We start from the raw sequence: 136,597 nt of genomic DNA on the forward strand, positions 1-136,597 counted from the left end.
TCCCCGGGGACAAGTAGCAGCAGTGCAAGGTGTGCCATCACTGCTTGTCCCTGGGGAATCAAATGTCCATGCATGTCTATGATATTAGGCAAGTCACTTAAATTTTCTATGCCTCAGGTTCTAACCCTACTCTCACCACTCAATGGAGAATGTAATGCTTCCCTCCCCACCAAGGTTTTGGAATTACCAAGTGATGCACATCACTCAGAATCTGTACAGTGCTGTACCACTGGTCATTTTTTTGAAGAAAGATTTTAATTTTTTTTTTCTCACTGTGTTATACTTGTTCAATCCACTAGGGTTTCTATTTTGTAAACAGTAAATTCTATATATAACCAGTGTCAGCTGAAAGAACATTGATCTTTCAGAACTCTCTTCCTTCCTTTCTTTTCTTTTTAACTTTAAGCCTTTAACTTGAATGTGTCTGTCATTAGATTATAAAGTGCAACTACCACCCTCAGACTCTTTATATGAAATTCCTGTTGATGTGAGAAATGTTTCTGAATAAGTATTTTGCCAAGCTCTTTCTCTGGTGCTCCATCTATGCTCCCTCCTGTGTGCCTCTCTGTGACCTAAAATGAAGAAATATTTTGGAGTGTTTATTTAGGATTGATATCATTTTTGCTAGCTCTTGGGATGCTAATCAGTCTGCATACCGTAGTACCTTGTGGTTTCAGTAGCTTATTTGGCTCCTGTCTCTGGAACAGATTTAATTTGCCAACAGCTTAGTAGCAGGATTTCAACAGATGTTTTAGGGTCACTCTCTTCCTTGATTTCTGACCCTAACAGATGAACAGCCAGTTGGAGGCTCTGAGTTCAGATTTGTAGCTAAAGACTACTTTAGCTCTAGTGTAAAGTTTGCTTAAAAATATTTGTTTTGTTGTAGATCTTTCTGGTTTTTTAGTTGTAGTAACAGTTGTAATGGAACAAGTAATGGTGATCAGATAGATGCATAGGTTTCAGGTTTTGATCTGGGACTAATGAACCTACAGTCTGATTGAAGTTCATAGTAGTTATTGAATCTGAACTTTCTTCTCAATGGCCCCTTTCTTTTAAATGGTCCATAGCATGACCAAACTTTACAGAGTTAAAAATTAGGATTCAGGTCTAGGGTAACCATCCATCCAGGTTTGGCCAGAGCAGTCCTTGATTCCATAGGCCAGTCCCAGCCCATTGGTCAAAAGTCTCTGACTAGAGCCTAGCAGGAAGGTGAAGTGAAATGCTGCGCCAGGCAGGTGGTCAGACAGTCACCGCTGCTGCTGTGAGGGAGCAAGGAATGTAGGGACCTGCAATATGACATCTTAGGGTGACCACCTTGATCTCACATAGCAGCAGTGGTCTCCCCCCCCCCCCCGCCCCCCATTGCCTGTCTGGTGCACCATGCTGCTCTGCCTCCCCACTGGACTCTAGTTTGGGACTTTTGACCAACCGTTCAGGACCGGCCTACAGAATCTGGGATTGTTCTGACCAAGCCAGGATGTACAGTCACACTATCCAGGTCAGAAAATCATGCCTTGGACCAGTTTTTAATACTTATTATACTTTCAAAGTGTGAGGGCCTCTACATATGAGTCTGCAAAATGTTACTTTAGGGTATTGAGGAATACTTTCAACCATTGTTAAAATGCAGCCACCTACAAGGAAACACGTAGAAAATGTTTAACAGTGTGCAGAAAGCACTATATGGTAGTTTGGGATTGGCTGAAGGAACAGCAGAGGACAGACAAAATTTTATGACTTAGACTAGCTCATGAAAATAAAGATAGGGCTGTTAAAGAAATTTGTGGTAGTTCATTATAACTAAAAATATCTTTTAAAATAAATCTGAGTATCATGCAATAATAGTACATTCATCATTGTGATATCTAAATACAGGGCATGTAGCTTATTACTTTTATATAAAAATATCTTGGGAGAAAAATATGTTCATGTTGAAAAACTTCTTCAAACTGATATTCTATCAGAGTTTTGAGGTTGGGGAGAGCTGTTTGTTTGTTTTTCCTAGTCAAAGCTGAAATCTGAAAGCAAACGGTCCAATGAAAAGCTCCTACACTGTTTCTGGGACTGAGACCTGGAGTAACACCCAGTCATTTGCATTTATGTATTTATCATTTCTCTTGTACAAGAGTTGCCTGAAAAATCATTTGAAATAGAAAAGTTGTTTTTAGGGCAGAAAATAAACAATGGATCATCAAACCAAATATTTCCTAAAGAGCACTTTACTGAATTAGTGCATAAAATGAAATTCTAAGAAAACCCATTTTCACTGTCCTTTTACAAGATCAGTCCAGGAGATTTAAAAAAAAATTATTTACACACAATAACATTGTGTAAATGTGTTTGCCTTTAAGATTTACTTCTCTGCAAAAGGGGAATTGGATCCAGTGAATTTTGTGTCTGTTATGTACACTACCAATAAGAGTACTTGATAGTTCCAGTGGAAAAACAGAACTGAGTGAACTTTCTCCATAGTTAGTCTTGCCATTTCTGCAGAGGGCAATATTATTCTATCATCCAGAGGATTTATATGTTGTTTAATCCAGAATCATCATATTCAGTACTTGCTGCACTTCAACAAATATCCTGTTCTATCAACAGTATGAGGAAGTCAATGCAAGACAAACCTGCACTTCACCAAAAGAAGCTTGGCATCAGCTACTCTGATGGAAATAAATAAAGATTTTTTGAATGGTTTGTTCAGAATGAATAAAAGTTGGGTGATATTGTTTCCGGTGGCTCTTGTAATGTCAAGGCCACTGATGATGAAAGAGCTGTAATGTTTCCCCCATTGCTTGGAAAAGTGTCTTATTTTAAAAAAAAAAACAACTTAAAAAATATTAGCAGCTGTGAACAAATTTGCCAGCAAAAGGAATCTGAAGTTTCACACGCTCCATGAGATAACAGGATACACAAATACAGCTATTAGCTGAGTAACTGTGGAGGGGCACAGATCCAGACCCTCAGAACAATATACAGCCACATATAATAACTGCTATCCTGGTGAGCTTTTGCAAACAGCCAAGTAAGCTCTAATGTGTAGAGGGGAAATGGGAAGAAAATGGGCCAAGTTCTTTTTAAAGTGCCTGATCTTTTGCTGCTGCATTTGAGATATCTTAAAGTAGTAATTCAAAGGATGGATATTCAGCATTTTCTGAAATTCAGAAAGTACTGTATCTTAAGTTAGGTGCCCAAAAATTGAGATACCCCAAATCATATTTGGGAAATCTTGGCCATTGTTCTCTTCTTCCAATATTGACTTCAGTACATACATTTTCTCCATAGAAATGTTTTTGACCGTTTAGATTCTTATATGGGTTTCTTTGACATTTTAAAAGACCATATCCCAAAAGAATAAAAAATACATAAACCCTCATTTAGTACTCTATTTTACAGTTTTCAGGAAACTGACTTCTGTATCTGGGTACATGAAACAGTGAAATAATTAGTTTTGCTAATACTGCATGCTCTTAATTTGACCCCTGGCCTAGGGACAGAAATTACACATAAGTGATTGGAAACCAGTTCAAAACTGTAACACTATATACATTCAGTGAACATAGACCTCTTTCAAAGTCTAGGTACAGACATTCAAAAAACGTGAGACTGAATCAATTCAGTCTTTGCAAGTTAGTCTAAGATGCACAGATTAGATTGAAACAGAAGTGAACAGACATTTACCTTTGATTCAGGAAATGTAGCCACATGCCTGCAGGGGCTAATGCCAGAATTTGGGGGGTGTTAACGCATGGCTCTCTGGTTGTGTGTTTAATTCCTTTTCCTTCTAGGTCTCTGGGATTTGCAGTGCAGAATTACAGTAGCAGAACTCTTCAAGATTGCTCATTACTTCCTCTTCCTGTTTATGTGTAACTTTTGTCCCTATCCAAAATGGCCAAAGCCAGTTTAAGATAAACCTGGATGGATGTAGTAATAGACTTAACTGATTTATGTTAAATCAGTTTATTGAACTTCCCCCCTCCATATTCAAGTTAACTCTCAGTCTCCCAGAATCCCTGGATGCTTTGCACCTCCTCCACAAACCCTGCCCTCACAGGGTGGGCGGGCCAAACTTGGCCCAAGCTGCCTGCTCCAGCCAAGCAAGGAGGTGTGCGCTAGTGTCCCCTGGCTTCTGGCCTGGGCCAGTGCAAGCATGTGGCTGCGTTTCTGGAAAACAAAATGAATGGCTGTTCACTTGCTTATCAGTTCAAGCTATGATGCTTAGACTAACCTTCAAAGATTGAATTGATTCAGCCTTGGGCTTTCTGACTGTCTGTACTTAGCCATTATGGGTAGACATTGTTTTAGAATTTACCTGTCACAACCCAAGGGTATGATTTTTGTTTGTGCGTGCTTTGGCACTGCTGAATTATTTCCTGCCACTTGTAGCTTTCTTTGCAGGGTGCATTTCTTCGTTGCAACACAGAAATGCACGTTGCAAGGAGTTCCCGCCATTTGTATTCTAATTTGTGCCCCACTATTGGCCAGTTCTAAATTATTCCTACATGGCGGCTAGCGATTGGTTTGCTAGCCGTATAAGAGGCTTGAGTGGTTTCCGTCCAAGTTGGAGATCTCCAGAGGAGAACCCTGCAAGGGGGGACTCCGTAAACATCTTGAGGAGAACTCTAGGTGCACTGCGGAGCCTATCGGACCCAGCGCGTGTGCCTTAGAGCTGGCTATAGAGGTCTGATCAGCCTCTGGCCTCTCCCTGTCGCCGAGCGCAATCCTTCGACGAACCCCTCTTCCCTAAGCGCAAGTTACACGAAGCCTAGCAAACTTCGTGTGAGTGAATCCAGAGCTCTATCCGAGTCCTTTGAAACTGGGACTTAAGCGAAGTTTTCCTGGAAGTCTTTCCAGCCTACACTGCGACCATCTACGGTGTAAGTAAACAATCTTAAACAACCATTTAGCGTCCGTGCCTAATTCTAGCGTGCCACCTGCCTTCCCTGACCCGGTGTGTCCGGGCTGCTGGCCACAGCCCGCCGCGCGAAAAAAGGGCCTCGGACCGCTCCCAGCCCACACATTACCATGGCTTTCCAGTAAGTTTAAACATGTTAAAGGCAGTCAAACAAAAGAATACAACAAGAAAATCTTGTAGAATAACCATCAAAAGGAGAAACACAGGACATGTTCCTGTGTGTTGTGTGTATGTGTGTTTATACACATATGTATTAAAATGATATCATGTTTATTATATAATGTTTTCCACTAATGTTTTCAATGACTTGTAATTTACTGAATTTAACCGTTCTGTGTGGAAAGTTTCCTTGCCTTGCCTCTGCTTCTGTTTCTTTGTTTGTTTTTTTTAAGTTTTAGGAGGAAATTATATATAAAAATTGAAGAATAAGCTGTATTTAGCTATAATATTCTGGACATGTATCTGGATCCTGAAGTCTACCACTGATCTACACTGTGGTTACTATAATGCCCTTCATGTTTTCATTTTATCCTTTTAGCTTTATGTTTCATATTTCCATTTACAGTATCTCTTATCCAAGTGACAGCATGCATTTTCAAGGCTTTAGAGTTCTCATATTTGTGTCTGAAGCATTAATAAAGCAGGTGTGTTAATATTTGTAGTTTGTTTTACATTCAGGTGAAATAGGGTGGACATGTGCAGAAGGATATGGAAAAGTCTGCTTGTAGTTAAAGGAGTGCTAATTGGGCTTTAGGGAACATGTGTTAAATACACTAGTCTTTCCCACGGCCACACCCTAAGCATATGATCTTTAATTGAATTCATGGAAACTTTCAGACTGTTTCCTACAGATTACAGCTGGCACAGTTTGTAAAATCTGTGCTTTTTGGAGAGAATTATTTTTGTGACATTGTGCCATGAAATGCTTCCTAAGTGTTACTACAAAGTGAAGTGGGCAAAATGCAGTGGAAAACTGAAACATGCAATATTGCAAGCCTTGCAAAAAACTGTTTTAATTCAATTATGATCATGACCTTGTAGTATTAACCCTTCATGCTCTTGAAACAATTCAGTCCTGTAGCTCCAAATGTGCTGTACCTGAGATTGCCTGCAAAATGTTATAGATATCCACCCAGTATTTTTGCTATCTCAGAAGTGCAGTCTCTGCAAATGGCATTTTTCAGAATCACAGGGCAGGTCCATTCTTTTAACATTGTCTGGAATAGTAACGTAATCCTAAGTACAACACATGAATGTAAAATATAAGGTCATAGGTATTTCCATATCACATGTCAAGATTAGGGCCCATCTATTTCTGTTTCTATACAGGTCTGTATGTGGTGTTTCAAAGGAAGATGCAAGAAATCATGCAGGAAACAATTATGGACTAATTTACCCCATAGTAACTCTTCCCACCTAACCTCCAAATCAATGTAATGGTTGCTTTATGCTCAGAAACATTTTTAAGGAAATCTTGTGTCAGTGTTATGTCCAAAAAGATATAAAATTTGATTCCAATTAATTGATAAAATAACTACTATAAAATACTGTACATTTGTTACTTCCTGTTTGTTTGGTACCCTATGTTCAAAAGATCCCAGTAACATTTAATGAAGATAACATTAACTGTGTTTCTTGTCTTGTACCTTTTCTAAGGAACACATATAAACCTTCTTATATATTTAAATGATGTTTAATTTTATAATGTAAACATACCGTGATTGATTGGATTAACAAAATAAAGACAAATGGAAATTTATACTAATATCTGTCTTTTGCATTGCAACTGTCAACATTTTCCAGTGCAGTTCTCACAATTGCCTAGGAAATTATAACTATACATATAGCATTCAGGAGACAGTTCTTTGGTACAATATACATATCATGAGCCATTGATAGGAATCTTTGTGCTGATCAAAAGTTAAAAGCCAAAAATTGTTAAAATTGGTTCCAGTGACCCAGAAAAAATATCTCTAAATTAATTTAATTTATACATATAAAGTATGTAATATAGACATATAAATTATATAAATCATTATACATGCAAATTTATTGTTAAATATAATTTAATTTATGCCTTTCTGAATCCGTAGCTTTGTATAATGGTCCTTGCTATAGGTGAGAGAATAAAAGGATAAAGAGGAAAGATTGTAGCAAACTTAAAATGAAAGCAAGGGTACTTCTAACCCAGCAGCTTATTGTATGTTATATAGTTTCTCTGCAGTTTTCATGCATTTTTTTTAAATGTTACAAGGAAAGTAAAGAAGAGACATTACCATTCTGCCAGGTTTAAGTTATGACATTCAAAAGTCCAGGGATTCCAAACTGCTGATTTTTGTCTATCAAAAAGCACAATTTAGTTAAAAATTCGTATGTAAGAAACATCTACTGAATCTTGCCTTTTCAGGTTACTAGATAATGTTCATGAGATGTGACATTTTAAAATTATTAAGGAAATATTTAGAATTATGGCTTCTTAGGCTAAACTGGGAAAGCCTTTGAAGTAGTTGGAGGTTCATTTTAGTTCAAGTAAGCTACAGAATTGCTCCTATTTAAAGCTTCTCTGAACTCATTTGAACTTCTTTGAAATAGTAAGTCAGTCAGAAATCTCTTGTGAGAACAAATGTCATTGCCAAAATTTCTGGAAGTTCATTTCCAGCCAGTCCAGAACTTCTCTGTGGGTATTTTGGTTCTTATGCTTCTTATATGAAAGCAGGAAGTTCAGGAGCCTGTGTAAATTTAGAAAAGAAACAAAAGAAAAAGTATGATGCTGTGGGTATTTGCAAATGTACTTACCTTTGCTTGCTTGTTTGTTGCTTTGAAGCCAAAGGACAAAAACTGAACATTAGAGCTAAGGTCTTGATTCAAATGTATACAAAGGTGCATTACAGCAATCTGAGAATGGTTGGTGTTTATATAATTTATAACAAATGTTACGGTTCTTTTCCCAAAGTGGTGCAAAGTAACCTTCCTGTAAATAAGAATGAAATCCTTAGATTTTAGGGAATTGGGACCTTAGCTTATTGCAGAGGTATAACATGCTTCTGGTCAGTGACTGGGGAAGTGGCACCTGTATGGCCACTATATCTGTGCCCACTCAAAGTTAGCTCCCAACGCTGGTTTCCCAGTTACCCAACCTAGCTACACTAGGTTCATTGTTTGCTGAGGGGGGGTTTTTTCATTTTTTTTTAAACATCTAAATGTTTCTGAAACACAGTGGTGATTTAGGGGGAACTCTGATCCAAATCCTTTGGGTTTCCTAGTAAAAGATTTCTAGCCAAATGGGAAAAAAACCCATCTCATTAAGAGTCCTGGAGAAAGGCAGACAAACCGAAAACAACAAAGGGGCTAATGCATTTTGGTTAACAAAGACTTCCATTTCCATTGCCTTGCTTTTGACCTTGAGAAAAAACCTTGCACTATGGTAATATTGTTCATGTAACATTAGCATGTGTGAATGGAGCAAAAACAAAACTTTTTAAACAAGGCCAGTTGAGAAAATGACCATGCTGTAAGCTTCTTCTCAAAAAACCTTTGGATCTTTTTTCAATCATTATTTAGTAAACAGCATCGAATAGAGTCATTCAAATAAAAAACACCAACTGAGAAGGCACACAAAGAGAGTACAATTTTCTCCCTGCAGCCTGGGCTAGAAGCCTCTGGAAGAAATCAACTTCAAACAGTTGACCAAAGGTATCTATGAGAGTGTTGTTTGATTTTGCTTATGAACATATTGGTGTATACCAATTGTTTTAATTCAGAACAATAAAGATTGAAAGGGAAAGCACTCTTCATTTATTTTCTATGTTAAAATGTGCTAGTATATAACACAGGATATTTTTCCTGTTTTGTGGTTTAAGCTGGAAAGTTCAAGTCTTTGGGTGAGTTTCTGTGCCTTTCCTCCAAGCCATGTTTTCCAGAACTTGCAGGTGAAGGGATAGGGTTTAAAGTGGCCTTAAGCCACGTTTGCATCCTCTCAGTTCTGTGGTCTTCCATGGCCCATAAGCTAATGCTTATGTGCATTATAGCAGCAATCATGGGAAGACTGTACCACCCACTGCAGATTCTGTCAGTGCACAAGACAAATTATTTTTAAAATAGAAATTTGATAAGATATTGAAAGACTGGAAACATTTCAGAAACAGATTCTAACATCCTTCAGATGTTCACTATCCTGAATATGCAGCTGAGATGCAGCATTCTCAGCTAGATACTGGCAAGAGGATTCAGTAACTTCAGTAACATGCTCACATCTGCAGTTGTTTCTGCTTCACTATGAAATTGGTCTAGACTGAGGTCACATTAGTAATACATCTCTCTGAAGTTTAGGGTTTGGCTGCATCTCAGTAGCACCAAGATTTTCTATGGATGTTTATGAACTGTTGTGCTCTAATTTCAGTGGTAATCTTATTTTTCTTGAACACATGGTAGACTAACAAGGTTGGAAGAGGCAATGATGCATTAACTATTCCTAATCAGGAAACAGTAAGGAAACTCAATTTTTCATGGCTTGGATTACATATCATTGATTTTTATTGATAATCCCTTCAATTCAAAACAATGTGAGCCCATTCCCATCCCAAAACATCTCTGTGGCAACTACAACAGCTGCTTCCAAGAAATAGCCAAATTAGGAGAGTTATTCATAGTTTCAGTGTTCTCAGTGGGCACGTCTACACATTCATTAATGAGCTTCTCCTAATGAGCATTAAATTTAGTACCTCCAATGTGAGGTACTAAATAAATGCACATTAGGCTACCCTAATTCACGGTAGCGAAAGTACACACTTTTAAAAATGATGCTTAATGCTCAGTAGCCTGTTTTTACTGTGCATTAGCATATTAGCCTGGATTTTACACAACGCTTCAATGCACAGTAAAATAGGCTACTTGCTTTAAAGTGCATGTGTAGATGTGCCTAGTGTTACTTAAGAGCTGAGAACAAGGAGGCAAGCCAACCACTGTGATCGGGGTCCACTGACAAAGCATAAAAATCTGTATTGTAAAAGGATAGGCTCCCACTGTTAAAGTTTTAAATAATGAATTGTTTTAATTCCTTCCATAGCTTAGGTTAAACAGCTGCCCGGTAGGAAAAGCTGCTGAATCACTGTGATAGTTTGTAGATAGCACCTGTTCATTTAAAAAAAAAAAAATTAATAGAACTGTTTAGTAAGGATAGTGAACTATATGGCTGTATTGCTGTATTGTAAGGATTAGGATTTTAGCTTTCTAGGCATGGTAAATGCTGGCTTGGATACAGTTATGGAGTAGTGAAATAAACCTCTGGGACCAATTCTAGGGATATGTTGATAATGCATACCACTGGCTGTTATGCATAGTGTTTTTAAGAAAGTGACTTCCCCTTCTGCAAAACAAGAATATTACTATTAGCTTATCATATTTTGAAGTGGCTTTCATTAATACCTGGAAAGATCTTTAGGATCTCAGATACAGCATTTTGTAGAAATGCAAGGCATAATTTACAATTAATTTTAAATGTTTTATTAAAATATAAATAATAATTATTTTCTCACTTGTTGAAAACAATAAAATCTTTTCTTTTTACTGATGCCTCAGTTAAGTAACTTGGTTCATTTTTAAGAGAGCACTTCAAGTGTGTTTTTGTTTGGAACAAACATCTTTCATTGACAGACCTTTTTAACATGATGGCCTAATATCAAAATGGTGACCATTTGGAAAGCTGCCACTTGTGTTATTCAGGATATTCTGACTGCTAAAGCTGACTCATTTTCATTGGTGCAAGATTACCTGGAAATTTTACTTTAATGCTACTTAAAACATTAAGTGTAACAGTGCATTTCTTTTTTTAACAAATTTTTGTTTTAGATGGTGTGCAGAACCAGAAATAAAGCTCTTGGCGCAAAGGTTTCACAGGAAAGAAAGTTATTTTCAATGTCTATTGAGAACATGTTTTTAAAACAGGAAAAAACATACATTCTGGTTGATAATAGATCCCTGCAAAGGTTAGCACCATTAAATGGCTTTGCCATCTTTTAAAGAGAGAACGTGATGTCCTGCAGTAGCAGTCCTCTCTAAATCACCATTCAAAACAGTCAGGAACATCTTCCCATGCAATTTCTTTGCAATGGATAATGCATTTTTAATGCCTAATGTAACATTTATTAGTGTCAATAAATAATAAATAATGAGTTTTGCTCCATAAAGTACAGTATGAAAATACCTTTTAAGTAGGGAGTAGTTGGTTGAAAAAGTTACAAGCGAAATGATAAACAAAGAGTGCTCAATTAGAAATGCAAAGACATAATTTAAAATTCATTTTTTTACACTAGGATTCCCAGAAATAAAGAAATCTAGCCATACATATTGTTAGACCTAGGTCAAGTGCTTAAGTTGGACCCTGTCTCTATCTGATGTACACATACTTCTTAGCAGCTATTGAATTCAGGATCATGGCTGTTTTTAGTTATGCTTTTTTTTTTTAAGCCAGAGTAAATAGTAATAGAGCTATATCATAACTGTAACATAGAACAAAAAATAGTGTGTTTTATATAAAAGCCATTTGTGACTCATTAAAAATGACCCATCCAGGCCACCCAGAGATGTTGTTTTAAAATGTAATTAGTGCTTAGAGTCCTAACAGTATTTTCTTGCATTTTTGTGTTTTGTCACATTCCACAAGGATCTGGTACCAGCTCTCCCCATAAAGACTCTTTTATAAATTCTACCAGCTTGTGCCATGGCATTTAAGATAGAAATGAGTGTGCACTGGTATAAAGCCATACTGTTGTGACTGCTTCTCCCGAGGAGGAAAAATAGCTAGAGCTCTGAATAGGAAACACTTTACAATTGACAACATGTTGTGAAGTGGTTCTGGAAGAGTGTAACTTTTCAGTTTGTTCCGAGTAACTTTGTTTCTAAAATAAAGAAATAAACATTATTCCCAGCTATTTTTTCTTGTACCAGTAGCTGTTCTATCAACAATACAATTGGATGGTCCCCATGGCTAAGTAGCCCAAGGCTGAATTGATTCAGTCTTGGCAGGTTAGTCTAAGCTGCAAAGATTGAACCAATAAGCAAATGAACAGATATTCACTTTTGATTCAGGAAATGTATCCTCATGCCTGTAGTGGCTCAAGTCAGAAGTCAGGGGACACTAGAGCATGGCTCTCTGGTACGTAACCAGCCATGGGCTGTGTATTCACTTCCTCTTCCTGCTGTCCCTGAGCTCTCGGAGATTTTCAGTCTACAATCACAGCAGCAGGACTCTGCAGAGTTGTTCATCACTTCCTCTTCCTGCTTCCAGGTGCCTCTGGGATTTGTAGTTCACAGCTGCAGCCAGCACTAAGCAAGCAGGGCAGGGCATCTCCATACTCAGGGGAAGAGATGTTTAACCACCCTCCCTAGCCCCAGACTCCAGCAGGGGTTTGCCTGGGAGGGGGGGGGGGGTAGGGCAGTGAGCCAGCCATGTCTGCTCCAGCTAGGGAGTTGAGGGGCGGGACCAGGGCTGCTCTCTGGAGACAACAGCACAGCACACCCCAGGGCTGTAAAATGCTGGGATGCTGGAGGGACTCTGATTTAACTTAAACCAGGAAGGGGTCTGGGACAGAAGTTTCATAAACTGGTTTGACCTAAACCAGTTAAGTCTGATGCTGCATTCATCCAGCTTTATCTTAAACCAGTTTCAGCCATTTTGAAACTGGTTTATGTGTACTAAACTTCTGTTCTGTTACAGGTTTAAACCAGTTTCTGATCACTTAAACTGGTTTATGTGTAACTTCTGTCCCTAGCCCATGTGTAGGTGATCCTGAGTGTCCTGTCCCCTACTATATGCAACCCCTGTTTCTCTCAAAGTAAATGGAAAACTTAGCACATATATGGGGCTCATTCTATTGAAAGGCACTGGATAGACAGAGAGGCACAGAGAAGATGGAGCAGAAGAGAAAACACATTATCCCTTCATCACAAGTTCCTTTCCACTCTTAGTACCACCACCAGTCATGCCTCAGACATCTACCCTTCTTCTTTACTTTTGGCTCCAACCTATGCACTAGATGTCTGGCCTCTATGGAAGCCCTGTCAGCATAGTGTCATTAGAGACAGAGCTGTTGCAGTGGACTAGAGTCATGAGGACATGTTACTCCTGACCTCCCACTGATGTTGAAGGATCCACAGATTTGTGGGTAAGCATTATAGTCTAGTGAGCATGAAGGCAACAATACTGTCCCTATTACTTCCATGTCTGAAATTGCCTTGTACGTTTTTAGACTGGAGGAGGCAGTCAGGCCTGTGGCTTCTCCTCAGAATGATTTGCAGAGCTTTTGAGATGAATACAAAGGATACATTTGTAGAGAGAAAGAAAGTGACTATATATGACCCAGAAAAAAATAGTACTATCAACTATCCTGTGATTTTTAGGTTAAAGACAGACCGTTGAAAAGCCCAAGGGTGAATTGATTCAATCTTTGCAGGTTAGCCCAAGCTGCATAGATTGGACCAATAAGCAAGTGAACAGAAATTCACTTTTGATTTCAGAAATGCAGCCACATGCCTACAGTGGCCCAAGCCAGAAGCTCTGGGGTACTAAAATACACCTCCCTGCTTGGCTAGAGCAGACAGGTTGTGCCAAAGCTATCCCACCCACACAACAAAGTGGGACTTGTGGGGGGAGGTGCAAAGCATCCTGGGATGTGAATTAACTTGAATCTGTAGAGGATCTGGGACAGAAGTTCCATAAACCCATTAAACCTAAATCAGTTAAGTCTGATACTACATCCATCCAAGTTTATTTTACAATGGTTTCAGCCATTTTGAAAGTGGTTTATGTGCTGAACTTCTGTTGTGTTACAGTTTTGAACTGGTTTCTGATCACTTATACCAATTTATGTATAATGTCCCCTAGCCTCAATGTTATTGTGAACAGCAAAGGTCATTATTGATTATCTCTCGCATTATCTGTTGAGTTTGGGAAACTAAATTTAACTGGGTGGTAGCCAAAGGTTTTTAACAGGGAAAAATGCATGGGAGTAATTCAATGTATTACAATGTTATCCACCAGCTATCCTGTAATCAATACAAGTCTCCTGGAAAACCACTTTATTTTTAAGTGGTAAAAAATGTTTCAGTGCAGAAAGTATAAATCAGTGGTTCTCAACATTTTAAGTCTGGGCACCATTCCACAACTTGTTTTGACTGTGGTGGCATCCTTGGTTGAGAAACACACTGTGCTTAATTTACCTTAGAGCTTCTCAATAGGTGATGCTGCATCCAGATAACCAGGAAAGGCAATGGCATGTGCACAGGCAGGAAAACAAGCTTGTGCTCCAGCCTTTCCAGTCTTACTCTGTACAGCATCTCCCAGAAACAGAGGTGCACATGACAGGTGGAACTGTCCCACCTGCCTCTGTTTCTAGAAGGAAAAAAGGGGGTTGGACAAGGAAGAGCTACAGCTCAGTGATGCTCTCCCGCCTGCTTTAGGCTGCAGAGCAGCAGCATTGCCAAGTCCACTTATAAAGTGGAATTGGGCTTGGGTTTTTTTGTAGTTGCTTTAACTTTTTGAGAGTTGTAGGTTGATAAGCACCCCTACACCCTTCTCTTGAAATTGGTTGGGCATGTTTTGGGCTTGTTTTTAAAGCCAGTGCCACTGTTTTTTTCTTGCAAGACTTGGTAACGCTGCTTATGAGAGAGCCCTAATGCAGGAGGAGTACTCGTGGCAGTTCTACCTTCCCTCCATCACAGCTATGTCCTGTGTTGCAGCACCCCTGAGAGGGTCTCACTGCACCCTTGTTGTGAACCATTAACTGATTTCTTTGAACTATACGACTTTAGTTCTCTTGAAATACGTCTTCAACCACATATTTCCTTTCAAGATCACTCAGAAAAACTGGCAGAAGGTACCATTTCATGCTGGGCTAAAAGTCCAGTTGGTGTATTAAAGAGTTGTAAATTTTAGCAACAATAAGTGTGAGTTACCATGATGTCATATTTCTCCCAATTTTCGCTCTAATCTCTATGATTAGCCTTCACACTGCAGCCATTCTGTGAATACTTAGAACACCTGGAGAAAGTTGTAGGGGTTCAGTGGGTGAAACAGCAACAGAAATGCAAGTAGCTTTGAATATTTCCTGTAATTGTTTCTGCAGCCATTGAATAGATGTTGCATGTGTTTCCCCAGCACTGTTTTGCATCTACCAAACTGAACTTGATCTAATAGGAAAAACCCTTACTTGTAATCCAGGGTCCAGGATTTGATTCTGTCCCCTTTGTAATCCATAGCACATTCTGCACAGTTGTCTCCTTTGTAATATGTTGGGAGTTGCTCTTTGATCACACTTGCCACCAGTAACATTTGCTCTAATAACAGGAGCTGCCTGAATTATACCTAATGACGTCCTAAACACTAATATTTAAAAAAAATGCTCCATGTGGTTTAATTACTCCTTTTTCTACTACGCATAAATTTAAAAGATTATATTTATTGTGTGTTAGAAAAGGCAACTACAGTGAGTGAGCCAAATACTCTTTTTGTGAAACAGTGCTGTCAGAGTCATCACTGACGCACCAGTTATGATTTGGCCTAGTATGGTAAGTTAGGCTATGTCTAGTAGTTGTTTTACCTGAATTATCTAAAACAATATATGGCTCTAATTAATTCAAGCAAAACATTAATTCAACCCACAGAAACATTCAACATGCCACATAAAATAATTAACCCACCTTTATCCAATGGAAAGCATCCTGGAAAGTAGCCTTTGCTATAACATGGTTGATGAGGAGTTAGCACTCTGTTTCATAGCTCACATGCTGTAAAAATATTTTGCAGTTTGCAAATATGTCTGTACAATGCTGCTGGTAAAACATTTCTAAATGTCTCCCTCACCTGTGTAGGGATTGTCAAAATGCTATTGACTGTGATTTATTCAATGGCATTGCTGCAAAGTGAATTCTGATGGTCTGAAATTATGCTTCTCATATCTAACACATTAATGATTAACTAGCTCCAACTGGCTGTAAGAGGGCTCACTGTAAGAGGTCTGAATAAGAGCTAACAGTTAGGTAATCCCATTTAATGAACAGTTAGTTCTATTAAAATTGGTTGAAATCTATGAGACCATTCCTCACAAACTGAAAAGAAATTTATCAGATTATGAGCATTTTCAAACTATACTACATGGCCCTTCAGCAGAGTCGGATATTTTGCAACCCACTTTCAGCTTTGTAAATTAATCTCTAAAATATGTAGTACCATATTAATCAAGCTGGTTAATTAAGAGTTAAAATGGATCTGCTCTTGTAAGATGCAGAGTTCTTCAGAAGTCAATGGGGCTTGCAGGTGATCAGCGTGGCACAGGAAGAGGCTCTCTATGCTGATCCATTTGAACCATTATTTCAGTCTGAGATTTCCTCTTTCTTTGCCAACATGCTTGCAGGGGATTCAAGTTAATGAAAAGTGTGGATAACTTCTAGCTTGTCCACATGTTGGGCTGAACCAAACAAAATCTTTGCCTGGGGGTTTTAAAGTTTTGAGTCCTATGCTCCTAACTCTTTGGAAGACTGTAACTTTGTTTCTCTAATTTGCTATAAGTCTGTCTCCAAAAATAAAAAAAGTAAAGATTATTTGTGATTTATTTTTGATTTTCCCCAGTATAGTGTATAGATAATACAGCTGGACGGTGCATCCAGGATCCCCACATGTAGATGACCCTGAGCATTCTGGTTCAAAAGTAACCAGAAATATAAATGTCCTGTCATTAAACTGTCATTTTGGGGGTTATTTCAACCAGTTTAAAACCAAGAAAGATAACTGAGAGAGAATCTATTGACATGAAATAGTTACTCTAATGTTTCAACCAATGAGGTTTAGGTAGACATCTGTTCCTAAAACTGTATGTCCACTATTGCACATTTTTAAATGACTCAGAAAGCAAATTGAAGTTTGTCATTTTTTTCTGGAAGATCTCTTCTTGTACAATCTAATCAAATATTGCTACATGGTATATACCCACTGCAGGAGTTCTGTGGATGTGTTAAGTATGCCTACACAAATAAGGCTTTGCCCCAAAGTATACAATGGGCACATCTACACATGCATTAATGCACCAGACTTATGGCGCATTAAGTTTAGTACCTGTTATAGCAGGTACTAAACTTAATGTGCCATAATCAGTGCTACTGTGCAGTAGCACTGGCATGCCTTTTATGTGACGCTAATGCATAGTAGACTAATTCTACTGAGCGTTAGTGCATTAGTATGGCTTTTACTGTGACATGCTAATATGCAGTAGAATTAGTCTGCTGTGCTTTTAGCATCTTGTGTAGATGCCTCCATTGTTACATACATAAAGACTCAAGCCTTAAATAATGTCTTATAGAGAAAAGCTTATATATATATTGTGCGGGCCGGGGGTGATCCGGGCCCTTTTTCGAGCCGCGTGGGCTGTGGCCAGCAGCCCGGGCACGCTGGATCGGAGAAAACAGGCGACACGCTAGAATTAGTCACGGACGCTTAGTGGTTGATTCAAGATTGTTTACTTACACCAAAGATGGTCGCGGTGTAGTCTGGACAGTTTCCCAGGCACAGCTCTGATTAAATCCTCGTTTGAGGACTACAACAAGCTCGGGTCTCTCCCACGGAGTTGTTGAGGCTCCGTGGGTCCTTTTGCACACAGGGAGAGGGATACGTCGAGGATTGTGAATGGCGACGGGGAGAGGCTAGAGGCTGTTGCCTGCTTTAAATGCACTGGGTCCGATAGGCTCCGCAGCGCTTAGAGATCTTCACACAACGTGAAGATCCCTCCTTCTGGTGTTCGTGGAGTCCTCCAACTTGGGCGGAAACCACTCAAGCTTTTTATACAGCTAGCAAGCCAATCACTAGCCGCCACGTGTGAATAATTTCACGCAAGCCAATAATGGGGTTCGAATTATCATACAAATGGCGGGAACTCTTTGCAATGAGCATTTCTTAACTGCAAAGAAGAAATGCACACTGCAAAGAAAGCTACAAATTGGCGGGAAAATAATTCAGTGGTGCCAAAGCACACACAAAACAAAAATCACACCCTTGGGCTGTGCCATCCCCCCTTGCTGAAGGCACAACTGAATTATGCTGCACGCTTGTCATTCGAGTGATCCAGAGCTTATCATGAGTCATCAAACAAACAAACAAACAAACAAACAAACATAAAATTCCCCAACATAAAATTCGCTCTCCTGGGATTGAGTTGCACAATAACCAACACAAATACACATAATCAGATTCATAACAAAAATTGCACGATTAGGGCTTCAGTGGGCGTCATGACAAAGTTGTACGTCAGGCCCTCACTTCTTCAGACGATGTCATCCCTCTCAGGGCTTCTCTTCACCATGCATTCTGAATTCTGGATCTGTAAACAAAAACTCTCAAAAAAAAATAGGTTAACGCATCTCAACATATTTACAAAGTTTCCATGGAACTCTACTATAATACAAGTATTCATCACCCTAAACTACCCTCTCTTGTACACTCAACTAGATGAAATTGTCGAGGAGCCGTCATCTAGCTCTTCTAGATAACGGAAACCTAACTCATAGGCCAGTTGCCATTGACCTGTGTCCCCTAAAATCCGAACTTGCCGCTTATTGAGTCCAGAATGCTGTAGGAGAAATCCAAACATGTATCGCTCTTCTGGTGTTCTCTGTGGCAATGATGGAAGATCGGATTCACGATGTCTTGTGCCTTGAATCTCGGTCGGGTGTCAACAGTCCAGATCAATAGGTAATCTTGGCTCCATTAGGATACGCAGTCGTGACAATTGACGAAGGAGATTACACACGGGTTGGTTCACCATTGGGTTAAGCAGAATCCGGAGGACGACGATGTTCTTTCACCCATAAACCTCAAGACAACTATCTAAGCTGTGAATGGTTACTGGAACAGTTCCAGGATCTCGTAGATGACGGTGAGGCCGTGGTCTTATTCGCTGGAGTGATGTCAGTCCCAGCGCGCACGCTCTAGGGTTCCAGGCACAGTACAAGACTCCGATGATTCCTAGCATGAGATGCTCTGCTCCGGTATGTTCTGGCCAACCTTCATGCCATACGTGGGCTTTTTGACCGATCAGTCCTGCAACAAGCGCTGGCAGCGGAATAGGCCAGTGAACGTTGACAGCTATCATGTCGATATCAGTGGCATGTCCTCTACTCCATGAAGCTTGTCTGACTAAGAAGCTTGCTTCTTCCTGGTTCAGCAGGTTGGATCCAAGTTCCATGACTAAACGTCCCAACCATACAGCTAGAGTCTCTTCAGGTTGGATTCTTGATTCTCTGCACAAATCCTGTAATTCAGTTCTGGCGCGAGCATAGTAGGCAGTAGCAACTCGATTAGTCGTTGTTGTAGGCTGAACTGCCGCTGCGGGAGTCACTGTTGCTGTTACTGCTTCAGGCAGGAGGGGCGGATGCACTCCCCCGCTTGACTCTCTCTTTCGTCGGCAGGAAGGCGTGGTCGGCAGAGGCATCGCCGCATCGCTAGGCGGGGTTGCTGGAGACGACGCTGCATCAATGGGCGGAGTTGCTGACCGAACTCTCGCGGGTTCCTCCGAAGCTCCACCCTTCTCTTCTGGTTCTTCCACGCGGTCTCCCTCTTGCTCGGCGCCATCTTGGGCTGGCGTTTCAGGATCCCTTCTCTCAGCCGCTTCTTTGACCGCTTGAACAGCCATACGCAGCTGGGCCTTTAAACTTAAATTCTTGTTCATTAAATCAGCAATTGTACGGAAAGTTGCACTTAATTCTCCCCCCTTGTTGTACCACGGGGCCACCCTCTCATCTGCGGTGCGTTCCTCCGTCTCCAGATCTTCGTGGAGCTCGGATGGAAGCTCGCGACCCCTTAACCTAGACGCCATGAGGGGAGGGAACTGGCCGATTGGCACCGGCTCTTCACTCTCCCAAGCATATCGTAGGCATCGGGCACACTCCCGGGTGAGGGTCGGGTTCACTGCGCCCGCCGGATTGATTCTGGCGAGGGACACAGTATCGAGGGGCCTGAACAAGACCCGCTCGTTGCTCATTATGTACCTGAATGCCGCAGGGAGCAAATACACTTCTCTCTCTCTCAGGGCTCCGTCTTCGGAGGCTCCCTCTTCTCCCTTCAGCGAAAGGCGTCCGCTGACAAATCTCTCACCCGTTCCACCCGCCTGGTGGTAAGTGATATGCAGCTCCAGTTCATCAAAACTTTTCACTTGGCGTTTGTTATCACGCCAAGGGCAGTTCGTAACTAATTCTAGCTCTAGCGTGTTCTCTCCTGATCCCATCCTCGTCGCCATGTGTGGGCCGGGGGTGATCCGGGCCCTTTTTCAAGCCGCGCAAGCTGTGGCCAGCAGCCCGGGCACGCTGGATTGGAGAAAACAGGCGACGTGCTAGAATTAGTCATGGACGCGTAATGGTTGATTCAAGATTGTTTAATTACACCGAAGATGGTCGCGGTGTAGGCTGGACAGTTTCCCAGGCACAGCTCCGATTAAATCCTCGTTTGAGGACTACAACAAGCTCAGGTCTCTCCCACGGAGTTGTTGAGGCTCCGTGGGTCCTTTTGCACACAGGGAGAGGGATACGTCGAGGATTGCGAATGGCGACGGGGAGAGGCTAGAGGCTGATCAGACCTCTGTTGCCTGCTTTAAATGCACTGGGTCCGATAGGCTCCACAGCGCTTAGAGATCTTCACACAATGTGAAGATCCCTCCTTCTGGTGTTCGTGGAGTCCTCCAACTTGGGCGGAAACCACTCAAGCTTTTTATACGGCTAGCAAGCCAATCACTAGCCGCCACGTGTGAATAATTTCACGCAAGCCAATAATGGGGCTTGAATTATCATACAAATGACGGGAACTCTTTGCAACGAGCATTTCTTAGCTACAAAGAAGAAATGCACAGTGCAAAGAAAGCTACAATTTGGCGGGAAAATAATTCAGTGGTGCCAAAGCACACACAAAACAAAAATCGCACCCTTGGGTTGTGACATATATATATATATATATATATATATATGTATTTTGTACTAAGTAGGGTAAAAGGATAGATGTTCAAGTCCGGGGGGGGGGGGGCGTTAAATATAAAGTGTGTTTTTATCTTTTTTGGCTTTAAAATTATTAGTTTCTAGAGTACAACCAGGATTAAATTTATTCTTTTGAGGAAGAGAAAAAAGTAAAAGCAGAAGGAGCTGATGGTGCAGGCAAGATGTCTGTACACAGAGAACTGGGGAGAAAGAAATGGAAGCATCTGTTAAAGCTATATGAGCATGATTTTCTGGCCACATTTAGCCTACAGTTGCCACACAACTTTCTGCAATAGATGCCTCTGCTATCAATGAGGCACACAGTAAAGAGAAAAACAGGCAGTTCATGTGATTTGTAAGTTGTCTGATATTCAGTAAAAATAAGATACAAGTGTGATATTTGATGAACTGAGCTACTGTTGAAATGTCATTACATTATTGCATGGGGGCAGTAATGGGGCAGTCAGTGGAGGGGTGGTAGGGAACAGGCAGTGTGGAGGCAGTGGGGCAGGCAGTGACAGAGGCTGGCAGCTTGCCACTTGCCCCCCCCCACACACTTGTCCCCCATTGTACCTCCCCCCACCCCTGCAGCCTCAGTTTGCCTTGATTCCCCCTTTGCCTGTTCCCCCCTCAAGTCCTTTCCATGCTGCTTCTGTCTTTTGCAGCCTCAGATCCCTGCTCCACCTTCCCCCTGCCTGCCCCTTCCCCTTTGCTCTGCATTACCTTTGCTCTGCATCACCTGGCTCCATCCCTACTGTAGCCTGGGGCATTGAGCATAGCTCCAGCCTGGCCCCATAGCAGCAGCATGGAGCTGGCACCCAGCACTATACATGATCCAGGTTGCAGTGAGGGCAGAACTTGCTGGCACGGAGCAAAGGTAAGGAGAAGTGCAGCAGAGCAGAAGAAATGGAGAAGGGCAGGGGGAGGTGCGTGTGTAGAGGCAGTGGGGACTGGGGGGGGGGACAGAAAGCAGCTGTGGTTGTGGCTGCAGCTCCAGTTCCACCTCCAGCTCCAACCCCAGGTTTGGGCCAGAGCCACCGCAGCTGCTTGCCCTCCTGCTCTCCCACCTCCTCCTCTCCTGCCACCACACACTTCCTCATAATTGACTGTAAGACAAGGGTCTTTTTTCCCATGTTAAATGAGCAGAAAACCCTTTTGTAATAATCAAGTAAATACGGTATTCCATCTCTAATGTGTAAGTCAATAATCAGTGGCTAACTTATTGAATCTCCCTCCAGCATGGAATAGCCCGAAAGGGCTCATGGTGCGAACATATACTATCTTCTGTAAAGCTGCATTTTTACTGGGCTTATTTTTAATATACTGAAGTTAATTTCAACTCCCAAATGATACCTGGTCTCTTTCATTATATGATTGTCAATTACAGCCAACACACAGCTTGATAGCATCAGTATGTTATCCCCATATTATTTTTTTGGGTTGCTAACCAGAATTGGTGATAAATGGAGTTTATTTTCATAGTAAAAATGTTTTTTGATAAACATCAAACCCAGTGTTTTTGTCAGAAACAGTATTTTAGTCAAAAAAATGAATTTCTTAAGTTCTAAAATACCTCTGCAGCACTTCCTAGGAATTGCTTTTTGGGTTCCTCATGCTCCCATTAGCTTCTATATAGTCTTCCTGGTTGGAATTCACTTTCCACAATACATCCAGTCTCTACTTTTGGGGAAAAGTAGTACATCAAGGCAGTCACAAGGTTACAATAGATCTCCAGCTAGAAGGGCCTGGCCGATAGAGGCAGGTACGAGTATGAGGCAACCAATTCTGACTCCCATACACCAATATTGCAGCATTTCAGTGTCAAAATACTAGTTTCTGGTCAACATATATACATGCACAACATGCATGTTTGTTTGTTTCTAAACATTCACTTTTAATTTTTACTAAAAATCAACATTTTTGACAACCTGATACTTTTGTGAGAAAGTATTTGTTTGAAAAATCATATATTATTGAAAAAAAAATATTTTTGATGGGAAATCAAAAAATATTTGATCCTCCTGGCCTTCCAGCCTTACAATCTATGAATCTTATATTATCTTCAGGGCCTCATTGGCTAGGAACTAACATTACACATTAACCAGTTGAAGTCATCAGAAACTGGTTTACGTCTGTAACAGAATATAAGTTCAGTGCACATAAACCAGTTTCAAAAGGGCTGAGACTGGTTTAAGATAAATCTGGTTGAATATAGTATCGGACTTAACTGATTTGGGTCAAGCTGGTTTATGAAACTTCTATCCCAGACCACTTCCTGGTTTAAGTTAAATCAGAGTCCTCCAGCATGCTCTGTAGACCTGGGCTGGGCTGTCTGTTCTAGCCAAGCAGGGTTGGCCCCACCCCTCTCTTCCCTATCCAGAGCACTATCACTGCTCTGGCTGGCTGAGAAAAAGATGGGGATGGGAAACCCTGCTCTGGAGTGCTGCTGGGTCTGCCTGGCAAGGGGGCAGCAGCCCTTGCCAGGTGTCCCTATCCCCTAAACCCCCTCACTGCTCCAGTGGCAGAAGCAATGGCAGGGCCAGACCCCAGTAGCCTGAGGGGAAGCAGAGGTTTAATCCTCGCATTGAGGGCAGGGCAGCACAGGCACCAATAGGCTCTGATAGGCACTGATAGGGTCCATTGCCTCCCCCCACCACTGTCCACACCCCTGGCCTGTAGAAGCTTGTCCCACAGCCCAGGAGTGCAGCCCAGTCCAGCCTGGCCCTGAGGCCCAGGAGAGTAGGCAGTGACTGGGCCACAGCAGTACACCCCTTCTCCTGGTAGTGGAGGGAACCATTGCGGCAGGCAGAGGTGAGGCACCTGTCACCTACTGCCTGCTTATGGTGCTGTTGGGTGCCTGGGGTGGGCTGCCACAAGCCAGTTGCTGCCTAAGCCCCTGGGCCACGGAGGCAGGCGAAACCGACCTGCACTCCTGGCCCACAGGGCCAGCCTGGACCGGGTTGTGACAGTCCATTGCCTCTCCCAGCCACTGCCCAAGACCCTGGCCCACCACAACCTACCCTGAGTGCCTGGTACTACCACAAGCAGGTGGCAGGTGATTCACCTGTGCTCACAGCAATAGTTTAGGGAGGGGTTGGGGAGCCACTGCAGCCCGCTTGTAAACCATGGCCCCCATGTGGGGCTGGAGGTGGCAGGTACTGAACCGCTCCCCCTGGGGCTGCCCCAGCCCAGGAGGCACCAGTGAGTGGGCTCCATACTTAGAGTGGCTCCCCCCCTCGGTGCACCCAGGTCACATCCCTCCTCCCCACAGCCAGCTGGCCACTGCTTGGAAGGATTCAGCCTAGGACACTGTGCTGGTGCCCCCTTGTCACTGCTAGCTGCAATGGGGGATTAAACCCCACCCCTTCCCTCAGGCTACTAGCATCCAGCTACTGCAGCCTCAGGTGCATGAGCTAAGCCTGTCAGTGCTCACACCGCCAACCCCGCTGCAATGAGGGGATTAAACCTCCCTTTCCCTCAGGCTACTGGGGTCTGGCCCCACCCCTGCTGCCAGCCAGCGAGTGAGCAATGATCAGAGGGGGCCTGGGGACCCCTGACAGGCTGTTTCCTCCTGCCCCACCAGGCAGACCCCAGCTGGGGTCTCTGTAGGCCAGGGTGGGGAGTTTAAACATCTCCCCAGTCATACTTAGGCTTGTCTAAGCCTTGCCACACCCCCTCTAGCTTAGTTTCCCTCCAGCCAAGGGCTCACTCTAGCATCCCCCAGCTTCTCACCTGAGCCACTGTAGGCATGTGCCTGCATTTCCGGAGTCAAAAGTGAATGTCTGTTCACTACCTTATTGGTTCAGTCTACTCGGGTTAGACTAACCTGCAAAGATTGAATCAATTCAGGCTCCAGCTTTTTTAAAGTCTGTCCCTAGTTATTAATTCTACATACACACTAAAAAAAAAAGATATCCTCCATGTTTTGGGGGTATAGGTTGTAGCTATGTTGGTAAGAACATAAGCAGACACAGGTTTTTTGGGGTAAATCCAATATCTTTTATTAGACTAAGTAAAGTTACTTAAATTTCATTATGCCGGGGGCATCAACACATGTAATTAATGCAACTGAATACACTCCAGCTCAATTTCAGCCCGAGTAAATTAATTCCAATGTTGCCATGTACGTGTGCATTTAAGTTCAGGAATTTACTGTGCTTCCAGATACCACTTGTATCTGATGGGACTATCCAGCGGTGCAGTAAATTAGTCTATTGGACTCTAATTGCTACACATGTGTAGACAGTGATACTTTACTGTGCAGCAAATTAGTGTACTGCATAGTAAGGCATTTTGTGTAAACATGCCCAGCAAGAACTCAAGTTCCCTAGGCTTCTTCAAACAATAATGTTGAAATAGCCTCTGCTATTAACTACTGCTTTCTATTATAGTCTTCAAATGTCTCAACCTTCATATTTTCTAAGTTAAATATTTCTTTTGCATTATTTGCTCTTCCAACACTTCCTAAGTTAATGTCACCTATGGCTTCCATTTATGTTTTTCAGATCATTAATAGGACCCCATTCTATCAACAGTTCATAGAATCATAGAAGTAGGGTCGGAAGGGACCTTGTAGATCTTCAAGTCTGACCCCCTGCCTGGGCAGGAGGGAAACTGGGCTCAAGTGACCCCAGACAGGTAGGCATCAAGCTGCTTCTTAAAGACCCCCAGGGTAGGTGCCAGCACCACTTCCCTTGGAAGTTGGTTCCAGATCCTAGCCGCCCTAACTCTGAAGTAGTTCTTGAGGATGTCTAATCTAAACCTACTCTCCAACAACTTGTGGCCGTTATTCCTCGTTATCCCGGGGGTTGCTAGGGGAAACAAGGTCTCCCCCAAACCCTTCTGGTCCCCCCTAGTGAGTTTATAGATGGTCACCAGGTCCCCCCTCAGCCTTCTCTTGTGAAGGCTAAACAGGTTCAGGTCCTGTAGCCTCTCATTGTAGGGTCTGCCCTGCTGTCCCTGGATCATGCGGGTGGCCCTCCTCTGGACCCTCTCAATGTTGTCCACATCCCTCTTGAAGTGGGGTGCCCAGAACTGGACACAGTACTCCAGCTGTGGCCTGACCAGTGTCACATAGAGGGGGAGGATCACCTCCTTGGTCCTACTTGAGATGCACCTGTGGATGCACGATAAGACAAGGCTCTCACTGGGATTGTAGAGAGACAGCAGCAGGACGCCAGACTACCAAGCGTAGATCCTGAGATGGTGCAGAGGCACTTGGAGGAACTGGATGCCTTTAAGTCGGCAGGCCCAGATGAGCTCCATCCGAGGGTACTGAAGGCACTGGCTGACGTCATTGCGCAGCCGCTGGCGGGAATATTTGAAAACTCACGGCGCACGGGCCAGGTTCCGGAGGCCTGGAAAAGGACCAATGTGGTCCCCATTTTCAAGAAGGGGAGGAAGGAGGACCCAGGCAACTATAGGCCAGTCAGTCTCACCTCCATCCTAGGCAAAGTCTTTGAAAAAATTATCAAGGCTTACATTTGCGAGAGCCCAGCAGGAAAAATTATGCTGAGGGGAAACCAGCACGGGTTCATAGCAGGTAGATCGTGCCTGACTAATCTAGTCTCTTTTTATGACCAGGTTACAAAACACCTGGACACAGGAGTAGGGGTTGACGTCATTTACTTAGACTTCAGGAAGGCCTTCGATACGGTATCCCACCCTATACTGGTGAACAAGTTAAGAGGCTGTGACTTGGATGACTACACAGTCCAGTTGGTGGCGAATTGGCTAGAGGGTCATACTCAGAGAGTCGTAGTGGATGGGTTGGTATCGACCTGGAAGGGTGTGGGCAGTGGGGTCCCGCAGGGCTCGGTCCTTGGACCAATACTCTTCAATGTCTTCATCAACGACTTGGACGAGGGAGTGAAGTGTACTCTGTCCAAGTTTGCGGATGATACAAAACTGTGGGGACAATTGGACACACCGGAGGGCAGGGAGCAACTACAAGCAGACCTGGACAGGTTGGACATATGAGCGGAAAACAACAGAATGCAATTCAACACGGAGAAATGCAAAGTGCTGCACCTAGGGAAGAAAAATGTCCAGCATACCTACTGCCTAGGAAATGACCTGCTTGGAGGCACAGAAACGGAAAGGGATCTTAGAGTCCTAGTGGACTCCAAGATGAACATGAGTCGGCAGTGTGATGAAGTCATCAGAAAAGCTAATGGCACTTTATCGTGCATCAGTAGATGCAAGACGAACAGAACCAAGGAGGTGATACTTCCCCTCTATCGGGCGCTGGTCAGACCGCAGTTGGAATACTGCATGCAATTTTGGGGGCCACACTTCAAGAGAGATGTGGATAACCTGGAGAGGGTCCAGAGAAGGGCCACTCGTATGGTTAAGGGCTTGCAGGCCAGGCACCTGGACCTCTTCAGCCTCCACAAGAGAAGGTTGAGAGGCGACCTTGTGGCTGCCTATAAGTTCATCATGGGGGCACAGAAGGGAATTGGTGAGGCTTTACTCACCAAGGCACCCCTGGGGGTTACAAGAAATAATGGCCATAAGCTAGCAGAGAGCAGGTTTAGACTGGACATTAGGAAGAACTTCTTCACAGTTCGAGTAGCCAAGGTCTGGAATGGGCTCCCAAGGGAGGTGGTGCTCTTCCCTACCCTGGGGGTCTTCAAGAGGAGGTTAGATAGGCATCTAGCTGGGGTCATCTAAACCCAGCACTCTTTCCTGCCTATGCAGGGGGTCAGACTCGATGATCTATTGAGGTCCCTTCCGACCCTAACATCTATGAATCTATGATAAGGTCCGGTTAGCCTTGCCGACCATGACCTCGCATTGTCGACCCATGTTCATCTTGGAGTCAGTAATGACTCCAAGATCCCTTTCTGCCTCCGTGCTCTCAAGAAGCGAGTTTCCCATCTTATAAGTGTGCTGCTGGTTACTACTGCCCAAGTGCAGCACCCTGCACTTGTCAGTATTGAAACGCATCCTGTTTTTGTTAGCCCACCCCTGCAACCCATCCAGGTCTTGCTGCAGTCTTTTCCTCCCTACTAGTGTGCCCACCTCACCCCAAATTTTGGTATCATCAGCAAATTTGAACAGGTTGCTTTTCACCCCGTCGTCCAAATCGCTGATAAAGAAATTGAACAGTGTGGGCCCAAGGACCGAGCCCTGAGGGACTCCGCTGCTCGCTTCCCCCCAGGTCGAATACGACCTGTCCACCACCACCCTCTGAATACAACCCTTCAGCCAATTTGCAATCCATCTGACTGTGTAGGCATCAATGCCACAGTCGCCTAGTTTTTTAATGAGGATGGGTTGGGAGACAGTGTCAAAGGCCTTGCTGAAGTCCAGAAAGACTACGTCCACGGCAACACCTGCATCCAATGCTTTTGTGACCTGATCGTAAAAGGCAATCAGGTTGGTCTCACACAACCTGCCCCTAAATAAACCGTGCTGGTTGCCCTTGAGCATCATCCCCGATGCTGGCCCATCACAGATGTGCTCCTTGATGATCTTCTCAAAGAGTTTCCCCAGGATTGAGGTAAGACTAACGGGCCTATCGTTGCCTGGGTCCTCCCTCCTCCCTTTTTTAAAGATGGGGACCACATTGGCTATCTTCCAAGTTCCCCTAATCCAGTACATCAAGCTGTTTTTCAGTCTTTCTAACAATGTTAGGAATTCATTTTGAGTGAACAAATCCAGGACATGCTGTAAGAAATATTTACTGAAGTCCAACAGACTAATGAATGTCCCTTACTCCAGGTCATGCTGGAGTAGAGGACTCTGAGTTTTCTAGCTGTACAGCTTAAAGTGTTGGAGATATTGGTGAGGGAAGCATTTAGAACATTATGGACTTGATCTCACCTCTTTTCTACAAAGAATAATTTGAAACATAGCATTAGACATTGGAAGACTTGATATGAGAAGCCTATAAACCACTAGCTGCAAAGAAGATTTGGGTTATTTAAGGTTCTGGGCTTGTAGGCAATCAATATCTTTTCCTATGTTGATCCTTTCTTATGAAAATGTCTAGCGCTATTTACATACACCAATATGTAAATGGTCTTAGACCCTGAGTCAGAATAGCCAAACTCTGCTTTCTTCTGTACCATACAAGAATTTCAAGGTAACTGGAAGAACACAATTGGAACTGAGGGCATTATTTGATTTTCATGCTAACTCTGTCATCTAGCCTATGTTTTAAGGAAAAGATTTAGGGATTCTTGTAAGGAAAATGTTTCAAACTCTTATCTCAGTTTGGTTACAGAGGCCAGCAAAATCCTTATTGCATTCACCATGCTATGCCCCTTATGGCCATTTCACCATCCCTATGCACACAATAGACCAGTCATAGCCACCCTGCTGCATTTTTTGGGTGGAAGACCACAGATGTCTGTTATCCATTTTTACCAGGGGCAATGAGTAGGGGGTGCACGTGGGCACACATGCACCCCCTGAGCATGGCGGTGTACCCTTTGCACAAAGGCACTACTGACACTACTGGTGGCGTCTGCAGGTGGTTGCCACCCGCCCGCTGCCAACAATGCCAGTGGCGTCTGCAGGAGCTCCCCCACTTACTGCTGCCAAGCTCCCACCGCCACCAGCTCAGCCGTGCCCCCCCAGCCGCTGGGGGCACGTGCCATTCATACTTTTTACCCAAGTAGTTCACTACTACTTTCTCTGGCTTCTTTAAAAGTTGAGCAGGGTTTTGATCTGTCTGAATGGAACAGTCCATACAGTCAAAAGTCTCTATTAGCAGTTAGAATCATATACATTTTAGATGTTACATTTACAAACACAGTAGCTAATAACAAATGCAACAGTGCTCCTTCCTTGTCTCTCTCTCAGAGGATGATCACTTCAAGGACCTGCTTTCAACAGTCCTTTTCACATACTGCTTCATTCCAAAGAATTGTTGTGGTTCACCTCAAAAGGATTGTATGCATATTAGTCTACCCATTTTAAGTCATCAAAACAACGCAGTGGAAGTCATGTTCTAGCAGGCAGTGCTAAAGTACTACATATTGATAGTAAAAGGGAGACAGAGGAAATGTTGGGCCAAATTTATCTTTTGTATGAACAGACACAGTTGTAAGTGACTTTAAACCCTCAATAGGGCTGAACTAAGGTTTGCCTTAAAACTGATAATTATGTTGGACAGACTGTACAGCCTACAAAATAAGTGGCTCTGACTGTTTACTTGTACTACAGTAAAAATGAGAGGCCAGGGCCCCATTGTACAAATATACATGAGACAGGCAGAGCACTTGTTTAACACAACTGTTATGTCTAAAAGAATCTTTTTCTGTGTGACAGGCTTTTTGTGAAATAATCCCTGTGGCCAGCATATGACTGGTTGTTCACATAATGTCAATCAATCACTTTCTTGTAGGATATGACTACTGGGTAAGACGACATCTCAAAGACAAGAGTGTGTATGAACAAAGGAAAAATGTTGTTTGAGTTTGAAGATTGCTTCACATGTAAGTAATCAGCTCCTTATTACATTCTTTCTTCAATATATAATAAATGATTTATGTGGTTTAAATAGTACTACATTAGTATTAGTGGTATTATCCATACCACTGAGCTCAGTTTATTATTGTTCTGTACTACAACACTGTTTGCTACTACTACTATTGATGGAACTCGATGGTAATAAGGTAAAATATGATTGCTGATCTACATTTAAAAAAAACCCTTTCTATATGAATCATACATTTATGTTAGAAAATGTAGAAGGCTCAGATACCTTATGAAACCAACTTCTCAGTACTCACATGAGGATACTTCATAAGTCTAAGGATTGATTGTATTTATGCAAATCCAAGGTGACCCTGAATTTAAGACAACCATCCAGCAATTAGATTATTTACATGGAAATTTATAAATTCGTTATTTTCCAAGTACATAATCTAATTATTGGAGACTTGTCTTAAATTTGTCCCCACCACCACTGCAGCAGGGAAAGAAATAGTAGGGGGCAGGTGATGGGGAAGGCAGTAGGGGCAGGTTGGGGGGGAAATAGGCAGACACTCATAGGAGGAACAAGTCTTTGCAAATCCCTCCCTACAGCTTTCTTTTGATGAATTGCTCAAAGATGGATCAATTGAGAGATTTTGTGCTATTGGGGAGGGGAGTAGATTTTCCTTCAGAGTACAAGAATTTGTTTGTGCAGTATTTGGCATTGCAAGACACGATGCAGACTCTTAAATTACCTGAATTTCCTTTAAAATTGTTAAAAATGTATTCATAGTGGGTCTGTTGTATCAAGGGTAGTCCATTCTGTTTTCATGCCACTTACACCTATAGACAGTCTACTATGATGGAAGAAGTTTTAAAGGCTCCCCCACCCCCACCACCTCTTGTTGGATAATGGGAAGTTGTTATTATATTTATGGGAAATATATCCCAAGAATTCCACAGAAATCTAATGCTTCTGTAGTTGGGAGTATTCCACCCTTAGTAGATACAAGACACTATTTCACAGTTCACTATTTGTCTCTGTGTTGAGTCCATCATTTTTGTGAAGTTGTAGTTTGAATCTAAGGTTACAATTTGTTGAAACTATTCTTCTAGAAATGAAATAGTCAAATTTCATGATTAAACAATTTCTAATGTACAATTTCAACTCTAATGTAAATCAAACTATAGCTTAGTTTAACACATTGATTAATATATAGTGAAATGCTGGAATTAAATCAAAATTTACCAGAAGTTTAATGATGTATTTCATAATGGAATAAATTCTCTCCTGCAGCACAGCTGCTTGGCTGAAGGCAGGGGGTAGCATCAGATAACAAGCTCTAGCTTCCTCATTTTGTAGTCCTTGTACCACCAGATATATCCATAAGTTTGGCCACTGATGTATGGTTCTTTAAAGGACACTACACCAGTGAGAGGTCGGTATAGCATAGCTCTACCAAGTCCCTCCATGCCCCAACGCAGTCCTAGTAGGAAGCAGAGGCAAAGATGGAGGATTCAGCAGCGCTACAGATATGTGATCACAGCCACACAGCTGGAATTTTCTGCTAGTGATTTGTTGTAGATTATATCCCACTTATAATTCGTAGGAGTTGCACCCATATTAAGTGATTAAAATTTGGACTATTGATTGTTCTAATTTTTTTTTAAGTCAGGCTTTTCTGTAATTCTGAATGATGTGAAATCATTTCTTCTTATGACTCTTCCACTACAGCTTGATCTTATTGTTGAACGGTAGTATTTAAATACATTGCATCAGATCTAGTGATGGAGACAAACTGGACCATATGTTTGCTACTCCTCTTATCTATTACTATGGTGAGTTATAATGCTTTTCTTGGTATGCTTAATACACAGAAACAATACTTCTTGTCTAGTTCTTGTACAAATTTCTGAAGAGGACACTCCCCTTTAAAATTATATCCATCTTTTAAAGCCTGTGTGTAATGGGATGGGATTTTAAAACCCTTTGCTTGTGTTGATGACAGGTGTCCCCTTTGCTAGTAATTGTTTTTTTAGTGGTAAAAGTTTCTGACATTGTACACCTGAATGTCCAGGCAGCATCCCATTTGTAGCAATTTGCGTAGGTAGGGCTTTCATATTTTTAAATGAGTAGACTTACTAATAGTAAAATCTTTAAAATGAAAATTTGATTTATGGTGAGTAGTATATTCAGTGAAGCCTTTTGTATTTTACATTTAAAAATGACTATTTTTGTGATTGTATGAATTCAGAATGGTATTTCCTCTATAGCCTTAATTTCTCACAAATACGCCTAGATTTTCCATCTCCCTGTTTTGCTGTTTTATGGTTGTTTGATTTATATATAGAAACTGTGAGTGTCTAAATAAAAAACAATCCAAAAGTCTTAGTGATTTTAAGTGGGACATCTTCTTAATGCAATATTCTTTTTGGCCTGATTCAAAGCCCTTTGGGGTGGATATTAAAATATCCATTTACTTCAGTAAGCTTTGCAAAAGACTCATTTTTCTCCCTACATATTATTTTCTTCCACAGTAAGTTATAATCTTTTGTAATTAGACAATTGCACTGTCCTCAGTTAGGGGCTGTTTACTCAGATTCAACACTAAAAAATATCACCATTAAGGGGAAAAAATCAGGTTGTTTGTAATGGATTGTACTATTCTTTTTTCTAGTAAAGTTATGTACTTGTTTTTGCAAAATGATTATCTGTCTGTATGCTTACATGAATAACCAAAGACTTAGATTAGCAGTTAAACAGAAAATACTGTGAAAGGAACAATAAATTTTAAAAACAAACAAGCAAATAAAACCCTCCTTTTTCTTTTTAGTTTTTTGCCACTGCTATACCAGCTGAGGCACATCAGAATAATACAGAAGACATTGGTCAGCTGAGTGTTACCCGAAATAAGATTATGACAGCACAGTATGAATGCTATCAGAAAATCATGCAAGATCCCATTCATAGAAAAGAAGGTAAAGGATATTTCTTTGGAGTAGAAAGTTTTGAACTGCATTCATTAGAGAACTAAAAGTCATCTTTCTTTCTTGGTAGCAAAATTTTGAATTTGTGACATGTTTTTTTAATTCTGTTGATGCTGCTTTTAAACAGATTATCAGTGCCTTGCCAATGAGGAATAATAAATAAGCACTGTGGAAGGACACTATAGTACCTCAGCTACCCAAAATATTGCTGCCCTATGGACTCCAATGTTGTAATTATACATCTAGATACAATTATACATCTAGATTCAACTCTACTCCAGTTGACAATGAAGAAAGTTTCTTGATTAGGGTAGTAGCTCTTATGGGTTTTTCAACCCTTCTAGGCACTTGTCTTTGAAAAAATGAAAGCACCTTCATATTAAACAGATGATATAGGGACTTACTTTGAAATGTTCACATGTTGAAATGCACAGGTTATCTTCTAACTTTTAGTTTCAAGAAGGAAACTATTCTTTATCTTTCAAGTATTCAGACCATTTGTGTCCAGACAGAAGCCAGTGAATATATTTAGCACAGAATGCCCTGTGGTTTCTACTGATCCCACTTTGGAGGAACTTCAAATGCAAGCAGCATCTAAGACTACAGATGATATCAATTTTTCTTTTTGCCATTTATAGAATCATGCATGGTCTTTTAAGCCATACTTTGTTTGCTGCTTTGCAAAAGGTACCTGGCAGAAGAAACTGGAACCCAGGATGGCTCCCTCCCAGAAGAGTGCCCTCATCATGGAGCTACAAGATCTTTCTCTCTTTATGGGTCTTTGGAATGATTGGGAATTTTTCATTAGAAAATCTTTCAAAAATCAGAAATAACTCTGTCGTTAGAGAGGGAAACCCACAACTCTTTCCTCCAGGAAGGAGCCAAAATAACTAACTTACAAAGCCATAGTCCTCCTTGATTGTTCTGCTTCTGACCTCATGGTTCTTCTATTCTTGGTCTAAGCCGAGTCCATTCCCATTCTTGGCTATCCAGTCTATAGCCTAGTGATTAGGATGCTTTCCTAGGAAATGGCAAATGGGGGGTTGAATTCCCTCAGGGGAAGGAGGGCCTATAGCCCTGATCATCTACTTCCTGAGCAAGTGCTCTTATCACTAGTCTATTAGGGTGGTGGATACTATCACCCCCATTGGTATGTTTGAGTGGTCCTGTGCTTTATACTGATCCACTGACATTATCAGGTATTTTGGAAGGCATTGCCTTCTGAGTGGTCCCTAGATTGTGACATGATGGGTGTACTGCCGTCACAGCCATAAGTTTGATGTATAGATACTGAGAAGGAGAGGGAATCTGGGCATTCCTCTGTCTTCCTTTTTCTATTACTGAATCATATGCCAGTCCTGCTGAGCAGCAAGCCAATTGGGAGGCACATTCAATGCCTTGAAAGTATTCAAATACACTGAATGTGCAATGGGAGGCACATCCAGTATTTAGGAAGTACCTAAACCCTTCAGTTTTGGTTCACCTTTCTGAGGCACCTATATTATGGGTGTTGGGACGCTGAAATGGAGACATCTACAAGGTTAATTTAGATCAGTTCCTAAGTGCCCTCAACTCCCACTGAATTTAGTTTTCCATATGCCTATTGGGATTAAGATCACACAATCTGAAGCAGGGCCTGTGGAGCCTGGTTAATGTTTGTCTATTACTTTTAATGATATTTGGTAGGACTTTAGAAATTAGAGAGGGGCTGAGATTTGCATTTGCCTCTCAAATTTGCAAATAGATTAAATTAAACAACTTAAAATTTTGGTTCATTTGAAATTCAGATCCAGTACTGATTTGAATGGGATGAGTTTAATAGTCTGGATTACTATCTAAGAAATGGCAAATCTCAGCTTTGCGGACTGAAATGCATGTCTTAACCTTGGGTAGTGAGTACTGCTATGGCATATATACTTGCATTAACATGCACAGATTTTCAGCATCAATAATTAGCCTGGTCGTTGTGTCACGTTGATACAGTTATACTGTTGCCGGTATGGTACCCAGGTTAGCTTGGGTATTTCATTGTGCTGTGTATGCTTACTCTGTGTGCTTGGCTGTTCTTAACACGTTCATGATAGATGTGTGCCCATATGAGTATTTCCTAACAAATGCATGATCTCAGAGTAAATATATTTTAGTTAAAATGTTTTATTTATATCTTTTTGAGTCTTTTCAGGCAATGTACTGTGCTTAGTTTAATGTTAATTTAAGAACCACCATTTTTAAAAAGAAAGAAATCCTATCCATAGTGGAGGGTTAAATTATACTTTTTCCCTCTTAAAATCTTTTAAAAAACTTTTAGAATCCTAAAAATTAGAAAGGAGCAATCCCAATTTTCTATACTCTTCTCCTAATGAAATGCTTATGATGAAGGCAATATTTGCAATTTAGACATAACCATTAGTGTCCAGTTTTGAGCACTGTACTTTGAAAAAAGGGTAGACAAAAGAGAACAATGATAACAGGCTCAAAAAAGCACAGCCTTTGAAGACAGACTGAAAGAACTGGGTTTGTTGATGACTTTAGGAAAACCTGGTGGAAGTCTTTAAGTATGTGAAAGGTTCCTATAAACACGACAGTGATAACTTATAGTTCATATCTACCAGGGGTAGAATAGGAAGTAAAGTTGCGTCATCTTCAGCAAGAGAGATTTAATATATATTTAAGACTAACTTTTTGAGCACTGGAGATGGCCACTTAGGGAGGTTGAGAGTGCTTTTAAAACAATTTAGACCATTGATTCTCAATCAGAGTGCTGCAGAACCTGAGGTCCTATGAGATCCTTTTAAGTGTTTCATGCAATATTATCCCTGTTAGGCAGGTAAATACTTATGCATGACTCACAAGATAAACCCAGAGATTTCATGTTAGGATCCATTCTATCAGAAACATACTGTTGTGGTCTTTCTGAATTCTTTGAACAGAAGAATTGGTCTATTATTTTTTCATAGCAATAAAAAAATTAAAGCTATAAGCTGGCATTCTTTTGAGGAGGGCCTTCAGTCTAAAAATATTGAGACCCACTGATTTAAATAAATCAAGTCTTTTACAGATTTTTTTGATTGAAATGTTTCTGTGTTTTGTGCTGAAAGTGCAAACTATAATACTAAGAGACCTGAGTAACTTAAAGAAATGATTTGGTTTGTATAGACTCTCTTACAGATTCCAGCCCTTGTTATGGAAAGATCTGTGTGAATTGTATCTGATTTCCCTTCATGTTTATAGGTACTTACTGTAACAGAACATGGGATGGTTGGTTGTGCTGGAATGATGTTGTTGCGGGTACCACATCAGTACAACGCTGCCCTGACTATTTTCAGGACTTCAACCCATCAGGTAAAAGTAGATGAACCTCTGCACTGAGGTTGCTTGAAAAAATGGATTGTGGCTAATTGAATCCTCCTGTCAACCTAGTGGCCAAGCTCAAGTCACTGGTTTAACTAGGATCCAGTTAAATGCAGGTTTACTTGATAGGTACACATTATCTACCACGTTCACTGGCCACATAAACAAGCATGCAGCACCATCACTACCACACCACCACACCGCTAATTGCACCTCTGAGATTCAATAAACTTAAAAAAAAAAGTCAAGGACAGGTCAGATTTAGCTAACAAATGTTATCTGACCCCAGCATCCACCCCAAACTTTCCTCTAGTGTATTACAGTGACATAGTTTAACACCTTTTTAGCTCAATTTAGGTGATTGTCAAGTGTAGTTTTCCACTAACGTAAACCATAGTCTAATTCTTTTTCATCTGTGGCTAAACTGAGGCTCTTCTAGGCTTCTGTTCCTGTGTGATCCTGACTTTGAGGTTTCCGAATGCCCTTTCACATCTAAGAGCTTTTGGTCTGTCACTGTTTGCTATATCGTAGCTATAAAACAGTCACTGAAAATGAAATTTCTAAAGTGACTCTTGACATTCCAAGCAATTTCACTCATGACATTTTTCTCTCTTTTCTGATTCTAGTTTACAAAAATAAAATCTCACATTTTAATTGAAATCCCTGGCTGTCATGTGACATTTACATTTTCCTGTCACTTCCTCTAGTAGTGTTCTAACAGTGAGTGTGAAATATTTTTCCGAGTAACCGTATTGGAGAAGAGGGACTTTTTTGTTTCCTTACATCATTTTCCCTTGCCAAGCAAAAACAATGGCCACCAGTTTCTCAGAATTCAATTGCTTAATAAATCTAGTTTAATAAATCTGTTTAATAAACAGATTTTTTAATAAACAGAATTTATTGTTTAATAAATCTAGTTTAATAAATCTGTCATTGGTTTGCCAAATTTTATGGACTATTAAATATTAGACATCAGAAACAGATCTTTGCTATTAACTTTTGTGGTTTCTGTTTTATTTTCTGTTTTCATTTTCACTGGCCAAAGAAAAAGTTACGAAGATCTGTGATCCAAGTGGACACTGGTTTAGACACCCTGAAAGCAACAGAACCTGGACAAATTATACCCAGTGCAATAGCTATACACATGAAAAAGTGAAGGTAGGAAATAAATGCATGTTGCCACTGATGTAGGACTTTTAATATTCATATTATGTGTGTCAAAACCTTCATTCTGATCATTTCACTGCTATTAAAACTGTACATGGCAGTATTTCAACATAGAGGGAAGGCAGTCTGTACAGAGAAAAGGGGAAAGTGTGTTAAGATGACCAAAAGAGCCTGGTTTTCATTTAAGTGGTTTTCATTGGATTGAAGAAAATGAAATTGTATTTATTTACTAGACCTATGTCTTCCCCACACAAGGCTTAGGGTGTCTTACAAAATAACTTAAAAAAAGAGTAAACTATTAAAATAATATAGTATAACAAAGCAAATTGCCTCCCCAGCTCGCAAATTCAAAACAATCCATCCCAACCTACGTATTCCTATTCCCCTGCTTCTCACCTAAGAAAAGCATCCTCCCTTCTTCCCTACCCCATGTGCAACACAACATCATTTTGTTATTTCCATTCATTTACTCCATGAAAGATAGTTTCCTTCCATACTCCCTCCCATCTTATCCACTCTCTGTCTCTCACAATAGAGATTCAGATCATCCCCTCTCACAAGGAAACTTTGCAAGGGTCGGAGGAGAAAATCTTTGTTAAGAGGTCCCTTTTAAATCTGAAAATTTTGTTTGCTTTATCCTCCCATAGACAGCCATGTTCCAAACACTATAGCGTTCCAAGATGCACACAGATGTCTCTGCTCAGTGAAGTCCCCTACCAGAAATGCAGAAATGAAGTCCCATTCTGGAGTAACTGTATCTCCAGCAAGGGGAGTGCCCTAGTAGAGCTGATTAAAAATAAGTTAATTTTTCATATTGATTTTAGAAAAAGAAAAACCTGTTTTTATTGAAAAATTTGGACCAGCTCTACTCCACAGTGGATTCCACACAGCAACCTTGGGGTTTGGTTGGCATGCATTTCCCTTCTATATATGTCCTGGTTTCCAGAGAGAGTCATCTACCAAGTTAAGGACATAAACAACTGTGCCATCTGAATGAACAAAACAATTTTCATCATCCACAGATCAGGCAGAGATAGATTTGTGCATAGAAGATTGTGTGTGGCATGTCCCATGCAATACAATATGCATAATAAGGACAGGATGGATTATAATAGGCTTCAATGCAATTTGAAAATATGAGTCAGAAATCTGACAAGAGTTAGAAATAGCTGTTAAAACCCAACATCCCACCTGTCTTTGATTATATCATATGTCTATGGCAGGGGTGGGCAATTATTTCGGGCTGAGGGCCGCTTACTGAGTTTTGGCAAGCCATCAAGGGCTGCATAACAGGCAGCCATGGGCAGGTAACTATTACTTTTCCAAATTTTTTAGGGACCCTGTGGGCCGGATAGAATGGCCTGACGGGTCACATCTGGCCCACGGGCCACATTTTGCCCACCCCTGATCTGTGGTATTTAGTGGTATTGCAGTTAAAATGAAAGTATTTCTAGCTGAACAAATATGAATATTGTTTTAAAATAAACAATCAAAATTAAGGCAAGTAGCAAATGGAATAATGTAAAACGTGTAAGTGAAAAGAAACTGAACTTTTAAATCTGTGGAGAACCAGCTTGTGAATGAATATATGCTCATTAAAGAGAATAAGGATCAATAATCCTGGCATCAGATAAGAATATTTAAAGGAAGAAACAGTAATAACCACCTATGTCAATTCTGTCAGTCAAATTTAACTTGGTACTGGATAATCATCCACGGTAGAACATCTACAAGCTACAATAAGAATATATTTCTAAAGCCTTGCCTGAAATGATGGGAGAGACCGAGCATCTCTAAGTACAATTTAGTTTAGTAACTGGGACAAATGTCATGACTTTTTTATTCTAGTATTTGGCTGCAAATAGAGGGAAGATTAACCAGATCGGCAAAAGCAGAGCCATCTAGCACCCTTAGTGCAAGTAATCTACTGTGCTCTGACTTATTGTACTATTCCATACAAAAACCAACCTGACAAGAATGTGCAACTACTTATTTAGTTATATATGTGGCTTGCTGAAGGATCATATCCTATGCCTTCATGCATCTTTCAGTAGGTCAGTTAAATGGGGCACAATGGATGATTTTTTTTTAATGTTGCTGGCCAATATTATTGTCCAGTATGTAGTTCTGCACAGCACATTGTACCCTGTTTGACCCCAGTATTAAATTAGAAAGGAATCTTCTTCCCCTTCTCAGCTAAATGAAGCAGTACTCTCGGAGAAAGAAATAAAACATGCAACCATATGTGAAAATGCTTCATAAGGTAGTTAGGGGTCAGAGTTAAAAGTGCATGAGCAATCTTTGCATGGGAACTTCAGATTTTTTTAGTACTTCACTTGGCAACAATAACATTCTTTTAATTTCATTTGGAATGGACTTTCTTTGCACTATGCATCTTTTCTTTATAGAATGGAGTATTTAATAAGAGGAACTAGATGAAATCATTTTATATGGGTCCTACACAATTGGTACAGTGGATTTTCAGTGGTTAATTCAGGCTTCAACTGAGTTCATCTGAGCAAAGGAATGTCTACTACAGCTTTGTGTCCTAGTCCTGGAGGCACAAATTTTTTCTTTCAGTTCCACATGAAGAACCATCTTTGATTGTTAGGCATATGGAATGAAGATTTCTTTTTCCTTAAATGCAAAATGAGGATAATAGGCCTTACTTCATCATAGACAGATCTGTGGAGCTAAATTTAATTATTTAGCGATTTAACATTTGTAAAGTGAATAGTTGTTCTTAAATAGGAGACACTAGGTAAGGTGATCTTAGAGGATTATTATTGAAATTTAATGTACTGCTTAATTCAGATCTGCCTAGTCTGCCTATTTGGCTAAAGTTATTTTCATTCCTCTTGCTTACGATTGATATGAAAAATTAACTATTTCTGACATTTCATTAATTTTGCTTGCCATAATTATCTCTAATCACTTTGTTAATTACTTAATTGTAATTGATATGGCAATTAATTTAATTAATTTCCTTTACTACCTTCAGGAATGCTAATTGAAAGTTGACATTCCAGTACGATAGTTGCACCCTGTTTTGAAGGAAATGTCTTTCAAAAGCTCCAACTAGAGAAAAAGAAAAGATTACATAAATGGATTTTTGAAACTATAATTTCAATAGTAGGTTAATCAAATCTATGACATGGATGTGCCCAGCAGATGACATAAATAACTAGAATTTTGTAAATACAGATGCAAGATATAGGAGCCTATATAAAAAAAAAAATTTTTTTTGTTTAAAAAATAAAAAAGTCTTGACTTATTGCAGTGAGTTCTAAACAATGCTTCATCTTTTTTCATTTGTTTAATCGTGCTAGTTCTACATGTAATGGATTAGTCCAATTGTTTCAAATATGATAGTTCTATATTCTCCATAACTTATTCTTTATTTGGTTCCTTTATTACAGACAGCCTTGAATTTGTACTACTTGGCCATCAATGGACATGGTCTTTCAATTGCATCACTCTTGATTTCCCTTGGCATCTTCTTTTATTTTAAGTAAGTGTATTTAAAATCTTGCACTTTTTGGTTATAATATTCCTGGATAATCAGGTAACTTGAATCATCTTAAACATACAGTCTGGTTTATGATCAAACTTGAATCATGTATTGACTTTACATTTGGTGCTATAGCATGATAGTAAAGAGAAACTCTCCTTTCCCCTGAAACCTAAGAAAAGGTACAAACAGGAATAGGATGTACAAGCAGGGAGAATAAATAAATGATGATGTTAATTTATATATAGAAGCCAGTGGCTAATGAAGGAGAGTGAAACTACCACAAATTAATAATGAAATTCTTTTGAATGACCCAGAATGACAGCGCATGGTAAAGTTACTGTTGGTATCTTATTGGCCTGGTCCGTTTTCTTCAGCAGTGGGATCGGGTAAAAAACCTCTAGTCCTGATGAGTTGACACTTTAATGTAGTGAGCTAGTAGACACTACCCAGCAGCTGTTGCACTAGGGGTTAGTCCATCTTAAAGCACTAAGAGGCCAGCATTTCAAAGGGATGAGAGGATGTTGTTTCCTTCCAAGCCTTGGAGTAAGTAATGAGCAGGAAGATACTCAAAATAATGAAGACATGTTGGGCTAAATCCTATGCTATCACATCAAGCTTAGATAGTCAGGTTTCTGTCTCCTCTCACTCTGCACCAAACCAAAGAAGCAACTGAGCTGTCTCATAGCATCTATTGATGTTGGGTTCTTCAGCACATTACTATAGTGGGTAATTTGGACTGAAGTACTCTATCCACCCCTCAAACTTTTCTCTTGTATACTGGCCTTCAAACTCAGATGCATAGGGCCTGCAAAGAGCATCTTCAGAGCTAAGGTTTCTGGCCCTGTGTGTATGGATCCTCCATGGAACTTCTTCAGCTTGGCTGCATGGAGAATAGTGTCATAGAAAATTAGGGTTGGAAAGGACTTAAGGAGGTCAACAGACTTCAGGACCTGGGTTTGTTCAGCCTGAGCAAAAGAAGGCTGAGGGGTGACTTGATAGCCACCTACAAATATGTCAAGGGAGAATACCAGGATCTAGGAGAGCAACTTTTCAGAAAAACACCCCTGGGAGGATGTGGTCCAATGGACACAAACTAGTTGAGGGAAGTTTCGGCTGGACATAAGGAAAAATTTATTTTCCATGTGGGTAACTAGAATTTGGAACACACATCCTGCAGAGGTGGTGCAGTCACCATCCCTGGAGGTTTTTAAAAGAAGGCTGGACAAACACCTTGTTGAACTCATTTGAGCCCAATTACCTCCTGCCCATGGTAAGGGACTGGACTTGATGATCTTACAGGTCCCTTCCAGTCCTTCTTTCTATGATTCTATGATTTTATGAAGCAGGATCATCCCCAACTAGATCATCCCAGCCACGGCTTTGTCTAGCTGGGTTTTAAAAACCTCCAAGGATGGAGATTCCGGAACCTCTCTGGGTAACCTGTTTCAGTGCCTTACTATCCTCCTAGTGAGAAACCTGCTCCTAATACCTAACCTAAACTTCCCTTGCTGCAACTGGAGACCACTACTCCTTGTTCTGTTATCTGCTACCATTGAGAACAGTCTAGCTCCATTCTCTTTGGAACCACCTTTCAGGTTGTTGTGGGCTACTAGGCTTCTTTTCCCCAGACTAAATTATTCCAGTTCCCTTAACCTCTCCTCATAGGTTATGTTCCCCAGCCCTCTAACTATTTTTGTTGCCCTCTGCTGGACTCTCTCGAATGTATTCATATCCTTTCTATAGTGGGGGCTCAAAACTAGACTCCAGTCTCCAGATGTGGCCTTACCAGCGCTGAATAGAGGGGAATAATCATTTTCCTTGATCTGCTGGCAACACTCCTACTAATGCAGGCCAGTATGCTGTTAGCCACCTTCACAACATGAGCATACTTTTGGCTCATATTCAGCTTATTATCCACTGTAATACCAAAGTCTTTTTCTTCAGAGCTTCTTCTTAGCCAATCAATCCCCACCCTGTACTGGTGCATGGGATTGTTCTGTCCTAAGTGCAGGACTTTGCACTTGTCATTATTGAACCATATGAGATTTCTTTTGGTGAAATCTTCCAATTTGTCTAGGTCTCTCTGAATCCTAGCTCTACCCTCCAGCATATCTACTACTTCTTTCAGCTTGGTGTTATCTGCATTCTTTATGAGGGTGCACTCCATCCCATCTTCTAGATCATTGATGAAGACATTGAACAAAACCAGCCTCTGGGGCACTCACTTGATACCAGCTGCCAACCAGGCATTCATTGAGCCTTTGATTACTACCCTTTGAGCATGATGATCCAGCCATTTTTCTGTCCACCTTACAGTCCATTCATCAAGCCTGTACTTCTTTAGCGTACCAGTTCATCTGAACTTTAGGTCTTTGGTTGCAGAGGAGGGAAGGTAGGTTTGCTTCATAGGTATTGAAGCCAATGGCAAAGTATCTGCTACCTTAAAAGAACATTTAATTCTGCTGCAAATTGAACTGTTTGGTCTTTCTGGATGCTTCATACTGTAAGTATGTAGTGATGTGATTGGTTCTTGTTTGTTATAGACTAAGGAGATAGCTAGACACTTGTACACTAGTATAATTTACATTGATTTGTATGATGTTGTAACTGGCATAAAGAAAAACATGTGCAGCTATCCCAGAGAAGTTCACACAATAGACAGCTACTACAGCTTTCTCATTAGGTGGGGGGAGCAAACAGACTGTTTGCTTTTAGCAAATTGACATCCCTGGATGGATATGGATTGACCAAACACAAACTTCTGTAAGTTATCCAAGTACAGTTTACCCCTAGTCCTTTCAGGGGTAACTCTGTACCAGGTTAGGTAAATCTACCCTAGTTTAGGGGTGGTTCATAATTTATTCACAACTTTTTTATACAGGTGTTGTGTTAATTCAGTTCTGAATTCAGGCCTCCAAACACTGCTACAGTATTACTTACTATGTTAAAGACTAGTCAGACTACTAATGATAGGGAACTCTCCCCCTAGTAAATGTGATTTTAATATTAAGTATCTGCTTTCAGCAATCTTATAAACAATAATCCCTCTATCCTCCTTTCAATTTATGATGTACCTACTCTTATCTGAGGCAGGCTAAAATGTTCAGAGTTTTATCTTAGTTTCAGTTGGTGTCAAGCAAAAGTATCTTTAGGCATCAACTATTTAATCCATCAATTTAGAGACACATTTTTCCACAAGATTTTCAAAAATCACTTAAATTCTGTAACGTTCAACATTTTGAGTGTCTTTTTTGAGGCACTAAAGAGGTCTGATGTTTGGAATACAGTTATTTAGCATTTTCTGATAACCCTTTTAAGAATGTTTTGGATGGTTCCCCAAAAATGAATGCTTTTGGAAATCTTAGAATTAACCTGCAATGTGCAAGTTTTCTGCCTTCCTGTTGGACATTTTTTTAAGCATGGCATATGACTTTTCAGTAAAACATATGTTTATTTTGGAACCTCTTTATTCATTTTTGCACCATTAAATAAGATAAACTCATGAAAGAGCTATGCATCTCTATCAACTGTTTGATTTGGCATAATCGGGATGTACTGTTGCCTTAAACCTCATAAAAAGTTTAACAGATTAAAAATCATGTGCCACAGAAGAATGCTTTAGGATTAAATTTTTAAACAATTTGGATGTGATTTAAAAGTTCAGTTATATTAAAGCTGTAATTTCAATACTTATAATATGAAACCCGAGCCAGTTTCATCTTAGATTGTGGTATTTACTGCAAAAGCAGGTGGTCTGCTTTGCTGTTATTGAACTAAATTGTAAGAATGTTATGTTTGTCTAATTCTCTAAGGAATTTTGTCTCTGGTAGAAGGATTTTGTATCCTTAGAGAACCACATGGAAAGAATCCAGAACCACAAACCACAATTTCTAGACTGTGGTTAAGCTGGGAAATAAAAGGAAATTACAAAATTTAAAGGGAGCTGAGGAAAACCTCTACAACATGTTCCCGTGGGATACACGTACAGTTCCTGTAAAGTATTTTTAGTACTTCAAGAGTCAGTGAGGAATAAGACTAATTCCAGGATGTGTTGTGTGTTGACTGAAGTTTGTTATGATAATTCGTGACTTTAACAGGTGGCTTTTCTGTTGTGTGGGGGTATGCTTGGAATTTCGAATCTGCATCATATTTATTCTTTTAATGATTCATTGTTTCCATGTGATGTCTGTTGGAGTGTAGTTCATAACAATATGGTTCAGAAGAATTTTCAAGAAGCTCCACAGTAAAGAGATGTGGGATTAACTGCCCCACAAGAAGGTCTTATACTGTTTACTGATGGAGATTGGTTAAAATCCTGAAGTATGAAGTTTTGTATCTCTTCCAATTTTTTTAAGCACTAACTATTAGAATTCTGAATATTTTAGTTAGTCATATAATGCCAAATCCCTTCTAATCTTGCAAAGTGTTTGGCATCACAACAACCTGAGGTGGTGAAAGCCAGGGTCTATTTTTGTGTTGGCAAAAAGTATTTCCTTTTTCAGTTTTGAATTTGCTGCCTTTTGGTTCCATTGAATGTCCCCTTATTCTTTTGTCTGAGATCTAAAGACTGTTTTTGGAGAGAAGGCTATCAGGCTCTGCTCCATAGAAGGTATACTATACTGGGTAAAATTTTCAACACCAGTTAAGTAATTTTGAAAATGGGACTTAAGGGCCAGATCCTAGTTCATCTACTGGTCATCTAAATGAAAAAGAGGAGGACCTCTCTTCCTTTTTGTATTAATAGGTTGTTCAGCGACTTAAGCAAGGTGTTTCTTCGATCACATTTAGGCATCCAGAGGTCTAATAGGTAAAATAAAATCTGGCCCTAAGCACCTAATCCCAATTGAAAATCAGTTGCAGTTATGCAGTTAAGGGAATCACATTGATCCTAGTAGATGCCTGTCTGCATTATTAGATGTCCAAATGCCTTTAAAAACCTGACCATAAGTCCCTTAGGTCCTCTTGAAACTTTTACTCTTTACCTCTTATGCATAGACATCACAGGCATGTATTTTATGAACTATTATAAGTAAAATGAAGTATCATAAGGAGTGGAAATGCAGAATTACACAGAGGGATTTCTAACATCTTTTTACTGCATGGAATTTAAGTCTAGCAAGAGAAACTAAAATTAACTTAGATCATAATTATGAATAGGTATGAGTAAAAGCTATTATGTCATTAACAAAAACACAGCACAGAAAAGAGATGTGTGTAGGGGGAAAGGTAGGGGTGGAGGCTTAGGAAGGAATCCTATTTATTGCTGAAAGCAGTCTTTCCTTATTAAATGTCATAAGTATTTCTTTCTTATTTCTTGTCCTGTGATGCTTTCATGCATGGGTGGGGGTGGGTGTGCTGAATATTCAACAGGAACAGCTGTTCGATGACCCTGAGAGATGGCCTCATAAATTGTACATTCCTTTCCTTGCCTGTGCAATGATGTCTTGATAATAAGACAGAATCCCAGATTTGTTCATGACTCATTTGTGCATTTAAGAATTAGCTCTAGGCTGGAGTTGTTTTTATATATAAAATACACAGAAAAAAAATCTAACCGAGTATCTTTTATCACTTAATTCTTTTTCTTTATGTTTTCTATCCATTTCCTTCAGGCAAATGAGGGTTTCATGTAGGACCACATTTTAACACCCTTACTCGTTCCTTATATGGTCAAGTTTTACTTCACTGAGACTAAACATCCTTTCTACTCAGTGGATGAATCTACATATGCAATTAATGCAAAGCAATAAACTCTGGAGCTTATTGCTCTAGAGTTTATTGCTGTTGGGTGCACCATTTGAACATATGCCCAGGACTGCAGCATGTTGAGCCAGGTTGGAGCAGCCCCGGGCAGCAGGGAGCCCCAGGGGTTAGCCTCCCAGCTCAGGGTTGGCCCCCCAGGATCAACATGCTTCAGGGGGCTGGCTGGCGCATGAGGGTGCTCCAGTGGAGGGCTATCCAGCAGACAGGCCACACACTAAAGCACCCTCGTGCCTCAGACAGCCAAGGCAGCATCTACACATGCACTGCTGTAAAGTAGGAATTAATTAGTCTACTCTAACCTAATAGGGGCACACATATAGACGTGATGTTTACTGTGGAGCTAATTAGTCAACTCTACAGTAAATATCTCATGTCAATGGACCCAATGTGAGGAAGGACTCCACAGTTTGGCCTCATTGTCTTATTGGCAGTTTTGGGTACATGTGGAATACTTCATAGGTTTTTTTTTTAGAAAAATATGATAAACATGTGATCCTTATTTTATAACAGCCTTATTCTAAGACTTAAACAGGCATAATTTGCTTCCTATCTCATCTTAATTGTCTGTGCCCACTCTGGTGAACTTCTTCCTTTCTTCCTGTGTTTCACATGTCCTCAGGAGATTGCAAAGCCTGGGCTGCTTTCCCTCCCCAAATCTTTTGGAGAGGGTTGTACTGAAAGTAAATAATTCTTATACTCACGTAGTAAATGGACTGCCATTGCATTCAAATCCAATGTGGAAGGTTCAAGTAGGGGAGATTCTCTTAGTGCCCTCTGTCTCATACATACAGAGAACAGCTGTATACGTTCTGAAATTTTCATTAATTGCATTTTTGGAATATTAATTATGCATCCTTAGTATTCCATTAACTTAAATGTTTTGTGTTGAGTCCATTTTGTTTACCTAGTTTTGTTTTTTTTTCTTTCTGTCTGTAAGGTTGATCTTCTCAAAATGTTTCTAATGAGCAACATTCACATATCATGATATATAAGCAACACTAGGTTAGGCCTCTGTAGCTTTTTCTGGAATGAGGGATAAATCAAATTGTGCAGCAGATTTGTACAGACTTTGCATTACTATAATGGAACCCCCATTCATGTTCCTGCTTACAGGAAGAAATGCACCTCTAAAAGAATTTGCTGTGTGTTCTCCTTAAGTAAGGCTTTTAGATTATTTAAATCCTTCATCTTCCTCTAAGTTTTTTTTATATACATTTAAAACCTTAACTATCTTTTATACATAGCATTTTATAGCTGTATTTCATATTCTGCACACAGTTATTTAAACTTTGAGTTCTTTGATCACCGAAAATATAAAAAACTATACTTGTCTGTTTGGACTTTCCTTTGACTGTAGCCAACTGGCTTCTCTAATCCAGAAAATTGGAGGCAATGAAACCCTCTTCCTCTTGCCATGTGTTTGCTGCCAGCCATAGACATAAGAATAGGGTCCTGTTTTGGCTGTCTTCCCTCTTCCTAATATGGCATTATTCCTTTCTATATGACAAAACTTCCTCTCAGAGACAAGGGGCATTGTATAACTGAAAAGCTATAGGAGGTAAGCATCCAAATAAGAAAAAGCTCAGAAAGTAAATGATGAAGTTTAAAGCCAATGCCTGGTGAATTTATGGTTGAAAGAGATTACTGAGACAAATAATACAATTATATATTAATTCTAAAACTTGTAGAATTATTTATAGATTGTTAAGATTTTACATGAATAGGGAAGGTCAGCAAACAAAGATATTACTTATATGCTTAAGGCCATACTGTGGTCATGTCTGATAAGGTAATAATTTTACATTTGGTATCCAGGGTGTTAAACATATAACCCACACAGACTCTCTATCCAGGCTGCCCAACCACCAGGCACTAGAAGCTGAGGAGTCTGGCCTGCTGCACAATCCAGGGCCCCACTAGGTCTGGCCATCAGTGGAGAGCTTGGTTCACTCCCACTGTTCTCCAAAACCCTCTACCACCACCACTGCCACCACGGTGGCCACTATGACAGCCCACATGGATGGGAGCAAGGTGCTCTATGGTCCAAATCTGGCCCAGGTGACTTTGACACCCTGACTCTATATAACACTGCATAAACATCAATTATTTTGAGACATATTGTCAGAAGTTGATGGAGGTATAGAATATAATATCCCCTTACATTAGCATAAAAACATATTTTTCCAGAGGTTTTTTTTTAGTAAATTCCTACAAAACAAATCCTTTCATTATTGGCATAATAGTATCTGTTGGATTTGCTTTGCATTATATTCAATCAAAGATAAGGCATCATTTGTCTTTCAAAATAATAATTAATTATGTTAAACTGAACATGGAAGGAAAAATTAATATCTGGCTTTCTTCCTATAAAATAAAGAATTCCAAAACTTTAGAATATCAGATTAGTCCTCAAGTATCTATTATATAATAATTTATCTCATCTCTCTTTCCTAGGAGCTTGAGTTGCCAAAGGATCACCCTCCATAAAAATCTGTTTTTCTCTTTTGTTTGCAATTCCATTGTTACAATAATTTGGCTGACTGCAGTTGCCAACAACCAGCAGTTAGTTGCGACTAATCCAGTAAGTGAAAGCGTATTTGGCTGCCTTGTTGATTTGTGTGGGAAGAGATTTAGCAATGAAAATGACATAAATGAGGGATGAATAGCTGATGAAAAGATGTATATAAAAACTAAAATGTTTCAATTACTGTACCAATGAATTCATTTTTAATATAACAGCAGATGTCTAGAAGCAGCTTAGCCAGTTCAGGTATGAGGTTTCAAAATCACAAGGGGATTAATTAAATAGACAGCCTCAGATATTTCAGATTTTGATCTGGTGTCGTGTATCATGTGGAGCTTCATTTACCCAATCCTAAACAACTACAAGACAGACGCAGGACCAGAAAGGATGACTGCTGTGGACTTATGCCAGGGGTCTACAGACTGCTTAAATTTGCCCAAAGAGTGGCAGTCAGAAAGGCTGGAGTTTAATCCAAGGGTCTACAAACTGCTTTCATTGTGGCTTCAGCTTTCCTTTCTTTAAAGTGTGATAATAATAATTTGCTACTTCACTCAAGGGCAGTTGTGGAGCTAAAATGGATTAATTAGTTAGGGCTAGATTGTGGGGCCTGTATTCATGTTGGTGACTGTTTACATTGAGAGTCTTAGTCATTCTGGATGTTTTGAAATATTTTAATTAATATTTAGTGAAATACACTGTTGTTATATGATGTTGCAGTCCTTATAAGTAATGAGTTTAATGGCTAGCACACAGATGTCCTTTTCTCATGGGTGGTTTAATATGTTTACTATATTGGATATAATACATTTCTGGGATTTACTCTAAATTAAAATGGTTTTGCCGTGTGCTTTTGTATGTTTATTTTTAAGGGAATGATTATTTTAACAATCCAGTGAAACCAAGCTTAGATCCATATACAGTTCTGGTGTAGTAGATAACTTTAATTTTACTGGTTTAAAAAAAAAAAACAGCTATCCTAAAACATTCAGTTTTGTTCTATTTCAACAGAACTCAGACTTGTGCTCCAAAACCAAATAACAGCATTTTTTTTTAGGTAGAAATTGATTTTTTTCTTCTCCTATTCCTATGGTGATATAATTGAATATTTTTTAGGGAGTGACCAATTTAAAGAGGGAGAGATGTGTGGGCCTGATTTTGATATCCTTTACTTGGGGATAAATTTATAGAGTTACATCAGAGTAAAAGAAAAACCAGAGAGGAAAATCAAAGCCCATAGATAATTTCTGCTTAGTATAGTTGGCACCAGGGCTAACCATTCAGGAGATTAGTCTCCTTTTCCTGGAGACAGTACATGCACTGACTCTACTGGAGCAACTAATGTAACTGAGAGAGTGATAAAGTAGCATAAGTAAGGTGGGGCAAGCAGGGAAGTGCCAGCTTGTGGTGGGAAGAGGGATAGAGGGGAGTGGAAAAAACCACTGCCACTGCAACTATACAATCATGCTAGTGGTACAGCAGCAGCCAGAAGTCACTGCTGCCCCTGTATGTTTTAACTGCCCAAGGTGCTTTGCTGCATTGTTATGCTTCTGGGATAAGAGACCTAGGTGAAAGATCTTCGTAGAGAAGTTGGCCTCAGATAATTGCACAAAGGAATTTTTATTTGTCAAAATGAGTACATTTATGTCCAAGTAAGCAAGGAACCGGTGAGAGGAGAACATAATGTTGAGGTTTTTCTTGACGCACACCATGTTGCTGGAGGCTGCTAATGTACCCAGAATTAAATCAGTGAAACTGTTACCTTCTGTGTGGGGCCTCTGAATGTAATCATGAGAGTTATGTTAGGAATAAAAACATATCGAAGCAACATTTGTAATAAAGCAGGGTAATCCAGTGGTTTCCACTTTGCCATTGATTCTCACTAGTACTATTGCAGCCAAATTATTTACATTTTATCTTTGTTTTTTCCCCTACAGGTTAGTTGCAAAGTGTCTCAGTTCATTTACCTGTATCTAATGGGTTGCAATTACTTCTGGATGCTCTGTGAAGGCATTTATCTGCATACTCTCATTGTGGTGGCTGTCTTTGCAGAGAAACAGCATTTAATGTGGTATTATCTTCTTGGCTGGGGTATGCAATATATATGTTCTTTCTTTTTTCGGGGTGGGGGGGGAGGGGACCAAAAACTACCACTATGACACTTGGGGTGTGATGTGCAAAGCCTTTATTATTTTCAGTTTCAAATGGTATCATTTACTTTTTTCTGAGCAATTCAGAGTGCACCAGACAATGTTTCTCTGAAATAAGAAGCAATATTGCACAAGAATGAAGTACTGTTCTTTCTTTAATATTTTAACAAAGTTAGAATTCTTAACTTAATAAATCCTTTTGCACGTACCTCTATCTTTGCATTTGTGGAGTCAGGAAGTGACTCCTCCTTTGTATAGAGAAAATAGTCTCCTATTTTGAAAAGACATTAAGAAGTAATTATTCATTGTTTCTCATTTTTAAGATGTTTATACAGGAATGAATGTTTATTTTCAGAGAAGTCCCGCCATGCCTAGGTGGAGGGTCAGAAACTGACTTGGAGAAGGCCAACCATTTATTTTTCCGGCAGTTCCATTTGACCTACATTGTTCAAAAAGTAGAGAGAGAACTACTGTGTCTAGAGATCTCAATTATAAAATAGCATAATAAAAAAGCAGCCAGCCAAATCTGACAGATTTCGATAGAATAAAGAGCACATTTTCAAAAGTCAGATTTCAGTCTTCTGATTATATTTGCACAATGTTTTAGCCCTAAATTTATAAATTATCAATAGTTTTGGATGCTTCTGTTTTTGATTGCCCAGACTCAAAACTAGCTTAATTTTAGAGCCTGGGGGTGCTTGTAAACGCGACAAGGGTTTCGTTCGGTTTAGTTTTCCTAAATTGGAATGGTTGATTTTTTTTAGAAACCCCCGCCATTTCCACTGTTTCAATTTAGGGTGAGCTAAACTGAAGTAACCCCTCATTGTGTATACACAAGGTTTAGGGGGCCCGATCCTTAAAGCCTACCTGCCTCTCCCACGGTGGCGGGGGGGGGGGGAGGGGCGGTGGTTGAGCTGCCGGTTGACTATACGGTCCCTGAGCTGCGTGGGACACTGGTGCTTCCCTCCACGGTGGCAGTACCCCCTAGGCAGCACCCGCCTGCTAGCACCTGACCTGGGTGGTCCCAGAGGGCACTGCTACCATGGAAGGAAGCACCAGACCTCGCACAGCTCAGGGCCTGTGCAACCTGGCGACAGCTCATGCAGGAAGGCTTGACTGAAGGAAAAGAAAAAGCAACAAAGCAGCAAGGAGCTTGATCCCCATCTCCAAACCCCCTCCTAGAGTCTGTCTGCCCACCTGAGCTGTGCAGGGCCCAGTGCTTCCCTTTGCAACTGCAGCACACGCAGGGCAGCTCCTGCCCACTAGCAGCCCACCCGGGAGCTGCCTGGGGGTGCCGCAGCCGTGGAGGGAAGCACCAGGCCCTGCACAGCTCGGGCAGGCAGGCTCCAGGACAAAATAAATAAGTAAAGATCAGGCTCCTTGCCACTTGTTTTTGCTTTTTTTGTTTTCTTCAGTCAAGCCTGCCTGCATGAGCTGCTGCCGGGTTGCACAGCCCCTGAGCTGCGCAAGGCCCCGTGCTTCCCTTTATGTTGGTGGCACCCCCCGGGACCACCCAGGCCAGGTGCCAGCAGGTGGGTGCCACCTGCTGGCACTGCCACCATGGAGGGAAGCACTGGGGTCCCCCACAGCTCAGGGATCACTTGCCCCACTGGCAGCTCGCCCCTCTCCCCCATCATGGGAGAGGCAGGTAAGCTCCAGCACCCCATGCACTGTCCCTGCCACCTTCCTGCTGTCTCGGACCACCCGGGAACAGCTGGCTTGCCCCGGGGGCAGAGTGGCAAGGCAGCAGGAGGGTGGCTGAATGTCCTAGTGATGGGAGAAGGTGGCAGGGATGGTGCACAGGGTACTGGAAGCCTTCCAAGCCCAAGCTTCCCCTACCATGTGCCCTGCCTTGCACTTAGTTATGTAGCAAACACTTCAGATGGGTTTTACCTTGCTACATAACAAAGTTATTTAAAGGGGAGTATGCCATCGAGCGTGTAAATAGCAATGCCATTAAAGTGGTACAAAAGGGCAGTTAAGCCCCTTTAAAGGCCAATTTTGTTGTGTGTACAAAGACCCTGGGTGACCAGCGTTTTCTCAAAATCAGATCTAAGAGTGAGCACCCATAATCAGTTGTTACTCAAAAATGTAGCTTCAGTGGTTCAATATTATTTCAGTATAACTTCTCTAAATCTCTTTTTAGATATGTATGTGACTTACATGCGCTGTAGAACACAAGCTAATTGAATCCTGGACATGCTATTGTTTATGTCAAGACTGAAGTTTTCTTTTAAGAATTAAAAACAGCTTGAAGTCCAGAAACTGCCAGTGTTCTTAAGAACAATATTCAGAATATCTTTTTGCTTATGATTTGAGCTAACCCTTCTTCATATATCTTGGTATGAATTTCTTGCTAAAACAATATATTAGGCTACACTTCCCATGCCAGGAGTGGCATGAAGATAAATCAAGTGATCGTTTAGTGTATGGTGCGATAGAGCAGGTCTGTCTAACTGCTGACCTAAGGGGTTAATTTGCAGCTCCTGGGCTCCAGCCCAAGCACCACTCCCAGCAGAGGGGTTCCTGCTTGCACAGTGCACTGTGGGGGGATATCTGAACAGTATACAGCTGCCAGCCACTTACAAGTTGGAGAGCCCTGCTATAGAAGTTTGCGACCATATAGCATGTGTGCTAAAAAGTATAAAATTCCACACCTGATGCAGATAATTTTCTTCTACACTCTACAACTCAACAAGAAACAAGGGGACCTAGTAAAATGGTAAAATATATCTAATACAATTATATGGTTACTTTTATTGCTACAGATCAAGAGAAGGGTCAATTGAAGCTATTTATAGGCAGAACTGCTAGCAATCAGCATACACAGAAATGTATCTATGGCTGACTCTTCATTTTCTAAGGCTAGGTGCAGACATTGCACTTTTTCTGGTTTAGGTGGTTGGAAACCAGGCTATACCCATAACAAAATGAAAGTTTGAGGCACATGGACCAGTTTTAAAATGGAAGATTCTAGTCTAAGACCTGGATCCATGTAGTATCAGACTTACTCCAGTCAGGTTGGACCAATCTATTGAACATCAGAGCCAGGTCCAATTGTGAATCATGGTAGGGTGTAGCCTGCTAGTATCCCAGGGGACTTTGCGGGGCCTCCTAACTCCCCTCTCAGGAAGTGTGGTTTGACTGCTCCAGCCAAGCATCTAACTAGCCCTGCCACCAAGCTCTCTAGGTGTCAGCCAAGCCAGACAAAGGGAGGGGGAAAGGAGCCAGTCTTGCAAACTGCTGGGGGAAGGCAGCACCAGTGTTTCACTCTTGGTTCCTGGCTGGGTAGGGGGACACAGAGTGCCCCTGCCTGTCCTGAGCCCTGAGGCCTGTACTGCAGTGGCTCCATGAAGGGCTTGGAGGATCCCTTCCCCCGCAACCCTGAGCCAGTGCCAAGTTTTGGCTGAAGCTGTTTTCTCCTGTGCAGCCATGGGGCTCTGAGTCCATGGGGAGGGGGAGGAACCACGCACTGGAATCACCTCCCACCAGTGCTACAGCTGCAAGGGCATAGCTCCCCCCCCGCACCTGGTTGAAGGCAATTCTAGTGTGGGAACAGGGGTGGAAGAGGGGTGGCTGCCAACTCAGCCCCAGGGACCTGCCCACCCCCCATCTCAGCACTAGAATCATCCCCCACCATCCACAAGGGCATGGCTGCGCCCCCTCCCTTCACTAGGTGGGGGTGCTGCAGCACCTGGTGGGGGCAATTCTAGTGCCAAGATGAGAAGGGACAGTGGGTCCCTGTGCTGGGCTGAGCTGGCAGCCATCCCTCCCCACCCTTGTCCCCACTCTGGATTCACCTCTGGCTAGGTGTTGCAGCCACAAGGGCATGGCCTTCCTCCCTAGCCTCCCCCATGAAATGAACCCTATGGCTGCACAGGTTAAAATCGCTTCACCCTAAACTTCTCTGGCTCAGTGGGAGGTGATTCCAGGGACCGCAGCCCAAGGAGCTGAGCAAGCCCCCACCCAACCCCACCTGCTGCCCAAGCAGTGACTGCTGCCTTCTGGGCTAGCTTGGCTCAGGTGGGTTCATTTTCCAGGAGAGGAGAAGGGGCAGCTGCCAGCTCAGCCTGGCACAAGGACCCGTTTTCATGTCCGTCCATCCCCCCACACCCCCAAATCTTGGCACTAGAATAGCCCATACCAGGTGCTGTAGCTGCAAGCCCCGCTCCCCCAGAAAGTTTCTGGGTTAGAGTTACAGGAGAGAGCAACAAGGGTGATGTCATGGTGGGGGTCTGCTGTAGACCACTAGAGCAGGAAGCAGTGGTGAGTGAATGAGGATTTCTTCAAACAGCTAGCAGAAATTTCCCAATCACAGGCCCTGGTTATCATAGGGGACTTCAGTCACCCTGGGCATTTGTACACATGTATGCACATAAGCACTGGGCACTTTTAAAAGCACCTGGTGCTGCAGCATTTGTATAAACAATGAAATGCCCATCAGCATTGAGAAAATAGCAATGGCGCACTTTTGAACTAAAATGCATCAAAGGTCTTTTAGTTCAGAAGTTCACTGCCACCATTTTCTGCACACCAACACTCATTTTTCCATTTATACAAATGCATGCGATGCAGTGCTGGGTGCATCAGTTTGTGTACTACGCATACTCGATTAATTGAGTCTGCTCTGGCGCGCTTGATTACCAGTGCATCAGACCAGACAAAGGTACGTGTATAAATGCAGCCTGACATCTGGGAGGGCAATACAGAAAGAAGTGTGCAGGCAATCCAGGAAGTTTTTGTAGAGTATGGGGGACACCTTCCTGGTGCAAGTGCTGGAGCGACCAACTAGGAACTGTGCTCTTCTTGACCTGCTGCTCACAAACGGGGAAGAATTAGTGGGGAATGTACTAATAGATGGCAACTTGGGTGGCAGCAACCATGAGATGATTGATTTCAGGATCCTGAGGAAGAAAGGATGGAGAGCAGCAGAATAGGACTCTGAACTTCAGAAAAGCAGACTTCAACTCGCTCAGGGAACTCATAGGCAAGATGCCCTGGGAAGCCAGTCTGAGGGAGAGAAAAGTCCAGGAGAGCTGGCTGTACTTTAAAGAAGCCTTCCTGAGAGTGCAGGAACAAACCATCCTGATGCACAGGAAGACCAATGAGTATGGCAGAAGACCAGCTTGACTTAGCAGGGAACTCTTCAGTAAACGAAATCACAAAAAGGAAATTTATAAGAAGCAGAAACTTGGACAAATAACTAGGGAAGAATATAAAACCATTGCTCGGGCATACAGGGATGAAGTCAGGAAAGCCAAAGCGCAATTGAAGTTGCAGCTAGGAAGGGATGTGCAGGGTAACAAGAAGGGTTTCTACAAGTATGTGAGTAATGACAGCCAATAAAGGACGGCACAGCCACTCAGCTGTGCTCAGGTGTCCTTGGTAATGTGTGGCATATTCAGAGGAATGTGGGAGCACCCCCTGTCTTCTGGCCTCAGCCAATGCAGGCATCTGCCTGCCTGCCCTGGCTGAAAAGTGAACATGAATTTGGGTCACTGATGATCCGATCTACACCGCTAAGAGAAACCTGCATAGATTGGATCGATTCTACCTCAGGCTTTTTGACTGTCTACTTAGCCTAAATGAGAAAATGGGAACGTGGAACCAAAACTGGTTGTTACATTTACTTCCCTTGTCTGAACTGAAATCTTTTGTTTACATCTTTCTACTTGTAGCCTGATTCAGTAAATCTCAAAACATGTAGTTTAGCTCAAAAGTGCTTTCACTGAAGTCAGTGGAACTACTTGCATGCTTAAATGCTTTGCTGGAACAGGGCTTACTGGCTGCACTGTTTACCCACGTTTTCTTTCCTTTTTTGTTTTGTAATACCGCAGAAGTTTGATGCATCAGGCCTTCTTCTGGAAAAATTCTTTTTTAAATCAAAATGTACTGATTAAGGCCTGCAGGGTGAAATGAGGTTTATTATTCAGTATTATTCAGTGACATTTTAACAGTACCTTATAATGAAGTAAGGATTCATCTTTGGTCAGATTTATAAAAAATCACATTACTTGCTGTTTTCAGGATTCCCATTGATCCCTGCCTGCATTCATGCGGTAGCTAGAAGTTTATATTACAATGACAAGTAAGTCAAATTTCAGCTTCCAATTTATAAAGAAGTAACATTGTCTTTAAAAGAGAAAAGGGTAGCAACGAAATCCTAAATGATTGTTTTTTCACTGCAGCTGCTGGATCAGTTCTGAAACACATCTGCTGTACATCATCCATGGTCCTATTTGTGCTGCTCTATTGGTAGGCATGTTTTATAAGATGATTTGTTTTTTCATTGCTTAATTTCTTTGGGTTTTGTATGAAACTCGTAAAGTCACTATGTCCCACCACAAAAAAGCTTGTGGATCTAAGATGACCAATCAAGGGCAAGTTCTTCACTGATTTAAGTGTAACCTACTAAATTAGTTACAAGTCTTCATCTGTGTCCAACCCACAGAGTATGTTACAGCTTCAGCCATAGGGATTTGACTCTCTCTCTCTCAAGCTGTAACAGCTCATGCTCCTAGCTCTGGAAGTTCTAGATTCAGTCCCCTGTATTTCAGCTAAGATAGCAAGCATCTTATATGGGAGTGAAGCCCCAAAGTAGTTGTATTCCTGTTAGTGCTGAAGTTGGAAAGTTTTGCTAAAAATGTCCTTTGTTCATTCTTCTTCTCTCCCCTCTTCCTCCATCCCCTCACCCAATGCTAATGGTAAGAGATACAGCTAAATATTCCAGCTAAAGGTACTGCAGTATGACAGAATTGCCTCTCTATCAGATCTAATGAGAGCCTTCAAGCTATTGAATTTCTTATCTAATTACTTTGCTGCCACACTTAGTTTGATCAATAAAAATAAAAATAGACTGTGGTGGTGTCCTGGTCAATGACTAGCACTCCTGGGTAAAATGGTAATACAAATAATAATTGAGGATGAAGGTATCAAAAGTAACAAAACATGTTGGGTTCTATGAATCTCACCCTAGGAGCCTGAATCTGTCTGTATTGTACTGGAACTCAGGTACCTAATATGGGATTTTGATTTCCATTAGGCAGTAGGGTACTTAAAAGTTAGGAACTATAACATACATAGCAAATAAATATTTTTTGAATAGGGCTGCTAAATCACCTACATGTTTTTGAAAATTTACTCCAGAATGTCAGGTCTTCAACAAAGTGTCTCAGAAAGCAAAATCTTGCAGACAGGTAAAGCACCCCTAAAGACCTGAGTGCTAGAGGACAGACTGCCCAGCATTTCTGCAAACACCCACATCTCCTTTCCCTAATATATGTAATAGTGGATAGCCTGACCAAAGAGATTTGCATGTGGCTCATGTGCTTCATTAGTAACGAAGTGGCTATGTTGGTGGTCCAGGAACCACCAGGGAATATGATTCTATACCCTTGTCCACATTTCATGCTTACTTCCCTGCACAAGGCCCAATAGCTGAGAGCACAACCATATGTCTGTTAAATCATAAACAGAGCAAGTAAAGCAACTGAAAGTCACAGTGAAATAAATTTGATGTTATACTCCATTTACATGGGGTCTGAATTTAACCTATGGAACTTTGGCATCTTAGTATCCCTATACGAAACATGGCTTATTACAAAAAAAACCCAACAAACCTATAGATATATACAAGAGAAATAATTTTGGTAATTTCCTTCTTGAATATTTGCTGAGCACGTCAGTGACTTCAAATATTAAAGTAATTTTCAGTAGCATAAGGTATCAGAAAATACTTTGATCGGCTGGACTTAGTAGAATCATCATGTATAATTTACCACTTTATGTTTTCATATCATATTCCATTTTGAATAAGGGGGTTTTGTTAAAAGAAATGGAATGTTTTGGGAAAAGAAACAGTTCATATTTGCCCCTGTGGGTGACACTGCTTCTACTGCATGTCATCTTTATAAAGAACACAGAATCCATTATGTTAACAAGCTGTTGGCTCTCTCCAGCCAAGTAGCAAAAAAATTGCAGCATCTGGACATAAATGGTTCTCATGATTGTGTTTGTCATTGTGATGTCAGCATGATTAACAAGAAGCTTTGCTTGTCTTTTGTTCAAATGTTATAATTTAGAGACTGCGACAGGGGAAAGTTCAAACATTTTACAGATTTAAATGCACCAGGATAGATTTTCAAAACTGTTTGACACTAGCCTGTCTACTTCTCTTGAAGCATCTGAGGAAGGTTCTAGTCCATCACATTTTCTTCTTCTTTTAAAGATTATTTCAAGACCATTCTGGCTGATTTACAGCCACTCTGCTCATTGAACTGCCTTTGGCATCAGTTAAAGCTCTGCATAAATATGACATCATTACGTCTGAGTAAAACTCATTATCCAGGGTAATTGCTAGGGGTGTGCAAAATGGGTCCTATTCAATTTGGATACAGAATCAGGGACAGTGATTCAATTAGTTGATTTGGATCACTGTCCCTGATTCAATTCAGCTGAATTCAAATCTGAAAATTCGATGCTGATTCAGAGAATCAGAGATTCTGGCATAGACACAGCTTCAAATGTTTTTTCTACATGCCTCGAGGTACCAGGTAGCTCGCGAATGTTGTGATGCTGGGATGGATGGAGCATCTCACAGAAGCATGGGAGGAGGCCCCTCATGCTTGGTGGCAAACTCAGAAGTAGACTGGAAGTACTTCCGATCCACTTCTGGGTCTCCCAGGGAGCGCACTGGGGGCCCCCTCGCACTTCCCCTAGATCAGCAATCAGCCACAGGGGGACCCTGGGTGCCCCACCAGACCCAGGAGGCACCAGTTGCTGAGCTGGGGAGGGGCAGGGGGGCCCCCCGCACTCTTTCTGGCAGACCCAGAAGTGCTTCTGGTCTGCTTCCAGGTCTGTGGCCGTGCATGCACCCCTCGCGCTTCTGTGGGACACACCATGTTCTCCAGCATCACACCATTCACGAGCCGCCTGGTACCTAGAGGCATGTGGAAAAAACATTTAAAGCTGCGTCTATGTCAGAATTGCCAAATCTTTCTGAATCTCTCCAAATCATGTTAGAGGGTTCCAATTCGATTCGGAGAGATTAAAGGGTCTCCTGATTTGATTCAGATTTGGAGATTCAGCCACTGAATTGGGCTGAATCTCTGCTGGATCAAATCAGGGACCAAAGCTTCGCACAGCCCTAGTAATTGCCCCAGTTCTACAAAGTACTAAGTAGCTTCAGCTTTCATTTCTTCACATCTAAATACTATACAGGCAAAGATATACTTTTTTCTTTTTTCCTGAGTCTTTTTGACTGAAACTTTCCAGAAAGCATTTGTTCTCTGATTAAGAACAAAAACCTATAAAATTTTAGCCAGAAGGGAAGACAGATAACAAACTATATATAAACAATTGAAAACAACCCATTTAAAATGGAAATGATGGTCCAATTTTAAGAGTGGGTCTGATCCAACAAATAACCTGATTTCAACATCCACTTTAGTTAATGGGACCACTGACTAACATGGTCACTGGATCAAGCCCTACGTATATTATCATGTGCCCTGGCAACCATTCAACCGGTTTTGGGGGTTTTTTTCAAAAAGCAAGAATACAGGTTTCCTTTTCTGTCTTTTTTTAAATGTAACGGCCCAGTCTTGAGCCTAATGCATAGCCTTTTGTGCCAACACTTACCAAATGCTTGCTGGAGATGTCTGTGACCTCTAATGTGCAGATGCCATCAGAGATACACCATATCTTTTATCCTCTAGGTCATGTTAGTCAGGCCTCCCGCACTTATTGATGTAACTTTTAAGAAGTCCTTTGGTATTAGTAGTACTAGTTACTCAAATTTGAAAGCCTAGAATCAGTCCTAAATCCAATTGATAAAGAGAATGAAATCCTGGCTCCTCTGAAGTTCATGGTAGTGTTGGCCAGATTTCAAAGATATTGTATGTTACCCTGTGTCAGTGGTCTCCAACTTTTTTATGGTAAAGGTAACTTTTTGGCATTCCAGTCCCCCACCCCGTCCCACTTCCAGCACCACCCCTGGCCCCCGGCCCACTCCTTACCACCCCCCAACTTCGCCCACTCCCCACCTCCCAGACAAGCTGCCTGGGCTCTGACCCCACTCACCCCGCCCAGCCCAGCATGTCCTGCCACTCCTGATCATGGAGCCTCTGACAGACTGAAATTGACTGTCAACGACTCCAGGATTGTCCAGTCAATCAAGAGTGACTGGTTCATGACCACTGCCCTATGTTAGATTTTCTAACTCCAAAACTGTTTACTTACTTACAGAAACATGACCTATGTAACAGTATAGTCTGTGATAAAACTGAGAAGTGCATTGCATCTACAGTAAAAGCTCTGTTATCCAGCATCCCCGGGGAATAGGGGAATAGGGGATGCCGGGGAATAGGGGATGCCGGTTAATCAAATATTCTTGTTAATCAAATGTGCAGCATCTGGTGCACTCCCCGGTGTCAGTGTGCTGGAGGACAGAGAGGGGGGCCTCGCACAGGCTGCTTTGCCCCGGGCTGAAAAAGTGGCAAGAACTCTTCTCGCGGCGTCAGCAAAACTTGAAACTGGTACATGTGTCCTTGTTGAACCTCATGAGATTTCTTTTAGCCCAGTCCCCCAATTTGTCCAGGTCACGCTGAATCCTAGCCCTACCCTCCAGCATCCCTAGCTTGGTGTCATCTGCAAACTTGCTGAGGGTGCACTCTATGCCATCTTCCAGGTTGTTGATTAAAACATTGAACAAAACCGGCCCTAGGACCGGCCCATGGGGCACTCCACTTGATACCAGCTGCCAACTAGATATTGAGCCATTAATTACTACGCCCTAAGCCTGATGCTCCAGCTAGTTTTCTGTCCACCTTACAGTCCATTCATTCAGCCCACACTTCCTTAGCTTGCCCGCAAGAATGTTGTAGGGCACTGTATCAAAAAACCTTGCTAAAATCAAGGTACACAACATCCACTGGTCTCCCCACATCCAAAGAGCCAGTCATCTCATCATAGAAGGCAATCAGGTTGGTCAGGCATGATTTGCCCCTGGTAAACCCATGCCAACTGTTCCTAGTCACCTTTTTCTCCTTCATGTGCTTAGAAATTTCGGAGGATCTGCCCCATGATTTTTCCAGGGCCTCAGGTGAGGCTGACTGGTCTGTAGCTCCCTGGATCCTCCCTTCTCCCTTTCTTAAATATGGGTCCTATGTTTGCCCTTTTCCAATCATCCAGGACCTCTCCTGCTCATCATAAGTTTTCAAAGATGGTGGTCAATGGCTCTACAATTGCATCATCCAACTCCCTCAGCATGCTCAGGAGCATCCCATCTGGCCTCATGGGCTTGTACACGTCCAGCTTTTCTAAGTAGTCCCTTACATGTTCTTGCATCACTGAGGGCTACTCACCACCTCTGCAAACTGTGCTGCCTGGTGCAGTAGTCTGGGAACTGACCTTGCCTGTGAAGATTGAGGCAAAAGAGGCATTGAACACTTCAGCCTTTTTTGCATCCTCTTGACAAGGTTGCCTTCCCCATTCAGTAAGGGACCCACACTTCCCTGATCCTCCTCTTGCTACTGGAATACTTGTAGAAGTCCTTCTTGTTACCCTGCACATCCGTTACCATTGCTAGCTGCAACTCCAATTGTACTTTGGCTTTCCTGATTTCATCCTTGTATGCCTGAGCAATGCTCTCATAGTCTTCCCTAGTTATTTGTCCAAGTTTCCACTTCTAAAAAATTCCTTTTTGTGATTTCGTTTACTGAAGAGTTCCCTGCTAACCCAAGCTGGTCTTCTGCCATACTTGCTGGTCTTCCTATGCATCAGGATGGTATGTTCCTTCACTCTCAGGAAAGCTTCTTTAAAATACAGCCAGCTCTCCTGAATTCCTCTCTCCCACAGTCTGGCTTCTCTGGGGATCCTGCCCATGAGTTCCCTGAGTTAGTTGAAGTCTGCTTTTCTGAAGTCCAGGGTCCTTACTCTGCTGTTCTCCATCCTGCTTTTCCTCAGTATCCTGAATTCAATCATCTTATGGTCACTGTTGCCCAAGTTGCCGTCCACTACTACATTCCCCACAAATTTTTCCCTGTTTGTAAGTAGCAGCCTCTAATTGGCCGCTTCAGCATTTGCACCAGGAAATTGTCCCCAATACTCTCCAAAAACTTCCTGGATTGCCTGTGCACCTCTGTATTACTGTCCCAGCCAATGTCAGGGTGATTGAAGTCCCCCATGAGAACCAGGGTCTGTGATCAAGAAACTTCTGCTAGCTGTTTGAAGAAAGCCTCATCCACCACTTCCTCCTGGTCTGGTGGTCTATAGAAGACCCCTAACATGACATCACCCTTGTTGCTTTCCCCTCTGACCCTAACCCAGAGACTCTCAACAGGCCTATCTCCAGCTTCATATAGATATGTCTCACTTGCGTGGCCTCCTGAGGAAGGTCACTTGATGCCTCAAAGCTAATTCAACAATTCTCCCATCTATCCAGCAGTTGGTCCAATAAAAGAGATAACAGAAAACTCCTTGCCTTTCTTGAATCTTCTTGTCACTTGTTATGGCTATGAATACTCACTGTGTTTAAGTAGATTTAAGCCCAGATCCACAAAGGTATTTAGGCACCTAACTCCTAGTGGGGGTGTCTACACAAGACATTTGCTTTGCAGTAAAATCTCAGCATCTACACGTGTGGTCCTATTAGTCCATAGTAAACTAATTGTCTCTGCTGTAGGCTAGTACTTGTCAACACAAGCACTATCCTACAATGGCATTATTTAGTGCACTGCAACACATGTAGATGCTGATGGGGCTGGCTGGGACATAAGGGTGCTTCAGTGTGGGGGGCTGCCTGCTAACTAGCCCTGTTCTGGAGCACCCTTTTGCCCCAGCGAGCCCCTCCACTGTATGATGAGCCAGGTCGGAGCAGCCCCAGGCTGGCAGGATGACCTCTGGGGCGCCCTGCCAGCTGGAGCTGTTCCACTCTGGCTCAACATGCTGCACTCCTGGGCACACATGTAAACGTCCAGGAGCAATAAAAACCAGCACAAACTGTTCTGGAGCATATTCAGTCACATTAATAGGATATGTAGTCATGCCCAGTGGAACCCAAATCTGGTTCAAACTCAGTAAGCAATAAAAGCCTGCTAACCACTGTAAAAACTTGGCATGACAATTTTAAAATATTATATTTCAAATATTTATATGCTCTAAAAATAATCATAATGTCATGACCTTCTTTTTATCACTTTTTCCATAAGTGAACAATTTTAGGGCAACAATACATACATACCTACATGCATGCCTAGTAAAGTTTTTCATTTTCCATAGATGATTAAAAGGCACTTTTGTCCTTAACACTGGCACAGCAAAAATTATTATAAATCTTGCCTTTTCAGCATCTATCTACACTGGAGGTCAAATCTTAATTACTTTACCCAAGCTGGTAATCCCAATAAGGTCACTCAGTGGGGCTTTAACTTCAGTGAAGCAAGTGATATAAGGCCTGATTTGGAAATGACTTGGCACCTTTCTAAAGAGTCATGCTTAACTGGGAAACACAGAAGAAACATACTAACTCAAACTGAACTTTTTGCTTGGGCATTTCTCTGTACAAGCAACCCCCACTTAGCGCTCCTAATTGGCTCCAGAAAAACTAAGCGCTAAGCGAAACCGCACTAAGCGAACCCCATTTGCCCATAGGAATGAATGTAAATATAGATAATTGGTTACTGCGGCTTCTTGCCGCCACTTCTTGTCGCCACCACCTCTCCCAATTAGCCTGCTGGCCTCTCCAGTCCCACATACCAGCCCAGGCCGGCATTCCTGCTGCCTCACCCTGGGCCTCCATCAGCCCTGGCCCCAGGCATCAATGCAGGCCCTATGCTGATGCTTGTCCCCCCCCACTCACTGCTTCTCACGGCCACCATCTCTACCCGCTGGCCCACCAGCCCCATGTGCCAGCCTAGGCATTGGCACTCCTGCTGTCCCGCTCTGGGGATGGGCCCCTGCTGACCCTGGCCCCAGGCCCCACACTCCTGCTACCCCACCCTGGGTGCAGGCCCCTGCTGGTCCTGGCCCTGGGCACCGGCACAGGCCCTGCACTTCTCTCTGCCGCCACTGCTTCAGCTCATGAATTCAGGTGGTAGAGCATCCCACACGAGCGGGGTGGATGTTTGCAACAGGCAGGGAGCAGGACAGTTTGCAGCATCCCTGCTACTTTGCCTGGCCAGGTTTAAACCCACTCTGCTCCTGGCCAGCTGTAAAAGCACCACCCCCTCCCATGGGATGCTCTACCACCCCACCACTCTGTATTCAGCAGCCATGCCTGGCTTCTTCCCACCCCCATGCTCACGCCCTGCACTCACTGCCGCTCACTGCACTTGCTGCTGCCACCGCCACCACTGCTTCTCCCTGCCTTCCCACCGAAACTTGCTGATTCCACTGAGCACTATAGCAAAACTCGCTGAGCACTCAGAGGAACCAGGTATCAATTTTAAATGAGTGCTATAGCGAAATAGCACTAATTGGTACCATGTTAAGCGAGCGCTGCCTGTATTAGGATGTTTGGACTTCCTGGATAATTGGGCATTAATTCATTTAAATCATGGTGCAGTACATTAGCTTCTATGGATCTGGAACTGTGCCTTGGTTCCCCTGTTAGTAAGTGTTTACAGTAATTTTTTGCTGCCAGAGAATATAGTAAGAATGTACTCATTAATATCTACACAGCGTCTTGAGTGCTTTGGATGGAATGTGCTGTAAAAGTGCAAAATAGTGTTACTGTTGTTTTAAATAGCATAATAATAGCATCTTCTAATCTTATCATTGTCTAGGCAGTCCTAGCCCCTTTATAGCAAAATCTCCATTGATTTTGCTCTTTAGATTTTGATTTACTCCTACTGCTTCCATGGGCTAGAATTTTGCTTGTTCAAATTGATGTGCAACCAGATTCTTAATTCCTTAGGTGCCAAAAACTTAACTGATGTTACTGGGAATTTTGAATATGCAAGGAATGCAGGATCAGGCTGACAGCTTGTAAGCCCCACGGGGGTTGGTCCTTGTATTGCTATGCATGCACAAGCTTGAAAGACCTACATGATTATCTCTATAAAAGCATAAAAGGAAAAGAAGTGTCAAAAACGAATCTCCTTCAAATGCCAAAGGATGGCTCCCAGCCAGATAAAGGATATTTCAGATAGTATATTTTACAGTAAATACATATGTAATGACATACATGTAGTATGATTTGTCTTAAGTATTTTGTAAATGTTTCCCTTTTTTTTCAACATTATAAAATAACATTGGCCTATTTTATCAGACTTTAAGAAAAAGTACATTTTCTTTTATTTTAGGTAAACTTTTTTTTCCTGTTGAATATTGTGCGAGTTCTTATAACAAAGCTAAAAGTTACACACCAGGCAGAATCTAATCTGTATATGAAAGCTGTGAGAGCTACCCTGATTTTAGTGCCACTTCTTGGCATTGAATTTGTGCTGATTCCATGGCGACCAGAAGGACGTATTGCTGAAGAAGTATATGACTATGTGATGCATATCCTCATGCATTATCAGGTAGGAAGCTTTTAGTAATACTTGTCACTTATCCTAAAGAGTAGTCAAGATGTGAATGGCAGCTTTAAAGATAACCGCAATTTTATTATCTCAATGTATTTAACAACTGTGTAAATTATTTGTTTGTTACATTTCATTTAAACTAACTCTTTAAAACCAGGGTGTCAAATTCACCTTGCTCCCAGGCAAGATCCAGACCTTAGGGATCTTTGAGCCAGATTTGGACCTGGTGGTAGTGGGGCAAGCAGAGCAGAGAGCATGGCTGTGTCAACACAACCCTCTCTCACCCTCCTGTTACCCATAGCCATAGCTGTTCCCAATGGAGCTGTGTAGCTCTGGATTCTGTGGCAGGCCCGACACCCTGCTAGCCTCAGCCCTGAATTGCCTGGCTTACCAGAGCTCTGCAATCCAGAGGGAACAGTTCTTTGGGCTGGATCCAACCCATGAGTCATATGCTTGATGGCCCTATTTAGAAAAAATAACATGTCACATTAAATGCCTGGCCAAATGACTACTAATTGAGTTTTCATTTGCAATCCATTTTCTCCTTTGCTAGTTGCATATTAATTAGGAATTTTAAATATTTTTATAGCTCAAAATATCTATAGGCACCAAAACTTTCTGTTTGTTTGTTTTGCAGGGTCTGTTGGTGGCTACAATTTTCTGCTTTTTCAACGGAGAGGTATCGTAGCTGATTTAAATATATTTCTTGTTCATTTCACTTTTCAAGTTTTTATTTCAGTTTTTTTAAAAAGCTATTTATGATCCCAATGACAAATGTAAAGTTATAAATGAGACTTAAAAGAAATATGTAAATGACAAGTAAGAGAATGGTATTTGAGCATCCCTTTTCTGACAAGCGCTTAATTAAGGTAAGGCATTTCCTCTAATATAGTTCATGGCATTACAAGTACTGAAGGGCCCATTTCTGTTAGAAGCTAAGTAGGTGCCAAGTAGCTTCAGCCTTTATTTCAGAATTAAGGCAAAACACAAAGCATTCTGCAGATTTTTTGTATGAAAAAGATCATATGAAAATATCATATTCAAACTTGGCAGAAATGATTCTAGAAAATAAGCACTTAAGTGTCCTCACTGTGGCAGCCTCAGTCCCAGTAAGACAGAATTGATTCTTCCAGGTTAAGGGCAAGGCACAGTGAAGGAACACCTTTAACTTCCTCTACTATAATATATCATCTCCAGCTTCTGGGTCTTTTAATCTGGTAACTCCATGAATACTGACCCCTGCTATAAAATAAGGAGGTGAGGGGGAATCACCTGTTTTAGTTTGGATTTTTTAAACCTTTTTAAGATAAGCTTATGCTTTAGAATTGTTGTTTTTTTTTTAGTTATAAAGGCAAAGTGACTATCTTAGGGCAAGACCTTAAAGCTTCATAGATTTACATTACTAAACAATTATCTTCATCGCAGTACAACCTCATTGTTCTTAGAATCCTGTCTAGTAGAATCAGTGAAGGAGTGGCCTGAATCCTACAAATACCGATACATATAAAAACAGCAAATACTGTTCACATACACTCATTGATATTGCTGCCACTTGGGGGAGGAGCAGAAGCAGCAAAATTCTGTTAATATAAGAACTGAGTAAAGTTTATTTCCAAATTGGAACAAAATTAAATGGGCATGAAACTTTCTTAATAAACTGTCTGTTATTTTTCAGAACTGTTGGGATATTTTCAATGAAGTTAAATTGTATGCTGTTTTGTTCAATACTGTTTTGTTCAAACTAAAATATTTACAGCTTTTAATGAAAACTCTGAGGTTGAAGGTAAAATGAAAAGGGAGACTTTTTCACTGGAAACAGATTGATGGTTAGGTCCTTGTGCTGAGACAAGAAGAGACCTACATTCACATCCTTCTCCTCTTCCTGATTCAGTGCAGCGTGCTTCGTTGCAAATGACTCTGACTGCAGTTGTATCACTTTTCCCCTCCCCAGGGTGGTGCCTTAAGCACCACACCCCACATATCCTTGTCTCCTCAAATCAAAAGCTTGAGATTTCACTCTGAAAATGGATGTTTGAGCATAATTCTATTTTTACAAAACAAACCTTGAAACCTCAAAAGTTGCTGAAAAACAGAACTGTCCTCCTTTGGTCAGCTCTACTTACTTTTAATTTGTTTGCATCCCTTCAGGATATGACTGTTCCACTTCAAAATGAAATCAAACTTACTTTTGGTTTTAAATTGAAAACTTATTATCCTTAGTGCAATTGGCTGTTTATTCTACTAGGATACTGTTATTATACATTCTTGGACTTGTTTTGGCCAGATTATCTTCTGAGCCACAGCTATGGTCAATATATATCAGGAACCTGAGCAGATTCCAGTTGCACCACTAAATGTAGCAGACTCACTGGGTCTTATACCACTAGAAGGTCAGTGTAACAAGGATTAGTTCTGCTACCATCCCTACAAATAGATGTGTTAGGGCTATTAGTTTCCATCTAATAGGGAATTTTCTTGCACACCTTTTGCACACCTGAGTGGGATAAATGGGCTACTGAATACAGCATTTCAGTTATGTTCTCTTTTTCTTTTTGAATAGCCCTGTGCAGATTCCTGTATTTTAAACATTTTCTTCTGTCATCTTCAGTTCTTCCAACAGTGCTGCTGTTTTTATTTTATGCCTGGCTGTAAAAGGGGTTCATCTCTTTATAAATAACTTAATACTGAGCTATAAAGAGTCAAAGGAGAGAATGGCATGTTTACACACAAGTCTACACTGAAGAAAGCATTTCCTACATCATAATTGATTCTGCTGCTGGCATAAATCATAATATATGGCCATTAAGGCCCTCTGTTAAAGTAGTCTTCAGCTATTGTATTTCCATTTTATATAAGGTGTGTTTTGCTGCCACTTGGCATAGCAATATCTTGTTATAATTTAGGAATCCAAGGCTACAAATAGATGTCATCAAATGGAACATATCAGCTGTGCTGGGATGTGCCCTGCCACAGCTGATGTGCTTTATTGGATGAAACATATGTTGCCCGTTGTCCTTCTCATTGATCTTATGGGGCAACAGGCCATATCTGGAGAAGAGAAGACAAAGGGAATTTATAGCAGCCTTCAGAGGAAGAAGCTAGACTGTTCTCAGTGGTGGCAGATGACAGAACAAGGAGCAATGGTCTCAAGTCACAGCAAGAGAACTTTAGGTTAGATATTAGGAAAAGCTTTCTGACAAGGAGGATGATAAAGCACTAGAACAGGTTACCCAGAGAGGTTATGTAATTGCCATCCTTGCAAGTTTTAAAGACCTGGCTAGACAAAGCCTTGGCTAGGATGATCTAGTTGGCGATGGTCCTACTTTGAGCTTGGGATTGCACTAGATGCCCCCTTGAGGTTCCTCCCAACCCTAATTTTCTATGATTCTATGATTCTATGAATGTGTTTTTCCAGGGCTTGAAGGGCCTGTTCCTGTGCAGGATCTGGCCCCTTATGCCCTGGGAGCCCCTGCCCATTTTTCCCTCCTTACAGAGATGAGCCCCAGGGCATGTGTTTGTAAGAGGGGAAAGCCAGGGTTTCCCACTTGCAGATATGTGGGGACCTATCTCTGTAACAGGGGAAACCCTGGCTTTTCCCATTTATAGGGATGCACCCAGAGATTCCCCAGAGTATGTTTCTGTAAGCAGTGAAAGCTGGACACCCACTCCAGGGCTTGAAGTGTCTGATCCTGCAAGGGCATTCCTGGGTGTGTAGAACTGAGCCCCCTCAAGCCCCCAGACTGGCTTGAGATTGTGGACAGCTCTGGACTGCCCAGGCTTTCCCACCACAAACCAGACAGACATTATCTGCTAAATAACAGCACAAATGAATGCCAATTTTGTGGCAGCCACAAATTTGGGGCATATATATATGGCACAACAAGAGGCATGGATATCTGTTTGCCCTGCCTTCACTCTGAAGTAAAAGTTTTTATGGTGGCACAAAGGTGATGAAAGGTGACTTCTGTTTCTACCTTTAGAGAAGCATTAACATATGCATGCTATTTCTCTAGCTGGAGATCTACAGATTAATAGTAAATACTGGTGCTGGAATCTGCATCCGCTGAACATTCCTCCCTTGGCAGTAGAAAGGTGTTTACTGTAAAGATTAATTAATTAAGAAGGCTGAAAGCAGCAACACTATCCCGATGTCTTCTAACTAATATTGCATAACTTCTAAAATCTTCCCTAGATCGGACTTCTTGAATGCATATGCTAAACTATAGCATAGCAAGAGCTGCAATAGCAATAGAAGTCTGGAGCATCCCAAGCTTTATAAAGTTACATGTTACATTTAAGAAGTGATTAATAAGTTATTCGTGCCATAAATAGTAACCCAGACACATTTTCAGGCAATTAATAGCAAGAAAAAATGGGAAACCAACCACAAAAATATTCTACAAAATATGTGACATATTTTTGTGACTGGTTTCCATCACACCTTAAACTGAATGTGTGGCAAGGTAACCTCACCATGCAGCCTAATGCCAGCTGCATGGCAGGGCTTGCTTGACAGCTTCCCCTGGGTCAACAGGCTGACAGCCCTGAATGGAGTTGCACCCTGCTGTTGTCAGGGTACCAGGTTGTGGAGTGTTAGGAGGCAGTGTGGAGCAAGGCAATTGACACATCCTGGCCACAAGGACCCTGTGATTGGGGGAGAGATTACAGACCTTTTACTGGGTCCCGGTTCACTGAGACCTTTAAAAAGCATGTGTGCAGCCTGGTTGTACATATGGTTTTCTGACATCCCCAGTGCATGGGGATTCTGGTATCAGGGAACCTCTCCTGAATTCTGAGGCCCTGCCACAGCTGATTGTTGGTCCAGGCCCTGAGATGCCAGTTTATGCCGGACTATGGGTACCAGATTTCAACATGCAAGTGCAAAAGAAGCCCTGGATTGTGATCCTAGGCTTCCCCTGCACTGGCAAGTAATAATGGTGTGATGGGATCTGATACCTGATCCCAAAACTCACATGTTCCGCCATGTACATGTAGCATTGTAGGTAGGAGACCTAATTGTTGCAATCAGGGTTCAGATCCCATCATGCCATGAAATGAATGTGTCCCAGGGCCTAAGCATGTTGCTACACTGTTTCTGGTGTTCTCCCACAGAGCCATTTGCAAGCCTGCTCTGCCTAACCACAACAACTTGCATTTGCCAAACCCAGAAATGAGGCAGAGAAGATGTGCAGGCATGTCCCTTGCAGCTTCTCACAAGACCTCTGTCTTCAGAATGCTTGAGAGATATTGGGGAGAGAACTCCCAGAGCACCTCTATCACTGTGTTTCTGAGTTTTGTAGGAAGCTAGTGGCCAGAGCATGCTGAGTATGTAGGAAGTTAGTGGCCAGGAGTTCAGGCATAAGACATAAAATTCATGCGTAGAATGCGAGAGGTCTCAGTTTAATTGGCAGCCTTTGTAGCTTTGGGCAAGTCACTCTGGTTCACTGTATCTCAGGCCCCTGCTACACAGTTACCTATATTATACAGTTAACTGGTTAATAGCGCAATAAATTTAAACCAACCACGTGTGCAAAGTAAGACTGGCCATGAGTGCAAAGTAATTATCACACAATTAACTGGTTAATCATGCATTAAACTTAGACCAGCCACATGTACGAAGTATATTAACACACCATAAAAATGACTATTGATCTATAAAAAGAGCCAACAAAGTTAGTGCTTGAGAGTGTGTAACAACTCTATAGCTGGTTTCTATCCCACTTTAATTTGAACATGTAGCAAGACCCTTGAGGTGCCTATACATGAGCATGGAGGCTGCTGAAACCCACTATAATTACAGCGTGCTGGAGCAGACTTGATTAATCATATCTGCTAAAGCATGGTATTTACTGTGCTCCAGCCAGCCTCCATGTCTAATGTGTCAGCATCCCCGCACTCCAAAATGGTGGAGAGGGCGTTTTATCTAAAGCTCGTCAAACAAAGTGCCCCCGCCACCATTTTGAAGCATGGGGATGATTATACACAAGATGCTCTGGGCACTTTAACTTGAGCAGCTCTCAGAGCCGCTCTATTTAAAGCACCCGCCCCACCCCCAGATCACATGTATAGACACCCCAAATGTCCTGTTTTTAAAAAAACCTAAGCTGTCTGTCACATCTATTTAAATTTTAAATTATCAGTTCTTCAGTGTATGGCCTACTGTGTGCATGTACTGTGGACATTCATGGCAAATAAAATAATTAGTAATGATAATAATGTTAACATTCATTTAGGACTGCACATATCTTTTAATCAGTTGAGAGTTGAGGTTTTCATATTGAGAGTTTAGGTCACAACATCAGAATAATAGGTAAAGAGTGGGATTTTAGCAACTTCTGAAGTTCCTTTCTCAGAAAGACAGATATTTTATAACATTCCTGTGACTCACAGCTTCATTTAATTGAAATGGGTTCTTTACAGTGTGAAGAATTAAGCTTGCATACTAACCTTACTCAATATGTGGCAGAACTTCCTTTGATGTAAACTAGAATAGTACATACAGCTGCAGACAGAGATACTGATTTTTTTATGTAAAGAGAGCTAGGACTCAGATCCACAAAAGTATTTAGGCAGCTAATACCTGTTCAATGCTTTGATGATCTGCACTTATGAAGTGCAGACTAAAAGGCTTGCAGTGGATTCAGACAGATGGCAATCCAGATGGGGAAAAATATACTGGCTTCCTACTTTAACTGATTTTTTTTGATAATTGTCTAAGTTTATTTTTTGTCTCTTTTTAAAAAAAATATTAAGCCCTTTTTTAACTAAGGCTTTGATAACAGACTTCAGGAAGTCCAAAGTTTATGTCTGTGCTGTTCTATTTTTATTTTTCTTTCAAAATTAAAGCCACAGTGACCTTAAGCAAAATAAGCCATTGTGCTAGAAAATGTCAGCCAAACAAAAACAATACATAATGAAAGTACTGACCCACAATATTTGGTCACCATTACTCTTGCAAGTCGTGGCTTATCTTGCAATTTTGTGCTCATCAATAAATCTGACACAATTGGGTGATTTTGGATATTTCATTTGTGAAGACAATTTTACCATATCACTCTTTGAAATCAGCCCCCCGACAAGTTAGGCGCCCATCATTTTTAATCCTTTTTGAAAGCCTAACAAGGAAATAAATATTATAGTTCATGGGTGTGAAATTATTTCATGTGGAGGGCCGCTTAACAAGTTTTGGTGAGCTGTTGAGAGCCACATGGGTAGTCCCACCCCTTGACAGTTGCCCCACCACCTTGTTGCCATCTTGGGACTGGAAGACCTACCCCTAACCTTTGCCACCAGAAGTCCCTCCTCTTGCCCCCCAGAAATGCTTCTTTTGGGAGGGGGGTTGCCATCTTAGAACCAGAAAAAAAACAGATCATACACTAAAAGTCAAACACCTACTATAATGTATTTTAATTTTATTATGAAAAATATTTTGTCATGATTTGTTTGTGTTGTATATATAGAGTAATTGCATAATAACTCCAAAATAAATTCTTAGTCTTGTATATTGCGGGGGGGTGTATGGTGGGGCATGGTTGTGGGTGTACGTGCATGGTGTGGTGGGGGGTGGGTGTATGATGTAGTGGGGTATGGGTGTGTGGGTGGTTGGCTTTCTGGTGTGTGTATGTGTGGTATGCGTGTGATGGGGGTGTGTGTAGTGGATATGTATGGTGGGGTGTGGGGGGTGTGGTTTTGTGTGTGTGGTTGGATGTGGGGGAGTGTGGGGAGTTTTGAGTGGGTGTGACTGTGTGGGAGGGGCATAAGATATGTTGGAGGGTTATGTATATGTCAGGGGTTGTGGGGGCAGGGTGTGGGTTTGTGGGGTGTGAGGAAGGATGGTGGGGGTGTGGGACTCCCCACCCCTTATTTCCTCCCGTGGTGCAGTGGCAGCAGGTGGGTCACTCAGGGCACAGGCGCCCAGTGTGGGACAGCTCTGGCCGGAACTGGACATTGCAGTGAAGGGTGCAGCCTCCCCTGGGCCATCTGTATCCTGATGCTACCTGCCACTCGTGCACAGCCCCCACACTCACTGGGCATGGGAGGGAAGCCCAACATACTGGAGCTGGCTGCTTTCTCCACCAGGACTGTGTTGCAGGGGAGGGAAGCCCCAGTTGCCTTCCCCTGGGGGGCAGAGAAGGCAGCCAGCTCCAGTGCCTGAGGCTTCTCTCCAGTGCTGTGCAGCCCTGGTGGGAAAAGCAGCTGGCTCCAGCACATGGGGCTTCCCTCCCATGCTGTGAGTGCAGGGGTGTGCGTGAGTGGCAGGGAGTGCTGGCAATACAAATGACCTGGCAAAGACTGCGCCCCTCACTGCAGTGTACAGTGCTGGCTGGAGCCATGCCCCACCGGACACCTGCACCCTGAGCACCCCGCCTGCTGCTGCTGCTGCTGCCACCACCTACTGGGGCTGCATGCAATAGGGAGAGTGGTGGGGGCGGGGAGAAATCCCCACACCTTCCACCCTCCCTCACACCCACACACTGGCCAGCCAACCTCCATGCTGCTGCCAACCCCTTGGGCATGGGCTCCGTGCTGCCACCAACCCCAGCCCCATGTTCTGCGCTCCTGCCCAGCTGCAGCCTCAGCCCCACTGCTTCCCTACCTGCTGCCCAGAGCCAGAAGGAGACTGGGGAAGTGGAGCAGGTCCCCAGGGGCTGCAGCAGCAGTAGCAGCCCCATGCAGAAGCTGTGTGCTGGTGGGGCTGAGCCCACAAGGGTGAGAGCACCCCATTATAGTTGAACTATTGCTGTTATATTAAATACTCATTACATTAGGGCAAGTTTTTAACACCTGTTATCCATTTTTCATCCACAGTTAGCAGCTGTAAATAACAGTAGCCGAACAGCTCTGCCAGCACCAATAAATGTGTTTGTGCAAAGAGTACGCTAGATTGTAGCTGAGATGAAATTAAGGGACCATATAGCTAAAACTTGATTCTTAATGTAACTTCAGTTTAAATGGCAGGATTAGTGCATAACCTTTTGCCTCTTGAGCACAAGGAAAAACATAAACAAAGACTTTAACTTGAGTCTTTCTAAAAGCAGCTGTTTCAGAATTCTGGTCATTTTTCACTTGACCCCTTCCCTGTGAATTTCATTAATGTGGCTCTTTTGGTAAATCCAGCCTTTGTGGAGCACAGGTGTTTTGCCATATTGTGTTAGAGGAAGCCAATTGAAAAAGAAAATATCCTTACAATGAAGCATATAAACAAACTGGGGACATTGAGGCCTTCAGCTATTTTATCAAATTTATTTTCCACCAGGGTAAGAACATGTGATGAACTCAATTCAGGAAATTGTATTTTCTATCAGTTTGATGAGGGCTTAATCAGAATAAGAGAAGGTGCAAGTAAGATATCGGTGTTAATATATGAATTTGTATCTACCAAGGAACTGAACTCTTGAATATAGTTGCTAATAGAGGTGGCTGCTCATCCTTAAAAGTGGTCTTTCCACTTCGGGTCAAGCACATTAGTGAAGGAGAGCAGAAACTTGAACTTCAGCTAGTCTCCAGACCTATTAATCCAGCACCTTTTGTAAGCATTAAATTACTAAAAATGTAAAATATAATTATACCATTCAAGATGTACCAGTGTACCTAACTACTTTTATATTTCCTTCAAAACATCTCAGATGTTTGCATATATTGCCATGTACTCACAGTCTAACTACAGAATGTAAGATATCTTGCAAAAAAGTATATATAATGTTTTTCCTTTCTTCCTGTTCACTTAATGCAACAGGTCCAAGCTGTTTTGAGAAGACACTGGAACCAGTACAGAATCCAATTTGAACACAGCTTCAGTCACTCAGATGCTATTCGCACAGCTTCCTACACAGTATCATCAATCAGTGATGTTCAGGGCTACAGCTACAATCATGATTCCACCACTGAACATTTAAATGGGAAAGGATACCATGACATGGAGACGGTTGTTTTAAAAACTGAAAAGCTATATGGCTGACTGCTAGAGACTCTTTAGATCTTCAGTACTCTAATCCTCAGAGTTCATGAACTTGACCTGTTGATTTAGTGACTTCATGGCCAGATTTTTGCCAAACCTGGGACATTTTTTCCTGAATGATGCAACCTAAGACAACATATTCCTCACATATATATTCATTTATACATACATATATATATGTGTGTGTGTGTGTGTGCACGCATGTATGTGTGTCAATACAGTATGGACACATAAATATATATGTATGCACAAATATAAAAGTACATTTATAAAAATACAGACTTTGCCTCTTCAGTTTCTACCGTGTAGACAAAGTTGGCAATTTTTCGTATGAAGGGAATCAATGAAAGATTTCTTATTTTCCTGAAAGCTTGTATGAAGACTAGGTTATATTGTAAGCCACTTCATTTGCAAGAACTCAGCTTGTAAATACTTTATTTATCATATTGTAATGTTTTACTTCAACTGATACATGCAACCTAAACAAGTGATTAAGGCAAGTGCCAGAACTACAATAAGATGTCCAGGTTAATATCATATACAACATATAACTATTTAGAAAGACAGACTGTTTAGGGCAGGATTGCAGCAACCTATGGCTTGTTGGCTGGATTTGGCCTTCCCAGTGATTTAATTCAGCCTGCAAAGCCAGGACATAGGTGGCAATTTGGTGGTGAGACACCCACCTTTTGAATGAACTCCATTACTTCATCCTGCCACTCCTAAAAGGTTGCCGAGCCCTGATTTAAGATAATGGACTTTGATATATTGGCAGTGAGCTGGCTCATTTTTGCTTCTGTTTTAAACCAAGCATAAAGGAATACAGATGCTACTGCCAGAAATCTGCGGTATGAAACCACCCAACTGCATCTCTCCTGCAATGTAACGCTGTACAACAAATTCTGAAAAGTGTGTGTGTGTGTGTGTGTGTGTGTGTGTGTGTGTCTTCAACGGCAGTTTCCTGTTGACTTTAATGAGAGCAGTACTAGTTAGGTGCACTAGTTAGAAAAGTCCATTATTAGTACACGTGTAACTTTTAATTCCTTTTTCAACAAAGCTTATTCACAAATGAGTTTGATGGAACTTAAAGGCATGCTTAAACATGCTGCGGATCTTTGACAAGTCTACTTGCATTGAAAGATAATTATTCTTTAACACATACCTTGGTCCTTAGCTTATAAGGCAAAATTTGTATTGACGCTCTGCGAGTCTTGCCTGAAATGACATGCAAGATTGGATGCTATTTAAATAATAGTGTCAAGACCTTAGACCTAGGTGATTTTTAGAATTATCAAGTTGGAAAGGACCCCAAGGGTCGTGTACCCCAACCTCCTGCATGGATGCAGGATGCACTGTTCCTAAGCCATCCAAGACAGATACTTATTCAGCCTCTTTTTGTATGTTGGAATTTTTCAGTGTTCAGAAAGCTTGTTACAGTATAAGCTCTGTCTTATAAAAAATCTTTGGAGCCTTTTTAAAGTGTATTGTTTAGGAAATTCAACATTATATTGTGATTGTTGATTGTATAAGGTTTGAATCTGCCTCAGTTTACTCAAAGTTGAGCCGTACTATATTCCATGAGTTCATTGTTTCTATTCCTCATGAACAAGGATGTCGGAATAGAATTTATGGTAAACAAACAATTATTGTGAAGGCTGTTAAAAAGGTCTTAAGAAAATGTCTTTGAATACAGCATTTTATGTATGCTTTAAAAGTGTTATTTTTTTACATAGTGTATTTTTATATAGAAATGGAAGGAAAAAAATCAAGACTAGGGGAGCATGGTAGAAGATGACTGTCGCGCTCAGAAAATCCTGTTTAGAAGCAAAAAGGAAAGAAAAACACTTTATTTTTAGTTAATGGCTTGTTTAAGTGAAGGAAACTGAAAAGGATGAAAATCTAGTGGCAGGGTTGATAGAATTTTATCGTACAAAAATATTTCAGATTTATGAAAGCCAGCCCGAGAGGTAATAAAAAGCTTTTCTAAAAACAGTTTGATTTTAAAAGCTTATGATTAAACATTATGAATTCAGGTTTATTCCTAATGTCACTTTGCCACTAATTTTTTAATAAAATTAAATAGGCTGCTAATTAGCTAACCCAGTGCTTATTGGTGTGTGATTTCCTAAGGCTTTAGATAATGTTTGTCTTCATCATTGCAGTTTCAAAAGATAACAATGTTAGGAAAATGCAGTGCATTCATAACACTTGCAGTTTACCATATATTTTAGATCTTCTACTGGTTGATGTTTAACTTGGAAGGGATTCTGCTAAAAACCTTATGAAAATATAGAAACTCAGACGTTGCAGGCATCAAGATTTTTGGTCAGATAACAAGCTGTCTGACTGAGTGCATATGAACTTCATGAAAGTCATATGGAAGCTGTACTTATTTCAGTGCCAGGTTCTAGAAATCAAGTGTCATAATATTTACTATTGTGAGGGATACAACCTGCTTACCAATTTGCTTTCTGACCAAGTTGCTTGAACAACATTTTTTTATTATTATTTGGTTTGAGTGAAATTCCTAGAAAACTTAAGTGGTGTAGACATCCTGCTCAGATGTGAACTTCACGCATGGGATTAGATTCTCGTCTGCTGTAAATCAGCATAGTTTTCTGCAAGTCAGTGGAAATATGTAGAATTACATGAACTAAAGATCTTGCTCTTTAATTTCATGGTCCAGATCCTCCAAGGCCTATCTCCCACTGAAATCAATCGTCAAAATAATCAGGTGCCTAACTAATTCACATTTATCTTGGAAGACATATGCCCATGTGTAATCTAAACAGCAAGTTCTACGTTTTTAAGCTTTTAACTTCCTTAGGGTTTCTTTACATAAGATTTCCTGATGCTTGATTCAAAAGTGCCTGACTAGACTATCATGATTAAATCATAAATGATAGCTGAAAAACTGTTGTAATCTCAGAGTTAAATTAGAAGAGCTCAGTTTTATTTCAGTTAGTGCAACTCCACATCCTTTACTAAAGAAAGGACTGGGTGCCAGTAGTACCCTGTCATTTCACTAGAGAGCTTTGTATTTGTATGGCACATCAAGAGATGACGGCTACAGCTACGGTGCTTTAGGTAAAAGGGTTATCCTAACAGTTTGAGTGGAGAAATACAATGTACTGTCAGGTGCCCTCTTCTCTTTAGGAAAGAGTTTACATTCATGTAGCCCTTGCAAGGTTGTATGAAACACAACCCTTGCTAGGCATTGTGCCCCAAATACTATATAGCTCTATTCTCCACTGAGTTTGAAGTAGAACATCTTCCACCTGGCACTTTCATTGTAGAATAGGTTTCCTACTTCTTTTTCTTACCATATCACTCTTACATCCTCGGCTGCTGAAAGCAGGATTTCTTTCTACTGTGATGCTTAATCAAATCATCAAATCCTTATGCTGATTTTCCTTGTGGTTTTTTGTTTTATACCTTATTAGAGCACATGAGACAAATCATTGTGCAGTTTTTACTTATATTCTGAAGGAAAAGAGGCAACCGTTCATTTTTAATAGTTCTTTTTAACAGGACAGCATTTGTCACTGCAGTTCCACATTTGTATGTATGATGAGTATTTTCAATCTCTCTTGTTTAGAATCTTGTGTAATATTTGATATCTGTAATATCAAGATGTTAGTTTTATATGTCTGGATATTCAAATAATAGAATGTGTCTATTTTTATCCTACTGCCTTCATTTAACAAATTGCCACAAACAACACTTAGTTCGAGGCCTGTACTAGGATCTCAGTTTATTCCATTTTTTGTAAATGTTAACTTACCACTTTTTGGCATTCTGTATTTTTTTCATAGTGAGTACTGGGCTGTAGAAATGCTACAACACATACTTTTGTGTTACCATTACATGCCATGAAACATTTATGCTTGGAATTAGGCAAAATTCAAGTATTGTACAATGTAAATAAGATTAATGAAGCTATGGCATTGTATTTATTGCTTATAGAGTAAGACTGAAACGAAAAATGTGAACTTATTTTGTTTTTGCTTCATTTTCACTCTTAATATGAAACATTACTCATTTAATTGTTGAAAAAACAATATTAATTTTCTGATCAATAAAATCGTATGCTTACCAGTTCTTGGATGCTTTCCATATGAAAGATGTGAGTTTTATTACTTACACTAATGATAAAGTTAACCAGAACTATAGTTTTCATAGTCATTTTGTAACTGAATGTGAAAAAAATTTAAGGTAGACAGAGAGGCATTACCTAAAGTTACTAATAATTTTCTTTTAGAGGGGCTTTTTATGGCTAATAGGTATAATGGCTTCAGCCACCCATTATACAAATCACCTGGACAGGAAGATTCCTGGTACTTGAACAGATTAAATACTGCAGTGTGGGACTTCCATAGTACAAATTCCCAAGCATCCTATCAGTATCTTTCTTCGTGTTACCCTTACGTACTGCTTATATTGCCCTACACTGGACAGATGGTGGAATCCCTACATGAAATAATGAATAGACACTGATTTGACATTGATTCCAAAAAGACAGAAAAGTCTGTGGCAGTACATTTCAACCACCCTGGATATTCCATCACTAACCTCAGAGTAGCTGTTCCTAAAGACTAAAAATAAAAAAATTAAAAAAAAACTTTTACAATTAACTTGAATGTGGAATCATGCACAAACCAGATTGTAGGCAGGATAGGTACATTTTCTATCTTAACTGAATCAGAGATGAAGAAGTTTTCATGCATCCATGATTTAGTTGTTAATCAGGTGCATCTCTACCCTGCCTTCTACCTAATTTCAGACTAACATGGCTGCCTACATTCCTCTGCAATGTGAATTGTGTTAAAGTATGGTCTCAACAGAGATTATGGATTTTTATCCCATTACCTGGATTATTTTTAACCCTTTTGCCCACAGGTTAACTGCTTTGTTTATCCTCTTTGATTTCTTCAACTCACTTTTCACCTTTTTCAGCAATAGAACCTGCTCCTATCACTTCCTCCCTCTTTCCCTATCTTTTGTATTTATATTACTTTATTCCTTTATTGCATGTTAGGCATGGGAGTAGAGCTGCAGTTCTGAGAGACAGGAGCTGCAGATTGACACTGACAGTCAGCTCTGCGCCCCATGCCCTTTGGGGAGAGAGGGAGGAAAGAAGCAAAACCATGGATCCGCACAGCCCCATATAGCAGCCTCTTGCTAGGGAGCAGAAAGTTTGAAAAATGCTCCCAGCTGGGAAGCACATAATGGGTTTGATAGATCATAAAGCTTCTTTTAAAATATTTCTAGGCTGTAACTGTCTAACATGTAAAGGGCTCTCTTTGCCCTTAGCACCCAATCCCTGGTTGGGTTCTTCTAAAGTGGGCTGGGCCAGCATAAGGCATCTTAGCGTGACTCAGAGATGCACACATATTGTTTGGACTTACAGGGATGCAACTCTGACCCTGTGATGTGACTGTGCTCCAGGCTTGTAGCTAGTTCAATGCCCATGCTATGAAGTCAACTGACACGTTAGTTATGGATTAGCCGAGAAGCAGGCCAAAAGGCATGGGCACAAAATTTGCCTTCACTGCCACCCAAACTTTTCAGAATCCCCAGGAGCTTCAGGCCAGAAATAATATTATAGCACAAGACTTGGAGGAGCTACTCCACACTACCCCAGTAAAGCAAGATATGTGCTAGGTTGGTGATCTACTTTCCATCCCAAAACTACATAGCAAAATCCCAGGCACTGGAACAAAGTATGGCTCCAGTAGAAAATGAAGGGAAAGCAGGAAAATTTTGATTGGGAGGCATTTGCCTGGCAGCCCACCTGTGCCTGGCATTCTCCATGGTCACCTGGCAAAGCACTGAAGTGTCAACACACTGAAGCTATACCTCAGTCTACAAAGAAGGTATAACAGGTAACTAACTGGTATAGGCCTTCTGCATGGCGTATGTTAATGGAAATAGAGGAAAGGTAACAGTATACATCACACATGGCAGTGCAGAAGAGGACCGATCTTGGGTAGAAATAATTGCCCGTTAGAAATAATGCATTTTTGATTCAAGGCTAATAGAGAGATCTATTCCATGAAACTACAGCTGGAGTTGTGATCACATGTATTTAACCATTATACACAACTGTTAACATCATTCACTACTTTGTGGCATGGTGGATGTTAAATCTAGGCCATTACATGAATACTGATTTTCATTCTAAACAGCCTACTAATACTATATACTTTTAACATCAAAATTCAATAGATATGATAGGGATCATTAGTAAGCATAATGGGTCAGAAAATTGAATGAAAATAGGGAGGGGAAAAATGCCTCCATTCTTTTAATGAAAAACTGTTTCATTATTCTGTTTTACTGATGAGTCAATTTTTTCCAGCTATTATCACAAAGTTAGAGTGAATGGTTATAAATACAAGAGAAACATATTCATACACTTGCAAACATACGTGGCACACACGTGTGCACGCACACACACACACACACACACACACACACACACACACACACAAAATATATATATATATACATGCGATTTACTAACCCCACAAATACCAAATAATAAATGTTGCAGGGCTGGGCAATTATTTGGGCCTGCAGGCCACATAGGGCGTTTTGGAGAGCTGTCATAGGCCGAGTCAGCCCCCACCCCCCCAGCTCCCCAAACCTCCCTATACAGGATGGGGCTCTGGGTGGGGAGCTGGCCTGAGTGCAGGTGACAGCTTCAGCAGGTTGAGCCTCTAGCCAACCTTCCTACTCCAAGGCACTTGGGCAAATGCCGTAATCCCTGGGAAGCTGCCTCCTGCATCCACAGCTGATGCTGGCACCTGCCTGGCACTGCTTCTGGCACATGGGCCAGATGTGGGATGGTTGCGGGGGAAGGGGAAGGGGGACAAAGGGGGAGACAGAGAGAGGCGGCCCTGTCCATGATGAGTGGCAGTTGGTGCTGGGCACCAGGTAAAATCAAGACCAGCAATGGGCACCCTTGCCACTTCTGGGGCCCTTTTGGCTGTGGCTGCCCTGTGGGTCCTCCCCACTGCTTCCAATGCCACTCCTCAAGCTCAGGGCTGCCTGGAGGTTGTAGTAGCAGCAGTGGGGAGGACCTGTGGGACAGGCATGATGTGGGCTCTGGGTAGCTAGTCAGAAGGGCCCCGGAGCAGTAAGTACACCTGTTGCTGGGTTCTGCTTTTGTCTGGTGCCCAGCACCAGCTGCTGAAGCTCATCATAGGCAGGCCTACCTCTTGTTGTCTTTCCCTTCCCCGCTTTGAACTCCTCTTCATTGCCCCCCATCCATTTCACACCTCCAACACAGTCCTGCAGCTTACATTAACTCCTGCCCCAGGCAATGGAAGCAGCACCAGGTAGAAGCTGACATCCGCTGTGGATGCAGGTAGCAGCTTCCCTTTGAGGATCAGGGCATCCCCCCGGTCCACAGGTGATGCTATTGCATCAGCACGTCAGCTGCGGTCCCAGGCAGTCACCCCAGTCCTTGGCAGGAACCTGCAGACAGCGTCCACAGCTGATGCCAGCATGCATCCAGTGCTGCTTCCAGTGCATGGGGCGAGAGCTGATGTAAGCTGTGGATGGGGTCAAGATGTGCCCGCCTGTCTGGCATGACATAACGGCCAGAACCGCCAGCTCCCTAAAGGCCAGATCATTTGACTTAGTGGCCACTGACACATGGTCTGGATAAAATCAGTTGGCAGGCTGGATCTGGCTTGAGGGCCATATTTTGCCCACCCCTGTGTTACTGCAAAACAACTTAGCTGTCAATTTTTTATATATAATTGACTACAAATTTTAATAATCTCACCTTTCAAGTATGGCTTCAAATTAGCTCTCACCCATTTTGTATTACAAGTATAAAAAAGAAGAGAAGGCAACACCATAGGATTTTGTCTTCTACCAGCACACAAAAGTAACTCTGAATGCCATTAAATAAACAAAATTATACAACTAGTATCCATAATACCATATGGCAATAGAAGACTGAGTTTTAATAGTTTGCAGGCATAAAAGGAAGCTTAACATTTAGAAGCAGATCCAAAAAGGAAAAAAAATTCCCCGTATGGTATAAAATTCAGTTTCATTCATCTCTAAGGGTGAAAGAAAAAGATACAGTAATTACATTTTTACAGTACATTATAAGAGAAAATACAGTAACAGTACAATTTCTTTTCAATGAATGGTATGATCTCTTAAAATAATGAATTTATCACATTGTGTACACAAGCACTCCGTAAAAAAGAAAAAAAAACCCAAAGAAATCACTTCATCTCATGTGCTTCCACAAAACACTTATATTGCGTTAGCCTTTCCACCTTCTGCAGGATTCTGTTTAGTTCGCAGTACTGGTATGCTGAAGTTTTCCTCTGAAAATATTCCAAGTGCCCTATTAGCATGCCTTGTACTGCTTTGTCATGGCAGTCACCATTAAAGTAAAAGTTTTGATAAACAACTTTTGCCTTTTTATGTATATCCAGCTCTAAAAATATATACAAATAAAACAAAGGATTATTTTTGACCTAGCAGGTGAACTGGTATAATGAATCAAACTTCAAAGCTTAAATACATGAAAACTCCACAAGGAAAGTTTTGATGCTGAATATGTACATACATTTGTGTTTTTAATCAAAGGATATAATTAAAAAATGAAATGGTAAGTGTAAAGATAGGGAATGAGACTCTCATGAACGCCAGTGGATTTTGGATTAAGCTTTAAAGCCTCATCCCAGTAGGATTACACATGGAATTTTAACCATAATCATTTAAAATTGACCCATTGTAACATATTGTGCATGTATTTGCAACAGCAGGAGCTAAGTCAGTCAAATAATTAGGAAAATTGTGATCAAATTATGCTAAATAAAGTGAATTGATTTTTATTCACTTGCTGATCTACAGTATGTTCTTTATTCAGACAAGACCAATGATATTCTTCACTGTGAGTGGGGAGAGGCTGAAACCAGACTACCAAAACTGTATGTTATATTTCCTCTAAGCTGAAGCAGAATTTCAGGTTTCTTCTCACTTTGAAAGCTGAGTAGATCAAGTAAAATTTAGAAGGGGGTATAACTGGGTCCACAATCTACATGCATCTACCTGTTAAAAGGAAAGAAGCAAAAAAAGATCTCTCAGGATATGCCAGTTGGGTGATAGCTCAGAAAGTGAGGCAGAAATATATCTGGGAGAAAGCAAAGAACTAAAACAATTCTTTCTCCTTAAATCTTATCTATTCTTTGTGCGAGGCCTTTTAATTAAGGCTCTGTCTTTGCAAATAGAAACCAGTTAAAGCAAGAGTATCGGTCTCCATGGCTCAGAGTGATATCATTCTTTTTCCAATCATTCTTCCCCAACCCCCTCACTAGTCACATAGTCAAGAGAGAGCTTCAGAACAGATATTGCAAGCACCAGTGTGACTACCCTTATTCCCATAGCAATAATTTTTAATATAAAATTAAGCAAATTAAGGAGTGAAATTCACCTATGGCAAGGTCAGTCAGTACTAGTTTGATAAATCTAATATGTACTGTTTATAGGGGGGAAAGTTAAATTCAATTACTATTGACGTATTTGAAAATATTAGAATTTTTGAACATGCTACCAGGCTCAATGTGGTCAAAATAGATACAAATAAGATTTTTAATTACTGTTACAAAGTTTTTCATTCACTGAAATTATATGCTTTTTAAATAGAAATTTGTATGGGAGGAATGAAAGTTCTGATTAGTTTAGCAAGAGATTTAGCAAGAGAACAGGCAAGCAGTGGGGGATTCCCTGATCCCTACAAAAGTATATCATGTTATATAATATCTCTTGGTGGTGTCATTCCCAAGTCCTCACTATCATGAACAGGTGAGAACATGGTCCGGGGTTGAGAGGAGAGAATCATGGACTTCACATTCGGCACCACAGGCACACCCAGACACTGAAGGCCAAATCCACAAACGACTGAGATGTTACAGTACTCATCCTGTGATAATTACATTTTTAGAGAGTCTTGTCACCTAATGGACTCTCCAGCTCAGTTAGGTACCAGAGCTTTCCCTGCAATGGATGGAGGAAGTTAATTGCTTAAGCATGGTACTTCCAGAAAGCAGCATATTGCATGGGACTGTTTAGGCTGGCCAGTAGGAAGTTGTGAATTCCTAATCTTCTCCCTCCACATTATAATAGCAGCAGTGACACCTTTCTTAGAATTAGGCTGCTAAATCCAGTCAGCCTTTTACCACAAAAAAAAAAAAAGAAGAAGAAAAGGTGCTCCAAGCCAAGAGTCCAGTGATTAGCACACTTCCATGAAATGTAGGAGACAGCCCCACCCCCTCTCCCTGATTTGGAGCACGAATTTGAAAACAGGGCTCCCACATCTCGAGTAAGTGCTCTAGCCACCTTGCTATCAAATGCTCTGGGGTTAATCGAAGCATCATTATATGTCATCATGGCTCAAGCTGATTTGTGTATTCCCAACAGCAGAATTTTAAGCACATCAAGAACTTTACCAGTGGAAATGACAGCTCATATAAGGAGACACAGTCATGCCTCCAGACTGTGCTAGGAAACACCAGAAAAAAAGAAGAGCATGCCTCCTCCACATGTGTTAACTCCTCAAATGAATGTAGTAAAATCATGTTAGAGAGGCATCTGAGCACATGCCACTAAGCATTCTTGTACTAGGTATGCTCATCAATACATAACCTGATCAACTTTAAGGCAGCTAAATTACATCCATTTGGGGTTTATTGGGCATAGAGTGAACATGGTATGAAGGAGGTATAAATATGCCTTCCAGTGCTAAGGGATTTTAAATGCTTCCAAAGTTAGGCACCAGCTGAATGTGAGTTTTGAGCATCTTAATGGTGCCTGACTTGAACTTAGATACTGAAAGAGGCAATAAAAAGCTTCAAATCCCTTTTGTGAATTGTCTTCAATTTCAGAATGTGTGTCTCTCTCTTGTACAGATATGCATTTATATGTACTGAGTCATTACCTTGACACTTGTGGTTTAAACTTGGCAAATTTGGACCAATCAGAGTGAATGTGCTTGTGAATGTCCACCAAAGTCCCTCTTCTGAGCACGCATATATTGGATATGGATCCCTGTTAAACTGGTATTTGCTTTGACACAGGACAATACAGTCGATGGTCATGAGGTCCATTCCTTCCACAAAAGGATATCCACAGACTATTGCTCCATGCTCCAGCAATTCCATTGTGCATGCAATTGCTTTGGGTATATATAGAAATACACACACACACACACACACACACACACAAACACACACACAAATATATAAGTTGAGTTAACAATGGTTAACATTTTTATGGCAAAGGGGGCCTTGAGCCTGAGTTTCTGGTTTCTGGTTTCCAAGGAAAATGCCCTAACTCAGGTTATTTGATATAAAACACGGGAGGGCTGTTCTCTTCCCCTCTACTTTTTCCCTGAATTTAGGCATGCAAATATGCATCTGGGCTTGTACAGGGCCATGCATACTCCAGCTGTACATGTTCTGTCCATGTGTGCACACTTAGCATGTCCACAGTGCAGAGGCAGGACCAAAAACAGGCAAGCAAGCAGCTAGAAAAATGCCATTTAGAGTACAGAAAGGAGCAGAATTGTGCCCCTGGGGCCTACATTTCAATTGGCTGGTTTTGACTTTTGAGCACAAATCTTCAATGATACTTAAACCCCTCTTTCCCACTGATTTCTTTGGCCTTTATGGGTCTAGGTCATATGGCTTTTGTTAAGACCTCTACCTGGAGCTTTTCAAGGGAATGGCTCTGCACATTGAACTGACATACAGTTTGGTAGATGAAGTTCCAGTGAAGTAACTACTGTATGGAGACAGAGTTCAAAACTGTTAATAGCACTGTAGGGAAATATTTGGGAGATATATATTTTATATCCTCTTCAAATGGGCTGTATATTTAGATTAGCAACAGAGACTATATCCCCTAAAACCCATTAGACATTAAACATGAAATAATAAATGCTAAAAGGCTATACATATGACTAGTTCATTATATTCTATTTAGTTGACTTTGAATATAAGCCAAATACATACATTTAACAGAGCTCTCAAAGGAGCATTTGTCTTTGTTTCCTGAAAGATCTGTTGCTATATATTCCATAGTATATTGGCCGTATGCCAGTCAGTCTCCATTATTCACACTGGAACCTCCTTTTGTGATTTTTAATGGACCCCCTGGAGTTGTCTTCAAATGCTGGCTCCTTCCATGACAATTCAGGCAAGTCATTCCAGTAGGGATTTCCTTGTTTGGTTTCTATTTCTATGTTCTGTGGACAGGAGATCATTACAGGTGGTTCAGCATCTTAGACAAGAATGACATCCATAACAATAGGTCTCAGGCTTGGTTATTCCAAAGCATAAGAAGGTAATACTGATATTCCACTTTACACAGCAAGTTGTAATCATAGAATCATAGAAAGAAGGACACAAAGGGCCCTGTAAGTTCATCAAGTCCAGTCCCCTGACATGGGCAGGAGGTAATTGGGCTCAAATGAGCTCAGCAAGGTATTTGTCCAGCCTCCTCTATAAGACAGCCCTGCTGCTTGGATCTAAAAGACGGCATCTATTACCACGTTTCTCAATTCAATTGAATTGTGAGGTACCCCACTTGTACATTTGATCAATTGTCATTTAGTAACTAAAATATTTGGATCAAATCCAGATTCTAGTGAGGTCAATTTGATTAATTGTTATTTAGTAAGTAAAATATTTGAATCAAATGCGGATTCTAGTGAGGTCAACAAATATTTTATCACTGCTAGCAGCAATATTGAATTTGGCCACAGAAGGGTCAAAACTGTTTAGGCCTAATCAGGATTCAGGACACTGACTGGAGAGAACCTGGGAGGCCAGTAGGCAGCAGTTGGCAGGGTCACTCACTCTAGATGCTGACTGGACTGGAAGTGTAGCTCTACGGTGAGCAAGATCAGCACTGATAGTGTCACTCTGGCAACTCAGGGCTGCCTCTAAATTTATAATGACCAACAAAGGTGTAGCAGGAAAGAGCAAAAGAGGCAACCAACTAAAAAGCCAGAATGCTTATCCGGTCTCCATGGTCTGCTACAGGGCACAAAACACTATTGGGAAGCTGAGGCCTTCAGAGGGTGTTAAACATGTGGTCAAAATTGTTTCATCTGGCCATGGGGCTCTTAGAGAGACTGGGATTTTGGCAGCAGAGTAAGTGAACTCTCTCTCTCGCTCTCTTTTTTTGGTAATGTCTCTCACCTGGCTGCCAGAATCCTGGGTACAGATCCCCACTGCAGACTTCTTTTGGTGGTGCTGTCAGCCACTCTGTTGCCCAAATCCTCTATGTGGGATCCATTTTGGTGGAAGTGGGTTGAGTAGCCATGGTGTTAACCCAGAGGCAGGCAAAGTCTGGCCTGTGGGCCAGATTGGGTCCATGGCAACCTATTTCCCAGGAGTCCCTGCCCATGTCGCTGTGGCAGGTTTCCATGGAGTGGCAGAGCTGTGACAGCGTGGGGCAGGGCTTCCATGGAGACCAACCCGAGGAGTACTGGCAGGGTGGGAAGCTGCTCTGGGGCCAGGGATGGGATTTTTCAGCGCTTACAGTGATTCACTTCCCACATGCCCCACTGCAGCAATGCGGACAGGGGCTGCTGGGAAATGGAGTCCAGCCACCAGCTGGATCTGCCATTTTGCCCATCTCTGCGTTAACCCCTCTGCAGCTGTCGGAGCCAACCCAATGGTTCAGGCAGCCATGAGGGTTAACACCACCACTGCTTGCTCCACTGTCAGAGCTCAATCTGAATCTGTCCTGCGAGAAGCCCAGGATCTGGATCTGGATCTGGCCAGTGGAGTCAAATTAGTTTGACATCTCTAAATCATAAGGTTCCACTCTGCTCTATCTTCTGCCTGACATTTCAGCTGATATACTTTGAAATCAGGTGATATCTGACTTTACAATAACTTTTATTCTTCATAACTTCCTCATAGATTCAGTTTTAAAATGTTACATACTTCCTTAAAATCATGATAATCTCGAAGAACCTTTGGAAAGCCAGCTAACATTGTTTGTATATAGTACACTGTAATACATCTGTTAAAGTTAAAAATATATGGCTTTTGTGAATAAAGAAGACTTATTTCAAATCAGTCATAGTATGTCTCATTCCCATCTTGGATAATGGAAGTTAATGGTGCACACTGCTAGGTTACGTATCTATCTATATATCTTAAAGTTATGGTTTATTTCATGTTGCATATAACTATAAATGAATTTCCACAGAGGAAAAGAAACTACAAGTATATTAAAAACATACCAGGGAGGGAAGGGTAATGATGGAATGTCCAGTCCTATTAGAGTGAAATTAACAGTATACCAGAAAGACAGGTTATTACCTTTTTGGTTGTTTCCAGGCCCACAGTGAACAGAAAGATCTGATGTTCTGTAACTGCTACAGGTGTTTGGCTGTAAGGTACACTGAGGAAAAACAGAAGGGTCTTTGGCTACAATTTGGTCCATGGTCTCTAAGATGTGTCTTTTCACAGCGTGATCATTGCAGTCTCCTTCATAACACTGCAGTGAATCTCCCCTTCTGGAACCACTTTGATGCCTGGCTGGTAAAATATATATAATACAGACTGAGTTAAAGACAAAAAAGGATACCTTGATGCACAACAGGAATGCCAAGCTTTCATTTAACTGAAATTAACATCATGTTAGGCAAAAAAACAATCACTTGCATTAATAACTTTGACTTAAAAGAGAGCAGTGTAAAAGAGCTATCAAAAAGGACCTAAAATATAGCTCGGCACTTAAAATGAAGAATAGCAGAATAATTGTAGTTGTTACGTTTCAGATCGGCAATACCTCACAGTCAAGGATGATTGCCTTCCAGGACTGCTTTATCTGTGAGTCTGAAGATGGTTGATGAGGCTAATCCGAGCTCGACAGACTCTGTTGCAATTCAGGCTCATGTTTCCATTTGGGGTAGGTGGCTCTGGAGTCTTGTTTCGGTCCATGACACACTGTTTCTGCCACGCTCACTTCCCACCTCCTGTTGTCATTGTAGGTTTTTGAAGTGCTGAGACCCTTGCAGCAGATTCTGCCTCCATTTGGGGCAATTCTGGGTGTTAGACTCCCATGAGTTGATGTCAATGTTACATTTTTTCAAGTTAGACTTAAGGGCATCCTTGAAGCACTTTCTCTGCATTACTTTTGAGTATATGTCTTGACTGAGCTGGGAGAATAAAACTTCTTTCAGGAACCCAGAGTCGGACATCTGGATGATGTGGCTGGCCCAGCAAAGTTGATATTGGATGATCATCACCTCAATGCTTATGGTGTTTGCTTGTGAGAGGACACTAATATTGGGAAGTCTGTCTTCGCACTGGATTCTAAGGATCTTCTGCAGGCAGTGTTGATAGTACTTCTCCAGCAAGTTGAGGTGTTTCCTATATGTTGTCTACACCTCAGTTCCTTATAGTAAGGTGGTGATCATGATTGCTTGATAAACCAGGAATTTGTTTTTGGATCTTATATCATGATCTTTGAGCACTTGTTCCCTCAGGAATCCAAAGCCTGCACTTGCACTTTTAAGGTGATGTTGGATTATTTTGTTGAGGTCAGCCTTCTGCAAGAGGTGGCTTCTGAGGTATGGGATATACTCAACATTCTCCAGAATCTCACTGTAAATCTGAATTACTGGAACTGGGGACTGCTCATTAAAAGCTTGTTGATGGAGGACTTTAGTCTTCTGAATGTTAAGCATCACCCCCATTTGATGTATGCCTTGGTAAAGACATGAACAATTGCCTGAAGATCTGCTTCCAAGTGAGCACACAGTACAGCATCATCAGCATACTGGAGCTCAATGATTGAGGTCAGAGTAGTCTTGGTTTTGACTTGGAGTTGGCTGAGATTAAACAGTTTACCATCCATTTGGTAGTTTAGCTCCACTCTGACTGGAAGCTTGTTTGTGGCCAGATGTAAGGAATATAGAGAAGGGTGTTAGAGCCATGGTGAAGCCTTGCTTAACTCCTGTCTTAGCCTCAAAGGGATCTGTGATAGATCCATTACTGAGAACCACTGCTTGCATGCCATCATGGAGCAGGCAAAGAATGGTGATGAATTTCAGTGGACAGCTATACTTCAGAAGCATCTCTACTTCAGAAGGATCTCTACAGTGCTTCTCGGTCAAGAGTCAAAGGCTTTTCTGAAGTCAATGAAGGCCATGTAGAGGGATTTATGTTCCTCTCAGCATTTTTCATCAGCTGACAAGCAGTAAAGATCATATCAGTTGTGCCTCTCGATACTCTAAACCTACACAGACATTCCAGAAGGAGCTCTTCAGTAAGTGGAAAGTGATCTTTCCTGTGGTGGTCAGAAAGGCAATCCCTCTGTAATTTCCACAGTCAGACCTGCCTTCCTTCTTGAAGATTGTCATCATGATCATGACGTCCCTAAGGTCATCTGGTATTTCCTCATCATTTCAGATCCTTAAAAAGAGGACATGGAGCTGAGATGTGAGCTCCTCTCCCTGCTACTTGAAGATTCCATCAGCTCCAGATGTTTGCTGTTATTCATCTTCTTGATGGCTTTCCTCACCTCATCAAGGATGGAGGGATTCTGAAATTGTCTCTAACAACAGCAGGATGGAATTGAGAGCACTATTGTCAACAACAGAGTCTTGATTGAGAAGGTCTTCAAAATGCTTCTTCCAATGAGCATTGATGGCTCCCGTTTCCTTGATCAGGTCTTCATCCTTAGGTCTCAAGGGGGGTGGTACCTAAGTGCCCATAGATGGCTTTGATGGCACTGAAAAAACTGTGCATATTTTGGATGTCAGCAAGATGTAGAATCTCCTTCACCTTGTCTTCCCACTATTTGTTCTTCATATGGTGGGTCCTCCTTTAGACCTCTGCCTTGGCTTGTTGGTGTTTCAAATTCTTTTGCTTTAAATTGATGTCATTTTGCAAAGCACAAAAGGCCTTGTGCTTGTAGTTGATCAATTCTTGGCTCTCCCAGTCATTTTCATCAAATTAATCTGGATGTTTCCTGGTACAGAATCCAAGTGTCTCTTCACAGACACTGATGATGCTGGACTTGAAGGCACAACAAGCACTGCCAACGTTCTCCCATTATTGTTGTTTGGAATAAGCCAATTTTTCATTAAGGCACTGGTGAAAGATGTCTCACTTGATTAGATCCTTGAGTCCTTTGACATAGATCTTTTGTTGGTATTTCTTCTTCTGCAGCCATCATTTGGGAGCCAGTTTGAGTGATATAACCAGGTGGATGAGTCAATGATCAGTCCAGCAATCATCAGCTCCTAGCATAAGTCTGGTGATGCAGACATCTTTACGATCCTAGGCACAAACAATGACAGTCAATCAAGGGATAGCATTTAGATCATGTCTAGTGTTCTGTATTTTTAGTTTTTACTGATTTTCACCAATAAATTCCCTGATTTTTGAAGTTATTTGGTTTTTACTAATTTACACTCATTTTTACTGATTTACACCCATTTTTCAGTTCACTCAATTTTACCGGGTACAGTAAAATCCCTGTTAACCGGCACAAGTGGGGAATGGCTGGGGGTGCCTGTAAGTTAAAAGTGCCAGTTACCTGAGGCACAGGTTTCTGGCCAGACATGGTGGGTGGGTCCCAGCTGCACCCCAGTGGCTCCAGCTGCAGCCCTGCCTTGGATGCTGGGAGCTGCAAGCCCTACTCGGGGGTAGGCAGGAGCTGGGGGTGAAGGGGTCCTGACTCTGACCCCAGGTGGGGCAGAAGGTGCCAGTGCCAGGGTCAGGATCAGGTCCTCCCTGCCCACATCCCACCACACACCACTCCTGCCAGCCCCTGGGCTGCGCCATGCCGTGGTGCAGGCAGGTGGTGTCAGCTGCTCCCAGGGCTGCTGAACAGGGGTTGGGGTGAGTGGGACAAGTGAAGCTCTGGAGAAGTTCAAGGTGCAGCACTGCCCAGCAGATGCAGGCAGCTGGCATCAGCCACTCCTGGGGCCACTGCAGCAGGGGCTGGGGTGAGCAGGGACAAGCTGCACCATGCCCCGTGCCATAACAGATTCTCCTGTTTATTTGAAGAAAATGTAGTATGTTTTGTTTAGATTTTTTTAATTCCAAAATAGTTTCTATGGATTCTTTAATTAGAGCGGCTCTCTGGGGCTGTTCTAATTAAAGCACCCACAGTGTCTCGTGTATTCAGCATCCTGGCTTCAAAATGGCACTTTAACTAAAGCTTCAAAATGGCACTGTCTGCTGATGTTGATGCTTACTGGCTGTTGACTCAATGTAGAAAAATATTTGGCATCAGCAATCTTTGGAGAGATTAAGTAGAAAATGTTCCCTTTTTCATATGCGATTAATTTGAAAACATACATAAGGAGAGACAGTTTTCACCCTTCTTTTCTTTTTCCTACAATGAAGGAAGAGTTCCCTCACTCTAGCTGTTCTTTTATTTGCTCTATGAGTCCCAGAACAATGAGTTCCTTCTTTTGTCTCTGCCTGAGAGGCAGATGAACTTTCTTGATGGTAGGTCTCTTGGAATGGTTAGGTTATTGCAGCTGTGGTCTGTATTCTGTACAGTTCCCTACCTTCTGCAACCTTTGGACAACAATCATCACTCTACACATCATAGCCTTTTACTGGAGAGTCAGAAATCCTCTTTCTGTATACCCTCCATAAGCTTCTACCAATTTCTTTTTAATCTTTTTTCATATTTAAGCCAGTTGTGGAGTTCTGCTGCATTCTCCTGCTGTTGTACACGGTCCTCTCCAATAGCTACCAGCTCTTCTGGCTGCAGAGTACTTGTAATTTTCTAGCAATCTGGGAGAGGGGAGCCTCCTGGGCTTCCAACTGTTGCTTTTTACAGAGCACTCCAGATACACCTACTCCTAGATCATTCCTGACCAGTGCTTATCTGACCTCTTCTTGAAAACCTGCTATCATGGAGATGCCAGTTTTCCTAGCCAGTCTATTTGACCACCTTGCTGTTCTAACAGAAAATAAGTTTTTCCTGATATCCAATCTAAACCTATTTTGCAAAGATTTTACACATTTAACAAGGATTAACTCACTACTGTTAATGATGTGTTTTGTCTATTTACCTTTCTGTATCTATGTCTTCTTCCTTTAGTGTTCACAATACTCTTTCTGACAATGTCCAAAAGTAAAAAAAAAAGTGTAATTTGCTTTCAGATCAATAGACCAATCTTCTGCTACAACAGACTAATGGCAACATTTTATTCTCTTCTGTTTCTGCTCTGCATACTCTAGTAATGTTTTCAACCTCTTGCAAAATGATATAATTTAATCTACCTGCATCTCTATCTATTTTCTGGATATAGTTTGTCTGTTGGTAGTCACAGCCTACACTGTGTATTGTTTTGGTTGGAATTTACTTTGTGCTCTGTTTTTTTTTTCTTCCTGTGTGTTGCTTACTCTTCCATGCCTACAGCACCAGAGCAATGTCCACTAGGGCTGTGCAAAACACCATCATTTCATTTTGATGTCCATTTCACCATTTTGAAGGAACGGTGTTTTGTTTCATCATTTCATTTCATTTTGAAGCACTATCCCAATTTGTTTCATCAAAACTGTTTCACTGGTTCAATTCATTTTGACATTTTGCCATAAGTTATAATGGGGAATCATGAAAATGCCTAAAAAAGTTGTCATTTATTGCCTGATTCAGATGAAAAATGCAGGAATGGTAGCCCCTTCTGAGGGCATGAAGACTGCCAAGTATCAAGGAGATAGGTGCAAAGGTTTCTCAGAAATTGCACCTCAAAGTTTTGAAAACAAAATTTGCTGGCGGTGGCAGTCTCTTGTCACCCGGCACGCAGATCCAGGGGCTCACACCCCCAGGAAGGCTGTGAGGATGTGCCAGACTCCTCCCAGGGGTGCAGGCCCCCAGATCTGTGCCAGGTGACAGGAGGCTGCTGCTGCCACCTGGGACCATTGCTGGGCATAGCCTGTACCCAGTACTGGGGAAAACAGATGCTGACGCTGGCCCCAGGCAGCAGCAGCAGCCTCCTGTCGTCCGGGCACAGATGCAGGGGCCTGCATCCCCAGGAGGGCTGCAGGGTTGTGCCAGTCTCCTCCTGGGGATGCGGACCCCTGGACCTACACCAGATGACAGGAGGCTGCCACTGCTGCCTGGGACAGGCGCTGGGCACAGCCCATGTCCAGTGCCAGGCTCCATGAAGCTCAGCCTGGTGGTAGGAGGTAGGTAGAGCCTGGGCTGTGTTCTGCCTCCCACCACTGGGCTGAGCTCCAAGCAACTCCGCAGCCCCATGGAGCCCAGCCCGGTGGTGGGAGGCAGGGCACAGCACCGGCTCTACCCACCTCCCACTGCCGGGCTGTGCTCCAAGTGGCTCCACAGCCCCATGGAGCTCAGCCCAGCAGTGGGAGGCAGAGTGCAGTCCTGGCTCTGCCCACCTCCCACCAGGCTGAGCTCTATGGGGTAGTGAAGCCAATCGGACCGCAGCTGGGTGGCAGGAGATGGACAGAGATGGGACTGCGCTCCACCTCCTGATGCTAGGCTGAGCTCCATGAGGCTGGAGGAGCCAATCAGGGCACAGCCTGGCAGTAGGAGGTGGGCAGAGCTGGTGCTGCACTCTGATTGGCTCTGCCAGCCCCATGGAGTGCAGCCCAGCAGTTGGAGGCAGGAAGAGCCAGGGCTGTGCTCCCCGCCAGGCTGAGCTACATGGGGTGCAGAGCCATTTGGAGCTTAGCCCTGACTCTCCCCTGCCTCCCACCACAAGGCTGCTTCGAAACTCAAAACGTTTCAAGTGCCCTCATTTCATTTCAAGGCTGTTTTGATGCTTTTTGTTTCATTTTGATTTCACTGTTTCAAGCTCAAAATGCATTGAAACAGCTTCAAAATGAAACACCCAGCGAAATTTTGCACGGCCCTAATGCCCACCTTCCAAAAAGTTTCATGTAAGACTACCTGACTTCCTTTGTTTGACCAATTCTAATTGGTTCAATTGCTTTCTCAAGAGCTTATTCTATCTCTTGCATTAGTCTCTTGTTTAGTGTTTTTTGTCTGCAATCCTAATCACAATCTGATTGCTACTCAAACTCAGTTAGCCTCCCAAAACTACAAGATTGTCTCTTGAGAGCTAGATCAGTCACAAATTCTATAATTTCTTCTTCCTGAATTCTTTAAAAAAATTACTTGAATGTTTCATTTCTACATAGAGTGCCACCTACAGATGTTCACTTTCTCCAGGGAGAGTCACTTTTCTCCCAGGAGAAGCCACAAGTATACAGGAGTTTTTCTCCCAGAGCAAAAATGGCCACTCCAGGAGAAAAATAACCTGGGGGAAAAACCAAGGGTAAATCACTCTCAGGAGAGTTTCTCTTGAAGAGTGAATGTCTGTACAACTTACCCTTCTGTAAGAAGTCACAGCATAAACCTTCAGCATCCCAGGATACTTTGCTTGCCCTCCCCACAACCCCATGAGTGTATCTCTTGAGTTGGTCTACTACACCAGCTAAAGAGGGAGTAGAATGCATCCCCTTCACAATCCCACATTGTGCTGCTGGGATACACAAACTGACTCTGATCAGTCAGGGTCAGGCAATCAGGGCTCTGCAAGCTCTGATATTCAAGGGCTCAGCATTCAAATGTCTGTTCTGGCATCCTTAGGTAGGGTTTTCTCCCAGAGTTTTATCTGATATAATTCTCCCAGATCATCTGAATATGCGTACACAGACCAAGTCTTCTCCAGCAAAGGTAAGCGTGTGTCCCCCAAAGGTAAGCGTGTGTTTTCTTCTAGGTTGGTGGATCTCCTCTGGCAGGCTTTAAACTAGGCTCGTCGGGGGAGGGGAGTACGAGGGCAGGGGAAGCTGTGGACCACCAAACCATGTGGCACCCACAAGGACAGACCAACCTGAAGAAAGAGAGCATTGGGAACCTGAAAGCCATGGCAGCCTAAGGGCCAAAAGGGGAGCACATAAAAAGTGGAAACAAGGTGAGATCACTAAAGATGAATATACCTCCTCTGCTCATGCTTGTAGGGAGGCAGTTAGACGGGCCAAAGCTACCATGGAGCTGAGGATGGCAACCCAAGTAAAAGACAACAAGAAATTGTTTTTTAGATATATTGGGAGTAAAAGGAAGGCCCAGGGAGGAATAGGACCCCTGCTAAATGGGCAGAAACAATTGGTGACAGACACGGGGGACAAGGCTGAACTCCTCAAGGAGTTCTTTGCCTCAGTGTTCCTAAGTGAGGGACACGACAAGTCTCTCACTGGGGTTGTAGAGAGGCAGCAGCAAGGCGCCAGAATTCCATACGTAGATCCTCAGGTGGTGCAGAGTCACTTGGAAGAACTGGATGCCTTTAAGTCGGCAGGCCTGGATGAGCTCCATCCGAGGGTGCTGAAGGCACTGGCCGACATCATTGCAGAGCCACTGGTGGGAATATTCAAACGCTCGTGGTGCACGGGCCAAGTCCAGGAGGACTGGAAAAGGGCTAACGTGGTCCCCATTTTCAAAAAGGGGAGGAAGGAGGACCTGGACAACTATAGGCCAGTCAGTCTCACCTCCATCCTTGGTAAAGTCTTTGAAAAAATTATCAAGGCACACATTTGTGAGAGCCCAGCAGGCCTGAGGGGAAACCAGCACGGGTTTGTGGCAGGCAGATCGTGCCTGACCAATCTAGTCTCTTTCTATGACCAGGTTATGAAACGCCTGGACACAGGAGGAGGGGTGGATGTCGTATACTTAGACTTCAGGAAGGCCTTTGATATGGTGTCCCACCCCATACTGGTGAACAAGTTAAGAGGCTGTGATGCGGATGACTACACAGTCTGGTGGGTGGTGAATTGGCTAGAGGGCCGCACCCAGAGAGTCGTGGTGGATGGGTCGGTCTCGATCTGGAAGGGTGTGGGCAGTGGGGTCCCGCAGGGCTCGGTCCTTGGACCGATACTCTTTAATGTCTTCATCAGTGACTTAGACAAGGGAGTCAAATGTACTCTGTCCAAGTTTGTAGATGACACAAAGCTATGGGGAGAAGTGGACATGCCGTAGGGCAGGGAACAGCTGCAGGCAGACCTGGATAGGTTGGACAAGTGGGCAGAAAACAACAGGATGCAGTTCAACAAGGAGAAATGCAAAGTGCTGCACCTAGGGAGGAAAAATGTCCAGCACACCTACAGCCTAGGGAATGACCTGCTGGGTGGCACAGAGGTGGAAAGGGATCTTGGAGTCCTAGTGGACTCCAAGATGAACATGAGTCGGCAGTGTGACAAAGCCATCAGAAAAGCCAATGGCACTTTATCGTGCACCAGCAGATGCATGACGAATAGGTCCAAGGAGGTGATACTTCCCCTCTATCGGGCGCTGGTCAGACCGCAGTTGGAGTACTGCGTACAATTCTGGGCGCCACACTTCAAGAATGATGCGGATAACCTGGAGAGGGTACAGCGAAGGGCAACTCGTATGGTCAAGAGCCTGCAGACCAAGCCCTACGAGGAGAGACTAGAGAAACTGGACATTTCAGCCTCCGCAAGAGAAGGTTGAGAGGCGACCTTGTGGCTGCCTTTAAGTTCATCACGGGGGCAGAGAAGGGAATTGGTGAGTATTTATTCACCAAGGCGCCCCCGGGGGTTACAAGAAACAATGGCCACAAGCTAGCAGAGAGCAGATTTAGATTGGACATTAGGAGGAACTTCTTCACAGTTCGAGTGGCCAAGGTCTGGAATGGGCTCCCAAGGGAGGTGGTGCTCTCCCCTACCCTGGGGGGTCTTCAAGAGGAGGTTAGATGAGTATCTAGCTGGCATCTAGACCCAGCACTCTTTCCTGCTTATGCAGGGGGTCGGACTCGATGATCTATTGAGGTCCCTTCTGACCCTAACATCTATGAATCATCTATGAATAAGCTGTTAGCCATATTCCATTTTTCATTTAAAAAAAAGAAAAAAAATTGGGATTTTGTTCCTCCCTTCTTCTACTCAGGATATTTTCTTAATTCCATTTACTCCTGAGACCTTGTGAAATGCAGTGATTATTCAGCTTTTAAAGCAGATAATCTTTACAAGAAAATGTTTAATGTCTTGATAACACCTCATAATGACTAGTTTCAGCACAGCATGCAAATACAGCTGTAGTAACTCACACACAAATATATGGCATACTCTTGAACAGTAAACAATCTTATTTAGATGAAGAACAAAACTTACCCTAACTAGAACAATCTGAATTCCTTACTGACACAGAACTTACCCACCCATGCAACAGCCATAATGATAGTTCCCCAATGTGATAAACCTGTTTGATATTTATTAATGTAAAATACTTTGCAAAAGCTACATATTCTTATTAAGATCTTCTGGCAATTTCTAAGCAAAATCTTATACTGGGTAAACATACCTATTAGGCAGTTTAAAGACTTTGCTTAACTGCAGCTTTGTTGGAGCAGCAGCATCCTTTTAAACAGCCCTACCTATCCTGGCCATGTTGTCACCTATTTGAACTTAAATCATTTGCAATACAAATGGACACAACTCCACTGAAATTAATGTAGAGCTGAACTTGATGATTACTGTTATATTTGAAACCATTATCTTCTTCCCTGTCATCTGAGGAATTTCCCAACATGAAGCAGAACTGTGTAGCCTTCCGTCGGGATGTGACAGAGGTAATCCAGGCCAGGATCAAGCCCACCGATTACTACCCCATGGTCCTAGTCCATGTGGGTGCTAATGATGTGGCCAGGAGAACCCCCGATCACCTGATGGCGGACTACAGTGCTCTGGGTGGCGTGCTGAAGGAGTTCGGTGCACAGGTGGTATTCTCTTCCATCCTACCAGTGAACGGACGCGGAAGACGGCATGAGAACTGCATCCAAGAAACCAACTGGCGGCTTCAGCAGTGGTATCTCGAGGCAGGCTTCGGCTTCCTGGACAACAACCCGCACAACACGACGAGGGACATGCTCAGCTGGGATGGGCTTCACCTGTCCCCCAAAGGTAAGCGTGTGTTTTCTTCTAGGTTGGCGGATCTCCTCCGGCGGGCTTTAAACTAGGCTCATCGGGGGGAGGGGAAGATGAGGGCGGGGGAAGCTGTGGACCACCAAACCATGTGGCACCCACAAGGACAGCCCAGCCTGAAGAAAGAGAGCATTGGGAACCTGAAAGCCATGGGGAGACCAGCACTACAGAACAGGTAAGAATCAAGAAGGTAAGAAACAACGGGCCCCTTGGGACTCGGAGCGGGGGGGCAGCAAAGGCACCAGTCGCAGGGCTCAAGTGCCTATATACTAATGCTAGGAGCATGGGGAACAAGGAGGATGAACTAGCGCTCCTGCTTGCACTAAACACCTATGACTTAGTGGGGCTAACAGAAATCTGGTGGGATTCATCCCATGACTGGGCGGTACATATTGAGGGCTATAGATTGTACAGAAAGGACAGGGTGGGGAAGAAAGGGGGAGGGGTTGCGCTCTATGTCAGGGAGCAATATACATCAACCCTCATCAAGACAGAATCCTAGGATGAGGAAGTAGAAGGATTGTGGGTTAGGCTACATGGGGGGCAAGGAGAAAGGGATTTGGTGGTAGGGGTCTGCTACAGACCCCCACATCAAGGGAAAGAAAGAGATTCGGGGCTCCTGAGGCAACTCTCGGAGACCATAAAAGCTAAAGAGGCGGTAGTCATGGGGGACCTAAACTACCCAGACATATGCTGGGAGTCACAGACAGCAAAGTCCCACCCCTCACAAAGGTTTCTAACCTGTGTACAGGACCTCCACCTGACACAGGAGGTACACGGTCCCACTAGGGGGAATGCCATACTGGATCTGGTATTGGCAACGGGGGATGACATGGTGGGGGACCTCCAGATCGGTAGCCATTTGGGAGACAGTGATCACCTAATAATAGAATTCAACATAAGACATCGAGTGGGTAAGGTAACTAGTAGGGTGAAAGTGCTAGACTTTAGGAAAGCTGATCTCAATGAACTCAGGCAATTAGTCAAGGGCGCACTGCAGAGTAGGAGTCTTGAAGGGATGGGAGCCCAAGAAGGGTGGCTGTACCTTAAGGAAACGATCCTTCGGGCACAAAGCAAGACGATTCCTGAGCGAGGCAAAAGAGGGAAAGGGGCCAGGAGGCTTCCATGGCTGACCAGAGAAATCCAGGGCAGCCTAAGGGCCAAAAGGGGAGCACATAAAAAGTGGAAACAGGGAGAGATCACCAAAGACGAATATACCTCCTCTGCTCGTGCTTGTAGGGAGGCAGTTAGACGGGCCAAAGCTACCATGGAGCTGAGGATGGCAACCCAAGTAAAAGACAACAAGAAATTGTTTTTTAGATTATAGGGAGTAAAAGGACGGCCCAGGGAGGAATAGGACCCCTGCTAAATGGGCAGAAACAATTGGTGACGGACAGTGGGGACAAGGCTGAACTCCTCAACGAGTTCTTTGCCTCAGTGGTCCTAAGCGAGGGACATGACAAGTCTCTCACTAGGGTTGTAGAGAGGCAGCAGCAAGGCGCCAGACTTCCATGCGTAGACCCTGAGGTGGTGCAGAGTCACTTGGAAGAACTGGATGCCTTTAAGTCGGCAGGCCTGGATGAGCTCCATCCAAGGGTGCTGAAGGCACTGGCCGACATCATTGCAGAGCCACTGGTGGGAATATTCAAACGCTCGTGGCACACGGGCCAAGTCCAGGAGGACTGGAAAAGGGCTAACGTGGTCCCCATTTTCAAAAAGGGGAGGAAGGAGGACCTGGGCAACTATAGGCCAGTCAGTCTCACCTCCATCCTTGGCAAAGTCTTTGAAAAAGTTATCAAGGCTCACATTTGTGAGAGCCCAGCAGGACAAATTATGCTGAGAGGAAACCAGCACGGGTTCGTGGCAGGCAGATCATGCCTGACCAATCTAGTCTCTTTTTATGACCAGGTTAGGAAACGCCTGGACACAGGAGGAGGGGTGGATGTTGTATACTTAGACTTCAGGAAGGCCTTCGATACGGTATCCCACCCCATACTGGTGAACAAGTTAAGAGGCTGTGATGCGGATGACTACACAGTCCAGTGGGTGGCGAAGTGGCTGGAGGGTCGCACCCAAAGAGTCGTGGTAGATGGGTCGGTTTCGACCTGGAAGGGTGTGGGCAGTGGGGTCCCGCAGGGCTCGGTCCTTGGACCGATACTCTTTAATGTCTTCATCAGCGACTTGGACGAGGGAGTGAAATGTACTCTGTCCAAGTTTGCAGATGACACAAAGCTATGGGGAGAAGTGGACACGCCGGAGGGCAGGGAACAGCTGCAGGCAGACCTGGATAGTTTGGACAAGTGGGCAGAAAACGACAGGATGCAGTTCAACAAGGAGAAATGCAAAGTGCTGCACCTAGGGAGGAAAAATGTCCAGCACACCTACAGCCTAGGGAATGACCTGCTGGGTGGCACAGAGGTGGAAAGGGATCTTGGAGTCCTAGTGGACTCCAAGATGAACATGAGTCGGCAGTGTGACGAAGCCATCAAAAAAGCCAACGGCACTTTATCGTGCACCAGCAGATGCATGACAAATAGGTCCAAGGAGGTGATACTTCCCCTCTATCGGGCGCTGGTCAGACCACAGTTGGAGTACTGCGTGCAATTCTGGGCGCCACACTTCAAGAAGGATGCGGATAACCTGGAGAGGGTCCAGAGAAGGGCCACTCGTATGGTTAAGGGCCTGCAGTCCAAGCCCTACGAGGAGAGACTAGAGAAACTGGACCTTTTCAGCCTCCGCAAGAGAAGGTTGAGAGGCGACCTTGTGGCTGCCTATAAGTTCATCACGGGGGCACAGAAGGGAACTGGTGAGGATTTATTCACCAAGGCGCCCCCGGGGGTTACAAGAAACAATGGCCACAAGCTAGCAGAGAGCAGATTTAGATTGGACATTAGGAGGAACTTCTTCACAGTTCGAGTGGCCAAGGTCTGGAACGGGCTCCCAAGGGAGGTGGTGCTCTCCCCTACCCTGGGGGTCTTCAAGAGGAGGTTAGATGAGTATCTAGCTGGGGTCATCTAGACCCAGCACTCTTTCTTGCTTATGCAGGGGGTCGGACTTGATGATCTATTGAGGTCCCTTCTGACATATATGAATCTATGAATCTATGAATCTATAAATATATGTGTACGTGCAGGCTGGGGGAATAGGTTTCCCCTGCCCCACTGAGAGTGACAAAAACACCTAATATTGATTGTTCCTTCCTGTTAACTGCCTTACATGTTCTCTCAGTTTCTTATTAATTCAGTGTCTTGAAACACATCAACAGCTGCTTTCAGAGAACATCCAGCTTCACTCCCTCTGAAAGCTGATGTAGTTCTATGTTGATACACTGCAGTTCTCTCAGGGGAGAGTGGGATGGTTGCTAATTACATGAGCATAAATTTAGCTTAAACTATTCAGCTAATATTTAATTAAAAGTAGTGTGAGTGATGAGGCAGACTGCTACTTAATATCATCTTTAGAGAAAAATCTTATGGGAGAGCAGCCTCCTGGGAACTGATGGCTTGTCTTCAGTTGATCTACTCTTCTTAGAAACAGCAGGGACTTGGGATCCAAGAACTAGTATGAAGGCCCAGTCCCTACAACCACATTGCTTTGTAAACTGTGGGGCTTAGAGCTGGGAGTGAAGGATCTGTAGAGGCTTGCGGAATTTTCCATTCCTTCCCCCCCTCCAGGCCAATAAGTCCTACAGAGCCATCACCCACAAACATGGGCAATCAGGCTGCATGTAAACATGAGTTACTGAAAATGAGTAAGTGTAAATAGATGTGTTTATCCTTTGTTCATTTCACACACATTTTGTTGGAAGGCTTAGAGAGAGGAGTGTTTGATAATTGAGTTACTGTGCTTCCCCACTGAAATCATTTCCTGATAAACAGCCAAAATATATTTTTAAAATAAATAAATAGGACAGCTTAAATAACACAGTCTTCTTGGCTGGTCACAAGAAGCCAAGTGAGTGTGTGGTGTTATCCTAGTGCAAAGGCATTACATGTTATTGGTTCCCTTCTAAATAACATAATCCAACTAAAACATCATGATACATTGTTTGGTTTTGGTATAATCATCTGTGGAGGGGGAGGGGAGGGGAAATGTTACAATAAATACATTTTATCTCCTCAAGAAATTTCCAATCTTATATTTTGTTTTTATACTTCCCCCAAGTTGGGAGACTGCATAATACTAGCAGAACTATAGCTTGAGTTCTCGCAGTTGCTTTTTGCAAGAAATTGCTAAGTGCAAACACTCAAGTAATTAGCAAATGTTGCACTATCCCCTGAGAGAGCTGCAATGTATCAACATAAAAATACATCAGCTTTCACAGGGGAGTGAAGCTGTATAGAATGGAGACCTAGTTCAAATAAAACAGGGAGAGAAAACAACTTTCATCTGACACTCATCCTGTAACAACCAGAGCCTCATTGGCAACACGTAGGGGGTGGAAATGAGTGCATGTGCACCCCCTGAGTGTGGCGGTGCACCCTCTATGAAAAGGTTTGCCACCCCTTCCCTCGCCATCCCCTCCCACTCCCTCCCCTCCCAGCAACATCTGCAGGCATTCAGCTATCACCACTGGCTGCTGCAAAGCGGTGCTACCAGTGGTGCCTGCGTATGGTCACCAATCCCTTGTCGGTGCTCACCATCCCCTCCCTCCTGCTACTGACAGCACCAGCAGTGTCTATGGGTGTTCCCCGCTTACCACCACCATGCTCCCTCTGCCACCTCCAGTGCCACCGTGCCCCCACAGCCGCCAGGGGCACATGCCATTCATACCAAGCCTTTTAAATATTTTTTTAAAATCACTGTTGTATCCAAGTCATACATACTTTTCATTTTAGTCCCAGACCTAAGTATTTAGAATGACAGTGGGGCAGAAGAGGACTTGTTCCCATACTATTTAAAGCTTGGCTCTTGAAATGAAATATGTAAACAACATATTAGCTTCCCTTATGAATAAATTTGCATATTTTTGCATCTCCATTCAACCATAAAGAACATCTAACCAAATGTTTTTAAATTTTGGAAAATGGGTTTCTATCTATTTTATCAGAACTGATTCTACTTAGCCAACAAAAGAAAGTTGCCCTGGTGAGATTTGATCTAGTTAAAATTAATGCTGAGCTCCATGTAGAATCTCTCATATTAGTTTGCCCAATTTAATTTTAGCTGCAACCAAAATTCCTAATTGACTTGTGCTAAATCAAAATAATTCCAGCTTAAAATGAAATAAGGAAGTCAATAAAGTCCTTGGCACCAATTTAAGCAAGCCAAATGTTATAATGTTTTAACTACTACATTTGTCATTAAGTGTAAATTGAACTCCACCAGAGTTGCATCCCTCCCTTACTTCTATTAGGAGAGAAAGTCTGACATACTATAATGGGATGGATTTTTGTTTAATTGTCCCTATAAAGGCCATAACTATTATTCACTCCACAGCTTTCCACTATCAGGAGGATGTTAATGTGAAAGAAAGAAAAGTTAACATTTGAAATATTTATGGGAGAAAGGGCTTTTTGTGATTTCTTTTTTCACCCAAGAGTGAACATTAGCATTAATATGCTTCACTTGCCCTATAATCATGTACGGAATTTGACAAAAAGTCTGAAGTGGTTCAAGCACTAAAGCAGCAGTTTTATTCTGTATTAGCACTTTATTGAAGCCTTCCCTAAACCTTTTCTGTTCCTCTTCTCTCAGTACTGGCACTAGCAAATAGTTATTTGTTTAATACCCAACCATAGGAACCTAGAAACAGCATGTATGAATTGTTGTAAATTGTACATTAAAAAAAAAAAACCCTCAAGTTTTTGCATAGCTACAAAAAAGTTACTCAAATTGTGTTAATATTCTGCCATAACATAAATTAATTTTGCTGTGTGCTTTCAAGTTTTTTAAAGCTCTCAAATAAGAAGTAATTTTCAGTTTTCTTCACACTTTCAAAAGTGATTGGAATGATGGCTTATCTCAAATTGTTCCATTTTCCTTTCTATTTAAAACTGTTAAGAAATGGTAAAAAAAATTCTTATTTGCAATAGGACTTACTTTTGATAATAACTTTAAACTGGCAAGAGGCTGTATTTCCAGCTTCATATTGAATTTGATGTGTTCCATACTGGAAGAAGGAGCCACTCAGTATAGAAGCTATTGAAGTAAATGCCCCACTGTTGTCACTAATTTCAGGTTGCTCCTGGATGACCTGTACTGGATCCATCTCAGTTGTTGTGGTGATATCCCATGGGCAGTTTGTAATTGTTGGAGAAATAGTATCTGAGGAATTCAAGGGAAACACCGAAAATAAGACATGCTTACTTCAGTCTGTAGCACAGTGGAAGACTTAAGTAATAAATCAAGGGTAGCTCTGGGTCACAACACATGAAACAATAAAGGCTATTTGAAAATACAGAAAGCACAAGATAATAACGGTTATTATTGATTTCCAGCACAAGTGACTTTTAGAAAAATTTCTCACATTTATGAGATGGTTTTGAATAAGAATATAAAGATGACTGGATGGCAGTGAAAACTGTAATACTTTTAATACAAACTAAAAGTTTCTTTCGGAAGAAAGAGTTCAATGATTAGTTTTCATGGGATATTATAAAGTAGGATTCAGAAATCACTGACATATAATAAAATCTGTACTGAGAGTCTTAGTTTTGTTGCTGTTCTAGATTATTGGATCAAACTGCTCGACTCCATAGAAAGATTGGGTAGCATTACTCTGCAGTAAACCCCTATGTAATTCTGAAGTCCATTCAATAAACTACAGGGAAAAGAACATTCATCTTACCTTGGAATCGTCAGTCAACAGAAGGTTGCCACAAAATGGAGTTGGACGTAGGAAGAGAAAGGCAGGTAACTTTGAATACCCACAAGAACAGCACACTAGGTTACCAAATTAACTTGATATGAGCTTGGTGTTTATTACTTTAAGAGTGACCACATGGAGTTTAAATTAAACAGAAAATAAACAGTGAATAAAACACTATATATAAATATTCACTTTCTCCTGAGAGAAATATTCACTTTCTCCTGAGAGTATTACTGCTCTCCCAGGAGAAATCATGAGCTTATAGACACTCATAATTTTTCTTTCAGAGCAAAATGGCTGTTCTGAGAGACAAATAACTTGTGAACAACCCAAGTGAAGGTGCTTCGAGGAGAATCTCTCTCCTTAGACTGAATGTCTGTACAAGTACACAATGTTAAATGTGTAGTCAAGGCCTGCTTACAACTTTCAGCTAAGTAAGAACCCAATAAATAGTGGTAAACTAAGAATAAGAACAGTACAATATATGGCTGAAGGACTTTTAAAATTGGGGAAAATATTAAAAATAAAGCATTTGACACTTAGCTAAGAACTTACTGCCATAAACTCTGTTATGTTTTGGACTTTTGCAGCATGTCATGAATGTTTTCTTGTGTTTACTATACTGATATGGCATGTGTGGTCTCATTGGAAAGTCCATGTTATGCTATATTCATTTCTGCTCCTGGAAGGGCCCTGGAGGATTTGCAAATGAAGGTGCAATGGGGTCTGATGCAAAATCCCCACAATCATGCTTCCTGCCATACCACACATGGGAAGGGACAACATCCACCTCATGAGGAAAGGTAAGTCCCTGCTCATGGCCAGGATGGCCGATCTTCTGGACAGGACTTTAAACTAAGATTGCTAGGGAACAGGGATACACAAATTCAAACATGTCCAGGGACTAATATACATGTAAGCCCAGTAGATAGGGACAATGGGAGAGCCACTTCTCTTCCCACTGTTCTCCTTCAGCAGGACAGGAAGACGAGGACCTCAGTAGGAGGACTCAGGTGCCTATATACTAAGGCTAGGAGCATGGGGAACAAGCAGGAGGAGCTACCTCTCCCACTCTCCAGTGTTCATTATGATCTAGTAGGGATTACAGAGACCTGGTGGGACTCCTCACACAACTGGAGTGTAGCTATAGAGGGCTACACCCTGCATAGAAGGGACTGGGTGGGGAAGAAAGGTGGAGGTGTTTCTCTCTATGTGAAAGAGCAGTACACCTCCTTGGAGGCTGACATCAGCTCCAAAAATGGACAGCTTGAAACCCTCTGGGTCAAGTTGGTGGGGGTGGGGTAGGAGTGTGGTGAGAGAGACCTAACTGTAAGTGTATACTACAGACCACCAAACCAGGGGGAGGAACTTGATCTAGAGTTTACCCAAGAACTGACTGAGGCTGCACATTCACATGACATGGTCGTCATGGCAGACAAGGTTCCTTGGGTGAATTTGATATCTTTTATTAGACCAACCCAAATGGTTGGAGAATGTTTAATTATCCAGGCATCTCCTGGAAGGAACACTCAGCCAAGTTGGAATGGTTGCGATCCTTTCTGACCTCTTGGCTAAACGGAGAAATCACGGTCCTCCTCAGAAAGAAGAAAGAGGCTTATAAACAATGAAAGGTTGGGGACTATTCCACGGTGGCCTGAATTTTCAGGGAACAGACAAGACAGTCTAAAGTGGTGACTGAATTTAGACTAGCAATGAGAATCAAGGTCAACAAAAAGTCCTTCTTTAGGAACAGGAGGAAAACAAATGGGAGTATGGGGCCATTGCTCAACAACTCAGGCGAGCTGGTTACTGGCACCCAGAAGAAAACTGAACTCCTGAATGACTACTTCACCTTGGTCTTTCACCGGACCAAGGGGAAAAGCATGCCAGGTAGAGTACAGGATGAGCACAGTAGAAATAATCACTTTCCTACTATTGTTGCAGAATTGGTATATGATCATTTAATAAAATTAGATGTATACAAGTCAGCAGGACCAGATGATCTTCATCCGAGAGTGCTGAAGGAGCTGGCCAAAGTCATTGCGGCACCCCTGGCAAAACTCTTCCATGACTTGTGGCGCTCTGGGGAAGTCCCTGAGGACTGGAAGAGGGCCACTGTTGTGCCCATCCACAAGAAGGGCAGGAGGGAGGACCCAGGTAAATATAGGCCAATCAGGCTAACTTTCATCCTAGGGAAAATTCTAGAAAACTTCATCAAGGAGTCTATCTGCAATAAGCATGCACAAGGTAAGATTCTGAATGACATCCAGAATGGCTTCATTGCAATCGGGTCTTGCCTTACCAACCTACCTCATCTCCTTCTATGACAAGGTAACTCACCACCTGGACACGAGACAGCAGGTTGACATTGTATACCTAGACTTCCAAAAGGCCTTTGATCTAGTATCCCATGATGTCCTCATGAGAAAATTGGAGGATTGTAGGCTTAACTCTGAGACAGTCAGGTGGGTGTGAAACTGACTGCAGGATAGGACCCAGAGAGTTGTAGTGAACAGAACTGTGTCATCCTGGTGAGGAGTGGGCAGTGGTGTCCCGCAGGGGTCAGTGCTCGGTCCAGTACTTTTCAACATCTTTATTAACAATTTGGATGTGGGGGCGAAGAGCTCACTGGCCAAGTTCACAGATGACACCAAGTTATGGGGAAGTGTTGTCACACTTGAAGATAGGCTACAGTTACAGGAGGACCTAGACAAACTAGTAAGTTGGGTGAATCAGAACCTGATGAATTTCAACACTGAGAAATGTAAAGTGCTCCAACTCAGGACAAGCAACCCCCAACACACCTACAGGCTTGGCGGCACCAAACTCGCTACCACCACAAATGAAAGGGGCCTGGGGCTAATAATAGACCACAGTATGAATACGAGCTGGCAGTGCAATGCTGTAGCCAGTAGGGCAAATAATACTCTGGCATGCATCAATCAATACACCTCCAGCAAAGCCAAGGAGGTGATTCTTCTGCTCTACTCAGCACTGGTGAGACTGCAGCTGGAGTACTGTGTCAAGTTCTGGGCACCACACTTTAACAAGGACATTGACAAACTTGAGCGAGTCCAAAGAATAGCCACTCATATGATCAGAGTCTTAAACGGCAAGCCATATGAGGAAAGGCTGAGGGATCTGGGACTCTTCAGCCTGAGGAAAAGAAGGCTGAGAGGGGACCCAGTAGCAACTTACCTCTACACTAGGGGAGTACATCAAGGGCTCAGTAAACAACTGTTTGCCGGGGCACCCAAGGGGAAAACCAGGAGTAATGGCCACAAACTCCTGGAAGATCAGTTCAGGCTCAACATTAGGAAAAAATTCTTCACAGTCAGAGTGTCCAGACTGTGGAATAAGCTCCCTCCAGAGGTGGTGCAATCACCTACCCTGAAAATCTTCAAAAGGAGACTAGACAGTCACCTTGCTGGGGTCACCTGACCCCCAGTTATCTTTCCTGCTTTATGCAGGGGGCTGGGCCCGATGATCTTCCAAAGTCCCTTCTGGCCTTACAATCTATGAATCTATGATTGTGGGATTAAGCATCAGATCCCATCACACCTTATTGCCAATGCAGGAAGAGCCCAAGATCATGATCCCAGACTCCCCCTTCACTGGCAAGTAGCAAGCTTCTGCAACTGGAAACCCCCTCAGCTGACAGGGCTTCCAGCATTGGGGGTACCCTACATACTCTCATAAATGGGAATCCCCAGCTGATCTGGACTCCCAGTCTTGTAGGGGCATGTGTGCCCCCATAGCTGGGAGCCCCATCAGCTGATGGCTGCCAGCCTCAGAGGCACACCCCACAGTTGGGAGCCCCAGCCTGGCCACATATTCAATTAATGGTGTGATGGAAACCAGCCACAAAGTTATTACACATTTTTTGAGTAATAACTTCGTGGTTTATTCCTTGTTTTATTACACCATTAACTGCATCTTAAGTGTTGTGTGTCGTAAGGTTCTTGTTGCTTTATAAAATATATTATGCTACCTATGTATATCATCATAATTTTGGACATGGTTTAGGCCAAACAACAAAGGCTTGCCTACTTAAAGACAACTTCCATTCTCAGACATGGGAAGAAAGAGATATTATCATGTTGGGTACCCCACAGTATTGTCTGCCTGCAGTGGGGTCTTTCCACAGTAGAGACAACTGAGAAAAAAATGGCCCTTTAGCCAGAGTGGCTGCAGGTGTCTCAAGGAGATGAGAACTTCCTGAACAATTCTAGTGACTCGTGAGAATGGGGGTGGGGGGTGGGCTGGTTGGAAATGACTTAGGGAATTATGCTTTGTCTTTTGTATCTCAGGCTTTGTATTTTCAATGAACCCAGCAGCCAGTGCTGACAGAATCATCAGGCAGGCTGAATTCTGGATATACTGGTGCTTTCAGGATAGCTAGGGTATAGCTAGATAAGAGTTAAGAAACTTTACTTGCTTTGTTTTTGTGTCCAAATCTATGGTCAGTTTTGCTTGTATAATCCTTTTCTACTAAGTGATAAATCCTTTTGCTGTTTTGTGTCCATACTGATTGCATCCAGAAAAAGTGATTTTTGGCCAAATGATATTCCAGGATAGCCCCTTCTGTAGAAAAAAGAACCTTTAATTTCTTTCACTGCTGAAAGGGGAGGCCACCTAGGACTGCCAGATATTCCTTTACTGTGGAGTCCAGCGTAAGGGCAATGAAGCTGAAGCTTGCTTGGGTAAGGAGTTATTGCAGGGCCAACTTACTTTGTTCCTTGAGGCAAGTGGCAGCACAGTGGGGAGAAACTCAGGGTTTGGGGTGGTCCTGCTCCTGCAGTATTAGCTGCCCATCCTGGACTGGGGGGAGGGAGGGAATGGAGATGGGAAGAAAGCTGAGAGCTGGGATAGAGCCACCCCTGCAGCACCAGTTTCTGCTCCCACACCCACAGCCTCTATCTGCCCATATTCACATCCAAATACAGTATTTGGTACAATCATCTCTTAAACTATATTTTACCACCTAGTTTTAGGCATGACAATGCCACAATCTTCAATATAATATTACATGATACTGCTGTAAAGAAAAAAAAAGACACTGTATGTTTTCTGACTCCAAAGTGTAATTTTCATTCTTTAAAATATTTTCAGCTGCAAGTGAAAGTAAAATAGAGAGGAAAGTGATTTGTTTACTAACATATTTTTTTAATATAAAACCTGCCATTATCCAGATTCTGGGGTGCCATCTTTTCAATTAGATTTTTAGAACAACAAAAATATATTAGAAATGTTTACATGACCTTTCAGCACCCAAAGTAAAGTGGTGTTCAAATCACAGTCCTCAAGAAATCATATCTAGAAAGGACTTCCACAGGTCATCGAGTTCAACCCCATGCCTGAGGCAGTAACATCCCTATCTAAACCATCCTATACAATCCATAATCTAAACTCTTCATAAAACTACCATCTGCCCTGACACAAGACATAACACCCTAAGCTGTCATAGGTAAAAGGGGGGGGGGGGGGGGAACCACAACAGCCAGGGTTCTGTTTCTTTAAAAGGCTGTTAATCTATGCTCACGAGATCCCAGGTAGAGGGCCACTCCCCCAGTTACAAAGGAAGACAAAAACTCCCATAATCCATACCAAACTGACCCTAGGGAAAAATTATTTCCTGACCCCAAACAGGGTGATCAGTCTCACTCTGAGTGGAGAGGCAAGATCTTGTAGCCAATAACTGCTGCCTGTGGTCCTAGCAGGGGCTTTGGCATACCCCAGTCAAAATCCCCAGCCTTGGATACAGCCAACACCCAATGCTTCTGAGGAAGGCTTAACACCCTGACACATAGTAAAAAAGGGGGAGGTAGGGGGATGGCAACCAGAAAAGCCCAGAAGCATGGGAAATACCTTTAGTTGATCATAGGCTTAGCTATGCCTATATCATGCCCAGCCAGTGGCTGCCCAACCTCTTCTAAGAAATTATAAGACAGCTACATGCCTGTATCAGTTACTTCTTGGCTATTTGGCAATACTGTCATTTATAAATTTTTAAAAAATAATTATAAATTCCTGACTGCACAGGACAAACTATTTAGATATGATATCAGCAAAGTATCACTCACTTGAGAGCATTTTCACTCTCCAGTTTCCCCACCTTTTCTTTCTAGGGCAAAATTCCATGAACAGCAATTCTCTCCCATCTGTTTGCAAGCTGTCTGTCACTATTTTGGCACAGAGCCATTTTCCTCTCCATTTACACAGATTTGGCAGAAATGATTTTCTTGTTCTGAGAACAAAGATGATGAACTTTTATGGGTAATTCGCTTTTTGTAAACTTTATTGAACCACCAAAAAATAAATAACTTCCAATCACAAGAGGGATCACCAGGTTCTAACTGAGAAGATCATTATTTTATTGTCACTATTTATTTGTATTTTGGTAACAACTAGGGGCCTCAAGCAAGCACTTTGGTCCTGCTATTTTAAATACAGATATTTTTATGTCCCACAGTATATAATTTATTCTGCAAAAGATCAAAACAGATAACGCTTACATAAAAAATAAGTAAAATCAGCTTTATTCATTCTAGGCAATTATTAGCTGATTGATCCCTTATAAGTTGAAATGCAAAAGTGGGTCTTGAGGAGGTATTTGCAAGATAAGAAGGTGGAAGATGAATCATCCATGCCAGTTGATACAGTATGTTTCTTCACTAAGGGACAGAGTGGAGAAAGCATGAAGAGTCTGTATTTACTCAAATCTAAGATAACCTGAATTTAAGATGATCCCCAATAATTAGATTATATACATGGAAAATGTATACATTTGTTATAATTTTCCATGTATAGAATCCAATTATTGGAGGGCAGACAGTGGAGAGACAGGTGGTGTGGGGAGGTCAAGCAGTTTGCCCTCTGCTTGTGCCTGCCCCGCTGTCACCTCTGCCCCATGCCTGAAGTCTCTGCTAGTCACTTCCCCTCCCCGCCCACCAACTTCTGTTCTCTCCATGGCTGGAACCCCATTGGTGATCAGACCTTCCAGCCATGGCGGGGCACCCTGAACTTCCACAGCAGGGAGCTTCATCAGCTGATCAGAGCTTTCAGCCATAGGGGCACACCATGGGAGTGCATGGTGCGCCCCTAGGGCTGGGAGCTCCAATCAACTGAGAGGGCTCCCAGCCATGGGAGGTGAAGACTGACACTGCAGGAGGAGCCCATAATCATGGTGTGATGGAATCTGATGTTTGATCCAACAATCACACCTCCTCCCATGCATGTGTGGCATGGCAGGAAACACTGTTGTTGGATCATGCATTGCATCCCATTATGACTTCCTTTTAACATCTGTTAGTGGCCTCTGTGAAATCTATCAAAAGACTAATCAAGTTTTGGTTTTTTACCTCTAATTCTTACACCCACAGTATGCTAACAAGAATATATATATATGAGGAGAGATACTGTACTGCTGAGAGTATTTTTTATGACCATCAGGAAATGAATCAGCCCCAAAATAGCTGTACAATTTCAAAACAAAAATAGTTTGTCATCAAAATGTTTAGGAAAGTCTCTTTAAAGGCTTCTGACCAAACATTACACTGATTTACTGAGCTCAGGTAGTCTCATTGATTTCATGGAATAAAAGTGAGGATAAAACTAAGCCCCTTTGTGTAGCATTTACTTATATTATCATGTTCAAGTTACCAACAGTAAAATAAGTATCTAATTCTGAATGGGCCTTTTGTCAAATGCACAGGGCTTTACTCTACAAAAATAATTTTAATTCCAACTGTTTTCCACAACAGTGGTAGGAGCTGGCCAGAAAAAAAAATCAGTTTCTGCTTGTTAATTTTTTTTTTTAAAGCCAAATTATTTTAGTTCAGTTGTACTTTCCTAACATCTTTTCTTCAACTAAAAGTATTATCTGAATTATGATATCCCACTTATTAGGGGAAAAAAGTAATAGATTGTTAAAAGCACTGCATCAAATTATATAATTTGAATAATATATTATTAAAGATTTTTCCAGGAGAATTTGGTGATGACAACAGAAATGACAGATGATTGACAGTCATTGATGTATAAAGACATGGAATACTTTTAATTTCAGCCTAAACATTTTAGGTAAAATTAAAGGACATTTTTTTTAGAGCTGAGTATGATAGCATGTGGTAATTTCATACTACTTGGTTATTAACCTATCATTTGTAGTTGTCAGCAGGTACAAGGCAAGTTGGATTTTTTTCCCTTTTCATAGTTTGAGCTGGATTTTTCTCAGCATTAAACAATGCTGGTGTTTTCCTTTTTATTAATTTTTGCCTTCATTGAGAAATATTTGATGTCAAATATAAATCTTGTGGAAGTCAGTAAAAAAAGATTTATATGAACAAGAAAAACTGTAAGAACAATTTCAAAGATGTTTTCTGAATTTATTAATTTAACAGCAGAACTGCAATGTGAGTAATAGACACTTTCAACCATCATAATTTATCACTGATACTCTATAATTCTTTGTCAAATTCACTTGATTCTTGCTTTCATTTAGGCCATGTAAAGCCATGACACTTAGGCTTGTCTAAGTGATTAGGAATAGATCTAAAGTGTAATTGTACAAAGGATCAGTGCACGTAGACCAGTCTAAAAATGGTACAAGTGGTCTAAGATAGACCTAGTTTGAGGAACACTCAAATCAGATTGATCTAGGTTAAACTGGTGCACTGAACTTCTGTACCTGTTCCCTATTGACTCAAGTTAGAGTGCTGTCCTCCAGCATCCTAGCCTCCTTTGTGACCCCTGCAACCCCTCCCTTGCAGGGAGGTGCATTTGCACTCAGCCTGCTCTCAGCTGCTCTGGCTGAGCACCCAGTAGGCCCTGCCCCTGAGCTCTCCCAGAGCTGATCTTGCACTACCCCTCTCCCCAGCCCCACTGGGGAAGCAGTTTAATGAAGGGAGGTATCTATTTTCCCAAGAGCCTTGGGACTTGGGTGCCTGAGACCCCAGGCTATGCCCCTGCACCCCATCACAAAGCATCCTATGATGTATACACAGACCTGACATTTAACATAGGAGAACCCCCATGCTTGGAAACAGCCCCATGGAACCTGACCCTCACACACCCAGTCAGGGACCCCCATGCCTCCAAACTCAGGCACAGCTCCTCAGACCCTAGCCCTAGCTCCTGCACCCTCAGCCAGAGACCCCCATGACCCCATGCTGGAATACAGCCCCCCCCCCAGACTCCCACATGCCCAGCAGGGGGTTAGATTAGATGACCTCCTGAGGTCTCTTCCAACCCTATTTTTTATGGACCCATGTTTCTAACAGAAGAAGCAGAGCATCCTTCCAGGTGGCCAGAGCACTGGTGCTGAACCCTCCCTGCTCTCCCCCACCTCCTCCTTGCACTCATGGAAAGGCACTAAAAGAATTTAATGAGCTCTGCAGACAAAGTGTACAAAACAGGTACAAATGTTGGTGCTCAGTGACCTGCCCTGGTTGGCAGAGCCATGGGCCATAATGGCAGGGAGGACACTGAGATCAGGGACAGGAGATAACACACAGCTATCTAAGAACCACTGAAGCTGCAGTACAGCAGGAATGAAAAAAAATCACCCTTGCCAAACAGCCTCTCCCTCCCTCCCTCCCTCCCTCCCTCCCTCCCTCCCAGTCCAAGAAAGGCACAGATGTGATGGCATGAGTCCCACATGGGAACTGTTATATCAGATGTCCCACTGCCAAGATGACTCCCAAGTTGTGCACCTGGAGAGGCTTTCCCCACTTCCCCCCTCCCCTCTGATCCAGTCCCTGGGGAAAGTCCATGGGTAGGCTGTCATTGTAACAACCCCTCAAGGCAACCTCTGCCCCCACCTCCTACAATTGTGGTCCCATCCTAGTCCTAGATGCACGCCCCCCAATGACCCCAGCTCCTGAAATCAAAGCCACTCCCACCCCTACACCATCCTGGAGTGTTAAAAATAGAAGAACGATGCTAGAAAGCGAATGGTAGTGTGGACTCTTTTTAGGTAGCTGGGGTCTGAGAAACTTCTTCTAGGGTCAGGTCATGAGTTCAGCATCACATCAATAATGGTGGTGATCACAAACCCATCCATGGGTGTCAGCTCATCATGCCACATTCCCCCTGCATCTCAATGTATGCCCGCGGAGGGAAATTGGGGGGTGAGGGGAGGAGGGAGAGGAAGGGGAGTGCTGTCCAGGTAGCCTGGGCTTTGGGTAACATTGACCAGGATGCAGAGCCAGAGGAGCCTAGGCCAGAAGATCCATGGCCCCATGCCAGGGTGTGTGCATCAATGACCTCCAGCTCTACTTATCTGGAGAAGGCTCTTGATCCTCAAGGATGAGGCAGCTGGCCGGGGTTCCATGGATCAAGACTGTCTGCCACTGCATGGGGCCTAGTGATCCCAATATCAGCGGGGGGTTCATTCTGTGTATGCAAGACCTGCCATATCCAGTCTACTCTCTTTGCCTCCTCTGTCCAGGCTTCAAAAAGATCTCCCCGCAGTCTCTCAGATGTTGTAGAGGACACATGCAGCAACAATGAGTCATGGCAGGTTCTTGTCCACCTCAAAGTGCACGCTGATAGCCCATCAGTGCACCTGGAGACAGCTGAAGGTGCCATGTTATGTGTCACCTGTTCAGGCAGTAGTTGAAGTGACTCTTCCAGTAAAATTCAGCTGTTCTATGCCAAGCCAGGACAGGATGGGATAGCCTGGGTCTCCAATGATGAGGGGAGGGATAATGACAGCACCCATGATTAAATCAGGGACCCTGGGAGCATAGGTCTCATTCTCCATCATCTCAGGAAGCAGGGAGTTGCAGAAGATGAATACATTATAGGTGCTGCCTGCCCAGCCAGTGAAGATGTGGATGAAGTGGCCTTGGTGGTGAACAACACCCTGCAGGACAATGGAGAAGTAGCTCTTGTGGTTGCTGAATGCATGGGTGCCTCTGAATGGCTAGAAGATGGGGTTACAGGTGCCATCCATGGCCCCCATGTAGTTGGGGAAGCCCATGCAGCAGAAGCCAGTGACCACCTCCTGTGGGTTAATGAAGCAGTTGACCAGCACACTCTGGAGGGCCAGGCACACCTCCCAGATGACTTTTCCAGCCATGGGCTTGCCCACATTGAACTGGTCGGTGATATAGTGGAGACTGCTAAGTGGGTGGCCATTGCCAGCTTCATGGTGGAAATGGCCACCCACTCTCTGGAGTGAAAGGTGTCCATATGCTGATATCCTCACATGCGATGTGGGAGGTCAGCATGTGAAAATGTCCATGAAAGTGGCCTGGGGCATGCGGAAGGTCTGGACCCACTTTTCATCATCCTGGGTGTCTAGGATGATCTGTTTCCACCAGTCACTGCTCATGATGCAGGCCCAGAACCTGTGCTCAATGGTCTGGTGGTAGTGCCAGAGCTCCCAGGTATCTATGGCATCCTGGGTGGCCTCATCCTTCTCAGCCACATGAATGTCAGTGACCTAACCCAGGACGCTTGATGGATGCAGGGTATGGCAGGTGGACCCACATGGAACATCCAGCTACTGGATCGGGGGCATGAAGCCATGCCCCATAGTGACCAGCTGCCCCATCAGATACAGATGGGTGCACATGATGTCCCACTGCCTCTGGTGAGAGTTTCACAGGGCAACAAGTAAGAAATGCCACAGATCCTGGGTCTCTGTGCTTAGGCACAGATGAGAGGACACCATGGCAGGGTGTGGACAGGAAGGACATGGAAGCACTTGCAATTCACAATGGAGGGCACACGTTTTGAGGCTTTTCTGGAAGCATAGGTGTGGGCATGGGGAAGGGTCCATAGTGATATGGCAGGGGGCTGGGGGCATGCTTGCCCATGTTCTGCAGCCAGTCAGGCCACAGGGCATGCTCGGAGGCATGCAGGAGTGTTCCCAACTTGTAGGCCTTGGCCAGAACAGGCAGCCTGCATGACTACCTCTGCCAAAGGCAAATGTGTGTTCTGTTCACTCCAGTCTAAACTAGGCCCCTTACAGAAAACCACACAACTTAGATTGATTCCTCTTTGGGCTTTCTGAACGTCTGTACGTGGCGTTAGGGAACAATTAAACAATTCAAAATGTATCCATTTACGTGTAAAGATACTCGGATCACATTAGGGTTTTATTTATAATTTATTTATTAGGAACAAGAACATTTCTAGGAGGCAGAGAAGCATAAAATGTTTGTGAAGATTGATTTCTCTCCCTTTTCTATTATGCTGAGGAAGAAGGGCTTCCTTTCACTCCTTGTCATTATCACTTATACCTTTCTCCACGCCAAGATAATCTAGACTTATATACAAATAAAATTTGACATTGCTATCCTGTAGGTATGAAATTTACCACAACCCTCTTTTTCTGTTTTATGCACTCCACAAATATTCTTTTCCTTCCTTCCTTCCTTCCTGTCTGTCTATCTGTCTTAACCAAAGGGGAGCAGGGAAAACATGCCAATAGAATCCATAGGCCTTATTTTGAAAGTGTTCTACATGTTTTAATAGGAACATAACTATCATCAAGTTTAGACTAATATATAGCATTTAACATATTACTTCAGTTTTTGATTAAATGTACCATATTCTGGACAGTGACAGATGTCTCTCCAAATCAAAAGTCTATCTCTAGCATAACATCTACAAATCTCCCCACAATACCTGGGTGCAGGACGTGCAAACAATGCTATTTACAAAGCAAATAAGAATTGTTCTACTGGTTATCTTGCATCCCCCCACCCCGCTTCTGCTTGTGTTATCCATCTAACACTGGGCACTGTTTAAAATTGCTTTGGAACTGCATGTCATGTCCAAAAGAGACTTGAGCCAGGACCAGTAAATGTATTAGGGGAGATGCTGAACTTCCTTTGAGGATCTTGGGTTTAGGAGCATAATTCTTATTAAAAGCCAGTCTTCTAAATAAGTCTATGCACAGTATGTGCACAACTATTATGATTATAGTTGTGATTCCCCCCCCCCCCCCTTTGATACAGAGGACAGTTACCCTAGTATAATCATGAAGGCAAATCCCCAAAGGACATAGCTTCACTGAAGACTGACTGCCATCTGTACTGATCTTTAGCTAGATCACTCAGATAATCTGGCTGAATAGTCAATCTATGCCCATCCTTGACAATCTTATTTTGCAGCCTACCTCTGCCTTGCACACAGATCCAGGGGGCACTGTGACAAGGTGTGTGCAGTGGTGGGCATGTCCCTAGATGAGTCACCTGGGCTCCAAGTATCCCATGACCTGCCCTGGCCACAGGGCCCCATTCACCCCAGCCCCTGCCCCTGCCTCATTTCCTCCCTTAAGCTGCCCCCCATGCCTCTTCCCCATGACAGACTTACCTGCTGTGATGGGCAGTGCTCTACATGCTGCTGGGCTGCAAGCTGTGGCTGCATGTCTGTGTCTCTGTGCACCCCTCCCCCAACCTGCTGTTGCCTGGAGCCTGCATGGGGTGGGGAGGAGCTAAGCCCCATTAGCCCCAGACTTCCACTGCCTATGATTAATTCACTCTAATTAAATTTAGTCTGCTGTCTTCAATTTAATTGAAGCCTTGGTGTCACATGTCATATGGTGTCACATGTATTCAGTGTCCCCATGTTTCAAAATGGCAGCACGGGCACTTTGATGAGCTTTAGTTAAAGCGCCCCCAACACCATGTTGAAGTGTGGGATGCTGAATACACGAGATGCCATGGGCTTTTCAATTAGAGCGGCTCCTTGGAGTCACTCTAATTAAAATGCCTCTCCCACACACCGGAACATGTGTAAAATGCCCAGTTCTTCAGTGTCACGTGCTCTTCAGCAGGGTGTTTAGCACGTCCATAAATTTCTGTCTTCCCAGTACTACTGGTCAGAGATTCATGCTTGCTGTCTCCAGTGAACTGATAAATGAGACAAGCTAAATGCATATTACTTTTCACAAGCTACATAGCCATATGCCCAGTTCTACTGTGCGTGAGCTGCTTAAAGTTGGGGCTGAAGATTCTGCCTCTCAGGATTGTGACTGTGGATCAGAATTCTTTGCAGAAAAACACCTCCTTCCATGAAATGTGTCATTCATTTACCTTTGTTAAGTATTTTGGAGAAAATATATGATATACAAATTACTCTATTTTCCTTTATGTGATAACAAAACACAGACCCCAATATAGAAAGAAAAACACAGTAGGCAGGTGTACAGTTATACATTCCCATTATTATCCCTGCTCCAGCATATTTAATTTTACTTCATTGAAGAAGTTTGGCAGTGGTTACCCAACTGAGTGACTTATGTCAAATGACATCCTCAGAAGTCTAAGAATTACTCATGTCTAGTTTTGGACACCTATTGGTTTTGACTGATACTTATGTTCAGTTTGATTGAGTATTCTTCATCATTGAGATTGGGAGTTTGTTCAAGAAAGAAAATTAGTGTTTTACAACTGGTGTTGTTTTTTTAATCTTCTACCGAAGATATCATATACACTCATCTTTTTTCTTTTCTTTTTTTTTTTCATAATATGAGATCATTTCCAAAGCCTAGGTGCTTTGGCAGTTCCACAATTCTTCTTCTGTTTTTGGCTGGCTGGTCCACATGGGTGGGGCAAGGTATCAGAGGGCTAAAAGTAGCCTGGTGTTGGGGGAAGAGTTCTGCCCTGGGATGTGGGCCAGTGGCTGGGCTTTCCCAGTCCTGGGGCTGCACAGGTAACTGTACTCAAGTTCAATTGACCAATCTAACCAAAATCAATTAAGTTTGGGTGTACATTGATCCACATCTATCTTAGACTGGGTTCCACCATTTTTAGACCGGTCTATGCACAAAACTTCTGTACTGTTACCAGTTTAAATTTATTTCTGATCACTGCGACTGGGTCTAAGTTTAAGCTCCACACCTGGGTGAACTAAATTATATTGGGTGGCCATTCTTATTGTGATAGAATGTCCCCCCACAAATGTCTACACTTAGCCAAAGTGATCACCATTAGCTTTAATAACAAGATCACTATTTGCTTAAGTGTTCAACAATACAAAAAGGATAACGTAATTTGTCCTTAAATGCATAAGTTCCAAAACTTTGAATAAAACTCAAACTTAATTGTAAAACACTAAATTCAAACATAGCTAAGACCATCAAGCCCTATTTTTAAATTATTGTTATTTTGTAGTCTAAGTATTTCTCAAGTATTTTCAAATTTAGTATTAAAAAGTGTGGAAGTTTCCTAGAAAAAAATTGAGTATTTTTTTATTTTTCTTCTGCTTTGTGTAGCTTTAAACTACAGCTTGCTTTGTGTTTTTAAAGTTTGTCCTTGAGTATTTAAGGATAGATTCATAAGGGGACTTAGATGTTGCAGTGCCTAAAGATTAGATGTTCTGCTATCTAGTGGAATTCATGTCTCTGTCTTATATGAAAAAGTTCCCCTATGCAAAACACTGAGAGAGTTTGGCGTTTTCATTAATTGTTTCCTTTAACGGAAGAGACTATATAAGAATTTGCATGAGATGAGTGTATTTTGTGCAGAGGTTTGAACTAAGTGAATCTTCAGACCCATTTCAATCTTATTTTTATAAAGGATGGTATTCAAAGAAACTAGTACAATGCTGAAGAAAGGAATTGAGCCTTTCAAACCTAATTCAAGGAGGATTAGGTGCCTCCAGGATTAGGGAGATATAGATTCCCAATTCTGCCTGGATTTCCAGTCACTAACTATCTTTCAGATTTGGCCACAGAATCTGTGTCTGTTCTCAGAAAAAAATGCAATCCCTTTCTTATATCAAATATCCCAATGGGATGTGAATACCTACTGACCAGGAGCAGGTATTTGAACACAGAACTCCTACTTTTCAGGAACATACTCCAATTACTGTGCTACAAAGTGCTTTGAGGTAAAGTCATGTTATTCTCTTTTTTTCAATCTGTTCCACTTCGGATAAGCAAATAATCAGTAGAACAGGGCAAAAGCATCATCCTTTCTCTCTATGGTCCAAAGACTAGTTAAGCATGTTGTTAAGGGACTTAACGGTAGGGGTTTACTACAGGCCACCCAACCAGGGGGAAGAGCTGGACCGGGAATTCTCAGGTCAGCTTGCGGAGGCAGTTAAGTCAAGGGATGTGGTCATCATGGGTGACCTAAACTATCTGGACATCTGCTGGGAAGAGCAGTCAGCCAGGTCTGACCACTCATGTAGGTTCCTAGCCGTGTTACAGGACCCCCATCTAACCAAGGAGGTGCACAGTCCCAACAAGGGAAATGCCTTGTTGGACCTGGTCCTGGCCATGGGCAACAACCTGGTAAGTGGACTGTGGGTTCTCAACCACCTGGGCAATAGAGATCATCGCCTACTGGAATTCACTATCCAGCGCAGGGTGTCAAAGGCCTGCAGCAAGGCAACAGCCCTAGACTTCAGGAGGGCAGATTTCAATGCGGTAAGGAGACTAATCGGGAAGGCACTGAGGTCACGGAGGGGAGGGGAGTTGGGAGTCCAGGAAGAGTGGTCGTTCCTTAAGGAAACGATCCTCCAAGCCCAAAGGGTAACAATCCCCACATGGATCAAAGCGGGCAGGAGTGGCTCCAAAAGCCCCCATGGCTCACCAAAAGCATCTGTGAATATCTCAAAGCTAAAAAGGAGACGTAGACCCAATGGAAGGGAGGGGCCATCACCAAGGAGGATTATACCTCCATTGCCCAAGATTGTAGGGGGGCTGTTAGGAAGGTTAAGGTGGAGATGGAACTGGGACTAGTGACCCAAATCAAGAATAGCAAGAAGTCCTTTTTTAAACACATAGGGGGTAAAAAGAAGGTACCGGGTAATGTAGGGCCTCTGCAAGATACACTAGGAAATCTGGTGGGCACACCAGATGTCAAAGCTAACCTCTTTAACAATTTCTCTGCCTCCATCTTTTTGACCAGGGACAGAGGCATCCCCCCCACTGGGATCCCCGATGGACCCAGGGGAGGCAGTGCCAGGTCCAGGGTCAGTGAGGACCTAGTCAGGGAGCTTCTGGTGGGTCTAGACATGTTCAAGTCAGCAGGTCCTGATGATCTCCACCCCAGAGTGCTGAGGGAATTAGCACATCATTGCGGGACCCCTGGCACAGCTTTACGAGCACTCCTGGTGTTCTGATGAGGTGCCAGAGGACTGGAAAAGGGCCAATGTAGTCCCCATTTTCAAAAAAGGAAGGAAGGAGGACACAGGAAACTACAGGCCCATTAGTCTTACCTTGGTCCTGGGGAAGCTCTTTGAGAAACCTATCCAGGAGCACATCTGTGAGGGACCAGCAGGAGAGATCATGCTCAAAAGTCCTCATAGCTCACCAAAAGCATCCACAAACATGGGTTCATTTGAGGCACTTCATGTCAGACCAACCTGGTGGCCTTCTACAACCAGGTCACAAAATCCTTGGGCACAGGTGTCACGGTGGACGTAGTCTTTCTGGACTTCAGGAAGGCCTTCGACACTGTCTCTCACCCCATTCTCATTAAGAAATTAAGTGACTGTGGCATCAATGCCTATGCAGTCAGATGGGTCACAAATTGGTTGGAGGGCCACACCCAGAGAGTGGTGGTGGATGAATCTTTTTTGACCTGGAGGGATGTGGGCAGTGGGGTCACCCAGAACTCAGTCCTCGGACTGTTTAACATCTTCATCAGCGACTTGGACGAGGGGGTGGAAAGCACCTTGTTCAAATTCACTGATAACACTAAGATGTGGGGAGAAGTGGGCACACTGAAGGAGAAGGACAGGCTGCAACTAGATCTAGACAGGTTACACGGGTGGGCAGATGAGAACAGGATGGGTTTCAACACTGACAAGTGCAAGGTACTGCACCTGGGGAGGAAGAACCAGCAACATACCTACAGGCTGGGGAACTCCCTTCTAGTTAGCACAGAGGCAGAAAAGGATCTTGGTGTCATTATTGATTCCAAAATGAACATGGGCTGCCAATGTGGGGCGCAGTCAGGAAGGCTAACCGCACCTTGTCATGCATCCAAAGATGTTTCATGAGCAGGTCCAAGGAGGTGATCCTTCCCCTCTATGTGACACTGGTCAGGCCGCAGTTGCAGTACTGTGTCCAATTCTGGGCACTGCACTTCAGAAGGGATGTGGACAGCATTGAGAGGGTCCAGAGGAGGGCCACTTGCATGATCAGGGGGCAGCAAGGCAGGCCCTACGAGTGGAGGCTATGGGACCTGAACCTGTTCAGCCTCCACAAGAGAAGGCTGAGAGGGGATCTGGTGGCCATCTACAAACTGGCCAAGGGGGACCAGCAGGCTATGGGAGAGTCCCTGTTCCCCCGAGCACTACCGGGAGTAATGAGGAATAACAGCCATAAGTTGACGGAGAGTAGATTCAGGCTAGATATCAGGAGGCACTATTTCACAGTCAGGGTGGCTAAGATCTGGAACCAACTTCCCAAGGAAGTGGTGCTTGCTCCTACCCTGGGGGTCTTCAAAAGGAGGCTTGATAATCACCTTGCCGGGGTCATTTGACCCCAGCATTCTTTCCTGCCCAGGGCAGGGGGTTGGACTTGATGATCTGCTCAGGTCCCTTCCATCCCTACCTACTATGAAACTATGAAACAATGTGGTACAGCTTTAAGGAGAGAGTAAGAAGGACTCATGCTTGTGTACCCAAGTATTTTATCACTGAAAAAAAATTATGCCTTATACCAATGTTACCTTGCATATGAAATAAAATCACAACTGCTTAGTAATGGTTTATATCAATAGTGTAATCATAAATGATCATAGTAGATCATATCATTTCATGTTTTAATAGACATTCACACACTAGCATCCAATTATTGTCTTGCTAGTACTGTAATGGGGATGGGGAATGGAAAATATACAAAATTAATAGTTCTAACACAGAGACACACACCTATTTAATGCCAATAATCTGTGCTAATATATATATATATTTTAAAGAGAGGCTAATTACTTACATCTGAAGACAGAATTTTCGATGTCTGGTTATCTGAGCTATGATTGTCAAGATTACATTTAATATCAGGACTCACTATTTTAGGAGACCCAACTTACAATAAAGGCATCTGATTTTTAGAAAGTGCTGAACACCCACCCACACCCCCACACCCACACACCATATTCAGCATAATATGGCCAAAATCTGGCTGAGGACTGTATGGCTGTCTCTCTATGGTACAAAGACTAGTTAAGTATGTTGTACAAAGTGGAACATCTTTAAGAAGAGAGTTAGAAGGACTCGTGCTTGTGTACCCAAGTATTTTATCATTGAAAAAAATTACTCCTGATAGCAATGTTACCATATGTATGAAATAAAGTCACAACTGCTTAGGAATGGTGTATATTAACAGTGTAATCATAAATGATCATATTAGATCATATCATTTCATGTTATCATAGATATTCATACACACGCATCCAATAACTGTCTTGCTTGTGCTGTAATGGGAACGGGGAATGGTCCTCTTCCATAAGGACCCTGCATATACTTCTCAGGAAAAGCAAATGCACACATTGTGAACTGTACTTCATGTCTCTTTCAACTGGTATAGAGCATATGATTCAGACTCAGAATTGCCTTTCCTACAGACTCCCAATATAACATGAGGCTCACAATGATAATTATAATTATATAAATAATAAAACATATGAATAATAATTATATTCATCATTGTAACTGCTTATATAATCTAAAAATGGGCTATCCTGGGCAAGTCATACAGCTACTCTGTGCCTCAGCAGTTTGGATGGTTATGAATATTCATAACCTCTAGGCTATTTTTTCCTTGGGCACGTGGTCTATGCATTTGTCAAGTTTATCTTCTACTTGCAAAATTACTTGATTATAAAGATATTCCGCATATTTCCACGTTAGGAGATAAAGATTTCCTGTGCTCTAACCCTTTCTGTCCTGATTTCATAGATTTCAAAGACATTAGGGCTGGAAGGGACCTCAGAAGATCATCGAGTCCAGCCCCCTGCCCCAGGGGCAGGAAGTCAGCAGGGGTCATAGGATCCCAGCAAGATAAACATTCAAATTTCTCTAGAAGGTGTTCAAAGTAGGTGCTTGAACCACCTCTGGTGGCAATCTATTCCAGACCTTGGGGGCTCGGACTGTAAAGAATTTCTTCCTTATGACCAGCTCGAAACAGTTCTGAAGGAGTTTATGACTGTTCAACCTTGTCATTCCCTGGGGTGCTCAGGTGAACAGATCCTGGTGAGCACCCCTGATAAAAACTTACAGGTGGTTACCAAATCACCCCTGAGCCTTTGTTTTTCCAGGCTGAAGAGTCCCATAGCTCACAGCCTCTCATCATAAGGTCTGTTATCCTGACCTCTGATCATGTGTGTGGCTCTCCTCTGCACGCTCTCAAGCTTCTCCACATCCTTTCTGAACTGTGGAGCCCAAAATTGGATGCAGTACTCCAGATGCAGCCTCACCAAGTCCGAGTACAACAGGAGAATGACATCCCGGGATTTGCTTGAGAAGCAACTATGGATGCAACCCAGTGTTTTGCTCACTTTACTGGCTGCAGCATCACATTGAAGGCTTATGTTCATCTTGTGGTCAATGATGACCCCCAACTCCTTTCCATCCGTAGTGCTAGCCAGCATAGCACTGCCAAGCCTGTAAGCATGCTGCGGGTTTCTGTTCCCAAGGTGGAGAACCTTGCATTTTTTGGTATTAAACACCATCAGGTTCTCATCCACCCATTTCCTGAGCCTGTCAAGGTCAGCCTGGATCACCTCCTATCCTCAGGTGCAGACGCTTTACCCTGAGTTTGGTGTCATCAGTGAACTTGGCCAGTCCACTTCCAACTCCAATGTCCACACCATTAATGAAGATGTTGAAAAATATAGGCCAAAGGACAGAGGCTTGAGGGACCCCACTAATCACATGACGATTGACTTCCATCAACCACCACCCCCTGAGTCTTGCCATGGAGTCAATTCCCCAACCAGTAGATCGTGGTGAAGCCAAGGCCACAGTTGGCCATGTTTGCCAAGGGGTGATCATGGGATACCAAATCAAAGGCTTTTTTAAAGTCAAGATATATGACATCAATCACCTCTTCCTTGTCCAGGTGATAGGTCACCTGGTCATAAAAGGAGATAAGATTGGTCAATCAAGACCTACTTGCAACAAACCCGTGCTGGCTATCCCTCGGGATGCTGCCATAGGCAAGTCTGTTAAGAATGGCCTCTTTGATAATCTTTTCTAAGACCTTCCCCAGAATGGAGGTCAGGCTGATGGGCCTGTAATTGGCCAGATCCACTTTCCTCCCCTTCTTGAAGATAGGCACCACATTGGCCTTCTTCCAGTCCTCAGGCACTATACCAGAGTGGGTGATGCAAAACTGTACAGGAAAAAATATATAAACATGTGTATTGCAATTCAGACAAGTAACATGGCAAGGGCAGGATAACTTCTTCTCAGTTAAAATATAATTATATTCCATGATTTAATGCAGCAATAAAAACAACCAGCTGGACTTCAGAGAATACTATGTTTTAAAATACTTAAATCTGCAAAAATAAATATTCCTACTACATAGAAGAATGAATCATCTTTCTACCCTCTTAATAAGCCCCCTGCCAAGTTTTATCATATTTTTTTACTAAATAGGAGCTATATAACATGCCTTTGCTTTTATATCAAAATGGATTCATGTTTGTTGGATTGTTCTTTGCCCTTTACTGGAAGAGGTTTTTAAATGTGCCCAAGAGGCCCACGAGTTTCAATGTTATATGTAAAGATTGAAAGGATGATTTTAAATTATTTATGCATTTTTTAAAATCTCTTCCATTGCTATCATATATATTTTATCTTCTTGGCACTGGAAATTATTTCACATGGGGCTATTATTATACTTTATGTATCTCAATATAATTTCATTTTCACATCAAACAATTCAGCTCATGATATTTTAGAGACAAGCATAAAAACATTGATTAAAATTAATCAACTTGCACATGATCCCAAATTATTAATAAAATATCGGTGTAGGCATAAATATGACTATTACAATCTCTATAATAGCCCTGAGTTTCAACAACCACAAGCCCCAAATATGTACTCCTAAGTAGGGCTGTATGAAACAGCATCGTTCCGTTTCACCTTGAGTTTCAAGGTTTCGACAGAACACCATTTCGTTTCAAATTTCATTAAGATTCAAAACAGCTGTTTCATTTTGCTTCATCGAAACAACGAGGCTGTTTTGACGTTTCACCCATTAGCTATAATGGGGAAGCTCAAAACACCCTCTCTCATCTGGCAGGCAGATGGGGGCTGCACGCTGATCTGCCCGCCAGATGAGGGAGGGAAGCCGGTGCTGCCACCTGACACTGGGGAAGGGAATTAAACCCAATTGCTCAGTTCCCCTCCCCAATGCTACATTGGGCTGGGGATGGGAAGTTAGCTCAGCTTGGCTGAGTTCCCATCCCCAGCCCGATCATAGGGCTGGGGAGGGGAACTGAGTGATAGGGCTCAGGTCCCTTTCCTTGAGTTGTCATCAGCTTCCTGCAGCCCGGTGGCAGGAGACAGGGAGAACCAGGGCTGCATTCCCGCCTGCTGCTGAGAGTGCAGCCCTGGTTCTCCCATCTCCCACCACCTCGCTGCTGGCTGCTTCAAAATCTGAAATGTTTTGAAACTTTCTAAACATTTCAACTAGCCTTGTTTTGTTTTGAGGCTGTTTCAAAGTCCTTTGTTTCTATTTGATTTCACTGTTTCGAGCTCAAAATGAGTCAAAACAGTGTCAAATTAAAACAGCCAGGGAAATTTCACACAGCCCTACTCTTAAGCCCCAGCAGAAAGAAAAAAAATGTTGAAACAAGCATGCTTTAAAGTTGTTTCACTTTCTGACAAGTCTTTTAGATTGGCCCAACCTCACTGGGTGGGCTTTGATTCGCAAAACTAAAATCAGGAGTATTTAGGATCATAGGTCTAATTTACCCAAATTGCCACCAGATATGCAGCTGGTTTACATCAGCATAACTCCTCTGACATCACCAGTTTATAACAGCTGAAGACCTGGATCATAAAATTTGTAGATAAAAATGTAAAATTCATTTTCCTCCACGCCCATCTCTATTGCTTTCCAAGTAAAGACATTCAGTTTCATTCCTCTAACAGAAATACTACCTGGTTTTTTAGATTTTTTTGGTCATTTAATTTTCACTGCTGTAGCTCCACACCCTACTGCATGAGCTGTATATCTCTCAGGAGACCATTTCTGATTCGATGTAAGAACAGAAGAGTGTAACATTTCATTAATCTCTCTACAGGATTGCATATCATAGAAAAAATTTTCAAGAAATTGTCAAAGATGAAGCTTCTCTTTATATTGTGCAATAATATATACAGTAGAGATGGATATGATCTGGAGCAGATATGAACCCTTGAACTCTAAGGCAATTCATACCAGTAAAAAAGATACAAAATGAATGGTTCTGACAGAGACACACACCTACTCAGTGCCAATACTCTGTCCTAATATGGTTTTTTTAAAAGAGAGGCTAATTACATACATCTGAAGCCAGAACTTTCAATGTCTGGTTACCTGGGCTATGAATGTCAAGATTACATGTAATATCAGGACTCACTATCTTAGGGACCCAACTGCCAGAAAGACATCTGATTTTTAGAAAGTGCTGAACACCCCACACCACACACACACCATATTCATCACAATATGCCCAAAGTCTGGCTGAGGGCTGTGTGTCTGTTTCTACCATTTCCACAGAGGTCTGTAGAGCAGGGATGACCAACATTTTTCTGTCATCAGGATGGAATGACCCAGCGTGGATATCAGCTGGCACCAGGACCCAGGCGCTGTTGCTGCAACTTCTCCCTACTTCCTGGCTGCAGCAAGAAGCTCCCAGCTGCTCAGCCATGGTATGGCACAAGTGAAGCCTCCTGCCACACAATGCTTCCAAAGCCCCTGGCTCCACTCCAAATTAAATAGCTCCCTGGGCCAGATTCAGTCCATTAGCTCTGGGTGGCTGATCCCTGACAGCATTGGACTCTTAACACCCCAATTACCTGCTCCTACTTTGCATGCATCAAACCTACCTAAGTGAGTCAGGGCTGTCTATGTGTTTGGCTTGCTCAGTGTTTGTTTGGTGGACTTTGTGTTTGGGTGTGTGCTCTGAGCAGCTGGGAGAGCTGCTACCTGGGTGATTGTTGCCTGTGTCTGACAAAAGCCTGGAGCCAGTCCAGGCCCAGAAGGGTATAAAAAGAGACTCCCCAAGTAACCAGGGAGCAAGTGAATAGGGACAGCAAACACGGTGGCTTGTAGGCAGTTCACAGGTCAGTTTGTCACTTCCCTATTTGAAGTGTAGACTGTGGCTTGCAGCTTCCTTCCAGTGACAGCCAGGTGAGGAAATGTCTGTGAAGTGTGTGGTGTCACCTGGTGGTGTCCTTCAGGGAGCAGGCAAGAGAGCTACAGGAGAAGGTGAAGGAGAAGGTGGTGAGGCTCTGAAGCATCTTCCACCATGAGGACTTCACTGATTCAATGCTGGGGGAGACTTCTAAGGCTGCAGATGAAGGACTGCCAGAGCTGATGCTAGAAAAAGGAAGAGGACATTAATTTCCACCTTCCAGGAAGGTGGAAGCTGGAAGCAGGAAGCTTGTGACCTCTGGCAGCTAGCAGAAGTTTTTATCTCCACCTGCAGCATTTTGCCTGGAGAACAGATATGGAACCCTAGCATCACAGGAGGAGGAGCATGTCCTGTTAATAGAGGAGACCAGGGCATCCCCAAGGTTGGGAGGATCGAGACTACTGCCACCAAGAGGAAGTGACAGGGGATGAGGCATCCATCTACGAGCCTGACTTGTTGTCTCCAGAGGTCTGCTGCTTGCCCAGATCCAAGATGTCACAGAAGGATTACCTAGACTCATCCAGCCCTCTTACTACTACCCCTTGCTGCTCATCCATGTATGTGCCAATGACACTGCCAGGGTTGACCCTGAGCACATCAAGTGACTACAGGGTTCTGGGTGCAAAGGTGAAGGGGACAGGGGCTCAGGTGGTATTGTCTTTGATCCTTCTGGTCAGTGGAAAGGGCCTAGGCAGGAGCAGACAAAACCTGCAGAGCAATGCATGGCTACACAGATGGTGTTGCCAAAAGGGCTTTGGCTTCTTTGATGACAGACAGGACGGCTTTCCAAGAAGAAGGACTGCTAGAAAGAGATGGGATCTACCTGAAGAAGAGAGGGAAGAGCATTTTTGAATTTAGGCTTACTAACCTAGGGAATAGAGCTTTAAATTAGGTTCAGCAGGGAATAGAGGCCAAAGCCCTGAGGTAAGTGGGACCTGAAGCAAGCATATTCCAGAAGGGACAACAGGGGAGGGGAGGCCTTTTCATTTTTTTCCAGAGAAAGTAGGGCAATTGGCTAGTTACCTCAGATGCCTGTACATAAATGCACAGAGCCTGGGAAACAAGGAGAAAGAACTGGAAGCCTTTGCACAGTCACAGAACTATGACATGACTGGAATAACAGAGACTTGGGGTGAGATAGTTTGCATGACCACAGTACTGTCATGGATGGGTATAAACTATTCAGGAAGGACAGGCAGGGGAAAAGAGAAGCTGCGCTTTATGTAAAAGAGCTGTATAATCACTTAGAGCTCCAGTATGAAATGGGAGATAGGCCTGTTAAAAGCCTCTGGGTTAGAGTCAGAGGGGAGAGCAACAAGGGTAATGTCATGGTGGATGTCTGCTATAGAGCACCAGACTAGGAGGATGAGGTAGATGAGGTTTCTTCAGACAGCTAGCAAAAGTTTCCAGGTAACAGGCCCTGGTTCTCATGGGAAACTTCAATCACCCTGACATTTTCTGGGAGGGCACAGGAAATCCAGGAAGCTTTTGGAGAGTATTGGGTATAACTTCCTGGTGCAAGTGTTGAAGAGGCCAACTGGGGCCTATGCTCTTCTTGACCTGCTGCTCACAAATGGGAAAGAATTCGTTGACAACATAGAATTAGAAATGCAACTTAGGCAGTGACCATGAGATGATTGAGTTCAGGATCCTGAGGAAAGGAGAGAAGGACACTGAATTTGAGAAAATCAGACTATTATTCACTCAGGGAACTGATGGGCAAGATCCCCTGGGAGGGTGGTCCGAGGGGGAAAGGAGTCCAGCAGAGTTGGTTGTAGTTTAAAGAAACCTTACTTAGGGTGCAGGAATGAATCATCCAGATACACAGGAAGACTAGCAAGTATGATAGAAGACCAGCTTGGCTTAGCAGGCAACTCTTCAGTGAGCTACAACACAAAAAGGAAGCTTACAAGAAGTGAAAACTTGGACAAATGACTAGGGAGGAGTAGAAGAGTATTGCTTGGGCATGCAGGGATGAAATCAGGAAGGTCAGAGCACAACTGGAATTGCAGAGAGCAAGGGATGTGACAGGTAAAAAGAAGGGTTTCTACAAGTATGTCAGTAACAAAAGGAAGATCAGGGAAAGTGTGGGTCCCTTACTGAAAGGGGGAGGCAACCTAATGAGTGATGTTGCAGAAAAGGCTAAAATACTTAATGCTTTTTACCTCAGTCTGTCTATTTTTATACCTCTGTGTGCATCTCAGCTTATGGTTACTGATTGCTTATGATTACTCTTGGTTTTCTAATAAATCTTTTTGTTGTTCTTTATAATTCACTTATCAGCAGTGTGATTCCAGAGTATTTGACCATACAAGCCGACCTCTTCTACGGGAGTTATCTATAATTTCTGAGTACATGACCTGTCAAGAATGTTATTCTTCTAGCTGGCGAAATTTCCTCTGCTAAGAACTGTCAAGGCCTGGGTGAGACACATACAGGTGTGGTGTCACAGGCCAAGGAACTGGCTCCTGGCATATTTCACCTGATTCTCAGTGGTCTAGCAGCAGACTGCAGTGTGTTTTGGGGCTAAAGGACACCCCTGAAGATTTGACAATATCTTGGACGTGTGTCCCAAAGGCACACCTTTCCGAATCTGAAGTCAAGTGTGTCATATCCATAATAAGCTCGATTCAAGCAAATGATATTATTCCATTTTTCAAGAACATTAAATCACCTACAACAGCAATTCCCAATCTATGATACATGTACCACCAGTGGTACACAGACAACCTGTCGTTGATATGTGTTAACAGATTTATTATAATTACTTTATACGACAAATATTTGCTGGTGGCACTTAAGGTTGAACTGAAAAAATTGCTGGTGGTATGTAAGGTTGTATTGTTTTAAATAGGTGGTGCGCAATGTGTCAGAGTTTGGGAAGTGCTGACAGTTTTCCATTTTAATGGAAACACTTGGATTAATTGAAGTTTCCTAAATATTTTAATTACAGTAGATCAGAGATGCCCGTATTCAATTTTCAGGAGGAAAAGAGATGGAGAGAGAGACTGAACACATACATGCACATGTATATATACTTTGGAGTGCCTCTCATTCTCAGAAGAATACTCAGATCCAAATAAGGAATGCAGATGTCTAACTAAGGGAAAAAAACTGATCTCTTCTAAGATAGGCAATGAGAAGCTTTATCCCATGATTTTTGTGTGATTAGCAGGTAAGTTTATTATT

General features: G+C 42.5%; 1 protein-coding gene across 2 annotated transcripts; it reads left to right on the forward strand.

Moving 5' to 3' along the window:
- The first annotated feature begins 20,003 nt into the window (after window positions 1–20,003).
- Window positions 20,004–81,377, forward strand: CALCRL (calcitonin receptor like receptor). Of its 2 annotated transcripts, none has more exons than XM_059727240.1 (14): window positions 20,004–20,067; window positions 30,273–30,363; window positions 32,079–32,182; window positions 33,178–33,322; window positions 36,563–36,673; window positions 37,728–37,840; window positions 41,269–41,360; window positions 49,581–49,707; window positions 51,585–51,738; window positions 57,825–57,885; window positions 57,986–58,052; window positions 67,100–67,318; window positions 67,959–68,000; window positions 77,058–81,377. In XM_059727240.1, exons 3-14 carry the CDS (start codon window positions 32,132–32,134, stop codon window positions 77,277–77,279), a joined length of 1,404 nt encoding a protein of 467 aa, XP_059583223.1. In that variant the 5' UTR covers window positions 20,004–20,067; window positions 30,273–30,363; window positions 32,079–32,131; the 3' UTR covers window positions 77,280–81,377. The 2 variants fall into 2 exon arrangements, with proteins under 2 accessions (XP_059583223.1, XP_059583222.1); XM_059727239.1 differs by lacking the exon at window positions 20,004–20,067 and adding an exon at window positions 25,412–25,555.
- Window positions 81,378–136,597: the final 55,220 nt, after the last annotated feature.

This window comes from Alligator mississippiensis, chromosome 4 (assembly GCF_030867095.1).
Source record: "Alligator mississippiensis isolate rAllMis1 chromosome 4, rAllMis1, whole genome shotgun sequence".
NCBI classification, from domain to species: domain Eukaryota; kingdom Metazoa; phylum Chordata; order Crocodylia; family Alligatoridae; genus Alligator; species Alligator mississippiensis.

Coding starts and splice junctions, on each gene's coding strand:
- CALCRL (XM_059727240.1), top strand. CDS start 32,132: ATGGAGACAAACTGGACCATATGTTTGCTACTCCTCTTATCTATTACT. Junction 32,183..33,177: donor TCCTCTTATCTATTACTATG/GTGAGTTATAAT, acceptor TTTTCTTTTTAG/TTTTTTGCCACTGCTATACC. Junction 51,739..57,824: donor GTATTATCTTCTTGGCTGGG/GTATGCAATATA, acceptor TGCTGTTTTCAG/GATTCCCATTGATCCCTGCC.